Source organism: Hyla sarda, chromosome 1, assembly GCF_029499605.1.
Source record: "Hyla sarda isolate aHylSar1 chromosome 1, aHylSar1.hap1, whole genome shotgun sequence".
NCBI classification, from domain to species: Eukaryota; Metazoa; Chordata; class Amphibia; order Anura; family Hylidae; genus Hyla; species Hyla sarda.
Window position 1 is genome coordinate 587,370,256 of NC_079189.1, and position 139,805 is coordinate 587,510,060.

The following is a 139,805-nucleotide window of genomic DNA, read 5'->3' on the forward strand; positions in this document are numbered from 1 at the left end:
TCCAGCTGTTGCAAAACTACAACTCCCAGCATGCCCGGACAGCCGAAGGCTGTCCGGGCATGCTGGGAGCTGTAGTTTTACAACAGCTGGAGGCACCCTGGTGGCGACTTCCATGAACAGTGAATAGAAAGCAGTTGCGCTGCAGCACCATTCACCAGTGGGGGGACAATTTAAAGGGGGTTCCAGTTAACCCTTAATGTTCTGGAAAGGAGATAACCCCCTTAAAAAAAAATTCACAGGACAACCCATTAAAAAAAAAACAAAAAAAAAAATAAAAAAAAAAACAGACATTACAAAAATGGAGGAGATGAAGCTTTTTTTTTTTCTCCCCCAGCTTCCCACAGCACCTTGTTGAGCGGTCATTGCCCAAAAAGACTCCTACAGAGGCTGGTATATATACAGTACACGCACCAAAAAATAAAAAATAAAATAAAAAAAAAAATACATTTAAAAAAAGGACAAATAAGAGGGCTGAACTTCGAAAACGGGGGACTCAGAAGACCACCTATAAAGAATTTAAGAGGTATTTTCACAAGCTCTCCATTCTATAATGGCATTGATAAAAAGGTTTGTTATATCCCCCTATGGGCTACCGAAAAAAGGAATTTGCTGGATCCCATGGGAAAAAAATAAAATAAAAATAAAAATAAAAAAAAAGGACTTTCTGGGCGATCACATGATTTCCGGCATGCCATCCATCATAGAGGCCTTAGGATGTTTACGAGTGATAGGCCTACAAAATGGTATCCTCTGAGCCTGTTTGGGGGAAGGGGGGGGGGACGACAAATTTTGCTAAGCAAGACGGTCTGACAAAGCCTTAGAATTTGTTGGTAGAAAGTGTGTGTTTTACAAGAAAAAAAAAAAAAACAAACAAAAAAAAAAAAAGTTGTGCAGCCATTGGCCAGCACAGGGTCATCCAGTGCATTATCAGACCATACCCTTAAAGGGTTACTCAAGAAAAAAAGAATTCAAATAAACTGGCTCCAGAAAGTTAAAACAGATTTGTAAATTACTTCTATTAAAAAATCTTAATCCTTCCAGTACTTAGCTGCTGTATGCTCTAGAGGAAGTTGTGTAGTTCTTTCCAGTCTGACCACAGTCTCTGCTGCCAGCTCTGTCCTTATCAGGAAATGTGTACAGCAATGGGGGTTTGGTCATGCTCTCGACAGCTCCTGAAACAGACAGAGGTGGCAGCAAAGAGCACTGTGGTCAGACTGGAAAGAACTACACAACTTCCTCTGGAGTATACAGCAACTGATAAGTACTGGGAGGATTAAGATTTTTTTTTTTTTTTTCATAGAATTTACAAATCTTTCTGGCATTAGTTGACTTGAAAATGATTCCCCCTCCCCATTCGGAGTACCCCTTTAAAGCTCTGACTATACTTTTCTATTTGTTAAACTAGATAGCCCTTAAAAAGGAGATCATTTATAATACAGGTCTGGTCACCCCAGCACGTGTCCCCCCACAACCAGCAAAGAAAGAAGTTTGTACAGAACTTAGAAACTGACAAAAACTGTGAAACAAACTGCAATGGTTAGGAATCGGAACACAGAACAAATGAATAGAATGATAAATCCTCATTTGCTTCTGTCAAAATGATCTACGTATGCAGACATGAAAAAATCGGAGCCTCATGGAGGTATAGTAGAGGCTCTATGTAAGGTACCACCTACAGCAGTGTTCCTCAACCTGTTGCAAAACTACGACTCCCATTGCCTCCTGACAGCCTAAGGCTTACTCTCCCCCCCCCCCCCCTTCTCATTGGGGAGGGGGACAGACTGCTGGGACCCCACCCCGACATAACCCTGTTTAAACACTTTTGATGTTTGCACAAACTCTTAAAAGCTACAGACCCTGTTTAAATATTTTTTTTATTTTTTATTACTGCACCTTTTCTATTTTGTGGATTTAAAAATAAAATAAATTACAATAGTTTGAATCTGGTTTCTTCCGCAGCTCCAACTGCATTGCAAGCTGCTTAGTGCCATCCAGTGGCGATCCCATCAGGTGAGCCCTGAATCACTTCGATCATACCTGAGCCGAGATTAGCAACAAGGGTCAATTCACACGGCAGAATTCCCACTTGCGGAATTCCACCTCAAATTAAAGCCCCATAGACTTTAATGGGATTCCGCACTTCCATTCACACTTCTGAATTTCAAAAAATGGCTACTAGGTGGCTCTGTTCTGTTCCCTGCGCAAGTCAGTTCGTTTGGTCTCCTCCCGACTTGGCTGGAGACCAGACTCAGGAAATGCGTGCGGGGAATGGCGAGGTCCAGTGACGTTGCGCCTGCTAGGGACTGCCCTCTCCTGTAGGGAGCTCACACAGTGTGAGCAAAGGGGAAAAGGTACCCAGCTTTTTAAAGCTCAGAATTATTTTTTTATTATTATTATTTTTTTTTTTTTAAGGGCAGGAGGGGTGTTAGAAGTAGTTAGGGAATATAATCTGAGTTAGTTTACAAAATATGGTTTGATAACATGTACTCTAAAAAAATTATTCCATGCTCACAGGATAGGAGATAACTAGTTGACTATTGGGACTAAGAATGGAGGTGAAATGTTCCCAAAACAAATAGGAAGGCAGCGCACACACATGCTTGTCCACAGCTTTATATGGGTTTTTCCAAATATTGCTGAGCCCTGAACTCCCCTATGTTCGGAAATCACAGACTGAATGGAGCAGTGGCCGAGCATGCATGCTGCTTGGGGTCCTAGAGGTGGAAACTAGAGATGAGTGAACTTACAGTAAATTCGATTAGTCACGAACTTCTCGGCTCGGCAGTCGATGACTTATCCTGCATAAATTAGTTCAGCTTTCAGGAGTTCTGGTGGGATGGAAAAGGTGGATACAGTCCTAGGAAAGAGTCTCCAAGGACTGGATCCACCTTTTCCAGCCCACCGGAGCACCTGAAAGCTGAACTAATTTATGCAGGATAAGTCATCAACTGCCAAGCCGAGAAGTTTGTGACGAATCGAATTTACTGTAAGTTCGCTCATCTCTAGTGGAAACCTTACAGATCAGCTAGTTATTTCATATCCTCTAAATAAGGAACAACAAAATCTTGCGATAAACCGCTTTTAAAGAATGCTGAAGTGGATTTACTTTTGCAGCTTGCATATATTCCAATACATTTCAAGCTGCTCAGGGCTGTTTAATGACAATCCTATCAGACTGGCCCTGGTGACATGAGATGAGATCATAAGTAAAGCTTAGATAAGTGCTCAGAAGACAGTAGGGGCTAGAGATCGAAACCTGTCTGACAGAATTGATACAGAACCGAACCAAGTATACTTGAATGTAACAACACACAAGTTGCAGAAGAAAAAAAAAAAAGTTTCAAAGAGACCTGGCCTAACCAATACAGGCAGGCTGACAGAATTGACACCAAATGGCGGTGAGCAGTTTGCAATGTATTAGAATACATACAAGGTGCAGAATAAAAACATGTTTACAATTTTTTTTTTTAGATAAAGGCACACTGCAATTTTTTTTTACCGCCCCAAAATAGATAAAATACAATAAAAATAATTGTTTAAAAAGGTGTCCATAGCTTTTACAGTTACAGCCTCAGACGCAAACTGCAGGCAGCCATCTTTCACAGTTCCTTCCAAACCATGCCTGCTAAGGTAAGTGGAACGACAAGGTTATTTCTTTGGTGATAATAGAAAAAGGTGGCTGCCAGACATCGGTGGATCTACCCATCATTAGTCTGTCCAAATGGCAGATGTCAGGAGACCTGTATGCCAGGGCACCCAAAAAGTCACCATATTATTCTTATCCTCAAGTCTATGGCCAGGAGCTTTACGGATATGAAATATGGAAACCAACGAAGCCTCCAGTAACGTGACAATACTAGTAAAACATGAAGGTTTTTGTAGGTGGTGTTTTTAAAACACAACCAAACATAAGAAACAAAAACTAGTATACAGCAGATTCTGGAGTGTAGAAAGTTGCTCTGGTCTGAAGGAACCCACCCTCACAGAAAACCATACAAAAAAAGGGGATCAGAAACATGAGTAAGTCTAGGGAAAAAAACACAAAAATTCTAAGCAAATATTTGTGCGTGGTTAGTATACTAACCTAAAATGCATTAGTACAAATCATCCACATTCATCTAAGAAAGCAGAAAAACTGAATTACAAAAAAGGGGCAGAAGTTCTGCAGCCTGTGGCTCGGCATCTGTTGCAAAACTACAACTCCCATCATACAATCCCACCCCTAAATAACCAAAATTAGACACTAGGTAACTGCGGCAGATTTGTTGCTGACATTTACGTCCCTCCCATTCATGTTAATGGAGCCCGCCACCAAACCAACTACATTCAGATCAATAGACCCGATTGAAGTTTCTATAAATCTGCCGTGTGTGAATATCTCCTTACCTGTTGTGTTCAATTATTCCCAATTCCTACAACATAAAGGGTTATTGGCTGCACCATCATGGAAGGTTACACAGCTGAAAATGCCAGAAGACAATACATTCACTGAAGGTCTACGATACTTTTTAATCGGAAACTTGGCACAAATAAAAACTACACTAAACTATATAATTGATTCTATATGCGCCGTACCGCTCCTGTGTCAGGAACCCATCCCCCACGCACGATTCCAGGCTGTACCTATATCTGGACGCTGCCGCCTCCACCCAGATTTCTGTTCTAGCACCACAGAAAAGACATGGCAGGTTCTGTATGTAATATATACACAAAAACAAAATTGTTCTGAAGCACATCATCGCATTATATATTGAAAAAAAAAATAGCACAACTCTGCTGTGCTCACCCATGAGATTTGGGAGCAGCTTTGCAAGATTTACATGGTTCCTTTAAAGGGGTAGTCCAGTGGTGAAAAACTTATCCCCTATCCTAAGGATAGGAGATAAGTTTGAGATCGCGCGGGGTCCGACCGCTGGGGCCCCCCTGCGATCTCTGTACGGGGGCCAGGCTCTCCGGCCAGATAGCAGGTGTCGACCCCCGAATGAAGCGGCGGCCAACACGCCCCCTCAATACATCTCTATGGCAGAGCCGGAGATTGCCGAAGGCAGCGCTTCGGCTCTGCCATAGAGTTGTATTGAGGGGGCGTGTCGGCCGTCACTTTGTGCGGAGGTCGACACGCCCCCTTCCCGCGGGCTGTCGGGGATCCGTACAGGAGATCGCAGGGGGCTCCAGCGGTTGGACCCCCCGCGATCTGCAACTTATCCCCTATCCTTAGGATAGGGGATAAGTTGTTCACCACTGGACTACTCCTTTAAGAGCTTATTCTGGCGGGGGGGAAAAAAAATATAATTTTGAAAAACTCTAGGAACCTTAGGGGATAGGAGTCTGATTCTGGGGGGGCAGGGGGTGGTCCGACTGTGAGGACATCTGCACTCCCAGCAGTCTGAACAATTACCCCCTCCCCCACCCTGCTGAAAATGAGTAACGGCCCACTTAGTGTCTGGGGTTCAACCACTGGGTCCCGTATGAATGACTATTTCCCTATCCTAGATTTACTCACAATACCTACACGTGCTGGCAGAAATGTGCACTGTATTATAGAGGTACTCCCGGCCCTAAGGCATCTTATCCCCTATACAAAGGATATGTGAAAAAATGCCTGATCTTTGGGGTCCTGCCGCTGGGGACCCCCACAATCTTTCATGCAGCACCCTGCTATCATCAGCCTTCGGAGCCAACATCACTCAGTGTCTGATGAATCACGATCACGGGGCCTATGGGAAGGGGCATGTGAGCAGTCACGCCCCCTCCCATTGGCTTGTATTGAGGGGGCAGAGCCGTGACGTCACGATACTCCGGCCCAGTGATTGCTATCATCAGCTTCCAGAGCAAACATCTCTCCGGGTCTGATGAATCACTATCACTGGGCCGGAGTATCGTGACGTCACGGCTCTGCCCCCTCAATACAAGCCAATGGTAGGGGGCGTGACTGCGCACATGCCCCTTCCCATAGGCCCAGTGATAGTGATTCATCAGACCCGGAGAGATGTTTGCTCTGGAAGCTGATGATAGCAGGGTGCTGACTGAAAGATTGCAGGGGTCCGATCAGGCATCTTATCCCTTATCCTTTGGATAGGGGCTAAGATGTCTTCAGGCCGGAGTACCCCTTTAAAGGGGTTATCCCAAGATGAAAAGCACTGGGGTCCAGGGTTCATATTCCACCATGGACAGCATCTGTCATGAGTTTGTATGTTCTTCCAGAGTTTCTGTAGGTTTCCTCCAGAAAATCTGGCTTTCTCACCATTGTAAACAATTCTCAGATTTGAGGGATGACAAATTTCTGTAGACTGTTAGTGCTATATAAATAAAAAGGAATAAAAAAATTAAATAAAAAGGACGAGGGGTAACTAGCTGACTGGTGCCTGGCCAATGGGGCCCCCACAGATCATGGGAACAGAGGTCAGTTTGCACACTCACCCTCCGCTATACGTGCTTGGAAATGTTCAATTCTAGAATTAGAGGTGGCCAATAGAGATGAGCGAACTTACAGTAAATTCAATTTGTCACAAACTTCTCGGCTCGGGAGTTGATGACTTATCATGCATAAATGAGTTCAGCTTTCAGGTGCTCCCGTGGGCTGGAAAAGGTAGATACAGTCCTAGGCTGAACTAATTTATGCAGGATAAGGCATCACCTGCCGAGCCGAGAAGTTCGTGACAAATCGAATTTTCTGTAAATTTGCTCATCTCTAGTGGCCAAGAATAACTGCTGCCACTTGATTACCTTAAGGGACAATTGACCTGGGCCCATTTGGTTTCTCCGCTCTCGGATTCACACTTAAGGATCAGGATAGGAGAGGATTTTTTATTTTTTTATCTTGGAATAACCCCCTTTTTGAATTATCTGCATCCCATTTCCACACTTAAAGGGGTACTCCATTGCTAGACCTCTTATCTCCTATCCATAGGATAGGGGATAAGGTGTCCTATGGCGGGGGTCTGTCTGTTGGGACCTCCCACGATCTCCATGCAGACACCCGGCGTTCTGAACGCTGGGTTTGGGAGGAAGTGGTCGTGATGTGTCATGCCACGCCCCCTCCATTCATATCTATGGGAGGGGGCGTGCCACGCCCCCTCCCATAGACATGAATGGAGGGGGCGTGGCATGACACGTCACAACCACCCAAACCCAGCATTCTGAACCTAAAGATCAGAACGCCGGGTGTCCGCACCCTGCGATCAGATATCTTATCCCCCTAGCCTATGGATAGGCGATAAGATGTCTAGCAATGGAGTACCCCTTTAATCTGCACCGATTGTGCTGACAAAGTGAAGTGACCAGTGGCAGCTGACAAATCATATTTGCTTGCAAAATATTCTCTCTTTTTTATTGTACTTGAATTTTCTCTTTTTTCTCCAACATAAAAAAAAAAAAAATAAAAAAAAAATAATGGTTTCAGAACGGTAGCAAGTCTGTAGAATTTGCAGAAATCATTGATAGATCTCATGTAAACAAGGAACGCTGTGTATTCATCAAGTAACTTTTCCAGAATCTCTCCCAATGTGACCATAATACTTCAAGAGGGTTTCGGTACCGCGGCCCAGAATGCAAGCAAACTGGAGAAAAATAAAAAAAAAACTCATCGGATGTCGCTTCACCTCAACTACAAAAAAAAGAAAGTGTTCAAACCTCTTCCTACAAAGCCAATCCCTTGAGCGCGCCAACGCGTCTTTACCCTTGTGTGTGATGTATATTTACCGACGCTCATGTATACGGTGACGCAGGCAGCGATTTCAAGTTTCACAGAACACGGATCACAGTGATGATGTCCTTATGACTTTTGTGGTGACTGTCGTGAAGTACTCGATGGTTTTTTTTCAGTGGGATTTTGGGTTGGGGGGGGGGGGGGGTCACTGACAGCATTGGCTTTGCATCATTTAACATAGAAAAGCGAGCGGACAGACAAAAACTTTACTCTTTATGGAGAGTGCCATCAAAGTTGGATGTCAAACACTATTTTATCTTCGTAAAGGGCAATGACTAGCATTATGGCGAATCCAAGGAGAAGTCCTAAATTCTGCAGGATGAAATTACAGTAACCATCTTCATTTTCACCGTCCCCGTGCAGCATTTCCGGGAGCTAAAATTAAAGACAGATAAAATAAAAGGTATTTAAATGATGTATAAATATCAGCGAGAACTACAATACCGAATCCTCCTAATGGTACCAGATGCGCAGCCATTTCGTTGGTGTGAATTAACGTTGTATCCCCTTCACTATGTATATCCTGGACAGCGGCTCCTGACCGTGTTGGTTGAGGAGCTGTATTTAGTAGATAGACCAGCCATATACCTAAAGTAAGCTTTAGTCTAATCCAAGAAGAATAGATTGGCCTTTCTGTTCTTTGGGAAAGACGACATTGAAGCCTGTCTATTGTGAGGACCATGGGGAGTTTTCCCCTTGTGATTGTATGGTATTTCGTGTACACAGACCTGTATAGGCCCGCTTGTCAAAAGTTTTAAAGCTGCTGAATACATACATACATTAATAATTTAGTAATTATAAAGGAGGGAGAGGGGGTTGGGAATCTGGTCTGTACTCAGGTGGGAGGAGTCTGGAGTTACGTCTGTATGGGGGGGTGGGGAGAGAGTCAGGTCTGGAGTCTATTTGGGGAGGGTTTCATGTGAAGTCTATAGGGGAGGAGGGCATCTAGTGATGGGTTGGTTTGTATTTGGACCAGGAGTCTGGTTTGCTTAAAGGGGTACTCCACTGGAATTTTTTTTATTTTTTTAAATCAACTGGTGCCAGAAAGTTAAACCGATTTGGAAATTACTTCTATTAAAAAAATCTTAATCCTTCCAGTACTTATTAGCTGCCGTTATGATCCACAGGAAGTTCTTTTCTTTTTGAATTTCCTTTCTGCCTGACCACAGTGCTCTCTGCTGACACCTCTGTCCATTTTAGGAACTGTCCAGAGTTACAAGCAAAACCCCATAGGAAACCTATTCTGCTCTGGACAGTTCCTAAAATCGACAAGTGTCAGCAGAGAGCACTGTGGTCAGACAAAGGAAATTCAAAGAGAAAAGAACTTCCTGTGGATCAAAACAGCAGCTTAGAAGTATTGGAATTATTATTTTTTAAATAGAAGTAATTTACAAATCTGTAACACCAGTTGATTTAAAAAATGTTTTCCAGTGGAGTACCCCTTTAAGGGATCTCAAAGGTCTGTACTTGGGGGGGGGGGGGGGGGGGGGGGGAGGTATCTGGACATTGTATTTGGAGGATGGGCTGGGGAAGTCCGGTATGGAGCCTTAGTTCAAATGAATTCTATGCATTCATATGCCATAGATTAAATAGGCCCTTCCCTCTATATTGATAGTCTGAGTCAGTGTTTCCCAACCAGGGTGCCTCCAGCTGTTGCAAAACTACAACTCCCAGCATGACGGACAGCCAAAGGCTGTCTGGGCATGCTGGGAGTTGTAGTTTTGCAACAGCTGGAGGCATCCTGGTTGGGAAACCCTGGTCTAAGTGAGTCCCAACATATTTGTAAATCCGTTCCATTACCAAAAATGACTCCTTACTCTAGAAAAACAGCTGTAAAGTCTCAGCCAATAGGAGTCTCTTTGCAACCTGCTGTCCACTGCCTGTTAGGGGATCTCTGACTCCAAGAACCAGGACAAAACACAGGAAGTGGAGCAGGGCTCAGCATCTATGTGCAGGGAAGAGAAAGAACCTGAAAAGGCCAGGGATGTGAACCTGCAAGCTAAGCCAGTCTTGCCTGAAGAAAAGGACCTGAAAAAGGTAAATGAAGGCTTCCTTCTCATCATTCACCACCCATATTAAGATCAGGGCAGCTACCCCTTGTCTAAATACTAGTGTTCCTACTGATGTATGTCCACAGTGCTGCAGTGTAATCCCCCCAACCCTTTCACTTGTCACGAACAAGAGTTCAATGTTTAGTGTAACTCCTTCATTGCTGCTCACACAGAACCTTGCAAACCCAGTGTGTCAGTAACCCCTTCCCACCTTCACATGCCATCTATAGTAGTGTACTGTGAAAATTATCCCCCAACACAGTCAGCCTGTTCAGTGCGCTTTCACCAGAACTATGACATGACAGCAGTAAGGACTGAACTGGGACTAGTCAGAGAAAGCAGGCAGTGCGATTAATACTTACACAGCCCAACTCTGAAATGTGTAGAAAAAAAATAAAATAAATAAATAGCTGTGCACCATGGAGGAGGCTCTTAGGGGCCCACGAGCAGTAAGAGCCCAAAAATCATTGTCACGACTCTGAAGGGTTAATTTAACCCTTGCAAGATTTCAAAAGATTTTTTAAATGACAGCTTTAAAGGGATACTCCCCTGGCCAGTGTCAGGAACTAAATGTTTCGAACACTTTTCGCGCTACGATCGTCGGTCACGCCCCTCTTGACGTCACAACCACACCCCCTCGATGCAAGTCTATGGGAGGGGGCGTGGCAGTCACCACGCCCCTCCCATAAACTTACATTGATGGGGCGTGGTCATGAAATGAAGGGCGTGGCTGACCCCGCAGTGCGAAAACAGCGTTCTAAAAATGTAGTTCCAGACACTGGCCAGGGGAGTACCCCTTTAAAAGGGCACCATCTCAGTGGCAGCTTTATACATCCTATTTCAGGGGCTTAATATGCCTTCTCAAAAGTTACGCGATATGGGATAATGCACATGAGGATTTCTCACAAAGGGATGCAGAGAAGAATACACCTTTGTCTCAAGCTACATGACACAAGTTCATATACAAATTTAGACCTAAGAGGGAAAGTGTCATCAGAAAAAGAACCTACTGTTTAAAGCGTTCCTGTCAGATCTCTCAAAAAAGAAAAACTTATGTTACTCAATACTGATCATGTACATGTCATTTTTATGTTGGCACCCCTGAAATTTTTCAAGAAAATGAAGTATTTCTCACAGTAAAGGATTGCAGTAACATGTTTTGCTATACACATGTTTAGTCCCTTTGTGAGTATTGGAGCTAAACCAAAAAGAGGGGGTGGAAGCAAATTGGACACAATGTCACATCAAACTCCAAACATGGGCTGGACAAAATTATTGGCACCCTTTCAAAATTGTGGAAAAGATTGTTTCAAGCATGTGATGCTCCTTTAAACTCACATGGGGCAAGTAACAGGTGTAGGCAATAAAAAAACAAAAACCACACCTGAAAGCAGATAAAAAGGAGAGAAGTTCACTTAGTCTTTGCATTGTGTGTCTGTGTGTGCGCCACACTAAGCATGGACAACAGAAAGAGGAGAAGAGAACTGTCTGAGGACTTGAGAACCAAAATTGTGGAAAAATATCAACAATCTCAAGGTTACAAATCCATCTCCAGAGATCTAGATTTGCCTTTGTCCACAGTGCGCAACATTATCAAGAAGTTTGCAACCCATGGCACTGTAGCTAATCTCCCTGGGCAGGGACTGAAGAGAAAAATTGATGAAAGGTGTCAACAGGATAGTCCGGATGGTGGATAAGCAGCCCCAAACAAGTTCCAAAGATTTTCAAGCTGTCATGCAGGCTCAGGGAGCATCAGTGTCGGCGCAAACTATCCACTAAACGCTATGGCAGGAGACCCAGGAGGACCCCACTGCTGACAGACATAAAAAAGCAAGACCATTTTGGCAAAATTAACTTGAGTAAGTCAAAATCCATCTGGGAAAACATCTTGTGGACAGATGGGACCAAGATAGAGCTTTTTGGTAAAGCACATCCTCTATTGTTTACCGAAAACGGAATGAGGCCTACAAAGAAAAGAACACAGTACCTACAGTGAAATATGGTGGAGGTTCAATGTTTTGGTGCTGTTTTGCTGCCTCTGGCACTGGGTGCTTTGAATGTGTACAAGGCTTTGTGAAATCTGAGGATTACCAATGGATTTTGGGTCGCATTGTACAGCCCAGTGTCAGAAAGCTGCGTTTGTGTCCGAGATCTTGGGTCTTCCAGCAGGACAATGACCCCAAACATACGTCAAAAAGCCCCCCGAAATGGATGGCAACAAAGCGCTGGAGAGTTCTGAAGTGGCCAACAATGAGTTCAGATCTAAATCCCATTGATCCCCTGTGGAGAGATCTTAAAATTGCTGTTGGGAAAAGGCGCCTTCCAATAAGAGACCTGGAGCAGTTTGTAAAGGAAGAGTGGTCCAACATTCCGGCTGAGAGGTGTAAGAAGTTTATTGATGGTTATAGGAAGCAACTGATTTCAGTTATTTTTTCCAAAGGGTGTGCAACCAAATATTAAGTTAAGGGTGCCAATAATTTTGTCCAGCCCATTTTTGGAGTTTGGTGTGACATTATGTCCAATTAGATTTTTTCCTCTTTTTTGGCTTAGTTCCAATACACACAGAGGGAATAAATGTGTATAGCAAAACATGTGTTACTGCAATCCTTTTTTGTGAGAAATACTTCATTTTCTAGAAAAATCTCAGGGGTGCCAACATTTACAGCCATGACGGTATCAACAATATTTCACAAAAAAATTGGAGATTGCCTGTACTCTACCACCAAAGACAATATGGTGAGTGTATAACTTACATCTTCCTAAATTAGTGCTAAAAGTACAGTGGTATTTTTATGCATACATTTTCTATCTGTTCCTATGTAGTTCATGTATATCATCATTTGCCAGTACTGTAATGCTGGGACTTGTAGTTTTGGAATAGTTTGAGGTACAATATTTGGATAACTTTTTGCAGCAGTGTTGCCTTCAGCTGTGAGCTTACAGCTTTTGCAAAACATCCTTTGACTGTCCAAACATGCTTGGAGTTGTAGTTTGGAACAGCTAGAGGCACGTTTGGTAAAACGGTTACAGGAATTGTTCCTCCTGCAGCCTTGTCATAATTATGTACAAAGAAAAACCTATTTGAAAATTGAAACCGAATAGAAAAAACATGCTTCAGTATCTGCCTCTAATCATGACAAACACCAAGGCAATACATTCCCTTTAAATGTTATAGTTGTCCCTTACCATATCAACCAGGGCCACGTAAAGAAACATGCCGGCTGTAATGGCAAAAATCCATAGAGTGATATTATCGGCGTATTGTCCGACTGCTGTACCAATCAACATGCCTATATAAGCCATCATCGCAGACAAGAGATTGTACACAATTGCTTGGTTTACAGTCATACCAGCCTTCAGTAGCACAGCAAAGTCTCCTGAAAGAGTCAGAATTAAAGGACATGTAACACCCAAATACATAATAGTTTTCATAGTCCATTCTGACATGTTTGTCAAGTACCAAGATGTTCCATTTACCTAATTCATGGGGAAGCTCATGGCAGAATACGGCTACAGAAGTGCTGATGCCTCCCGTGAAGCCAGTACTGAAGGCAGCTCCTAAAAGCAAAGATAATACAAGCGATGAAGCCAAGAAAATATCAGGTCTACATTTCAAGTCAGGTGGGAACAGAAAAGAAAAAAATAAAATAAATCAATCACATGCTTACCTATGGCCAGTCCGTCACTAAAATTATGCATGCCATCACCCATTATCACCATCCAAGCTATGCTGGCAATCCCAGTGTCTTTCAAGTCTTTTCCCGAGTGGCAATGGCCATGGGAATGGTGGGAGTGCTTACTGTGACTATGCTTCTTTGGCATCTCTACTTTTGCGTGATTATTATCAAAGTGTCCGTCGTCCGCACTATGATCATCATCACAAGAGCCGTCCTTGTTAATGTGCGGCATGGTGTCTTCGGAGGCAACAAACACCTTCATGGGCGACTGATTGAGACTGTCCACGTAAGTCATTTCTGTTTCATTGAGTTGCTGGGATTCAGACGAGGCTGGGTCCTCAGGGGCTAAATGAAAAGAAACGATGAAAAGAGACGTATCGGCTTTACTGATCCAGATCTCTAGTAGAAAAGAAGTTTTGGGATATTGGACAAACTGGATTAAAAGGAACATTTTAAAGTATTCTAGGAAATGAAGTATTAAGAAAATGAACTACAAAATTACACGGAAAAGCAAAATTTAACAATTGAGTCAAAATTTACAGGAACATTTCTTCATGGTATCCCCCCTATTACTGTCATCTCTCCCACTGTACAACTGACCGTGCAGGAACTTTTCTAAACACAGTATATTACTGTAATCATTTTTACCTTTTACAGCCTCCAGCAACCCGTGGGGAAAATACAGGATCTTGTCTTCATGTTATTCCGAAAAAGCATATGAGTGCAAGGAGGGATCTGATAGACCAGTGTACCACCAGCTGTTGTAAAACTACAACTCCCGGCATCTGGCTGTCCGGGCATGCTGGGAGTTGTAATTATGCAACTTCTGGAGGCACACTGGATGGGAAACACTGTCACAGGCAATGATGCAATCATGTAGTTCACAAGAAGTCACATGTGAGAATGACCAATAGTCTACACAGTGGAGCACGTCATTTACTGGCAGGTCCGAGTGGTGATCGCAAGACCCTGCTGTAATAATGACAAGGGCTCGATATGTATGGATGCAGGAGATTACACTGCAGGAATATTGCTGGCAGGTTCACTTTATATGCCCTCAAAGAAAAGAGAAAAATATATATAGATCTATCGTGCTGGAAACAAAAACTGGGAAAAAATAAAATAAAAAAAATAAAAACACACCACAAGCTCCTTATTGCCTCCCTCCAGTCCTGTGATCTTCTGTCTTCTTGCACCTTTAGAGGGGTACCCCGCCCCAGGACATATTAAGATGTCTGATAACCGCTGGGACCCCCCCGTGATAGCTGCGCAGCACCGGCACAGTATGTTCAGAATGCCGGGTTCATGAAGTGGGGGTCGTGACGTCACGCCCCGCCCCCTTCATTCGGGTCTATGGGAGGGGACGTGATTGCCGTCAGACATCTTACACCCTATCTTGTGAATAGGGGTTAAGAGATCTAGGGGCCGAGTACCCCTTTAAGTAGGAACTGCCAGCTCAGCCTATCACTGGCCGAAACGGGACACCGATGAGGCCAGCTATTGGCTGAGCAGGCAGGTCCAGCTCCAAGAGCTTGTCTTGAAATCAGGAATAAGACAGATCACAGACCCAGACGAAATAAAATTGTGGAGGAACAGGTAAGGTTTTTTTTCTATTTATTTCATTGGTTTCTATTTATTTTTTTTTTAAAGAAAACACACTTTATAGTATAATCCTAAAATATTGATGCTTTTTACACAGGACTGCTGAGCCGCAAACTTTTTTCCCCCATAAAATCTCATGACACTCGCCCGATCATGTGAAACTTTAAAGTAGAAGCATTTTAGAGCGGATTATCTGGCGTCTGCCCTGAAGAGAAAATCATAGATAATCCTCTGAAATGAGGAACAGAAATTAAGGATTTAGATTAAACATAAAATGATCTTGAGAGTGACATGCGATGACATCCGTTTGATCAATCTGTCCTATTACAGGCATATGAATCCGTTCCCCTGTCTTTACACCAGTGCTCACTTTGGGAGATGTGTTCACGAATACCGTGGTATAAAAAGAAGGGATCTTCATGTGTCTGTACATGATACAGTTGTCTTGACTATATATGAAGACTGATTTTTTTTCTGTACTAAGCAAATGCGTAAAACCAAACACTATCCAGGCAAATCATCACAGAAATTAGGAATCAGTTACCTGCCAAGGGTTTTAGTTGTAACCATTCAGCATCTGATCGGCGATTTAACTTGTGATCAGATAATTTTCTTCCCACTGCCGCCTCCTCCGCTTTCCTTTTCAACCTACTTGGTCTTCCCTAAACAAGACAAAACACATTAAATAGTGAATCCTATGATAACTGGTTTGAGAAGTGGTATATAACTTATAAATGGGCCTTTTTACTTTTGGCCAGAACCAATTTCAGTTAGCAATGCCGATTAGACCACCAGTGAGGGGTAAGCACGCCTGTGCCAGCCAGTCCACCAGTGAGGGGTAAGCACGCCTGTGCCGGCCAGTCCACCAGTGAGAGGTAAGCACGCCTGTGCCGGCCAGTCCACCAGTGAGAGGTAAGCACGCCTATGCTGGTCAGTCCACCAGTGAGAGGTAAGCACGCCTGTGCCAGCCAGTCCACCAGTGAGAGGTAAGCACGCCTATGCTGGTCAGTCCACCAGTGAGAGGTAAGCACGCCTGTGCCAGCCAGTCCACCAGTGAGGGGTAAGCACACCTATGCCGGCCAGTCCACCAGTATGGGGTAAGCACGGCTTTGCTGGTCAGTCCACCAGTGAGGTAAGCACACCTATGCTAGTCAGTCCACCAGTGAGGGGTTAGCACACCTATGCCGGCCAGTCCACCAGTATGGGGTAAGCACGGCTTTGCTGGTCAGTCCTCCAGTGAGAGGTAAGCACGCCTGTGCCAGCCAGTCCACCAGTGAGGGGTAAGCACACCTATGCCGGCCAGTCCACCAGTATGGGGTAAGCACTGCTTTGCTGGTCAGTCCACCAGTGAGAGGTAAGCACACCTATGCTAGTCAGTCCACCAGTGAGGGGTTAGCACACCTATGCCGGCCAGTCCACCAGTATGGGGTAAGCACGGCTTTGCTGGTCAGTCCTCCAGTGAGAGGTAAGCATGCCTATGCTGGTCAGTCCACCAGTGAGGGGTTAGCACGCCTAATGCTGGTCAGGTCCACCAGTGAGGGGTTAGCACGCCTAATGCTGGTCAGTCCACCAGTATGGGGGTAAGCACACCTAATGCTTGTCAGTCCACCAGTATGGGGTACGCACGCCTAATGCTGCTCAGTGCACCAGTATGGGGTACGCACGCCTAATGCTGCTCAGTGCACCAGTGAGGGGTAAGCACACCTAATGCTGCTCAGTGCACCAGTATGGGGTAAGCACGGCTATGCTGGTCAGTCCACCAGTATGGGGTATGTACGCCTAATGCTGGTCAGTGCACCAGTATGGGGTATGTACGCCTAATGCTGGTCAGTGCACCAGTATGGGGTAAGCACGCCTAATGCTGGTCAGTGCACCAGTATGGGGTAAGCACGCCTAATGCTGGTCAGTGCACCAGTATGGGGTAAGCACGCCTAATGCTGGTCAGTGCACCAGTATGGGGTGAGCACACCTAATGCTGGTCAGTGCACCAGTATGGGGTAAGCACGCCTAATGCTGGTCAGTGCACCAGTATGGGGTAAGCACGCCTAATGCTGGTCAGTGCACCAGTATGGGGGTAAGCACGCCTAATGCTGGTCAGTGCACCAGTATGGGGTGAGCACACCTAATGCTGGTCAGTGCACCAGTATGGGGTAAGCACACCTAATGCTGGTCAGTGTACCAGTATGGGGTGAGCACACCTAATGCTGGTCAGTGCACCAGTATGGGGTAAGCACGCCTAATGCTGGTCAGTGCACCAGTATGGGGTGAGCACGCCTAATGCTGGTCAGTGCACCAGTATGGGGTAAGCACGCCTAATGCTGGTCAGTGCACCAGTATGGGGTAAGCACGCCTAATGCTGGTCAGTGCACCAGTATGGGGTAAGCACGCCTAATGCTGGTCAGTCCACCAGTATGGGGTAAGTATGCCTAATGCTGGTCAGTCCACCAGTATGGGGTAAGCACGCCTAATGCTGGTCAGTGCACCAGTATGGGGTAAGCACGCCTAATGCTGGTCAGTGCACCAGTATGGGGTAAGCACGCCTAATGCTGGTCAGTGCACCAGTATGGGGTAAGCACGCCTAATGCTGGTCAGTGCACCAGTATGGGGTAAGCACGCCTAATGCTGGTCAGTGCACCAGTATGGGGTGAGCACACCTAATGCTGGTCAGTCCACCAGTATGGGGTAAGCACGGCTATGCTGGTCAGTCCACCAGTATGGGGTATGTACGCCTAATGCTGGTCAGTGCACCAGTATGGGGTAAGCACGCCTAATGCTGGTCAGTCCACCAGTATGGGGTAAGCACGCCTAATGCTGGTCAGTCCACCAGTATGGGGTAAGCACGCCTAATGCTGGTCAGTGCACCAGTATGGGGTAAGCACGCCTAATGCTGGTCAGTGCACCAGTATGGGGTGAGCACACCTAATGCTGGTCAGTGCACCAGTATGGGGGTAAGCACGCCTAATGCTGGTCAGTGCACCAGTATGGGGTAAGCACGCCTAATGCTGGTCAGTGCACCAGTATGGGGTAAGCACGCCTAATGCTGGTCAGTCCACCAGTATGGGGTAAGTACGCCTAATGCTGGTCAGTCCACCAGTATGGGGTAAGCACGCCTAATGCTGGTCAGTCCACCAGTATGGGGTAAGCACGCCTAATGCTGGTCAGTGCACCAGTATGGGGTAAGCACGCCTAATGCTGGTCAGTGCACCAGTATGGGGTAAGCACGCCTAATGCTGGTCAGTGCACCAGTATGGGGTGAGCACACCTAATGCTGGTCAGTCCACCAGTATGGGGTAAGCACGGCTATGCTGGTCAGTCCACCAGTATGGGGTATGTACGCCTAATGCTGGTCAATGCACCAGTATGGGGTAAGCACGCCTAATGCTGGTCAGTGCACCAGTATGGGGTAAGCACGCCTAATGCTGGTCAGTGCACCAGTATGGGGTAAGCACGCCTAATGCTGGTCAGTGCACCAGTATGGGGTAAGCACGCCTAATGCTGGTCAGTCCACCAGTATGGGGTAAGCACGCCTAATGCTGGTCAGTCCACCAGTATGGGGTAAGCACGGCTATGCTGGTCAGTCCACCAGTATGGGGTATGTACGCCTAATGCTGGTCAGTGCACCAGTATGGGGTAAGCACGCCTAATGCTGGTCAGTGCACCAGTATGGGGTAAGCACGCCTAATGCTGGTCAGTGCACCAGTATGGGGTAAGCACGCCTAATGCTGGTCAGTGCACCAGTATGGGGTAAGCACGCCTAATGCTGGTCAGTGCACCAGTATGGGGTAAGCACGCCTAATGCTGGTCAGTCCACCAGTATGGGGTAAGCACGCCTAATGCTGGTCAGTCCACCAGTATGGGGGTAAGCACACCTAATGCTGGTCAGTGCACCAATATGGGGTAAGCACGCCTAATGCTGGTCAGTGCACCAGTATGGGGTAAGCACGCCTAATGCTGGTCAGTGCACCAGTATGGGGTGAGCACGCCTAATGCTGGTCAGTGCACCAGTATGGGGTAAGCACGCCTAATGCTGGTCAGTGCACCAGTATGGGGTAAGCACGCCTAATGCTGGTCAGTGCACCAGTATGGGGTGAGCACACCTAATGCTGGTCAGTGCACCAGTATGGGGTAAGCACGCCTAATGCTGGTCAGTCCACCAGTATGGGGTAAGCACGCCTAATGCTGGTCAGTGCACCAGTATGGGGTAAGCACGCCTAATGCTGGTCAGTCCACCAGTGCGGGGTAAACCCAATGAGGACAATAAAAGTCATAATTTGACCACAGCTTTATGTGGACTACATAGAGGGTTGGTGCCTCCACCAAGGATCACCCCCAAAAGCCAAAATGGACATAATTTCTTTAGTACCCACTGTCCCAGGGTTGCTCTTTAACGGGATATGCTCCACACTCTTTAGAAATGGCCCATCGTCTGAAGACTCCAGACCAATGCTTATTACCTATATCCCCACAGAGCTAGGATATAAATAACCAGAACTGACTGTACTCAGGGAGCACAAGTAGTACCAGTATGAAGACTGAACACTTACCCGTCTCTCCTTATAGTGTTTAAACATTCGGAGACAATGCTCCACTATGAAGAGCAGATAAATTCCACCGAGGGCGACAAGACCTTTCATGACGCTGTCATATTCTACCAAGAACTCTTTGCTTGAGGCTTCATCCAAATCTTTGCCGTGGTCGTGACTGTGACCGTGTTCGTCTGAAGAGTGGTCATGTCCTCCTTGTGACTGCACAAAAAAATTTAAACAAATTAAATCAAATACCCCGTTGTACCAGATTACAAAATATTAATTTGCAAAAAATACAATATATATTTTTCTTTTGCCAGTTTGCCCAGGGTTACAAATACTTCTAAAGCAAGTGGTCAGCACAATTGTTCTCCAACCCTTGACCAGATGTCTAGATTCTATTCTTACGGAGCAAATGATACCAACCTCCAGACCAGTGTTTGCCAACCAGAGCTCCTCCAGCTGTTGCAAAACTACATCTCCCAGCATGCCTGGACAGCCTTTGGCTGTCCAGGCATGCTGGGAGATGTAGTTTTCCCACAGCTGGAGGCCCCCTGGTTGGGAAAACGTGGTCCAAACTATAGACTTCACAGCTGAAATCCAACACCTTTATTGAAATAGCTCCTGTCCAGATGAGAAAACACTGACGCTTTTCAGGCAACAAAGCATCCTTAATAATTGCTTATGTGTAGATGGAGCCAATTTAAATATATTTGCATGTTCCAGAGCATCTATGTATACATGTGGGAATGAGCTTGCATTTATATCCCCCCCAAAAAATAGAAAAACACTCCTTAATACAGGCGCCAATACATGTATAGTTGTAAAGGAAATTGGGAGTATGTATACATAGATGCTGAGAACACATGCATGCTTGGTCCGGCTGAGTGTGCATGTGTTATCAGGGAGACTGGGAAGAAGACTTCTAGTGATCCCCTAGTATGGGGAGCTCCCAGACCTGTGTCTTGCCTTCTAAGGACACTAGCTAAAAACGGATTACTTCACTTCCAGTAGGCGGGTATATCCTGCCAGGGAAGAGTCGACTTTTCCTAGTGTCAGCGCCTCCTAGTGGCAAGAGCATATACCCATCAGTATGGGTGTCCCCCAATGAAGAGCGACAGAGAAAGTTGGGATAACCCCATATACATGCTAACTGGCAGCAGACCCATCCCAAAAACTCCTGGCCGTGTGTACGACTACAGTCTCCTAAGCTTATAACCAACAGTCCCACAGGACACCCACTATGTTTCCACAATAATTTTGCCATCCTTGTGTACACATTCCCATAGTCCTACCCCTTTCTACACCTGAGCGGACAAACCCCTTTAAAAACTATTTACATCGCACAGAAACAAAGTTCAATACTGCAACTCCAATAAAAAGTTAAAGGTGTACTCTGGGGAACTAACCCCATAGCCCCTCCTTTCCCTCATCAACCGATTTAATTGTCTTAATATCATTCATTAACTATATAGAGCAATATCCCCTCTTAGGTTGTCACTTACATGCAGGGAGTGAGGGAATTACATCTAGCCATCCACTCTGTCTCTGTTCATAATGCTCTCTAAATGCAGCCCCCACCCTGCTAAGAGAGACAGACCATGTGGTTTCTGCCCTGCACTGATGAGTCATGCTTCCTTTAGTGCTGAGGACTGAAGTTTGTGCAGCCTCAGCCAATCAGACACTGAACCTCTCTTCTGCTAAGGTAGAGCAGGAGGGTGGGGGCTGCTCTCAGAGCTGGCTGGTAGAGCAGAATTTCAATGATTGCTGGGAGATGTAAGACTAGGAAAGGATGGCAAAAGAATATCAAGAAGCCAGATATAACAGGGGTCACAGGAGCCATGCATATCAGGCAGGATGGTTTACAGGGAATAGAGATGAGCGAACTTACATTAAATTCGATTCGTCACGAACTTCTTGGCTCGGCAGTTGATGACTTATCCTGCATAAATTAGTTCAGCTTTCAGGTGCTCCGGTGGGCTGGAAAAGATGGATACAGTCCTAGGAAAGAGTCTCCTAGGACTGTATCCACCTTTTCCAGCCCACGGGAGCACCTGAAAACTGAACTAATTTATGCAGGATAAATCATCAACTGCTGAGCCGAGAAGTTCGTGACTAATCGAATTTACTGTAAGTTCGCTCATCTCTCTAACAGGGAACATACCCAGATAGCGTGGTGGCTTTGGAATCTTATATAATAATTATATTATATTTATATTTTATTATATTAATTATATTTTATTATATTCTATATTATCCCTGGATTACCCCTTTAATACTTCATTTAATGGATTTTGAAATAAAAAAGGAACACACTGTGTGAGGTGTTAAGAACCAACAATCATTTAAGTGACTTAAAGAAGCACTCTATTTTTTGCTTATATGGTGCAGCATAGGCTATTCTAAGAGAACACTGTAGAGGTTCTTGTGCATGCCTTGTGCTTACCTATTTTAACTGATTTCCTTATGCTGCCTATGTTTCTCAAATACTCTGGCTTTGCAGAGGGGAGGGAGGAAAAGAAAAAAGAAAAAAAAAAAAAAAAAAAAAAAAAAAAAAAAAAAAGCACCTAACCATCTAAATCAGGCTGCTGATGCTGGAGTTTACCCAGTTGAACTCATTAGGCTTAGAAGGACTGGGGTAAATTCACATTAAATGCAGTTTTGAACCGTTTTCTTATTCAAAGTGCACTTTTTAGACCAATATTGCCATGGAGGTTAAAGTGATTTGACCTATAAATCACAATTGAGACATTAATGAAGATTTGACATCTTTAGTTTGTGGTTTCACATTATGCATGCATTTTTTTTAACACATTTTTACTGCACTTTTTCCTTTTATTTTAAATCTGCGATTTTCCAAAAATCGTGGTAAAATTTAAACATTTGTATTGTAATTTGCAGAACTGGGGTAAAAAAAAAAAAAAAATAGAAATAAAAAACAATTTTTGCTGATATTTTAGGGAAATCACAGCAAAAACAAAGAGAATGTAACAAAAAAAATAAAAAAATAAAAAGAAAACAATGTGTGAACACAGCCTCAGGTAAAGTGTATAACTAGTATATAACCTGATCCAATAGCTATAGCAGCAGCAGTATACAGATAGAGCTGGGAGGGGTAGGGTCTGGGAGCTGCCAGTAGTAGTTCACAGGAAGTCAGATGACCCAGGACTGACCACTTTCTGACACATTATGCAAATATTTCCCAGCCAGTGTGCCTCCAGCTGTTGCAAAACTACAACTCTCAGCATGCCTGGACAGCCTTAGGCTGTGCTGGCAGGAGTAGTTTTGCAACAGATGGAGGTCCATTGGTTAGGAAACCCTGCACTATGATTGTTTTGAGCACATGACCCAGTTACAGTAAAACCTCTAGATGCAGCTTTGCCTCTCATCTGGCTGCAGCATCATCTTTTTCCCAGCTGAAGTCCAGAAAGTGAGAGCGGGACTAGCACTCCTCTGTGCTCACTCCTGTCCTATCAGACTGCAGCATGAAAACAGAGGAGGGGGTTACAGAGCAGCCTGCAGTGATTGGATGAAGAGACCCAGCACAGCAGAGTTTGGAAGGAAGTGAATGCATGGTGAGTGAGGGCGGGCTCAGTGCTTGCCGCGCCCTTTCTTAAGCAGTTGGTGTCAGAATGAGTGAGCAGCAAAACAGAGTGATTTGTGAGCCAAATACAGAAGCTAGACATAAAAGACATGTAAAGAATCTGCATGACCTAGTGAGTGAAATAGAAGCCTTATTTTCTGTGATATGACAGGTATGCATTAATCTTTACACAACTTCATTACCAGTAAATTCTATTTGGGGCCCTCTGTCAATGCACCAGGTCCCTTTAACACTTCACATAGTATTTTATAAGTTTACAGCAAGGTTAGCAAATTTAATGGCTCCTGTTCGTACTATGTATAATATGCAACTTTTTTTCCACCCTCTTTACACCACAATACACTTCTAATCATTGGTAACCCCTTACGTTCCGTTGCAGTCTATAGCCTGAAAGATGCAGAGTGTGTATATACATATGTATACATACATACACACACACACACTATATTATATATACACACACACACACACACACACAGTATGTAAAATCAACATACGATGCTTTTATATGTCGGGGCCATCGCATTAACTGCTATCCGACAGTGCAAAATGCTTAAGCTGCTGTCTGATAGCAGTTTAAGCATCCCGGACAGGTTCACTTACCTATCCCCGCTGCTCCGGGTCCACTTCGCGATCCTCCGGTGTCTTCTGCATCTTCTCCAGGGTCCAGGCCTTGCTTTCCGGCATCGTTATTACGTCACCACGCACGCCGCGCCGGCGCAGCAGCGTAATAACGTCACCAGAAAGCGAGGCCCGACCCTGCAGTAGATGCGCAAGACACCGGAGGATCCCGATGACGACACCGGAGCAGCGGGACAGCATCGGGAGCCCCTGGGACAGCATCGGGAACGGCGAGGATGCGGTCTGGAGAGACGGGGACAGGTGAGTATAGCTTCCTATACTTTACATTGCACGGATCCCTCAACATACGATGGATTTGACAAACGATGGGTCGTTTGGAACTAATTACCATCGTATGTTGAGGGACCACTGTGTGTGTGTGTGTGTGTGTGTGTGTGTGTGTGAGATAGATAGATATCTATCTATCTCTATCTATATATCCTCATCTGTTCACACAGAGATCATCAAAACCTGTCTTAGGCAGGTTGCTAGTTGCCCATAGCAACCAATCAGATCTCTTCTTTCGTTTTGCAGAGGCCTTGTTAAAAAGTGAAAGAAGTGATCCGATTGGTTGTTTTGGGCGACTCAGCAACTTTTCCTCTGGACAGGTTTTGATGAATCTCCCCCATAATGAATCTCTTTACAATATTAGCAGTGAATAAAGTAAGGTGTATGCCCTTACATGGGGTAAGAGATGAAGAAGGGCGTCTCCACTTAAGGTTCCCACAGCCAAAGCCACAAAGAAGTTTAGGAGAAACTTGAAGCATCCTTGGTTAATGAAAGGAATCAGGATGACCCCCAGGAGGGACAATAAACTGATGACGGTGATTGAGATGAGGCCGCAGACCCAGGCTAAAATAAATAAATTATATTACTTAACAATAAACGCATATATGCCAATATAAACTACATACAAAAAACAGAGACATATACATTCATTTAGTGAATTTCAGACTGCAGCTATATCAGTAGAAGGAAAAGTCATGGACTGGATTTGATTTCATGAGGCCAGTGTTTCCCAACCAGAGTACCTCCAGCTGTTGCAAAGCTGCAACTCCCAGCATGCCCGGACAGCCAAAGGCTGTCCGGGCATGCTGGGAGTTGTAGTTTTGCAACAGCTGGAGGCACCCCGATTGGGAAACACTGGCCTTATACCAATGACAGGGTTCAAAAGACAGGACCAAAAGGAGACAGATAAATCACATTAGATACCATGGTCTAATAAGAAAGTGCAACAAGTAAACCATGTGCAGGAAAGTAAATACTCAGGTAACTTAAAGGGGTACTCCAGTGGAATTTTTTTTATCAACTTGTGCCAGAAATGTAAACAGATTTGTAAATTACTTCTATTAAAAATAAATAAAATAAATAAATAATAATATCCATCCTTCCAGTACTTATTAGCTGCTATATACAACAGACAAAGTTCTTTTCAGATTTTCTCTTCTGTCCACAGTGCTCTCTGCTGACACCTCTGTCCATATCAGGAACTATCCAGAGCAGGAACAAATCTTCATAGCAAACCTATGCTGCTCTCGACAGTTCCTGATACCGACAGAGGTGTCAGCAGAGAGCACTGGACAGATCAAAGAAATCCAAAAAGAAAAAAGGAACTCTAATATACAGCCGCTAATAAATACTGGAAGGATAATGTTTTTTTTAATAGAAGTCGTAATAGAAGTACCGTATATACTCGAGTATAAGCCGACCCGAGTATAAGCCGAGACCCCTAATTTCAACCCAAAATCCCAGGAAAAGTTATTGACTCGAGTATAAGCCTAGGGTGGGAAATACCTCATCCCCCCCTGTCATCATCCAGACCCGTCATTAACATCCTCATCATCATCCCCTTGTCATCATCCCACACATCCCCTTATCATCCCACACATCCCCCCTTCATCATCCCCTTGTCATCATCCCACACATCCCCCCTTCATCATCCCCTTATCATCCCACACATCCCCCCTTCATCATCCCCTTATCATCCCACACATCCCCCCTTCATCATCCCCTTGTAATCATCCCACACCCCCCCTTCATCATCCCCACCCCCCTTCATCATCCCCTTATCATCCCACACCCCCCCCTTCATCATCCCCACCCCCCTTCATCATCCCCACACCCCCCCTTCATCATCCTCTTCTCATCATTCGCCCTCAGTGGTCTTCAACCTGCGGACCTCCAGAGGTTTCAAAACTACAACTCCCAGCAAGCCCGGGCAGCCATCGGCTGTCCGGGCTTGCTGGGAGTTGTAGTTTTGAAACCTCCGGAGGTCCACAGGTTGAAGACCACTGCGGCCTTCAACATCATCCAGCCCCCCTCTCACCCCCTTTAGTTCTGAGTACTCACCTCCGCTCTGCGCTGGTCCGGTCCTGCAGGGCTGTCCGGTGAGGAGGTGGTCCGGTGGGATAGTGGTTCCGGGCTGCTATCTTCACCGGGGGTGCCTCTTCTCCGCGCTTCTGGCCCGGAATAGAGGCGTTGCCTTGACAATGACGCAGAAGTACGTTGGCAATGAACGCACCTCTGCGTCGTTGTCACGGCAACGTGACTATTCTGAGGCCGGGCCCGAGGCGCTTAGAAGAGGCCTCCCCGGTGAAGATAGCAGCCCGGAACCACTATCCCACCGGACCACCTCCTCACCGGACAGTCCTGCAGGACCGGACCAGCGCCGAGCGGAGGTGAGTACTCAGAACTAAAGGGGGTGAGAGGGGGCTGGATGATGTTGAAGGCCGCAGTGGTCTTCAACCTGCGGACCTCCGGAGGTTTCAAAACTACAACTCCCAGCAAGCCCGGACAGCCGATGGCTGCCCGGGCTTGCTGGGAGTTGTAGTTTTGAAACCTCTGGAGGTCCGCAGGTTGAAGACCACTGCGGGTGGGGGAGTTCACTCGAGTATAAGCCGAGGGGGGTGTTTTCAGCACGAAAAATCGTGCTGAAAAACTTGGCTTATACTCGAGTATATACGGTAGTTTTACAACAGCTGGAAGCACCCTAGTTGGGAAACACTACCATAGGAACTGCGCAAGTAATATTTTTGTGTGTTCTTTATTTTTTTTGCAGTAGTATGCCTCAGAACAAACCATTTCTTTAAGTTATATAATTTATATGAATTCAATTGGAAAAAAAGTTACACCGTTCACATGCAAGACTACTTTTTCGGAAGAAATAGTTATTTCACGCAACTGTTTTTTGGTTCGTTCTTTTGCATGTAAATGTGATCTATAGTTTAAAAAAGGAGTACTCCAGGGAAATAAAACTTATCCTCCATCAAAAGGATATGCGGGGGGGGGGGGGGGGGGGGGGGTTCCAACCGCTGGGACCCCCGGAGATCTCCTGCACGGCGACTAGGCAGTTTAAGGAAATGGGCATGCGGACATAGGGATACATGAAAGGGGCGTGTCTGCCGCAGCTTCCCACGGACAGGCGGGGCACTGTGCAGGAGATCGTGGGGGTCCAACTGCCGATCTATAACTTATGCTTTATCATTTGGAGAGAGAGGGGGGGGGGGGGGGGTAAGCTGCTGCCAGACCCCTGGCTTAGGGTAGGGTCCCACAATGTTTATATGTTGCGTATTCTCCTATTAGCAGACACCCAGGGATACTCGGCGGCAGCACACAGGACGGGGTAGCCCTGGGTGTCTGCTCATAGGAGAATAGGCAGCTTAGTTCTAGATGTGCAGCAGATTGAACGCAGCATAAAATATACTGGCCCTCATTTACTTTGGCTTTCCAGGCATGCTGGGAGTTGTAGTTTGTCAACAGCTGGAGGCACCCTGGTTGGGAAACACTGGTATAAGAGGTATTGTGACACATATTACTTACCTGATGCTCCCGCTTTACTTTCTTCAACAGTCTCCATTTGCAAACCAGTGAAATGTTTGATGCAGAATCTTCTATCGATCTGATACAATAGCGCAGGACATATGTAAGTGAACTGCTCCGGGGAAATTGGAGAGTTCATATTGAGCCCGAAATAACTGAGAAGCTGAGTCACATTTAAACACTGAAAGAAAGGAACCACAATACAAATCAGTCCTATGCGGATTGTAGGCATAAAATCAGTCACAAGATTTTCATAGAGTTTTGGTCTCAATTTACAATGGTTGTAACTTTTCAGGTATTCCCCGTATAGCGGTCTGAGGTTTACTTGAGCACATTTCCCCCTCATCTCTTGCAGACTTTGGACTCCTGGTGGCCTGGCAGAAGTCCAAAATCAGGAAATGCAGTCTGGAGTGCTGAGGGGTGTGTACAGCCTTAGCCAATCATAGCTCATCTTACACTGAACTGCTCTGGGCTGTGTGTAGCAGAGTGAGGGAGGAAGTTTTCCCCTGTATGGCTTCAGATGATGTCATGCCTGCTGGGGAACGTCCCTTCCCAGTCTGTGAATCTGACATATTGATCAGAAAATACAGAGCAATATCAAGGTAGAAAACTAAAAAAATTATACAAATAAAGGCAGGGGGTGGTTTATCATGATGGGGGCAGTGACCTGGGAGGATTATATAATGTAACAAGACCATGTACTCTTTAAAGGTCACTTACAATTGGTAAACTTGTCCCAGGGGCATTATTATTAAGGGAGAATTCATTGGACCTAACAAAAAGGTGTGAACCTATTTTCACAGTTTATGAATTTAGCAATAACCCCTCACATATAAATTAAATAAAAAATTCTTAATGGCACTGGATATGCCTTCTTAATGACGCGCAGTCATAGTGGATATAGGGTGGGCTCAGGATGTGAAAATTCATTACATACAAAGTATGTTTCTCACTACTAAAAAAATAAAAAAATATAAAAGAATAAATTCATACTATGAAATAAACAGTGTACAGTAATAGCACTTAGCCGCATAAATGGTTGGTTGCCAATATAAGGAGGAGATTTTTACATTTGATTGTGTTTCCCTGACATAAGCAGATTGCCCCATAGGGAAGTCGCTAATCGCACAACACCTATTACTTTTGTACCGGATAACACTGTGGCGGCATTCTTTAACTTGCATTTGGTGCTTGGAGGCGACCTCTGATCTACTTTTACATTATATTTTATATATTAGGGGTTGCTTAAGCAGATTTTAATTATAGAGATTAAGAGTTCTATTTACGTGGACGTGGTTATTGTTGACCGTGAATTATTATTTACCTTTCAGCAGTGGTTTATCTCAAAAAGAATTCAATGGCTAACCTTTGAATCCAACATAACACACACATTTAGCCATCTCAAACATATTTTTTTCCACATTGACTTCAATGGGTCTGCTAAATATAAGCAAATCTACTATTGTGGATTTCCTATGGACCCATTGAAGTCAATGGTAGCAAAATCCACTGTGGTCTTTCTGCAAAAAAATACGCTGCAGAAAATCTACAGGAAACATGGCCATGTGAACGTACCCTTAAGGAGGAGTTTTCTGAGAACCCCACTACTCAAGCCCAACAACTAAGGCTATGCTTCCATCTGTGTTGGAGGCTCGGTAGCCAGAAGTATTTTTGGTCCAGTTATTTTCTAGTAATAGGACGCAACCTAAAACCTATTGAGGTCAATGAAATTTGATCCTGCAGCTGCATGGAGCTAAAAAGCCATAGCCCTTTAGCCATCAATAATGGCAAGTATTTTATTTTGGGCTAGTTTGTATGGAGAGGGGGGGGGGGGGGGGGGGAGACTAAATTTGACTCTAATAACTGCATTTATTATCTTAATGTATATTTTTTAATAGTTACTATTTTTTATTTTTATATTAATATACATTAATACATAAAAATAGTCGTAAATATTTGATTTAATATTACTATTTATTCTGTATTATATTTATAAAAAAAAATTATTTATTGTTAACCTAAAAATGGTAATTATAAATAAAAAAAAAAAAAAAAAAAAAGTAAGTATGTATTTTCGATTTTTCAAGAGAATACATACAACAGAAAACCCAAGAACCCAAGGTGCACACACCAACAACCCCAAAAGTTCAGGAATTGCTGTGAAACACAATAAGGAGATTTGTTTACTTACCGTAAAATCTCTTTCTTGGAGGAGAGGATCCATTGGGGGACACAGACCGTGGGTGTATGCTGCTGTCTCTAGGAGGTGTGACACTATGGTAATAAAAAAAGTCAGCTCCTCCCAGCAGGATATACCCACCTTCAGGCCCTGAGCTAATCAGTTTAAGTTCCAGAGCAATAGGAGGAGACCAACAGGTCAAAGAAAAAACCCAAAACTGTCCGAGAACCAGAAGAAAAAAACATAACTGAACACACGCTCGGAAAGAGTACCAAAGGAAACCCCAAAAAGGGTGGGAGCTGTGTCCCCCAATGGATCCTCAGAGAAAAGGAGATTTTTGTTTACTTACCGTAAAATCTCTCGATCGGCTCCATTGGGGGACACAGACCGTGGGACGTACCAAAGCCGTCCCTTGGGTGGGCAGATAAACAGTCAGGCAGACAGCTGAACCACTGCCGCCTGCAACACTTTATGACCCAGACTAGCATCAGCCGATGCGAAGGTATGAACTCTGTAGAACCTCGAGAAGTGTGCAAAGACGACCAGGTAGCCGCCTTGCAAATCTGCGAGGCCGAGGCTCTATTCTGGAGAGCCCAGGATGCCCCAACAGAACGGGTAGAATGAGCCACAATCCTGAAAGGAGGAATCTTCCCATTACAGCGATAGGCTTCCGAAATGGCGGACCGAATCCACCGAGAAATGGTGGCCTTGGAAGCAGGATGTCCCTTACGACGACCCTCCGTAAGGACGAAAAACTAATCACACTGATGAAAAGAAGAAGTGATGGAGAGATAAGACCGAACAGCCCAAACTACATCCAGCTTGTGTAGTAAGCGCTCTTTAGGATGAGAAGGAGCAGGACAAAAAGACGGGAGGACAGTGTCCTCATTGAGATGAAAGGCCGAAACCACCTTAGGCAAAACGGAAGGATCTTGCCAGAACACAACCTTGTTCTGGTGGATCACCAGAAACGGAGAAGGCAGGAGAGAGCTGCCAATTTAGACACCCTTCGGATGGAGGTGATATCAAGAAATGCCACTTTCCAAGAAAGGAGGCGGAGATACCCCTCTCTAAGGGGCTCAAAGGGTTCACCATGGAGGGCACTCAGAACCAAATTCAAGTCCCAAGGGAGAGAGAGGGTGACCGATCAGGAGGAACAGCATGCGCCACTCCTTGAAGGAAGGTCCGGACATGAGAATAGAAGCCAGGGGCCAATGGAAGATAGCAAGGGCCGAAACCTGACCTTTAAGGGAACAGAGACAACCCCAGTTCCAAACCCGACTGCAAAAAGGAGAGATGACTGGGAATCGAGAAGGTTACAGGGGATAAATCCTGAGCTTCATACCAACGAAAATAAGACTGCCAAGTACGGTGGTAAATTCTTGCGGAGGAGGCTTACGAGCCCTGAGCATGGTGTGAATGACATGGGAAGAGTACCCGCGGGCCCTCAAAACCACGGCGTCAAATGCAGCGACTGTAAATTGGGGTGGCAAAGAGGACCCTGAGAGAGCAGGTCCGGACGGAGCGGAAGGCGCAGTGGTGCGTCGTCCAGGAGCCTGACTAAGTCGGCGTACCACGACCTTCGGGGCCAATCTGGAGCTACCAGAATGGCGGGGACGCCCTCTGTTTTGAGCTTCCTCAGCACCCTGGGAAGGAGCGGAAGGGGAGGGAACAGATCGTGTAGGGCAAACCCCGCCCAAGGAATCACTAGGGCACCCACGACCAGAGCCTGAGTGTCCCGGGACTTGCTTTCCGCCCAGATGAGAATCTTGGTCACCTCGGCCATGGCTGCCGAGCTGCGAGTGCCACCTTGTCGATTTATGTATGCCAAGGCCATGGTGTTGTCCGACTGGACGCGGACAGGACGGAACTGAAGCCGGGACTCCCAAAGAAGAAGACAAAGAAGAATCGCCCGTAATTCCAATAGGTTTATCGAAAGAAGGGTCTCTCGGGGAGACCAGAGTCCCTGAACCGTCCAATCCCTGAACACGCCGCCCCAGCCCGACAGGCTGGCATCCGTTGTAACTACCTGCCAGTGAAGGGGAAGAAACGACCGCCCTTGGAGAAGAAGTGCCACCAGAGCAGAGACTGACAGACCCTGCGAGGGAGAACAATCTGACGATCGAGGGACAGAGGAAACCTGCCCCATCGAGAGAGAAATTGCCAGTTGAAGGGGGCGGTAATGAAAACTGGGCAAAGGGCCTCCATAGTTGCCACCATCCGACCCAGGACTTTCATACAAGTGTGGATGGGGACTGAGACCTGGGTCCGAAGGGAGCGGACCCCGACAGAGGCGCCAGATGTTTGTTCGGCGTGAGGCAAATTCGGGCAGAGGCCGTGTCGAAGCGAAGGCCCAAGAAGGTTAGAGACTGGGTAGGACAGAGGGATGACTTGTCCCGGTTGACCATCCACCCGAAGCAATCCAGAGTGTGGAGAGTGACGTCCACATTCTCCAGAGTCTGGGCTCTGGTTGGAGCCTTGATGAGAAGGTCGTACAGGTAGGGTATCACCGAGACTCCCCTCGACCGTAACAGGCCCATCACTGGCGCAAGGATCTTGGTAAAGACCAGAGGAGCTGAGGCCAGACCGAAGGGGAGGGCTACGAATTGAAAATGCCCCTCCGGAACAGCAAAGCAGAGGTACCGATGATGGCCTGGAAATATTGGCACATGGAGGTAGGCATCCTTGATGTCCACCAATGAAAGAAACTCCTTGTTTCAGGGATGCCACCACCGAACGGAGAGATTCCATTCGGAAGTGACGGATGAGAAGATGGCGGTTGAGACTTGAGGTCTAGGATTGGTCGCACAGAACCGTCCTTCTTGGGAACCACAAAAAGATTGGAATAGAATAGAACCCCGGAACCGTTCCTCTGAACGATGACCCCCTGGAGAAGAAGAGACTGGAGAGCCTCTCGAAATTGCTTCGCCAGAGAAGGCGACCAGGGGGCCCGGGATCGAAAAAAAAAGCGATCCCCCGGAAGGGAGGCGAATTCGATTCGGTAACCGTTGGACACCACGTCCCTGACCCAAGAGTTCTGAATGTGTGAGGTCCAGATGTCTCGAAAAATTAAGAGACGACCTCCCACCCGAGAAAAAAAAAAAAACAGCGGGTGGGGGCCTCACTTCATGCAGAAGTGGGTTTGCGGTTGCCTGATTTGTGCACAAAACGGTCGGACTGGTTGGAGTCCAACTTCCAAGACGGGTGCGCCCGGAACAAGGGAGCCTTTTTGTCCAGCGAAGGCGCCTGCCTGGACCCTTTGAAGAGGACTTCCTTTGGGAAGTAGGGAGAGCCTTATTTTGAGGCAACAAGGAACTCTTACCTCCTATCGCCTCAGAGATAATCTCATCAAGGCACTTGCTAAAAGGACGGCCACCCATAAAAGGAAGCACAGAGAGACCTTTTGGAAGCGGCATCCGCATTCCAAGCTTTAAGCCACATAGAGCGGCGGAGAGCCGCTAGGTGACCCACAGCAAAGGCAGAACAACGGGCTGACTGCATGGAAGCTGCACATAGGAAGTCCCCAGATTTAGAGCATTGGAGAGCCAGGACAGATAGATCCTCTGGTGGGGATCCCGCTAAGATATCCTGATGGAGCTTTTGGCACCACTCCGACAGGGCCATGCCCATGTCGAGGCAAAGATGTGAAGAAGAGAAGAGCCAGCTGCTTCAGAGGCAAACTTTGCTAAGGATTCTACCTTCTTGTCCGTGGAATCCTTGAAGGCAGCGGCATCTGCCAGTGGCAGTGTAGTCGCCTTAGAGATCCGGGAGATTGGTGGATCCCCAGAGGGAGGGGAAACCACCTTAGTGACAAAGTCTTTGTCAAATGGATAACGTTCTTGAATCGTCTTGATTCCCGGGAACCTCGTCTGGATGTTTCCATGCAGATTCCAGAATGTCATCAAAGTCAGCATGAGAGCTGAACCTTTGAGGTGTTGGCTTAGCATGATGAAAGGATACTCCTGGAGTGACAGCCGAAGATCCTGGGTCCTCTAAGTGAAAGGTGTCTCTTATGGCTGTCACCAATGAGTTCACCGTTTCAACTGAATCCGAGCGGTCCTCTGAGTCAGATGCCGGCTCGGAAGCCTTGTCCGCCAATTCACCAGGAGAATGTGAACGAGTAGAGTCAGTCCTGGAGGGGGGGGGGGGGGGGGGCGACCCTGACCGGGTACGCGGCTCTGGCGTGGCAGAGTGGCGACTGAGAACGTTCTCCGGAGGAGCGACGTTTGTGCCCAGATGACAGGGGGGTGGGACACACGAGGGGAACGCCCATGTCTATCTGAAGACTCAATGGAAGAGTCAGACGAGGCACCCCTAGTACGCTTTTGAGAGCGTGAAGTATCTGGAAACTAGGAGCGGGCCCTCTCAGAGGCCCTGTGCAAGGAAGACCCCCACAAGGGAGGAACATCACTTCCCGGGAGGCCTCAGCCACCGAACGGGAGACTTGGGTCAAGTCAGCCATATACTGGGTCAGGGAAGAAACCCAGGCTGGTGGAGCGGCTGAATCCACCGGAACCGAAAGGGCATCAGGGGGTACCAGGGGGTCTGGGAGAGCAGTGGAGCAGGCAGGGCAAGTGGGCTCAGCAGAGCCAGGCATCTTGGTATTACAGTGCTTACAAACAAAATAAGTCACTGACGTTCCAGGTTTCTGTTTAGAGGGAGGAACAGCTCTGGGTATGGACATAATGAGAAAAGAGACAGGAACTTTCTCACCCTAGTCTGTGTCCCCAGGCAGCTGCAGTGAGGAGAACTTTGCTCCATGCAGCTAGAGTGCCAGCCAATAGGGAGAGAGGGGCATGCCTGAAGCAGAGGCACTAACTAATTGGCCCCTCCTAACTGAAGTTCGCACCCACGGCGCTGATTGGAGGCTACTATGCGCCTCTGAAGAGCTCCGACCGCCCTGTGGGCGGAGCTATAGACTGCCGAGAAGAAGCTGTAATGGCACCCGCTCCTTGTCCCGAGCGCACGTCAGCCGCATATGCGCTCAGGGAAATAGAGCGGGCAGCCTATACTCTGGCAGAGACTGAGAGCGCCCGGCCCGTACCAGCGCCGCGGCTGTCAGCCGCATATAAGGCACTGCTGGGGAAGTGAAAGTAAGCCAGCGCTGAGAGCGCCCGGCCCGTACCAGCGCCGTGGCTGACAGCCGCATATAAAGCGCTGTGGACATAGTCGCAAGAAACACACACACACACACACAGTGAAGTGCCCAATGTAAAACAGATTACATGCCCCCTGAAATGCCACTGCTCCCCAGAATAAAAGTCCAGCCCCTGTATAAGCCAGCCCCCATAACCTGAAAGGTGGGCCAAGAAAAGGGGGTCTCCAGAGGTTGCAAGTCCGTACCTAAGGAGAAAAAGGGAGGAAAGTACTTACCTCAGTCAGAAGAACTTACCTAATGGAGTCTTCAGTCAGCTTTAGTTACCTGCATGACGCCTGGCTGCTATAGGGGGACCCGGACCCATGAGGTACCAACCCAGGCGCTGACCGTTGGCGAGGGGGGGGGGGGTGAACAGCGCATACACGCATTGTCTCTGCCCCCTTACTTGCAATGGGGAAACGGGGAACCGGAGTCCCTGAGTCCCCACCTGAAAACAGGAAAGAAAAAAAGGAATAAAAAACTAACACGTCCCTATACTAGGAAAACAAAAAATCAGAAGACCTGGTCTGGAGAATTCCAGACCATGTCCACCTCCTTCAGACACTAAGCTTAAACTGATTAGCTCAGAGCCTGAAGGCGGAAATATCCTGCTGGGAGGAGCCGACTTTTTTTTTTTTTTTTTATTACCATAGTGTCACACCTCCTAGAGACAGCAGCATACACCGACGGTCTGTGTCCCCCAATGGAGCGGAAAAAAAATAGTAGTAACATAAATTTCTCTATGTTAATAAATAACCACAACATAAATAGTAATATTATAATCCATATTAAGTAGTAATAGTAAATATTTATTGAATAATCATTAATAAGACATTTATAAGAATAAAAAACACAACTTTTGCAAAATTGTGGTAACTTTATAAATTCTAAACAGTGTCAGAGTATTATCTGAATAAAGCGTTGCCTCCTCTTACCTCATTGTGTTCGTGCACTTCATGAACATGCTGACCGTGACTTCTCTCTAATCCTACGTGTGTTTTCATACTCGTGTGATCATTCGGAGCTTCTCTTTTTCGGGTGTTTCTCTGCAGAGCTTCGACCCCCTGTCTGGGTTCCTCCCATTCATGATTATCATGGTCCACATTGACAGGGTTAAGAGATGAAGCAGAGTTATGGTCGTGTTTGTAACCATGTTTATTTTCATCTTGAGTTTGCTCCAAATCGGACTGAGAATTAAGAGCCGCTTCGCTGGTTTTGGTTCCTTTCCGCCTTTTTTTATGCTTGTGCATTTTCTTTTCCACCACTTGCTCCTGTGTTGCATTTGTACCAGGTAAGGGGTCATTTGTCTGTCCTTCTAGCGACACGTGGTTTACCGTGTGATTATGGTGGCTATGGTTATGATGTGTACCATTGTGGACATGATGGTGGTGGTGATGAGGATGATGAGAGTGATTTTTGTGGGTAGATTTATGCTCCGGGGACACAGATGCCTTTTTCTCTTTACACTCGGAAACAGTTTTTGAATCATTTTTTTCTTCTGTATGGTGATTGGAATCTACAGGATCACGGACATGTAAAGTGTCTGAATGGGAATCATGATCATGGCCAACGTCCTCATGACCAATTTCAACCACTTTTACCTCGCCCAGACCCAAGCTGGATAAAAGCTTTTCCAGCCCACTATAGGACAACCTTCCATTATCCCCATAGTGGTGGAATAATTTTTCGATATAGTATCTTTGTTCGAGCTCAGCGTCCGGGGGTGAAGACTTGCTTGTGGGGAAATACGGCTCCTGGGAGATCTGGTAGTCATTGTGCCGGTGAGTGTGACTTTCCTCTGGCGTGTGGTCGTGTGCATAGCCGTGGCAATGGTTGCAATGATGAAAAATAAATGTGAACAAACAAATAAAGCAAAACTTTGTGTGCATGTGTACCTTCATTTCTATTCCACCTGGATTTAAGAGAAAGAAATAAAATAAAATCATTTTAGGGAAAATTTGTTTAAATCAAGATTTCATGTTAAACATTTTAAGAATTTTTGTTGTTTATAATTTTCTAGATCATCAAATAATCCTAAAATCTTGCAGCTCCCCCTCTGGTCACTAGGTCTAAAACTAAAGGCAAGAATTTTTGTTCTGTACAGATCATTTCTCAGCAGTCTCCTTCCTAAAAAGGGGTACTCCGCCCCTAGACATCTTATCCTCTATCCAAAGGATAGGGGATAAGATGTCTGATCACGGGGGTCCTGCTGCTGGGGACCCCTGCTGCGGCACCCCAGACATCGGTGCACAGAGTGAACTTCGCTCCGTGATGGATGCCTGGCAGAGGCTCGTGATGTCACAGACCCTCCCATAGACTTGCATTTAGGGGCGTGGCCATGATGTCAAGAGTGGGGCGTGGCCGTGACATCACGAGTCTCCGATGCTCTAAAGGAATGTCGGGTGCAGCAGGGAGATTGTGGGGTCCCCCATGATCAGACATCTTATTTCCTATCCTTTGGATAGCAGATAAGATGTCTAGGGGCAGAGCACCCCTTTAATTACAGTGAAAGGTGACACCAGTGTATAGATTATATGTACACACAATAGCTGTTGCTCATAGCTCAGCCTCCCCCTCTTTCTAGCATGACCACTGCATACACCTATCCCATTCAGTCTATTGTATGATACTATACACACACATACATACACCTCTACTTTTACACAGAGAAGTCAGGTGCAGCTCAAAACAATGAAAAGGCCATATATCAAGTCTTTCAAGCATTACAATGCTGACAAAGAAAAAAAAAAAAAAAGGGAAAATACTAATTTGATACAGCAAAAATAAAGAATGCAATATCTGTAAAGCTAGATTGCCTTCTTAATATGAGAAGCAGACATGTTCATCTGGTATATGCGGAGGTTCCCTGGCTGCTATCCTCCATGCAGGAGATGATTACGAGGGAGATTCAAAATACACTAAAAGGCAGCTAATATATTCACGGCACCGCCGCCATCAGCTCCAAATGAACCACCTGTGGCTCACATTACTCCAGACACTGACCCCCTGCGATCTCCGTGCAGGCACCCAGGCGTTCTGGACATTATGTTCAGAACGTTGGATTCGGGTGGCCATAGTTGTGGCATCACGCCGCGCCGCGCCTCCTCCTACTGACATGAATGGAGATGTCTAGGGCCCAGTCGGCTGTGGTCGTCACGTCACGGCCTCTTTGGGTACTCCGCCCCTAGACATCTTATGCCCTATCCAAAGCATAGGGGATAAGATGTCTGATCGCAGGGTGTTCCGGTTGAGTGACAAGGCTTGATGTCACAAGGGGGCATGGCGTGACATCCCAACCACCTGAACCCGGTGTTCTGAACATAATGTTAAGAATGTCGAGTCTGCATGTAGATCACAAGGGTGGGGGGGGGGTTTATAGCAGCACACCACTCCAAGTCAGATCCTGAAATTGGGGTGAACTAAATTAGAGATTGTGAGCCGGACCCTCTCACTAAACATCAGTGACTGACCTCAAAAATCTTCTTCTGGAGGAATGTGCAAAAATTTCCCATAAACCCTTCCAAAATATCATAGAAAGTCTTCCCAGAAGAGTGGAAACTTATTCCTGCAAACTATGGAATGACTCTTCCTCTATGCATACGGATTTAGAATGGGATGTCCTAAAGGTTCCTGTAGGTGGAACGTGCAGATGTCCCAATACTTTCATATGAATAGTCATCTGGTATTTAGGGTAAAACTTTCACTTGTGGGACAGGATGTGAGGTTGCATTTTGTCAGTAGGGAACTTCAGGCTATGACTAAGGATTGTGTGTTTGGTGTGAAACACAGTTACATGGTTCATAAGGCTGAAAAAAGACTGGAGTAAATAGAGTTCAACCTATAACCCTAATGAGTCCCTACTGAGTTGATCCAGAGGAAGGAAAAAAAACCTCATACTAGAGGTAAAAATTCCTTCCCAACTCCAAATATGGCATCAAAATAAATCCCTGGATCAATGTTCTGTCCCTATAATAACCCCAATATACATAACCAGCAATGTAGCCAGACCCCATTTGAACTCTTTTACAGAGTTCACCATGACCACCTTCACCATGACCAACCATGGCCAAATCCAATGTTCTTTCAATATTTCTGTTCTTGGTTCATGAAATTTTTAACTGATGTTTTCTGCCTTTTTTCAAAAATCTTTATAAAACTTTAAAAGTCATGAAGCGTGGACATCAGTTTCTCAAACTATTTGGCAACGTAAGTTCTGGTCCTTCAGAACAGTTTGAACCGCCCAAAAAAAATATAGCTTATTTTTGCCGAGGTTATACTTTAATTTATCCCCAATCCACTGTATACTCTTAAAATGGAAATAAAATTAATTTGTGAGGTGAAAGTGATAAAAAAAAATTAAATTATAATAAAAAATGCTATTGTGTGGGGGTCTTTATTTTTTTATTTTTTAAACCCTGTACACTGTGGAACAAGGGGACATGTTATTTTGACTCTTTAGGTTGGTACAATAATATCCAATTTGTATAATTTCCATCTGACCCCTGTAACTATTTGTCCATATACTGGGCTGGTTGAGGGCTCAATTTTACACTATGATCTGTAATTTTATCAATACCATTTTGGCATTAGACTTTTCGATCACTTATTCAAATTTTATTCTGGGATGTGATGTGCTCAAAAAATATGCAGTTCTGGTGTTTGGTGTGGCTCATACAGATCAATGTAATACCTATGAATTGCCTTGATCCATGAAATCTGTGCTATTAGGAGCCCGCTTCATACACCTTTAGCAACACCATGATGGTGTTAGAGGGTGTTCCGACCGCTGTGATAGGGAATAATATGTACTATATTGAGTCGTGTGACAAATTAGAACAGTGCTTTGTGGGAAACATGTTTATGTCAGACAATCTATATAGCCATATATCTAAAACTCAATGAGAGTGAGCGAGTGTGTGTGTGTGTGTGTGTGTGTGTGTGTGTGTGTGTGTGCGCGCGCGTTCAAGCATCACGTCAAAACAGCTATGTGTCATCAAAAAACATAGGATAGGCGATTTAACCCTTACTTACTCACCCCCATTTGCCAGGGGCGGGGTTTTTGTTTAACCCCTTAAGGACTCAGGGTTTTTCAGTTTTTGCATTTTCGTTTTTTCCTCCTTACCTTTTAAAAATCATAACCCTTTCAATTTTCCACCTAAAAATCCATATTATGGCTTATTTTTTGCGTCACCAATTCTACTTTGCAGTGACATTAGTCATTTTACCCAAAAATACACGGCGAAACAGGAAAAAAATTTATTGTGCAACAAAATCGAAGAAAAAACACAATTTTGTAACTTTTGGGGGCTTCTGTTTCTACGCAGTGCATATTTCGGGAAAAATGTCACCTTATTCTGTAGGTCCATACGGTTAAAATGATCCCCTACTTATATAGGTTTATATTTATCGTACCTCTGGAAAAAATCATAACTACATGCAGGAAAATTTATACGTTTAATATTGTCATCTTCTGACCCCTATAACTTTATTTTTCCACGTACAGGGCGGTATGAAGACTCATTTTTTGCTCCGTGACCTGAAGTTTATCGGTATGATTTTTGTTTTGATCAGACTTTTTGATCATTTTTTATAAAGTTTTTAAAAGTGGTATAAAAAGTAACCAAAAAACGCTTTTTGGGACTTTGGAATTTTTTTTTACGTGTACGCCAATGACTGTGCGGTTTAATTAACGATTTTTATAGTTTGGACATTTACGCACACGGCGATACCACATAGGTTTTTTTTTACACTATTTACACTTTTTTTAATGGGAAAAGGGGGGGGGGATTCAAAACTTATTAGGGAAGGGGTTAAATGATCTTTATTTACACTTTTTTTGCAATGTTTTAGCTCCCATAGGGACCTATAACACTGCACACACTGATCTTCTACACAGATCACAGGCGTGTATTAACACGCCTGTGATCAGTGTTATCGGCACTTGACTGCTCCTGCCTGGACTTCAGGCACGGCGCAGTCATTCGCCGATCGGACACCGAGGAGGCAGATAGGGTCCCTCCCGGTGTCCTGTAAGCTGTTTGGGATTGGGATGCTGCAATTTTACCGCGGTGGTCCCAAACAGCCCGACTGAGCAGCCAGGATAGTTTCACTTCAGATGCGGTGGTCAGCTTTGATCGCCGCGTCTGAAGGGTTAATACAGGGAATCACCGCGATCGGTGATGTCCTGTATTAGCTGCAGGTCCCGCCCGCTGATGGCCGCCAGGAGCGCCGCAATATGATGCGGGGTCACCGCATGACCCCGCGGCATATCACGGGAGCTGGCGCAGGACGTAAATATACGTCCTTCATCGTTAAGGAGTTAAAGTCCCATACAAGTCTATGGGAATTATATGTTACTGCATAACTTCCGTACGGCTGGAGATATTTCAATACCTGGTACACATTACGGGACGGGATAGGAGGTCGGGATTGGAAGAGTCAAAACAAAAGCTTCCTCCTTTGTTCATTTTCCTACCCAACAAGGATTACGAAGGAAAAACAGTGTATATATTAACATACTAGCCGAGTACCCGGCGTTGCCCCGTTTTTCCTTCCTAATCCTTGTTGGGGAGGAAAATAAACAAAGGAGGAAACTTTTGACCACCTAGCCCGACCCGTAATATGTGTACCAGGTAGAGATGAGCAGACTTACAGTAAATTTGATTCGTCACGAACTTCTCGGCTCGGCAGTTGATGACTTTTCCTGCGTAAATTAGTTCAGCCTTCAGGTGCTCCGGTGGACTGGAAAAGGTGGATACAGTCCTAGGAAAGTCTCCTAGGACTGTATCCACCTTTTCCAGCCCACCAGAGCACCGGGAAGCTGAACTAATTTATGCAGACTAAAGTAATCAACTGCCGAGCCGAGAAGTTCGTGACAAATCAAATTTACTGTAAGTTTGCTCATCTCTAGTACCAGGTATTGAAATAGCTCCAGCCAATCCTTGTTGGGAAGGAAAATAAACAAAGGAGGAAGCTTTTGACCTCCTATCCCGTCCTCATATATTGTTGTCATATCCCGACCCGCTATCCCGACCTGCAATATGTGTACCTGGTATTGAAATATCTCCAGCCGTATGGAAGTTATGTGGGAACATACATTTCCCATTGATTTGCATGGGACTTAAAAAAAAGCCCCGACCCTCACAAATGGGGATAGTTAAGGGTTAAATTAACTATCCTATATTTTAAGTGGACATATAAGTAACCTGTGACCAAGTATTATCGAAATATCTCCAGTCATTTGGAAGTTATGCAGCAACATATATTTTCCATAGACTTGTATGGGACTTTAAACATAAACCCCGCCCCTGGCAAATGGGGGTGAGTAAGGGTTAAATCACCTATCCTATGTTTGTTGTTGACATATAAGTAACATGTGACCAAGTTTCATGTTAATATCTTTAGCCGTTTGGACGTGATGCTGGAACATACACACATACGTTGAGTTTTATATAGATAGAACTGAAAGACAGACATTGCTAGACTTGGGGGTGACCGGGCAGTCCATCGAAGTTCCATCAATTTGTAGGATTTAAAAATAAATAAATCTTTGTCAAAGTGAAAGTAGTTTTTCGGCAGGACGTAATCTTCTCCCCTACCCAAAAGGATGGGGAATAAGATGTCTGATGCTGGATTCCAGCCTCTGGACACCCCCCCCCACGATCTCCTGTGCGGTACACCAGTCTTCACGCCCCTCCCATAGACATGAATGGAGAAGGAGTGGAGTGACGTCACGAACAAAGAAGCTCCGAAGTTCAGAACGCTGTGGTGTTAGCTCAGAGATCACAGGGGGTCCGGCCTTTGGATAGGCGATAAGTCAAGAGGTGGAGTACCCCTTTAAGTAGTGTCCATCTAACTGTATATTCCTAAACATTTCACGTATACACCTCGTCTCTATCGAAGGAGAATATTAGTATAAAGACCGTGCAAAGATATTTCACATCCACAGTCTGCAATTGCTTAAGAAACTCATTTGTATCTTTTAGACTTTTTTTTAAATGAACTGGTGCCAGAAAGTTAAACAGATTTGTAAATTACTTCTATTAAAAAATCTTCATCCTTCCAGTACTTATCAGCTTCAGTATACTACACAGAAAGTTGTGTAGTTCTTTTCTTTCTGACCACAGAGCTCTCTGCTGACACCTCTGTCCATGTCAAGAACTGTCCTGAGCAGGAGCAGATCCCCATAGGAAACCTCTCCTGCTTCGGACAGTATCTGACATGGACTGAGGTGGCAGCAGAGAGTACTGTGGTCAGACTGGAAAGGACTACAAAACTTCCTCTGGAGCATACAACAGCTGATAAGTACTGGAAGGATTTTTATAGAGAATTAAAAAATCTGTCACTTTCTAGCACCATTTGATTTGAAATAAAATTGTTTTACACCGGAGTACCCCTTTAAAGGATTGCCAGTAGTTCTAACAGGGAGTCCGATCCAGAAATGTTCAGGCACCCTGCGAGGATGGTCACTAACCAGGTGGATTTTGGGTAACAGATACGAGACTCTGGGAAATCATAACCATCAAAAAATTTGCTAATTTCTCAGAGATTTTACCATGTTTCCTGTTCTGTTCAATGAACATATGGATTCCCTGATAAACAATTTGCTGATGAAAAAGAGTGTTTCTTGCCTCAGCCACATTATCTCTCTAGTTCATAAGAACTCTGGCCCGTTCCTTATCAGTCCTCGATGACTTGACATCACTGCATTTCTCAATGTCTGCCCATTGTTTCTACACGTCACAGAACATGTACGAATGTCTCCCAACTATTAGATCTGATGTCTTTCTTAGGGTCTCTGGTACATCATATAGGGGGAGATTTATCAAAACCTGTGCAGAGGAAAACTTGCCCAGTTGCCCATAGCAACCAATCAGATCGCTTCTTTCATTTTTCACAGGCCTTCATAAAAATGAAAGCAGCAAGCTGATTGGTTGCTATGGGCAACTGGGCAAGTTTTCCTCTGCACAGGTTTTGATAAATCTCCCCCATAGTGGGTACCACACTTTTCTTAGACAATTCACGTCATAGAAACACTGTAGGTGATAGGTTTATATATATATATATGTATATATATATCTCTCAAGAAAAAAAAAAAAGGCTAGGCAATATTCTGTTGGCACGAATAAAGGGCACGTTCCCTTGTCTAATGAGTGCACACTGCAGCGGCATATCTGCAACATCTGGAGGGCTACAGTTTGGGCACCACTGCACAGTGATGTCCAAACTGTGACCCTCCAGATGTTGCAAAACAACAACTCCCAACATGTCTTTCGGCTATCTAGGTATTGTAGTTTTGCAACAGCTGGAGGCACCCTGGCTGGGAAACACAGAGTTAAGCAAACTGTTTTGCAACCATTGTGCCTCCAGCTGTTGCATAACTTCAACCCCAGCATGCACGGACAGCCAAAGGGCATGCTGGTAGTGAGTTTTGCAACACCTGGAGGTTGTGTCTCACCCTCCCCCCTACAGGGTACACTCACACGCCTGGGGTCTACAGTGAGTTTCTTGCTACAAGTTGGAGATGCAGCAAATTTTCCACCACAGCTCAAACTCCCAGAGGGGAAACTCGCTGTAGACCCCGGCCATGTGACTGTACCCTAAAAAAAAAAAAAAAACACTACACTTATACAAAATAAAGGGTAAAACTTCATGTACATACCCCTACACAGCCCACCTCCCCAAAATAAAAACAAAACGTTTCTTGTATGACACTTTCCAAAACAGAGCCTCCAGCTGTTGCAAGACAACTCCCTGTATTGCCGGACAGCGATTGACTTTCTAGGCATGCTGGAAGTTTTGCAACAGCTGGAGGCAGCCTGTTTGGGAAACACTGTCATAGGGTATTTTTAGTATAGGAGGGAAGTGTAAATCTTGCATCCGGGTCCATCCCTATGCAAATCCCTCATGTCCTCAAATGCGCTTTGCACTCTCACTTCGGAACCCTGTCGTACTTCAAGGCAATCGTTTAGGGCCACATATGGGGTATTTCTGTACTCAGGAGATCTTGCCTAACAAATTTTGGTGGGCTTTTTCTCCTTTTACTCCTAATGAAAAGGTAAAGTTGGGGTCTACTCCAGCATGTCATTGTAAATCTTTTTTTTTATTTTTTTACACTAGCATGCTGGTGTTGCCCCATACTTTTCATTTTCACAAGGGGTAAAAAATAAATAAATACATGTACATTTGAGGTGATTTCACTGAAATGCAGTTTTTTCCCCCAAACTTACCATTTTTACAAGAGGTAATGGGAGAAAATGCCCCCCAAAATGTGTAACCCCGTTTCTTGAGTATGGAAATACCCCATATGTGGATGTAAAGTGCTCTGCAAGCAAACTACAATGCTCAGAAGAGAAGGCATGCCATTGGGCTTTTGGAGAGAGAATTTGTTTGGAACGGAGGTCGGGGGATCATGTGCGTTTACGAAGCACCCCCCCCCCCCCCCCCCGTGCTAACAGAACAATGACTTTTTTTTCTCATTTACACATCCGACTTTAACGAAAAGTCGTCAAACACCTGTGGGGTGTTAAGGCTCACTGTAGCACTTGTTACGTGCCTTGAGGGGTGCAGTTTCTAAAATAGTATGCCATGTGAGGGTTTTTTGCTGTTGTGGCACCATAGGGGCTTCCTAAATTAGACATGCCCCCCAAAAACCATTTCAGCAAAGTTTGCTTTCCAAAAGCCAAATGTGGCTCCTTCTGAGCCTTGTAGTTCGCCCGCAGAGCATTTGACATCCACACATGGGTTATTTCCATATTTAGAAGAGATGGGGGTTACAAATTTTGGGGGGCATTTTCTCCTATTACCCCTTGTAAAAATGTAAAGTTTGGGGAAAAACCAGCATTTTAGAGAAATTTTATTTATTTATTTATTTTACACATTCTAATTTAATGAAAAGTCGTCAAAAACCTGTGCGGTGTTAAGGCTCACTGTTCGAGATGAGCGAACTTACAGTAAATTCGATTCGTCACGAACTTCTCGGCTCGGCAGTTGATGGCTTTTCCTGCATAAATGAGTTCAGCTTTCAGGTGCTCCGGTGGGCTGGTAAAGGTGGATATTGTCCTAGGAGACTTTCCTATGACTGTATCCACCTTTTCCAGCCCACCGGAGCACCTGAAGGCTGAACTAATTTACGCAGGATAAGTCATCAACTGCCGAGCCGAGAAGTTCGTGACGAGTCGAATTTACTGTAAGTTCGCTCATCTCTACTCACTGTACCTCTTGTTACGTTCCTTGAGGGGTGTAGTTTCCAAAATAGTATGCCATTGCTGTTCTGGCACCATAGGTGCTTCCTAAATGTGACATGCCCCCCAAATACCATTTCAGAAAAACTCACTCCAAAATCCCATTGTCTCTCCATCCCTTCTGAGCCCCCTACTGCACCCGCCGAACACTTGCAACCACATATGAGGCATTTCCTTACTCGAGAGAAATTGGGTTACAAATTTTGGGGGAATTTCTTTCCTTTTACCCCTTGTAAAAATTCACAAACTGGGTCTACAAGAACATGAGATTGTAAAAACAAAATGCAGATTTTGAACTCTCTCCTTCACTTTGCTGCTATTCCTGTGACACACCTAAAGGGTTAACACACTTTCTGAATGTCATTTTGAATACTTTGAGGGATGCAGTTTTTATAATTGGGTCATTTATTGGGTATTTCTAATATGAAGGCCCTTCAAATCCACTTTGAAACTGAACTGGTCCGTGAAAAATTCAGATTTTTTAAATTTTGTGAAAAATTTGAAAAAATTGCTGCTGAACTTTGGAAGACATTAGAGGGCTTCAAAGTAAAACATGTCAACTTTATGATGCAAACAAAGTAGACACTGTATATGTGAATCAATATATAATTTATTTGGAATATCCATTTCTTACAAGCAGAGAGCTTCAAAGTTAGAAAAATGCAAAATTTTCAAATTGTTCATGAAATTTTGGATTTTTTCACCAAGAAATTATGGAAGTATTGACCACATTTTTAATATATCAACTGGCTCCAGAAACAGAAACAGATTTGTAAATTACTTCTATAAAAAAAAAAAAAAAAAAAAAAAAAAAAAATCTTAACTTCAGCAGCTCATAAGTACTGAAAGGATTGAGTTCTTTTCTGTCTAAGTGCTCTCTGATGACACCTTTCTATGGAATTGTCCAGAGTAGAAGCAAATCCCCATAGCAAACCTCTACTCTGTGCAGTTCCCGAGAGACAGATGTCAGCAGAGAGGACTGTTGCCAGACAGAAAAGAACGACTCAACTTCAGCAGCTGATAATTATTGGAAGGATTAAGAGTCTTTAATAGAAGTAATTTACAAATCTGTTTAATATTCTGAAGCCAGTTAATGTTTGGGGGGGAAAAAAAAAAAAATATGAAAAGTTTTCCTGGAATACCCCTTTAAAGATAATCTAATGCAGAGGTAACTTGTGGCTTCTGGGCCCTGATGCAAAAGCTGAAACAGGGCCCCATGTGCCAATTATAATAATGGTCTCTTATGGGGCAGATGTGCTTTGGGGCCCCGTTATGCCCCAGTGCGACCGCTACCTCTGCACCTCCTATAGCTAGTAGTTTTATATTGTATTTAAAAGTATCATTAATCAGAGTATACCAGGTGTGTAATCGATACAGTGGTCTCAAGTTACAGTATTAATCTGTTCCAGGACGACCATTGTATGTTGGGACCATTGTATGTTGAGACCATAACTCTATGGAAACCTGGTAATTGGTTCTGAAGCCTCAAAATATCATCCAAAAATAGGAAAGAGTGAGGATTAAACTAAAATAAGTAGATAATACAGATAAAGCAAATCCTTCCATTTAAAAGTAAGAAAGAGCTGCTGGGAGCTGTAATCACTGTCTATGTAGAGGACAGGAGCTTCTTCAGGGTCCTGTACAGTACACAGTGTCCCAAAAAATGTAACATGGAGCCGTCCTCACCTGGTGTCCAAAGGAGCAGCCAACTGTGGCACAGGTAAAGAGTACAGAACATGTAATACCTCCCTGTACTGAGCGCTACCAGACACCAGTCAGTGCATGCACTTCAGTAATACAGGGGTTTTACCAGTGAGTGTCCATTCTGATTGGTCAGTTCTTCTGGCCATTGACACGTTTCACAGATCTGGACTGTATGTAGTCTTGTTTGTTGAGTCTGGTTTCAAGTTCCAATGGTCCAGAAAAGACCATTGTATGTTGAAACTATTTTATGTTGAGACCATTTTAAAGTTGAGGGACAACTGTATTTAAGGAGGAGATCTTGTACCTGGCTTCTGTACACATGAAAACGGGGGCAGACCTGAAACACATGTTAGGGTTCAGGTTGTCTGAATGCATAGACATCAGCCATGGTACTGAAAAATGTAAAAAGGATGGATAGATATATATATATATATATATATAAATAGTGAAGAGTAAAGGTTTGTCTGTTTTCTTTTGCCAAAGCTGTTTTTTTCTCATGTACTTCTAAGTATGGCCAATACAGAGCGCGGCTGAGCACTGCCTCGAGACCTCAAACCCACAGGGGCACAACATAATAGTTTCACAGGCAGGCTATAAGCCATACACAAGTGGATCCTTCCTGTATACTTATCCTTTTAATTTTGGTTCAAAAACGTGAATGTGAGACTAGACCCTTAGAGAGCTATTAAAAAGGGGTACTCCACTGCTCAGTGTTTGAAACAAACTGTTCTCAACGCTGGAGCTGGCACCGGGAGCTTGTGACGTCATAGCCCCATCCCCTCAAAGCAAGTCTATGGGAGGGGGCATGATGGCCGTCACGCCCCCTCCCATAGACTTGCACCAAGGGGGCGGGGGTATCACGTTAGGAGCTCCAGGCACTGTCTCCAGTTTGTTCCAAACGCTGAGCAGCGGAGTACCCCTTTAAGGGAACTGTTCTGCTCCCTGAAAAGGACTTTGGCCTGTGTAAGCATACAGGGAGCAGAGTGGTGATGTCCGCCATGTCCAAACTGTCAATCACGCTTAAGTGTAATAAGGGAACAAGGTGCGATGACAGCCGGGAGCACAATGACTACTATGCAAATCGATGGAACTTCAATGGGTTCCCCTGTATTGCCAAGCTGGCAAACGTTTTGGGGGAAAATGAAGACTGGCATGAACATGTCGCACACATGGAGTCGGTATGGACAGTGTGATCATGTTGTGGAGAGGGGATGAGGAAACACTAATGGATTTCATTGGAAGACTCAATGTAGTCCATGAATGTATAGAATTTACTATAATGTATGATGCCCACTGTATTTATTTTCTTGATGTTTAGACAAAACTTTTTTCACCAATTACTCTTTCCAAACCCACAGATAGGAACAGTATACTTCATATATCTAGCTTTCATGAAAGACAACTTATCCCCTATTTTTATGGGAGCCCTGGAGATACTGTAGTACAGCACTCTGGCATTTCCGGTGCCCCCATACAAAAAACAAAAAAAATTATGAAGTGCGTATTGTAGGTATCTACAGCACATGCTTTCTCTGAGAGCTGGGGCCAGTTCTGGAGATTGTGGGGGGGGGGGGGTCCCAGTGGTTGGACACTTACATCCTATACCCTTTATAGGGGTACTCCGGTGGAACACTTTTTTTTAAATCAACTGGTGCCAGAAAGTTAAACAGATTTGTAAATTATTTATATTTAAAAAATATTTATCCTTCCAGTACCTTTTAGCAGCTGTATGCTACAGAGAATTTTTTTATTTTTGTTTTGTCCACAGTGCTCTCTGCTGACACCTGATGCCCGTATCAAGAACTGTCCAGAGCAGGAGAAAATCCTCATACAAAACCTATGCTACTCTGGACAGTTCCTGACACGGACAGGAGGTGTCAGCAGAGAGCACTGTGGACAGGACAAAAAATAAATTCAAACAGCAAATAATTTCCTCTGTAGCATATAGCTGCTAAAAAGTACTGAAAGGATAAAGATTTTTTTTTTTAAATAGAAGTAATTTACAAATCTGTTTAACCTTCTAGCACCAGTTCATTTTACAAAAAAAAAAAAAAGTTTTCCACCGGAGTACCCCTTTAAGTGTCCACCTCTCTTCTACGCTGGAGATTTCCTGGCAGTAACCTGTTGTGTCTCCATATATCGGGGTATTGCTGCACTTTTCCTTAATCCATAGTTTGCACTACTTATCTCTGAGGAATCAGTGCTGCAGACCACACCGGATAGAGGGAACTGCACTGATCTATGGGACCTAAGGGGACACATCAGCCAATGAAGGTTGGCTACACATCAGTCCACATTTATAGTCACAGGGTTTTTTTTTTACAACACGTATAACAAGGAGGTTTAAAGGCAAAGAAATGACACTGCTGTGTTCCTCAATACAATATACAATAAGATGGCTCTTACTAACAGGACTTGTAGTAATAGTTCTGCACAGAATCACCACCTGACAATGCAGTCACATGATCCCAAACGCTGGGAACTTCTCACTTTGTGGTCCCCCTGGCCCCAGGCACGTGACTGTACAATACTTCAGCCCGCCGCCTTCTGGGTCCCCCCTCTCTCCAGTGCAGCAGCATCGTGCAGGGGTCACCAAGTCCCGTCTCATGATAGAACGACTATCCCCATGACCGGCTCCATGTGACTATCACAACCCGCAGACAATTCTACATAGGATTAATCCCCTAGTGACGGCCAATTTTGCTGCCTCCCCTCAACCACCACATTCAAAAGCTTTGATTTTTATTAAAACCCCTCTCCCTTCACCCCCCCCCCCCCCAAATATAATGGCTTTTTTTGAGGAAAGATTATATTTTTAAATGGCACCACTTTGGGGTACTAATACTGTTATGGCTTTTTGTTGGTGGGTAGGATTTATTTAATTTATTTTTTAATTCTAAAGGCTTATGTTCAGTGTATTTTAAGGCTTCAAAATACATTTACAAGAAAGTAAAGCTAAAAAAGTTTGGGGATTTGCCTTTTGGTGCACTTTCATGAATATTTTGGAGTAGGTAAAATGGTTGTACTACATCCAAAATAAGTAAAATGCAAAAAAAAAAAAAAAAGTACATTCTGCTGGGGCCTGGGGAAATATATATATTAAAAAAAAAAAATTATACTTACCTAGCCCCAAGTCCCCCACATTCCTGCAACCTTTATTAGTCTTGTTTTTGAGAAGGGAGCTTGTTGCAGGACCTGCCGGCCCAGCCAATCACTAGTCACACCAGTATTCTGTTTTGTAAGCAGTAAGAAGAGATCGGGGGGGAAATCAGATGGAGCTGAACAGGAGCTGCAGGGAACTGGGGGGCAGGTAAGTATAGGTTTTTCTTTCTACCTTTTACCAGCCCCAGCAGGATATACATTTTTACAAAATACCTGATAACCACTTTAATGTCACTGACTTGTGCATGCCAAATACTCTGATTTGGAGTTTATTTAGAGTGTAAAAAACTAAACTAAAAATTAGTTACATGTTTTTATGCCTCCATATACTGTACACTCCAAGACAAAGTGTTTACCAAATAAACACGACGGGGGAATTTATCATTGAGTTTTCCCATTTTTTTAATGTTGAAAAGTAAATTTTGGCGCAAATCATTTACTCATTCTAGGAAACCTCTTTTATGCTGTGAGGCTCGGTTGGCTTTTTGCAGTGGTCGGGGGATCTATCAACTGTGACTTTGGCCAAAATACACATCTCTTCAGCCAGGAGTTCTGCTCCTGAGCACACATCTCTATGAACGCTTCCAATAGTAAAGGATGGCTCGATAAAATAACATTTTTATAGTCAAAACAGGAATCAAAGGTCACATTTTATCGCATTGTTAACCCGTCTCTGCAACCTTGATATCAAAGAGTTTACATTCCTTTTTATTTGCCTTTGGCAGGGATGGTGTTACAGATCAGCGCTATTATGGCCAAATATACTTTGTAAGGTTATTTCTCCATTTATCTCTGCTACATTTAATGGGATTGTCAGAGTGAGGGGTTCACAGCTCATTACTGTACCAGGGTGGTCTTAGCTCCTCTTCACTTCCCCTGGCTGGAAGCAGCAGCCCCCCACAAGGTGCCTACCTACATGTACACAGGTGCTGTCCACTCAGTACTCACCTGTTGCTCTCCATGTAATCGACCTGGTATAACCTCTTAGGGTGTGTTCACGCGCTCGTAACCAACAGTGTGTATCCCGCAGCGAGTTACGCTACCATTCATTTGAATGTGTCCGCGGACAGTCCGCAAATCTGACACTACTGCGGACTGTCTGTGGACCCATTTAAATCAATGGTAGCGTAACTCACAGCAGGATTCCCACAGCGGGAAACCCGCCGCTAGTAATAGCGTGTGAGCGCACCTTTAAAATAATCCTCCTGCAGTGGTGGACGTGGCGTGACTATGAATTACATGGACGTCTATTAGGCTGGGTTCACACCACGTTTTTGCAATACAGATCCAATTTGAAAACCATATGGAACCGTATTGAAAACCGTATGTATTGACTCCGCATTGAAAACCGTATGACAATAGATTCATTCGGTTTTGCGTTTTGTCAGCTTTTTCCCGTACCCAAAACTGTAGCCTACCACAGTTTTTGGTTCAGGGGGGGAAAACAAATTTAATTACATTTTTTTTTAAATGGGAGTCAATTGGAACCGTACAGAACCGTATGTGCGTAAGGTTCCATCCAGTTTTCACCATACGGTTTTTGACTGAAGTTTTTTTCTTGGAATTTCAAATAGGTGAAACTTTATTTATAAATGGTGTCAAGTTAAAAACTATTTATTTTTCTTAAAAAAATAAATAAATAAATATGGATGCAACCGGACATTTTTCGAACCGTATACAGGTTAAAATTTGTACACGTTTCGATACAATTTAGTCCGTTTTTGAGGAATTTTTTTATTTTAAATCAAAAACCTGATACGGGAACTGTATTGCAAAGACGTGGTGTGAACCCAGCCTAATCTGTTTGGCGGTAGTGTAGTGCACCTCACCCTGCAGTGTCGCTGGAGGGGACTGTCCACACCTTTTTGTTGCAGTTTTGTGGTAATTACTACAAAGTAAACCGATTTGCCTGCACTGTGTGAATACACCCTTAGGCTTCTGCTTAGTAGAGGTCAATACACCCAAGACTTACATCAAAGGCCTCTCACCAAACCAACCAGCTGCCGGCTCTGAAGTGACAAGGGTCAAGAAGGGAAATGCAGAGTAGAAAGGAGGGATCCCGGCACTCGTGAATTGCTGAATAAACGTTTCCTTTTATTGTAGGTTCATAGCAAATACACGTTACAGCTATACCAGCCTCTCTCAACCGCAAGGGAAAGGAAATGCAGCTGGAGAGAGAGAGAGTCAGACGCCACAGAAGTTTATACCGATAATTTCCTCTACTCCCAGTGCTGGATTCGCAGCTTACACTTCTCAGTACTGCTCTATAATGTCCTTCACACTGCTGCTACTTCTGAGGGTGTGCAATAGAGATATAGGGGGCAGGATCAGCCTTTGTTTGCAGGGAAATACAGTATGTGAGGAGACAACAGCAGAGTAATATAACATTACACACCCTATTACACCAGAGTAATAAAGCACTGTACAAGCGAATACAGCAACACAGCACATCACACAGTTGTTATAGTAGGTATCAGTACACTAAGTTTACTTAGGAAACCATTTTGTCTTAGAGGAGATCTGCTGTGGTATATAACTTATCCCCTATCCTCAAGAGAGGGAATAAAGTGTTTGATCACAGGGGGGTCCGACCACTGGGACCCCTGCGATCTCCCATACGGGAACACTGCTCTGCGTTGCTTGTGCTTGTGTTGTCGACCTCACTAAGAACAGACACTCCCCCTCCATACAGTTCTATAGGAGAGGCGGGGATGCACAAAAGCTGCGCCTCTCCCATAGAGATACATGTAGGGGGATGCGTCAGCCGCTGCATCAAGCTGCGCAGCAGACATGCCTTCTGCATGGAGAGAGACATTGCAGAGCCAGGGCCCCATACAGGAGATCACAGGGGGTCCCAGCAGTCGGACCCCACCATGATCAAACACTTGTCCCCTATTCTGCGGATAGTGGATACGTTATATACTGCAGATCTCCTTTAAAGAAGGGAAAACTGTCAGCAGGGTCACCTATCGACAAGTAGTGTGGGTGTTGCCGATTCAAAAGCTTCTTACTAGGTGGAAAAAAAAAAAAAAAAATTAATAAAATTGCCAATATGGTTTGCGGCTGCAGTTAAAAACATATCCCCTATCCACAGTGTCTAATGCAGCGCGTCTCCAGCTGTTGAAAAACTACAACTCCAAGCACTGCCCGGACAGCCTTCGGCTGTCCGGGCATGCTGGGAGTTGTAGTTTTGCAGCAGCTGGGGACATACTGTTCGGAAAACACTGGTCTGCAGGTGGTGTGGGGCCGCTAGAGTTTTTCATTAGACACTATAAGAGGCAATAAACCCCCCCAAAATAAAAAGCTTATGGATCACATGGTTGCTATGGGCAACTGCACCACTCTTCCTCTACACAGGTTTTGATAAAAATTATTTTGATCTTCTGACATGTTGTGATATTCTTCTAACCAGAACACTGCTGAGACCCCCCACTCTCCTAAAATAGATCAAAGCCTATCTCCACAGTCTACCACAGAAGCATACAGTAACACAGGTTGGCAAACAAACTACCACAGCAGCACAGAGCAACACAGAACTGTACACACTACTACAGCATGTGCCAGGCTTGACAAATCCCAGGCGCCAAGTTGCCATGGCGACAGAATTTCTTCCTGATTGTTAGGATTTTGCTAGTGGTGAAAAGGGATTAGATACCCGGAGGGGCCAGAGCAGTAGTGGAGGGGCTTTCCTTCCTCTAGCTTAGGCCGAGTTCACACTACAATTTGTAACTACGGTTTCCGTATACGGCTGGGAGGTGGGGTGGGCGGGGCTTAATCGCGGCACTCAGCCGTATAGGGGAACCGTATTTAATGCATGTCTACGAGCTGACCGGAGTGAACCGCAGCCTCCGGTCGGCTTCTTTTTCAGCCGTATGCGGTTTCCCAAACGCAGGCAAAAACGTGGTCGGCTCCTAGACATGCATTAAATACGGTTCCCCTATACGGCTGAGTGCGGGTGCCGCAATTAAGCCCCGCCCCCCTCCTCCCAGTCGTATACGGGAACCGTAGTTACAAATCGTAGTGTGAACCCAGCCTTAGGTCTCCATGACAGCCATGAAGAGGAGAGAGCCCTGTACTGCTGCCACCAACCAGGTAGGTGCTGGGGCTGCTGTCATCTGTGTCCGGAGGGGAACTGGCTGTATGTCCTGCTACATGTGACAACTCTGCCCAGCCAGCACCAGAGCCCCTCCTGCTGCACCTCCTGTTTATAAACAGATAAAAACAAATAGGCAAAAGAGATATAGATAGATAGAAATGGAGTTCAATAGAACTGCATTGATCTGTATGAGGAATCTAAATCATTCCTCCTAAAAAGTGTATTAAAAAAAAAAAAATTCTATATATATATATATATATATTATTTAATAAGTTTAAAAACACCCATTAACCCCTTCCATATTAGAGGCACGTTCACATGGGTGGATTAGCGGGTTTCCCCGCTGTGAATTTGAAATGGGACAGGCTCTTCTCCGCTGTCCGCGGCAGACTATCCGCTGCGGAAAATCTGCCGCAGACCGTCCTGACTTCAATGGAGCTTGCAGCGGATTTTCCGCAGCGTAAATTCTGCCTCGGAAAATCTGTTTCAGAAAGCCGAGAAGAGCGCCTGCCCCTTTCAAATACGCAGCGGGAAACCCGCAAAAAAAATCTGCCCATGTGAATGCACCCTAAAAGTTCATATCACCCCTCTTTTCCATATAAAAATATGTAAACATAAAAAATAAACATTTGTTATTGGCGCGTGCATAATTGACCGTACGGTAAATCGCTTTAACGTGTAAAAAAATAACTAAATAAATAAACAGAATTGCGTTTTTATGTTCATAACATCATATACCAGAAAAAATTGAAGTAAAAAAAGTGTTCAAAAAGTCTGATCAATGCCAAAATGGTACCAATACAAATAACATTACTGCCCCGAAAATTAGCCCTTATACAGCCCAGTTTACAGAAATAAAAAATTATATTTTTTTTATTAAAAAGTTTAAAAAAATTATTAATACATGACGGAAACTAAACAAATTTGGTATTGGTGTAATCAGGCCGACCTAAAGTATCAAAATAATATGTAAGTTTGACCACAAGGTGAATGGCGAAAAAAAAGGAAACATTTTTCTCAATTTCACCTCACAAATATATTTTTTGTTTCAGAGCATAAGTTATGCCAAAATGAAAGGTGTCATTACAAAGTATACATTGCCCCGCAAGAAAAAAAAAAAAAAGCCTCATAATGGTCTGCAGATGGAAAAATAAGAGTTATGGCTATTATAGGACGAGGAGGAAAAACTAAAGTGCAGAAACTAATAAAGACCCTATTTTTGTACTCTTTTGGTTGAATTTATTTTATCTACCAGGACAAGTGGATCGTCATGAGGGACAAGTAGTTTTTTTTTTTTTTTTTCCACACCCCTGAGACCACACCACAGCACACAGTCCACCCCGACCACCAGAGACCACAGCACACAGTCCACCCCGACCACCAGAGACCACAGCACACAGTCCACCCCGACCACCAGAGACCACAGCACACAGTCCACCCCGACCACCAGAGACCACAGCACACAGTCCACCCCGACCACCAGAGACCACAGCACACAGTCCACCCCGACCACAGCACACAGTCCACCCCGACCACAGCACACAGTCCACCCCGACCACAGCACACAGTCCACCCCGACCACAGCACACCCCGACCACAGCACACAGTCCACCCCGACCACAGCACACAGTCCACCCCGACCACAGCACACAGTCCACCCCGACCACAGCACACAGTCCACCCCGACCACCAGAGACCACAGCACACAGTCCACCCCGACCACCAGAGACCACAGCACACAGTCCACCCCGACCACCAGAGACCACAGCACACAGTCCACCCCGACCACCAGAGACCACAGCACACAGTCCACCCCGACCACCAGAGACCACAGCACACAGTCCACCCCGACCACCAGAGACCACAGCACACAGTCCACCCCGACCACCAGAGACCACAGCACACAGTCCACCCCGACCACCAGAGACCACAGCACACAGTCCACCCCGACCACCAGAGACCACAGCACACAGTCCACCCCGACCACCAGAGACCACAGCACACAGTCCACCAGAGACTACAGCACACAGTCCACCCCGACCACCAGAGACTACAGCACACAGTCCACCCCGACCACAGCACACAGTCCACCCCGACCACCAGAGACTACAGCACACAGTCCACCCCGACCACAGCACACAGTCCACCCCGACCACAGCACACAGTCCACCCCGACCACAGCACACAGTCCACCCCGACCACAGCACACAGTCCACCCCGACCACCAGAGACTACAGCACACAGTCCACCCGACCACCAGAGACTACAGCACACAGTCCACCCGACCACCAGAGACTACAGCACACAGTCCACCCGACCACAAGAGACTACAGCACACAGTCCACCCGACCACAGAATACCACAGCACACAGTCCACCCGACCACAGAATACCACAGCACACAGTCCACCCCGACCACCAGAGACCACAGCACACAGTCCACCCCGACCACCAGAGACCACAGCACACAGTCCACCCCGACCACCAGAGACCACAGCACACAGTCCACCCCGACCACCAGAGACCACAGCACACAGTCCACCAGAGACTACAGCACACAGTCCACCCCGACCACCAGAGACTACAGCACACAGTCCACCCCGACCACAGCACACAGTCCACCCCGACCACAGCACACAGTCCACCCCGACCACCAGAGACTACAGCACACAGTCCACCCGACCACCAGAGACTACAGCACACAGTCCACCCGACCACCAGAGACTACAGCACACAGTCCACCCGACCACAAGAGACTACAGCACACAGTCCACCCGACCACAGAATACCACAGCACACAGTCCACCCGACCACAGAATACCACAGCACACAGTCCACCCTACTACAGCCCAGTCCAGACCAGCACAGCAGCCACCTGGCAGGAGGAGGCAGAGGACAAAGACCCCAGCACGTTTCCTATGGAGCGGTGGAGTTCACACTTCCAGGCAGCAGCCCCCCCCCACCATAACACCCAATCCCACCTTCCCCGTGCACATGAAGCTTACAGCCGGCGCCGTTCCGCATCATCTGACCTTACTCGTAGATCTCCGCGGTTCTAAACTGCCGGCCATCAGAGTAAGCACACCTCTTCCAGCGCGCACCAAATACTACAACTCCCGGCCGCCTTAGCGCTTCGCTGAAAGGAGAGGAGGGATGAACAAAAAAAAAAAACGTTCAAATGTCTGTAACTTTACCTGCACGACACTGCGCTTGCTTTGCGACACAAAGAGGAAGTCAAGCTGAGGGAATGACGTCACGGCCCACGTGCCTGCGCTATGTCCTCACCGCCGGCGGAGAGGGCGGGGCTAATCATAGCCCGGTAATGGCCAGAGCGTGGTCTGAGGCGACTCCTCGGTGTCGGACTTATCAAACATTCTGGTCCAATGACGTAGCACGTAAGAACGCAGCGCGCAACATTCCGGGAGAGTTACAGACGTGGTTGCTATGGAAACGGAGGGAGGAGGAAGAGGTGGTGCTGAGTCTGTGCAGTTCCGGGTTAGAGTCACACGTGTGTCGGTGGGGTCAACCGGCAAGTTGTGTGAGCGATGCGGTGTCACTACGAGGTGCTGGGGGTCCGCAGGGACTGCACGGACGATGACCTGAAGAGGGCGTACAGGAGGCTGGCACTCAAGTGGCACCCAGGTGAGCTTCATTACTGCTCTTAAAGGGGAACTCCATTAAAAGAATATTGTTCTATATCTATGTATCAGATCATTATCTACAATAACGTCTATCACGATTTGTCCCAGTGGCTGTGCTGTTTACATGGAGGGTCCACCATGTTTGTGTCATGTGACTTGTGCCAGGCAAATCACTGATCTCTGTGTTTGGCCTAATGATGGCTGTTGTCATGTGACAACCCATCAGCACCATAAGACGTAAACATGGCAGCCGCTGGGGGAACCGAGAAGATTGGTTGATGTCAACTATCGCAGGGTTTTTTATTTCACTATATGGAGAAGCTTTATGGTGGTTTTGTTCAATTTCTGGAAATCCCTTTAAATGGGTCATCTGACTGCAGCCAACATTAACATATAGCTGGGATTTGTCATCATTCACTGTCCACAAGGGGGGAGGGGTGGACCAAACCACACTGCCACTGATCACCATTACCACCACTGCTGATCACCACAATCACTGATCATCACCACAATCTCTGATCATCATCATCACCACAATCTCTGATCATCATCATCACCACAATCTCTGATCATCCTCATCACCACAATCTCTGATCATCCTCATCACCACCACAATCTCTGATCATCCTCATCACCACCACAATCTCTGATCATCATCATCATCCCCACAATCTCTGATCATCAGCATCATCACCACCACAATCTCTGATCATCATCATCATCACCACCACAATCTCTGATCATCATCATCATCACCACAATCTCTGATCATCATCATCATCACCACCACAATCTCTGATCATCATCATCATCACCACCACAATCTCTGATCATCATCATCATCATCACCACAATCTCTGATCATCAGCATCATCATCACCACAATCTCTGATCATCCTCATCACCACCACAATCTCTGATCATCCTCATCACCACCACAATCTCTGATCATCATCACCACCACAATCTCTGATCATCATCATCATCACCATAATCTCTGATCATCAGCATCATCACCACAATCTCTGATCATCATCATCATCACCACCACAATCTCAGATCATCATCATCATCACCACCACAATCTCTGATCATCATCATCATCACCACCACAATCTCAGATCATCATCATCATCACCACCACAATCTCTGATCATCATCATCATCACCACCACAATCTCAGATCATCATCATCCATCATCACCACCACAATCTCTGATCATCATCATCATCACCACAATCTCTGATCATCATCATCATCACCACAATCTCTGATCATCATCATCATCACCACCACAATCTCTGATCATCATCATCCTCATCACCACAATCTCTGACCATCATCCTCATCACCACAATCTCTGATCATCATCCTCATCACCACAATCTCTGATTGATCATCATCCTCATCACCACAATCTCTGATCATCCTCATCACCACAATCTCTGATCATCCTCATCATGACCACAATCTCTGATCATCATCATCACCACAATCTCTGATCATCATCATCACCACAATCTCTGATCATCATCATCACCACAATCTCTGATCATCATCATCATCATCACCACAATCTCTGATCATCATCATCACCACAATCTCTGATCATCATCACCACAATCTCTGATCATCATCACCACAATCTCTGATCATCAGCATCATCACCACAATCTCTGATCATCAGCATCATCACCACAATCTCTGATCATCCTCATCACCACAATCTCTGATCATCCTCATCACCACAATCTCTGATCATCCTCATCACCACAATCTCTGATCATCAGCATCATCACCACAATCTCTGATCTTCATCATCACCACCACAATCTCTGATCATCATCACCACCACAATCTCTGATCATCATCACCACCACAATCTCTGATCATCATCATCACCACAATCTCTGATCGTCATCATCACCACAATCTGATCCTCACCACAATCTCTGATCATCATCATCATCATCATCACCACCACAATCTCTGATCATCCTCATCACCACCACAATCTCTGATCATCCTCATCACCACCACAATCTCTGATCATCATCATCACCACAATCTCTGATCATCATCATCACCACCACATTCTCTGATCATCCTCATCACCACCACAATCTCTGATCATCATCATCACCACCACAATCTCTGATCATCATCATCACCACCACAATCTCTGATCATCATCATCACCACCACAATCTCTGATCATCATCATCATCATCACCACCACAATCTCTGATCATCCTCATCACCACCACAATCTCTGATCATCATCATCATCATCACCACAATCTCTGATCATCATCATCATCATCATCACCACAATCTCTGATCATCAGCATCACCACCACAATCTCTGATCAGCATCATCATCACCACCACCACAATCTCTGATCATCATCACCACAATCTCTGATCATCATCCTCATCACCACAATCTCTGATCATCATCCTCATCACCACAATCTCTGATCATCCTCATCATGACCACAATCTCTGATCATCATCCTCATCACCACAATCTCTGATCATCATCCTCATCACCACAATCTCTGATCATCATCCTCATCACCACAATCTCTGATCATCATCCTCATCACCACAATCTCTGATCATCATCCTCATCACCACAATCTCTGATGATCCTCATCACCACCACAATCTCTGATCATCAGCATCATCACCACAATCTCTGATCATCAGCATCATCACCACAATCTCTGATCATCAGCATCATCACCACAATCTCTGATCAGCATCATCATCACAATCTCTGATCATCATCATCACCACAATCTCTGATCATCATCATCATCACCACCACAATCTCTGATCATCATCCTCATCACCACAATCTCTGATGATCCTCATCACCACCACAATCTCTGATCATCAGCATCATCACCACAATCTCTGATCATCAGCATCATCACCACAATCTCTGATCAGCATCATCATCACAATCTCTGATCATCATCATCACCACAATCTCTGATCATCATCATCATCACCACCACAATCTCTGATCATCATCCTCATCACCACAATCTCTGATCATCATCCTCATCACCACAATCTCTGATCATCATCCTCATCACCACAATCTCTGATCATCATCCTCATCACCACAATCTCTTATCATCATCCTCATCACCACAATCTCTGATGATCCTCATCACCACAATCTCTGATCATCCTCATCATCACCACAATCTCTGATCATCAGCATCATCACCACAATCTCTGATCAGCATCATCATCACAATCTCTGATCATCATCATCACAATCTCTGATCATCATCATCACAATCTCTGATCATCATCATCATCACCACAATCTCTGATCATCAGCATCATCACCACAATCTCTGATCATCATCCTCATCACCACAATCTCTGATCATCATCCTCATCACCACAATCTCTGATCATCATCCTCATCACCACAATCTCTGATCATCCTCATCACCACAATCTTTGATCATCCTCATCACCACAATCTCTGATCATCCTCATCACCACAATCTCTGATCATCATCATCATCACCACCACAATCTCTGATCATCATCACCACCACAATCTCTGATCATCATCATCACCACAATCTCTGATCGTCATCATCACTACAATCTGATCCTCACCACAATCTCTCATCATCATCATCATCATCACCACCACAATCTCTGATCATCCTCATCACCACCACAATCTCTGATCATCATCATCACCACCACATTCTCTGATCATCATCATCACCACCACATTCTCTGATCATCCTCATCACCACCACAATCTCTGATCATCATCATCACCACCACATTCTCTGATCATCATCATCACCACCACATTCTCTGATCATCATCATCACCACCACAATCTCTGATCATCATCATCATCATCATCACCACCACAATCTCTGATCATCATCATCATCAGCATCATCACCACAATCTCTGATCATCATCCTCATCACCACAATCTCTGATCATCATCCTCATCACCACAATCTCTGATCATCATCCTCATCACCACAATCTCTGATCATCCTCATCACCACAATCTTTGATCATCCTCATCACCACAATCTCTGATCATCCTCATCACCACAATCTCTGATCATCATCATCATCACCACCACAATCTCTGATCATCATCACCACCACAATCTCTGATCATCATCATCACCACAATCTCTGATCGTCATCATCACCACAATCTGATCCTCACCACAATCTCTGATCATCATCACCACAATCTCTGATCATCATCATCACCACCACAATCTCTGATCATCATCATCACCACCACAATCTCTGATCATCATCATCATCATCACCACCACAATCTCTGATCATCCTCATCACCACCACAATCTCTGATCATCATCATCATCATCACCACAATCTCTGATCATCATCATCATCATCATCATCACCACAATCTCTGATCATCAGCATCACCACCACAATCTCTGATCAGCATCACCACAATCTCTGATCATCATCCTCATCACCACAATCTCTGATCATCATCCTCATCACCACAATCTCTGATCATCCTCATCATGACCACAATCTCTGATCATCATCCTCATCACCACAATCTCTGATCATCCTCATCACCACAATCTCTGATCATCCTCATCACCACAATCTCTGATCATCATCCTCATCACCACAATCTCTGATCATCATCCTCATCACCACAATCTCTGATCATCATCCTCATCACCACAATCTCTGATGATCCTCATCACCACCACAATCTCTGATCATCAGCATCATCACCACAATCTCTGATCATCAGCATCATCACCACAATCTCTGATCATCAGCATCATCACCACAATCTCTGATCAGCATCATCATCACAATCTCTGATCATCATCATCACCACAATCTCTGATCATCATCATCATCACCACCACAATCTCTGATCATCATCCTCATCACCACAATCTCTGATCATCATCCTCATCACCACAATCTCTGATCATCATCCTCATCACCACAATCTCTGATGATCCTCATCACCACAATCTCTGATCATCCTCATCATCACCACAATCTCTGATCATCAGCATCATCACCACAATCTCTGATCAGCATCATCATCACAATCTCTGATCATCATCATCACAATCTCTGATCATCATCATCATCACCACAATCTCTGATCATCAGCATCATCACCACAATCTCTGATCATCATCCTCATCACCACAATCTCTGATCATCATCCTCATCACCACAATCTCTGATCATCATCATCATCACCACAATCTCTGATCATCCTCATCACCACAATCTTTGATCATCCTCATCACCACAATCTCTGATCATCCTCATCACCACAATCTCTGATCATCATCATCATCACCACCACAATCTCTGATCATCATCACCACCACAATCTCTGATCATCATCATCACCACAATCTCTGATCGTCATCATCACCACAATCTGATCCTCACCACAATCTCTCATCATCATCATCATCATCATCACCACCACAATCTCTGATCATCCTCATCACCACCACAATCTCTGATCATCATCATCACCACCACATTCTCTGATCATCATCATCATCACCACCACATTCTCTGATCATCATCATCACCACCACAATCTCTGATCATCATCATCATCATCATCACCACCACAATCTCTGATCATCATCATCATCATCATCACCACCACAATCTCTGATCATCATCATCATCATCATCACCACCACAATCTCTGATCATCATCATCATCACCACCACAATCTGATCCTCACCACAATCTCTGATCATCATCATCACCACAATCTGATCCTCACCACAATCTCTGATCATCATCACCACAATCTCTGATCATCATCATCATCACCACCACCACAATCTCTGATCATCATCACCACCACCACAATCTCTGATCATCATCATCATCATCATCACCACCACCACAATCTCTGATCATCATCACCACAATCTCTGATCATCATCATCATCACCACTGATCACAAACGCCATCGCTAATCACCATGACCATCAATGATCATCATCACTACCACTGATCACCGCTATCACTGCTGATCATCACCTCCACCACTGGTCACCACCCGAATCACTGATCAGCACCACCATCACTATCAATGCTGATCACCACCATCAATAATAATCACTACCTCAATCACTGATCATCACCATCATCACCACCACTGATTACAACCACAACCGACCACCATCAATCACCACAGCGAAAAGCTTCAAAAACTGCTTGGCCTCATGATCGGCCTTTGATTATAATAGACTGTTTGGGAGGTGACAACTGTTTAGGACACTAACTTTTAACCACTATACATTAATTAGCCATTACACCAGCGTCTGAGCGCACCCTCCGACCCCTGTCCACAACCGATAATGTCTACAGAGGGAACGACAGGAGCAATACAAGAAGGCATCTGGTCTGATGGATCATATCATGTGGATGATTGGGTGCGTGTCCCCCACTTACCTGGGGAAGAGATGACAGTAGTCTCCAAACTTCTGAACTGCAGCTGTTGCAAAACTACAACTCCCAGCATGCCCGGACAGTCAATGGCTGAGCGTTGAACTCCGATGTCCCATAGATTGAATAAAGCAGTGACTGAGCATGCTGCTTCATGTACTTACAGGACTATTGACCTCCAGTCTTATGACTGGACCCCCACCCATCCCACTTTGAATCCTGGGATACCGTTATTGTAACTGGGTCGTGTGATCACCAGTCTGACCTACAGAAAATCAGTGTTTAATGTGTCAGAGGAAGTGGTCTGTCCAGGGTCAGCTGACTTCTGGTGAATTACAGGATGACCTCATCTCACCTATCAGATCCTCTCCTAGCAGCTCCCAGACCCCTCCCCTCCCTACTCTGTATACTGCTTGTGCTATGGGATTAGGATATAGAGTAGTTATACGCACTTTCAGCTGCAAAAAAACAATGTATGAACGCAGCCGGAAGATTTCAGATTATCATAAAACACCTTATTTGTGGTTATAGGTCTAATCACTTTCTCCTCATAGCAATATTTCTTATAAAAAGCATCAAAACTACATGTAGCGTGAACTGACCCACTTATGAGTCTCAGCAGTTTAGGCCTCTAATTGCTGCATTCTAGCCGGGTGACTAGGTTGGTCTCATTAGATGATTTGTAGTGATGAGACTCCACCCCCTTTTTAAAGGGGTACTCCGGCCCTAAGACATCTTATCCCCTATCCAAAGGATAGGGAAAAGATGTCTGATCACGGGGGTCCTGCTGCTGGGGACCCCCGCAATCTAGCATGCCGACCACGGGGACAGAGTATTGTGACGTCATGACTCCGCCCCATGTGACGTCACGCCCGCCCCCTCAATGCAAGTCTATTGGAGGGGGCGTGACGGACGTCACGCCCCCTCCCATAGACTTGCATTGAGGGGGCGGGCTGTGACATCACACGTGACATCACAATACTCCGTCCCCGTGGTCAGGAGGCATAATACTTGGAGCCTCCAGCGCTTCCTGCAGTGTTTACATGTGGGTGCTGCATGCTAGATTGTGGGGGTCCCCAATGGCAGGACCCCTGCAATCAGACATCTTGGGATAAGATGTCTTAGGGCCGGAGTACCCCTTTAAGAAGCCATAGGATACGTAAGAAATTCAGGCAGCATGAAAAAATATTTTCTGTTCTGAAATAGTAATTCCTATATGGCTGAATACCAATGCCTGCCACATCAGCCAAAATAGGTAATCACAAGACGTGCACAAAAAACATCTACATTATTCTCTAACAGAAGCCTATGCTGCACTTTAGAAGTCTTGTCTTCCTGTGATATCCATGTCAGATGCCAAATGCTCTCGGACAACCCTGTGCTTAATTGGGTCACGTGTAATCTCTGCATGTATGTCCTAGTTCTGAGCACAGTCACCTTCTCTTACAGATAAAAACTTGGATAGTGCAGAGGAAGCTGCAGAACAGTTTAAGGTGATCCAGGCCGCCTATGATGTCATCAGCGATCCCCAGGAACGGGCTTGGTAAGTGATCTATAAGCTCAGCTATGCAAACAACGTATAATTACATCAAGTTCTCCCATAAGCGTTATAGTCTAGTTGGCTGGAATAGGAAATACGCTTTGGCCTCTCCAAAAATGTATTCTACTCCTTGTCAGAAACATAGAATGTGGCGGTAGATAGTAACCATTCCGCCCATCTAGTCTGCCCAATATTCTGAACACTATGAACAGTCCTGGACCCTATCTTATATGAAGGATAGTCTTATGCCTATCCCTTTGTTATATGAAGGATAGCCTTATGCCTATCCCTATCTTATATGAAGGATAGTTTTATACCTATCCCTATCTTATATGAAGGATTGCCTTATACCTATCCCTATCTTATATGAAGGATTGCCTTATACCTATCCCTATCTTATATGAAGGATAGCCTTATGCCTATCCTTATCTTATATGAAGGATAACCTTATGCCTATCCCTATCTTATATGAAGGATAGCCTTATGCCTATCCCTGTCTTATATGAAGGATAGTCTTATACCTATACCTATACCTATCTTATATGAAGGATAGTCTTATGCCTATACCTATCTTATATGAAGAATAGCCTTATACCTATCCCTATCTTATATGAAGGCTAGCCTTATGCCTATCTCTATCTTATATGAAGAATAGCCTTATACCTATCCCTATCTTTTATGAAGGATAGCCTTATAACTATACCTATCCCTATCTTATATGAAGAATAGCCTTATGCCTATCCCTATCTTATATGAAGGATAGTCTTATGCCTATCCCTATCTTATATGAAGGATAGTCTTATGCCTATCCCTATCTTATATGAAGGATAGCCTTATGCCTATCCCTATCTTATATGAAGTATAGCCTTATACCTATCCCTATCTTATATGAAGAATAGCCTTATTCCTATCCCTATATTATATGAAGGATAGCCTTATGCCTATCTCTATCTTATATGAAGGATAGCCTTATACCTATCCCTATCTTATATGAAGGATAGCCTTATACCTATCCCTATCTTATATGAAGAATAGCCTTCTGCCTATCCCTATCTTATATGAAGGATAGCCTTATTCCTATCCCTATATTATATGGATAGCCTTATGCCTATCTCTATCTTATATGAAGGATAGCCTTATACCTATCCCTATCTTATATGAAGGATAGCCTTATACCTATCCCTATCTTATATGAAGAATAGCCTTCTGCCTATCCCTATCTTATATGAAGGATAGTCTTATGCCTAACCCTATCTTATTTGAAGAATAGCCTTATGTCTATCCGTATGTTATATGAAGGACAGCCTTATGCCTATCCCTATTTAATATGAAAGATAACCTTAAGCCTACCCTCTCTTATATGAAGGATAGCCTTATACCTATCCCGCAGCGACCACTTCTGCAGGAAGGCTATTCCATGCATCCACCACTCTCTCAGTAAAGTAATACTTCCTGATATTACTGCAGAAACATTTCCCCTCTAATACAGCCTGTTCCAAATTATTATGCAAATTGTTTTTCTAATTTACCTAAATAATTGATGTAAATAAGTCAGCCTAATTCTCATGTTGTCAACTATTAAGAGTACAATTCAAATTTGATTGAACAAACCTCCTAATAATAACAGTAGTTTTTTAACCATAAAACGTACAATGCACCGTTCCAGATTATTACACACAGTAAGTTTTGAAAACACTTTATAAGTTGTAAAGAACTGAAAATTGTCATTTGTTGTGTTTGCAGCATATTTACTGAAAAAGCTATTTCAATCAAACTTTTAACAACATTTTAACTTTTTAAACATTTTAACAGGTCACGTTACATTTTAACATACGACCCCATATTTGATAGCAGCTTCACAAGTCTTGCATCCATTGAACTTGTGAGTTTTTGGACTGTTTCTGCTTGAATTTGTTTACAAGATGTAGGAATAGCCTCCCAGAGCTGCTGTTTAGATGTAAACTGAGCACAGACGGGTTCGTGCAAATAAATGGAACATTGAAAAAGATTTCTGCCAGATCCATGCATCGGATCAAGAGAGCAGCTGCTAAAATATAATTACATAGCAGCAAACAGATATTTGAAGCTGCTGGTGCCTCTGGAGTCCCACGAACACCAAGTTGTAGAGTCCTCCAGAGTCTTGCAACTGTGCATAAACCTTCTATTCTGCCACCACTAACCAATGCTCACAAGCAGAAACGGCTGCATTGGGCAGAAAAATACATGGACTCATTTTCAACCAGTCCTGCTCACTGATGAGTGCCGTGCCGTGGATGGTCTAGATGGATGGAGTAGTGAATGGTTGGTGGCCACCCTGTTCCAACAAGGCTGCGACATCAGCAAGGCGGTGGTGGAGTCATGTTAAGGGGTTAAATATAATTTGCATAATAATTTGGAACAGGGGGTAAAATACTATGTGCTCTTGTGGTGGTTTTTCTTCTATATACAGTCATGGCTGTAAATGTTGGCACCTCTCAAATATTTCTAGAAAATGAAGTATTTCTCACAGAAAAGGATTGCAGTAACACATGTTTTGCTATACACATGTTTATTCCCTTTGTGTATTGGAACTAAACCAAAAAAGGGAGGAAAAAAAGCTAATTGGACATAATGTCACCAAACTCCAAAAATGGGCTGGACAAAATTATTGGCACCCTTTCAAAATTGTGGAAAAATAAGATTGTTTCAAGCATGTGATGCTCCTTTAACCCCTTAAGGACATGCGCCGTAAATGTGTGGCGCTGCATAACGACACTTAGCGCACAGCGCTGTACATTAACGGCGCAGCTGTGACACGAGCGCAGGAGCTGCGCATGTTTCATTCCGGCGGATCCTGCCGGCTGTCAGCAGCCGCGGACCCGCCGGGAATGGCGGACATCAGCGACCGTGCTGATGTCTGCCATTAACCCCTCAGGTGCCGTGATCTGTATCTGCGGTATTGTGGCACTTATTATGGCTGATCTGATCGCCCGCGGCACTGCCGCGGGGATCAGATCAGCCGAGATGGCAGACGGAGGTTCCCTCACCTGCCTCCGTCCGTCTCCAGGGGTCTTCTGTACTGATCTGCCTTCCAGCAGACCAGACCAGAGCAGAGGATCGCCAATAATACTGATCAGTGCTATGCCCTATGCATAGCACTGAACAGTATTAGCAATTTAATGATTGCTATAAATAGTCCTCTATGGGGACTAAAAAAAAGTGTAAAATAAATGTAAAAAAAAAGTGTGAAAAAATTTGAAAAAGCCCCTACCCCAATAAAGTTTTAAATCACCCCTTTTCCCCATATTAATACAAATAAGCGTAAAAATGATAAATAATAAACATATTTTTGGTATTGTTGCATGCGTAAATGTCCGACCTTCGAAAATATAATGTTAATAATCTCCTACGGCGATAGGTGTAAACGCAAAAAAAAATCTAAACTTTTCAGCTTTTTTGTCACATCAAAAATGAGCCCTTACACATCCCTGAATACGGAAAAAAAAAGTTTGAGATTTTTTAAAAGCAGTAGGATAATAGAAATGTATGTAACCATGGGTATCATTTTAATCTTATTGACCCGAAGAATAAAGAAAATATGTAATTTTCACCGTAAAGTGTACAGCGCTAAAACGAACCCCCCCAAAATTAGCAAAATTATGATTTTCGTTTAAATTTCCTTACACAAATTTTTTTTGGGGGGGTTTACCATACATTTTAGGGTAAAATGAGTGCTGTCATTACAAAGTACAACTGGTCACGCAAAAAAACAAGTCCTCATATGGGTCTGGAAATGGAAATATAAAAGAGTTATGAACTTTATATATGAACTGGGGCAAGTGACAGGTGTGGGCTATATAAAAAATCACACCTGAAAGCATAAAATGTAGAGAAGTTCACTTATTCTTTGCATTGTGTGTCTGTGTGTGCCACACTAAGCATGGACAACAGAAAGAGGAGAACTGTCTGAGGACTTGAGAACCAAAATTGTGGAAAAATATCAACAATCTCAGGGTTACAAGTCCATCTCCAGAGATCTAGATTTGCCTTTGTCCACAGTGCGCAACATTATCAAGAAGTTTGCAACCCATGGCACTGTAGCTAATCTCCCTGGGCATGGATGGAAGAGAAAATTGATGAAAGGTGTCAACGCAGGATAGTCCGGATGGTGCATAATCAGCCCCAAACAAGTTCCAAAGATATTCAAGCTGTCCTGAAGGCTCAGGGAGCATCAGTGTCAGCGCAAACTATCCGTCAACATTTAAATGAAATGAAACACTATGGCAGGAGACCCATAAGGACCCCACTGCTGACACAGAGACATAGAAAAGCAAGACTACATTTTGCTAAAATGAACTTGAGTAAGCCAAAATCCTTCTGGGAAAGCATCTTGTGGACAGAGGAGACCAAGATAGAGCTTTTTGATAAAGCACATCATTCTACTGTTTACCGAAAACGGAATGAGGCCTTCAAAGAAAAGAACACAGTACCTACAGTGAAATATGGTGGAGGTCAATGATGTTTTGGGGTTGTTTTGCTGCTTCTGGCTCTGGGTGTCTTGAATGTGTACAAGGCATCATGAAATCTGAGGATTACCAATGGATTTTGGGTCGCACTGTACAGCCCAGTGTCAGAAAGCTGGGTTTGCATCCGAGAACTTGGGTCTTCCAGCAGGACAATGACCCCAAACATAGGTCAAAAAGCACCCAGAAATGGATGGCAACAAAGCGCTGGAGAGTTCTGAAGTGGCAGCAATGAATCCAGATCTAAATCCCATTGATCCCCTGTGGAGAGATCTTAAAATTGCTGTTGGGAAAAGGCGCCTTCCAATAAAAGAGACCTGGAGTAGTTTACAAAGGAAGAGTGGTCCAACATTCCGGCTGAGAGGTGTAAGAAGCTTATTGATGGTTATAGGAAGCGACTGATTTCAGTTATTTTTTCCAAAGGGTGTGCAACCAAATATTAAGTTTAGGGTGCCAATAATTTTGTCCAGCCCATTTTTGGAGTTTGGTGACATTATGTCCAATTTGCTTTTTTTCCTCCCTTTTTTGGTTTAGTTCCAATACACACAAAGGGAATAAACATGTGTATAGCAAAACATGTTACTGCAATCCTTTTCTGTGAGAAATACTTCATTTTCTAGAAAATTTCAGGAGTGCCAACATTTACAGCCATGACTGTATGTAAAGACACATGCATTAATTAATTCATTAGTCTTCCTCCCTAAATGAGGTCCTTTTCTTAAAGAAAATCTGTCATCAGTGTCACCTGAACTAATCTATCAATACAGACAGGTAGTGCAGGTGACACTGATGACAATGATACTTACCGGTTCCCGTTCTGTGCTGTGTTTTTTTTTCTGCAATCTTCCGCCGTATCTTCCGCTCTGGGCCCGACTTGGAGCATGAGCAGACTTAGTGATGTCACCACTGCTGTTCTCTGCTGGGTCCCTCTGCTAGCAAACAGCAGCGGTGATGTCACTAAGCTCTGCCCATGCTCCAAGTCAGGCCCAGAGCGGGAGAGCCACAGAACTGAAGGGGACCAGGTAAGTATCGTTGTCATCAGTGTCATCTGCACTACCTGTCTGTATGGACAGTTAAATGGAGGTGACACTGACAGATTTCCTTTCATTTTCTTCTGTAAAAACTGAAAAGAAGTATTCATTGAGACAGTCAGCTATTCCTTTATCCCCTTCTTCATAGATTACTTCCTTTGTTTTTAATATACAGTGGTCCCTCAACATAGGATGGTAATCCGTTCCAAATGAACCATCGTTTGTTGAAACCATGGTATGTTGAGGGATCCGTGCAATGTAAAGTATAGGAGGTAATACTCACGTGTCCCCGCCGCTCCGGACCCGCCACCGCTGCCCTGGATGTCGCCCTCAATCGCTGTCGTCGCATCCCCGGGGTGTCCCCGTCGCTCCGGAACATCTCTGCTGCCTTGGATCCTCGCTCTCAGTCACCGCCATCACGTCGCTACGCACGCCGCTCCTATTGGATGACTGTACGGCGTGCGCGACGACGTGATGACGTTGAAGGAGAGCGCCGGTGTAGCAGGGGTTCACAAAGAGGATGCGCCGGAGCCCCGAGGACATGTAAGTGATCGTCAGGGCACATGGCGCACTGTAAACTGCTATCCAGTGGCAGCTGAAGCAGTCTGCGCTGCCGGATAGCCGTTTATGCGATGGCCCCGACATACAAAAGCATCGTATGTTGATGCTGCCTTCAACATGCGATGGCCTCTGAGAGGCCATCGTATCTTGAAATGATCGTATGTCGGGGCCATCGTAGGTCGGCGGGTCACTGTAATTAATCCTTGTTTTAATTAACTTTTTTTATTTATATATCTGACAAATGTCTTATCTTGTCATTAACTGAGCTATTTTCTCTCCTGCCTGTGCTTTAGAAGCTCCTATAACTTGCTTGGCCTCTTTCTGCCTAATTTGTCTGTCTTAATTGCTCAGGATTATTTTTTTTCTATAAATGCTAAATGCTTGCTTTTTTGTTGTCCTTTTTGTGAGTTTGACTACTTCCGCTGAGTATCACAGTGGTCTGTTAAACTATTTGATATTATTGATTACGGATTAACCGATTATCGGTTTGGCCAATATTATCGGCCGATATTCACGATTTTCTAAGTTATCGGCAATTACCTTGCCGATAATGCGGGCGCTTTAAATCAATGAACTGCAGCGGTACCAGAGACTGCCGCAGCAGCCACCCGCTTCTCTCCCCCTGCCTGTCCTGAGTCCAGCCACCGCCGCTGTCCAATCCCCCTGCCTATCCTCTGGCCACATACCACCGCCGCATTGCCTCCCCATCCTCTGGCCACATACCGCCGCTGCCCCATTGCCTCCCGATCCTCTGGCCACATACCGTCGCCGCCGCTGCCACATTGCCTCCCCAATCCTCTGGCCACATCCCGCCGCTGCCCCATCGCCTCCCCCATCCCCGGTGTTCTAATTACTTGTTCCGGGGTCCGCGCTACTTCTGGCTCCTGCAGCGTCCTGCGCTGTTGCTGTGTGCTGCGCAATGACAAGTGACGTCCTCAACGCAACGGTGCGCACAGTGACAGCACAGGACGCCGCCAGAGCCAGAAGTAGCGCGGACCTAAGTAGCGGCGGTATGTGGCCAGAGGATGGGGGAGGCAATGGGGTGGCGGTGGCATGTGGCCAGAGGATGGGGAGGCAATGGGGCAGCGGCGGCGGCATGTGACCAGAGGATAGGCTGGGGGATCAGGCAGCGTCGGTGCCTGACGCACGGAACATCGGCATAAGTTACCGGCTATCAGCCGGAAAGTTTGCAGAATATCGGTATCAGCTGTAAAAAATCAATATCGGTCGATCCCTATTATTGATAAGCCTAATGCAATTATCTGTTGCCTTCAATAATGCAACTTTTTAAGTAGTCGAATTTCTCCTTGAAATTTAAACCATTTAAACCGTTCCAGTCTGCTAGGGACTATTCTACCACTTATCTCATTTTCAAGTCAGTTTATCTAAAAAAAAAAATTTTTAAATTTCAGTCCCTGTTCTTATATTAAACCACACTGACTGGTGATCACCAGATCCCAAGTTTTCACCCACAGTAATATCCTATACCAAATCCTCATGCCAAATGGTAGTTATGGAGAAGTTATTTCCTCTGTATTTCAGAGAAGTCACGTGTCCTTTCTGTTCTTCCCAGGTATGATAACCACAGAGATGCCCTGCTGAAAGGAGGAGTGGATGGCGAGTACCGGGATGACAGCCTGGATCTAGTCCAGTATTTCACAGTGACCTGTTACTCTGGTTATGGAGATGATAAGAAGGTAACATCTTGTGTTCTCTACAAGCCGTATATTGTTCTTTATGCCAGTGTTTTCAACCAGTGTGCCTCCACTACAATTCTCCACATGCCTTGACAACCTTTGGAGAACTTGGGGCCAGTGGTCCTCATTTGCCTATTCAAGCTGCTATCAATGGTTGCTTTTCTTCCATTAAAGGAATACTGTAGTGGAATATAACTTATCCTCTATCTGAAGGACCCCCCCCCCCCCCCTCACAACGATCTCCTGTACAGTGCCGTGGCAGTCCACAGGAAGGGGGGTATTTCATCCCCCGCATGACACGGTGGCCAACACGCCCCATCCATGTATCCTATAGAGATACATGGAGTGGGCGTGTCTGTTGCGGCCCCATACAGGAGATGGCGGGGGTCCCAGCTGTCAGACCCCCCGCGATCTATAACTTATCCCCTATCCTTTGGATAGAGGATAAGTTATATTCCACTACAGTATTTCTTTAAAAGCAATGAATAGATGCTCCCTTGATGATTATGAAAGTTTTAAAACTATTAAGGAGTACCCCAGTTAAAGATAACTAGTATAGGGCATAAGTAGCTGATCGCGGCGGGGGGGGGGGGGGGGGTCTGACCGCTGGGACCCCCCGCAATCTCCGGGACGGGGGCTCTCTCTCTGAGGAACGCGTGTCATCGACCGGTAGACTCCACACGCTCCATTCATTTCTATTGGAATGCCGACGATGCCCGAGTGCTGTACTCTGGTCTTTTCGGTGCTCCCATAGCACTGTGAATAGCACTGACTGTCATTGATTCTATTGTGCTATTCTGTATCAGTCTGGTGTGGGTACAATGCTGGGTACCAAGCTTACTTCTCTACTTTGATTATCTAATACTCTTGTGTTTTAGGGTTTTTATGCTGTCTACAGACACATCTTTGACCTGATTGTGAAGGAAGAAGTAGAAAGTAAGATCAAAGATGAAGCCGAGGAATACCCAATGTTCGGAGACTCACAGAGCGACTATGACACGGTACGCTATATACTTCATGCATTTCTGACTCGTGGTTTATGACACAGAGAATGCATCAATCACTGCTGGTAAAAGTCACATGGGAGTGAATGACAGTTCATGGATTACCATTCACATAGTGCAGTAATGATTTTTTTTTAATTTTTTTTTTAACCAGTCCGTTGATCAGATCATCAAAGCACATTTGACCTCCTTAAAGGGGTTCTCCGCCCCTAAACATCTTATCCCCTATCCAAAGATGTCTTAACCCAGGGGGATTTCCAATGCGACACCCCAGTCATCCGGTGCACAGAGCAAACTCCACTCCATGACAGGTGACCACAGACGTCACGCCCCCTCCATTCATGTCTATGGGAGGAGGTGTGAGTGCTATGTGATAGTCGTCACACCCCCTCCTATAGACATGAATGGAGGGGGAGTGGAGTGACATCATGAACATGGAAGCTGCAAGCTTCTGTGTTCAGAACGCCACGGTGTCGGCCCGGAGATGGCGGGAGGGTCTCAGCGACCGGACCCTCTACGATCAGACATCTTATCTCCTAGGATAGGGGGATAAAATGTCTAGGGGCGGAGTATCCCTTTAATCCTCAGATGATCTTATCACTGGGAGAAGTTCTGGCCAGCCATACATTTTCTCTGCTGCTCCAGCACAATAGTTTTTTGTTATATGACAACCATAAATGGCCGTCTTATGTCATACATAGACAGAAGAAGTCCACCAGTATAAGAGCCATTGCTTGCTCTGGATCATAGATGTGGCTCCCACGTAAATGATCCCATCTATGACTGGTAAATAACCTAACAGGGTGGGTATACTAAGGTGGTAAAGAAATCATGCTAGTGTTCCTTGAAAAGTTAAGTTTAAAAATTCAGCTCTAATATTTTTTTTTATGTTATGGTATACAGGTAAAAAGATTAGAAATAATGCATATGCTTCTTATGTTTCTGGAAAACAAACGTTGTCTCAATATGTTTGTGTAAAGAACGTCCTTATAAGTAGTAAACTTTAGCTTTCCTTCCTCCAGCCCCGGTCTTCTTCTGGCATTTGATGCTTTGATGTATCGGGCCCAACACCAGGAAGAAGAACGGGCCCGGACTGGTTATATCAATAACAACCAATCCCCTTATAGAAATCCACCCTATTGGGAAAGAGAACCAAAACTAAAGACCCACCTCTAATTATTACTGTTAAAATATGGGAAAAGGCCCAAACAACAAATACAAAGGTATTAAAATAATCAGATTGGGTGTGATTGTATTAGTGCCCACTAGATGGTGCTATTAATACCTTTTTTGAATTTTTTGTTTGGGCATTTTCCCATATTTTAACAGCATAAAATAAAATCGAGTTGTAGAGGTGGGTCTTTAGTTTAGGGTCTTTCTACCAACCAATAAGGGGGATTCCCCCAAGTGGATTGGTTGTTATTGATATATCATTTTCCAAGACTCTGACTCATCAGGGACGAGTTTATTGATTCGTACTTGTTACATGACACATTTGCTCAGCCTATTACCGGCCAGGGCAAGACATCGCTGAGGCTGACGATTACCGTATTTATCGGCGTATAACACGCATTTTTTATGCAAAATTTTTTAGCCTAAAATATATCTGCGTGTTATACATCGATAGACTGAGACCACGTAAAAGCCACTGCAGTTCAATGATTTAAAGCGGGCGCTTTAAATAATTGAACTGCAGCAGCTTCTGCCTGGCCAGAGTCCCACTGCCACTGCCCGATTCCCTCCCCGTCCCCGGTTTTATAGTTATATCCCGCCACCTCCACCACGGCCCAATTCCCTCCCCGTCCCCGTTTTATAGTTAAATATTCCACCACTGCCCAATTCCCTCCCCGTCCCCGGTTTTAAAGTTACGTGTGCCCTGGGGACTGCGGTCCTTCATGCTCCGGTGGTCTCCTGATCTGTCACTGTGCGCTGCGTAATGACGAGTGATGTCCTCAACATGACGTCACTCATCAGTCAGTGCGCGGCGCACAGTGACAGATCAGGAGACCACCGGAGCATGAAGGATCGCAGTCCCCAGGGCACATGTAACTATAAAACCGGGGACGGGGAGGGAATTGTGCCGTGGCGGTGGCAGGATATTTAACTATAATACCGGGGATGGGGAGGGAATAGAGCAGGGGCACTCTGGCCCCACAGAAGCCACTGCACGTCAATGATTTTAAGCGCTTGCTTTAAATCATTGAACTGCAGAAACCGCCAGAAACAGTTTATCGAGGTACACCTGCACACACACGCACCCTCATTTTTCCAAGGATATTTTGGTAAAAAAAACTTTTTACCAAAATTTCCTTGGAAAAATGAGGGTGCGTGTTATAGGCCGGTGCGTGTTATACTCCGATAAATGCGGTACCTAAGAAACAGTGTCATGCACCAAAAGCTGGAAGAGGACCGGAGGATACGGCGGCGATATCGTCATCACCGGGGGGGGGGATGGCAGAAGGTAAGTACATGTTTATTATTTTTATTTCCACAGCCCAGGCAAAAAAATTTTTTTACTGGACTTCTCTTTTACTGGGAGTTCTTGATGTGAGATGAAAAGAGAGAGTTATTTCTTGCACAGTCTGTATACAAGGTGGTTTATGTGGCTGCTGTGGTAAAAACCAAATAACAAATCTGTATAGGTGTATTTCTCTGGAAGAAAGGAGAGAGAGTGCAGTGTTTGGTTTTTATATTGTTTGCAAAAAACAAGTTCTCAGGTCTGTAGAGGTAAATTATATACACTATGGGGGAGCTTTATCAAAACCTCTGGAGAGGCAAAGTTGCCTAGTTGCCCATAGCAACCAATCAGAATCAGAAAATTTCATTTTTCATAGGCCTTGTTAAGAATGTAAGAAGTGGTCTGATTGGTTGCTATGGGCAACAAGTTATGATAAATCTCCCCATATATCGAGAAATCCAGCTCTCACTTAAAAGAGTACTCCGCCCCTAGACAGCTTATTCCCTATCCAAAGGATAGGGGATAAGATGTCTGATCGTGGGGGTCGTTGGGCGTTCGTTTAGAGCGTCGGGTGCAGCGCCAGAGACTCGTGACGTCCCAGCCACATCCCCTCAATGCAAGTCTATGGGAGGGGGCGTGACAGATGTCACGCCCCCTCCCATAGACTTGCATTGAGGAGCGTGGCCGTGACATTGATATGGATTTTATCAGTGCACTTGTAACTATCTTACTCCCTGCCAAATACAGAATTTATATACCGAAGTAAATCAAACAGAGCCATGTCAGTTTCAAATGCTTCTGCCTTTTATAATGTCGTCCACTTGGTTATATCACCTCTGTATTTAGCATAAGTTCCCACCCCCTACTAGGGGGGGAAGGTATTCCTTTCCTGAAAGGTTTGGCGGGCTTATTTGTTCAGAAACTCTACACGATGGGAGGGGTCAGACAGGAAGGAGAAAAATAGCATTAGGGGAGGGGTGACTCCTAAATGAACATTTTACATATACACATACCCAAGCATAGATAGATAGATAGATGGATAGCCCCCATCGCCAGTCATCCGGCATGGAGTGAAGTTTGCTCCGTGCACCAGATGTCTGGGGTGTTGCTGCCGAGATCGCAGGGGTTCTTTGGATAGGGGATAAGATGTCTAGGGGCAGAGTACCCCTTTAAAGGTCCATACCCACGAATTATATTGAAGCATACGCATTCTAAGATCCTCAGTGATTTTAGAATTTGTATGCTTTAAAAAAATGTGTGGATTTTACAGAGCTGGACCTCTTTCTTTATTTGGATCACACCTGCAGACGGGAACTGCTGACTGTGTTTCACTATATGTTCTACTGATTCTTGGGGATTGCTGTAGGTGGTGCACCCATTCTATGCCTACTGGCAGAGCTTCTGTACGGCAAAGAACTTTGCATGGAAAGAAGAGTACGACACCAGGCAAGCCTCCAACCGCTGGGAGAAGAGGGCCATGGAGAAAGAGAACAAGAAAACCCGGGACAAAGCACGCAAAGAGCGCAACGAGCTTGTCCGCGAGCTGGTGGCCTTCATCAGGAAGAGAGACAAGAGAGTTCAGGCCCATAGGAAACTGGTAGAAGAGCAAAATGCTGAGAAAGCCAAAAAAGTGGAAGAGCTGCGAAGACAGCAGAAGTTAGAGAATGCAAAGTAAGTTTGGTAGAGAATCAGCAATTTATCATGTAAAATGTTTTAACTTTAAAAATTTTCACTGAAACTAATCACAAACTTTTTTTTTTTTTAACCCCTTAAGGACAAAACCAAATTTTTGTTTTTTTCATTTTTGTTTTTGCCACCTACCCTTCAATTTATATCAATTTTGCACCTACAGACCGATATAAGGGCTTGTTTTTTGCTCCACCAATCGTACTTTGTAATGACATCACTTATTTTATAATATAACCTGCAGCAAAACGAAAAAAAGAAAATTTGTGGGGTAAAAAACAAATGCCATTTTGTTACTTTTGGGGGCTCCTGTTTCTACGCAGTGCACTTTTCAGTAAAAATGACACTTTATCTTTATTCTATAGGTCCATATGGTTACAAGGATACCAAATTTATGAGGGTTTTATTTTATTTTAATACTTAAAAGAATTATAAACTATGTGCACCAAAATTACTATATTTAAAATTGGCATCTTCTGATCCCCTATAACTTTTTTTTATTTTTCCATATATATGGGGCTATATGAGGGCTCCTTTTTTGCAAAGTCGTCTCTAGTTTTTATCGGTACCATTTTTGTTTTGATGGGACTTTTTGATCGCTTTTTATTAATATTTTTTGGGTAAAAGAAGTGACCAAAAATGCACAATTTTTTTTTTTTTTTTTTTTTTTTTTTTATGTGTATGCCATCGACCATGCGGTTTAGATAACCTTATATTTTAATAGTTTGGACATTTACGCACGCGGCGATAACACATATGATTATTTTCATTCTTTATATTACATTATTTTATTTTAAAAAAAATGGGAAAAGGGGAGGGGGATTTTAACTTTTATTAGGAAAGGGGTTAATGAACTTTTATGAATTAAAAAAAAAAAATTTTTTTTGCCCCCATAGCTAAAATCTTCTGATTTGCATATACTGATCACGGCTATGCCATAGAATAGCATTAATCAGAGTTGTCGGTAATTTGCTGCTCTAGCCGCATGGAACAGTAGATTGCCGATCAGACGACAGAGAGGCAGGTGAGGACCCTCTCGTCGTCCGGTAAGCTGATCGGGACATTGCGATTTTGTTGCTATAGTCCCGATCAGCTCCGCTGAGCTGCCGGGATGGTTTTCGTTTCGTTTTACACACCGCAATCAACTTTGGTCACGGGGTCTAAGGGGTTAATGCCGGGCATCGGCCCGATTGGCGGTGCCTGGCATTAGCCGTGTGTCCTAGCTGCCGGAAGCAACCGGGAGCCACGGGGTTTAGCCCGTTCTCCGCTGGTGAGAAAGGTTTAAACCCCATTTAACGGGATCAGGGCATACAAGTACGCCCTGCGTTCTTAAGGGCTCAAATGAGAGAAAAAGGGGGAGACCGGCAAAGGCGCCTAGTGTGATACCATAGGGAAAGATGGCTGGAAGAACAACCAAGTAATATATGGGCCTGCAGAGCCCGTAGGTAATGGATGCTTACCTGAGGCAAGTGGAATACTCGCATGTAAACCCATGGCGGGGTTAGAGACTGGAGACAGCTGCTGGGCTCAGGGCAACAGTGCGCTCCTCCCCATTGGACTCGTCGCCTTAGGAGCGATCAGCAGTGTGCTCCTCCCCATAGGACGCGTCCCCTGACGATGCGCCCCCTCCACGTGACTCGTGCTCTACTCCCCTAGCGATGCGTCCATGGATACCCACACTTCCGCTCCAGATACACTCAGCGGGCAGCGAAGAGTTTTTACTTGCCACAAAACGTGCATTTTTCACTCAAGCAGCACACGGCCACCTCCATCTCACACAAGTACACCTCTGCTTAGCATGTTTGTATATTTTGTTTATTATTACTATGTTTTGCCCACACAACCTCTGCACATCCCAGTGGCCCCTCCCCCTTTCACAATCACATGTATGTATACCCTGATTGTAACACCATGTGTTAGCACTGATCTGAAGAAGGGGGTGCTGTCCCCCGAAACGCTTTATCCTGTTTGTACTTCACTTTGCTAAATAAATTGATCCAGCGTGGTTCAACACTCCACTCTCCTGCTTGATCATTTCCACCTTTATTCTGGACATCTTCTCCACTGGACCTCAGCAGCGCCTTCCTCAAAGGGTTTTTTTCAGCTACCTCCTGCAAATGTCCTTAAGGACTCGGGATTCAGGGCGTACCTGTATGCCCTTTGTCCTTAACAGGTTAACAATAAATGCAGGTGAATTACATTACAAAGGTACATTACAAAGGGGAAAAGGTGTCCATAACTGTTGAGTAATTCTACTAATAATGTGATATCCGTATAAGTATTAAGCTTCAGTTATTGATATGTCTTACAGACTGGCAGAACAGTACAAGGAGCAGAGTTGGATGGCCATGTCTGAACTGGAGAAAGAGCTGCAGCAGATGGAGGCGCAGTACGACAAGGAGTTTGGCGATGGCTTAGAAGACGATGAAGAAGAGACAGAAGAACAGCAGAATGGTAAGTAACACCTACAATTGTAGATCCAGGCTCCTCCTTTGTGTGAAGAGTCCCTTCCCAGAACAATGACTTTTGTATCCCATCTTGGGGGGGGGGGGGGGGGTAGTCATCAATAGTAGTGTATATATCTCCAGGGAGCACTTTACGAACAGCTCAGTTATCTGGCCCCAGACACTCTTATTGTTTACAGAGCCACATAATTATACATAGGGATGTGACTATGCCTGGTACTTCAGCTAAGTTCTCATTAACCTAATGGGACAAAGCTGCAGTACTTGACAGAGCTACAACCATATGCTGACCACTATGCCTGTTAAACAATGATACATGGTGGACACTAAGTAATTCACTTACCATGCTGCACCGTCCTCTCCTTTTATTTCCTAATCTCTGCCTGCTGATGTCTGAACAGCCACCTATTGCTCTGTCCAGATTATATGACCTTGTTCCATTGACTTCACAGGACAGGCCAGCGATGAGGGCGATGAAGAAATGTTGTATGACGATCTTTACTGTCCGGCATGTGACAAGGTCTGCCAGTCTGAGAAAGCGTGAGTATATTTGTGTTCCATCCAAAACACATATAGAGGTAAAATACACTGGCTCTGAGACGAAATTTGATGTAGTTTACATAGTGGCTATTGACTGGGTCTGACAGAGTGAGAGCCACTGAAAGTTAGCAGATTTGCTTAAAGGAGTCTCATGCCTGAAATTACAGAAAAAACTTACGGTGCCCATCTCTCCCCCAGAACGGCGCTGCCATGCCCTCTCAATATATCTCTATGGGAGGGCAGTTCAGCAATCTTCGGCTCTCCTAGAGATATATGGAGGGGTATGGCAGCCCACGCAATCTAAAACTTATCCCCTATCCTGAGGATGGAAATAAGTTTTTCTGTAATTTCATCCATGAGACTTTTCTTTTAAAGGGGTACTCCAGCCCCAAGACATCTTTGGATAGGGGATAAGATGTCTGATCGCGGGGTCCCCAGCGGAGCAATCTAGCATGCAGCACCCACCTGTAGGCACTGCAGGAAGCGCTGGAGGCTCTCAGTGTTACGCCTCCTGACCACGGGGATGGAGTATCGTGACATCACGCCCTGCCCCCTCAATGCAAGTCTATAGAAGGGAGCGTGGCGGCCGTCACGCCCCCCCCCCCCCCCTCCAATAGACTTGCATTGAGGGGGCGTGGCCATGATGTCACCAGCCTCCAGCGCTGCACCCGACGCTCTAAACGAACGCCGGGTGCAGCAGGGAGATCCTCAGCGGCGGGACCCCCACGATCAGACATCTTATCCCCTATCCTTTGGATAAGGGATAAGATGTCTAGGGGCGGAGTACCCCTTTAACCCCTTAAGGACGCAGGACGTAAATGTACGTCCTGGTGAGGTGGTACTTAACGCACCAGGTCGTACATTTACGTCCTGTGCATAACCGCGGGCATCGGAGCGATGCCCGTGTCATGCGCGGCTGATCCCGGCTGCTGATCGCAGCCAGGGACCCGCCGGCAATGGCCGACGCCCGCGATCTCGCGGGCGTCCGCCATTAACCCCTCAGGTGCCGGGATCAATACAGATCCCGGCATCTGCGGCAGTTCGCAATTTAAATGAACGATCGGATCGCCCGCAGCGCTGCTGCGGGAATCCGATCATTCAGAACGCCGCACGGAGGTCCCCTCTCCTTCCTCCGCCCGGCTCCCGGCGTCTCCTGCTCTGGTCTGTGATCGAGCAGACCAGAACAGAAGATCGCCGATAACACTGATCTGTTCTATGTCCTATACATAGAACAGATCAGTATTAGCAATCATGGTATTGCTATGAATAGTCCCCTATGGGGACTATTCAAGTGTAAAAAAAAATTTTACAAAATTTAAAAGTAAAAGTTAAAAAAAAGTGAAAAATCCCCTCCCCCAATAAAAAAGTAAAACGTCAGTTTTTTCCTATTTTACCCCCAAAAAGCGTAAAAAACTTTTTTTATAGACATATTTGGTATCGCCGCGTGCGTAAATGTCCGAACTATTAAAATAAAATGTTAATGATCCCGTACGGTGAACGGCATGAACGAAAAAAAAAAAAAAGTCCAAAATTCCTACTTTTTTAATACATTTTATTTTAAAAAAAAATTATAAAAAAATGTATTAAGTTTTTTATATGCAAATGTGGTATCAAAAAAAAGTACAGATCATGGCGCAAAAAATGAGCCCCCATACCGCCGCTTATACGGAAAAATAAAAAAGTTAGAGGTCATCAAAATAAAGGGATTATAAACGTACTAATTTGGTTAAAAAGTTTGTGATTTTTTTAAAGCGCAACAATAATATAAAAGTATATAATAATGGGTATCATTTTAATCGTATTGACCCTCAGAATAAAGAACACACGTCATTTTTACCATAAATTGTACGGCGTGAAAACGAAACCTTCCAAAATTAGCAAAATTGCGTTTTTCGTTTTCATTTCCCCACAAAAATAGTGTTTTTTGGTTGCGCCATACATTTTATGATATAATGAGTGATGTCATTACAAAGGACAACTGGTCGCGCAAAAAACAAGCCCTCATACTAGTCTGTGGATGAAAATATAAAAGAGTTATGATTTTTAGAAGGCGAGGAGGAAAAAATGAAAACGTAAAATTAGTCCTTAAGGCCAAAATGGGCTGAGTCCTTAAGGGGTTAAGGAGGGTCAGGAACACTTCAGCTGTAAAACCCCATAAGGTTTAAACGTGTGGACGTAGCAAATTAATGTTTTTCTTTAAATAACCAGGATGAGGAATCATGAAAAATCCAAGAAACACCGGGAGATGGTGGCCCTCTTGCGGCAGCAGCTAGAGGCGGAGGAGGAAGAGCTCAACCCCTCTATAGGTGAAGAGAACAGCGTGGTGGATGGCAAAGACCAAGTTCTGTCTGAAGAAGAGGAGGAGAAACTGGAGGGAACCACAAAACCTAAGTAACTATGCAGATTTTGTATGGGGATTTCTATGTGGGGATTTGGTACATTGTCAAAGTTAAAGGGGTACACCGCACCCTCCTTTTGATAGGGGATAAGATGTCTAGGGGCGGAGTACCCCCTTTAACCCCTTTAAGGACCAAGCGTTTTTCACTTTTTTCACTTTCGTTTTTTCCTCCTTACCTTTAAAAAATCATAACCCTTTCAATTTTGCACCTAAAAATCCATATGATGGCTTATTTTTTGTGCTACCAATTCTGCTTTGTAATGACATCAGTCATTTTACCCCAAAATCCACGACGAAACTTTAAAAAAAATCGTTGTGCGACAAAATTGAAGAAAAAACACAATTTCTCTATCGGCTCCATTGGGGGACACAGACCATGGGTGTATGCTGCTGTCACTAGGAGGCTCGACACTATGGCAACAAGAGAAGTCAGCTTCTCTCAGCAGGGTATACCCACCCACAGGCACCTGAGGTAATCAGTTTTAGCTTAGTGTCTGAAGGAGGTGGACATGGTCTGGAGTTCTCTCCAAACCAGGTCTTATGTTTTATTATTTTCCTAGATTTAGGGATATGTTAGTTTTTTTTTATTCCTTTTTCTTTCATGTTTTCAGGTGGGGACTCGGGAACTGCGGCTCACTGTCTCCCCATTGCGATTGAGGGGGCACAGACATTGTGTATATGCGCTGTTAACCCCCTCTCGCCAATGGTCAGCGCCTGGGGTTGTACCTCATGGGTCCGGGTCCCCCTATTTCCCTGCTCGCCTCGCTCACACTTGGTAGTTCGGCGTGATGCAGCTGACAGAAAGCTGACTGAAGACCTCATAGAAGACTTCATTAGGTAAGTTCTTCTGGCTGAGGTGAGTATGTTCCCTTTCTCCTAGGTACAGCCTTGCAACCTCTGGAGACCCTCACTTTTTGCCCACTTTTTCTGAGGGGCTGGCCTGGACAGGGTTTTTTCTATATTTATTGAAAAAACTGGGTTGAGCAGGAGCATTTTTGGACTGGGGCACAGCTTTATTCAGAGGGCACTATACTTTTCACTTTCCTGAACGATATGTGTGTGTGGTGTGTGTGTTTCTTTAAGCGGCTGACAGCAGCGGCGTTTTTACTATGCAGGCGCATGAAGCGCCGGCTTGCTTTCGGCAGCAGTCGGCTGCTGGCGGCGTCTCGCTCGCTTCCCTGCAAGCGCATATGCGAATGACGTGTGCGCTCAGGGAGAGGAGAGGGCGTGGGCGCCATTACTGACCTTCTTGTCAGAAGCTGAGGCCGCTATAGCTCCGCCCCCTCTGTTGTCGGGGCTTCTAAGAGGCGCGAATTAGCCTCCAATCAGCGCTGTGCGTGCGTTGTGAGAGGCAGGGGCCAATCAGCAGTGCCCCTGCTCCTTGCCCGCCCCTCTTTTGCTATGGGCCGGCATTTCTCCCTTCTTTATCTACAATTAAATCAGAGTTCTCCTCACAGCAGCTGCCCTGGGGTCACAGACTTGGGCTGCACAGACAACTGGAGCGTTAGTTCACCATTTTGTCTGTAAAAGCTGTAATTCCAAAATGCCTGGTTCTGCTGAACCCATTTGCTTCCTCTAAACAGTTAACTGGAGTGTTAGCCACTCATTACACCTGTAAAAGCTGTATCTCAAAAATGTCTGGTTCTGTTGAACCACTTGTTCTGCCTGCTCCCCCAGACCCCCTGCTATTCTACCCCGGTTGTCTACCAGACCCGGTGGGTTCGGCCGCCCCTCCAGCCTGGGTTCTCTCCCTCCCCCAGTCTATATCAGACTTGGCTCAGGTCTCCCGTTATGTGGTGACTGCATTGGAGAGGCCCTCCCAGCCCTCCGGAGGGTCCCACTCGCCTCCTATACTGATGCTCTCGCAGCGTCATGGGGGTGTTTTTTCATCTGACTCATCCTCCGAGTCTTCTGGCAACGGGCGCTCCCCTCACAGGCATCGCTCTGTTACTCCGCCCTGTAGCAAGCGTCGCTCCCCTAGAGGACGCTCCCATGGTCGCCGCTCTGGCTCTCCAGACCTGTGTACCTGGCCAGTCTCCCTCCTCTTCCAGGGCTTCCTCACACGTTCCCATTCACATGCAGTTTCCGATTCGGCCTCTGATTCAGAGGACCACACGGATATGTCGGACATGGTGCACTCATTGGTCTCGGCCACAAGAGACACCTTCCATCTAGAGGACCCAGGAACTTCGGACGTGGCTCCAGAAGTTTCCTTTAATCGTGCCCAACCTTCAGGGCTGCCTCAACTCACTGGAGAACTTGTGGATGAGGTTTCTGATTCGGCCTCTGACTCAGAGGACCACACGGATATGCCTGATGTGGTGTACTCATTGGTTTCGGTCATAAGAGACACCTTCTAGCTAAGGACCCAGGAACTTCGGACGTGGTCCAGAAGTTTCCTCTCATCGTGTTCAACCTCTTCCAGGGCTGCCTCACCTCGTTCCCATTCACCTGGAGAACTTGCGGATGAGGTTTCTGATTCGGCCTCCGACTTAAAGGAACGCACGGATGCCTGATGTGGTGTACTTATTGGTTTCAGCCATAAGATACACCTTCCATCTAAAGGACCCAGGAACTTCGGATGTGGCTCCAGAAGTCTCCTTTTCTTCGTACCCGACCGGCACCCAAGACCTTCAGTTCTCCCTCTGAATTTTACTCCCTGCTGGTATCCGCCTGGAGGCACCCTGACAAGGAGACTTGGAAACTTGGGTTAAGCGCGGTATCCCTTCGCCAAGGACCTCATTGCTCGGTGGACCTCCTCTCCAACTGTGGATCTGCCGGTCTCCCACCTCTCTAAGGCGCCTACCGGTCCTTTTGGCTGATGCGGCTGCCTTCAAGATCCAGCCGACATGAAGGTGGAGACTTTGGCAAACTTTGCCTTGAAACAGCAGGATCTTCCTGCTTTTGCTTCGGCCTGGGGGTCAAGGGCCCTTTTCAGTATGGTCTCCCAACTCCGCCAGGGTAGTCTTCAAGATCCCTCTGGAGGTTTTATTTAATCTAGCTCCCGATGCTCCGCAGCTGGAGATTTTCTGTTCCATGCGCAGCCACTGTGCTGCCTTTGCCACAAGCTATCTGGTAGCCACCGTCCCTCCATGTGGCTTAAAGCCTGGAATGTGGACGCCGCCTTCAGGAAGTGAGGCGTCGGGCGGAAAAGTGTTCTTTATTGCTTCTGGATATGGCTCACAGAACCGCTTTCCGTCGTAAGTCCTCCTTCGGGTTCTGCGAACCTTTGGCGCCACCACAGGGTACCAACAAAGGGTTCAGTTGGGCGCCTTTCACGGGAAGAGGGGTTCCTCCTTCCGGACCTGTCCCTCCCGGAGGTCGGCTATCCGTTCAGGCCCCATTTTGCGGCCCAATCAGGCACCCGTAGGCCTTCCTCGATCTGATGGGTCGCCCTAACCCACCGACCTTTCTCGGGTGGTTGGTCGCCTCTTACTCTTCCGGGATGCCTGGACTACGCACATTCATTGTCCTGGTTCCTTCAGGGGAATGATTTTGAGGTTTATTCCAACCTCTTTGTGGTCCCCAAGAAAGGCGTTTCTGTTCGCCCATTCTTGGTTCTCGAGTATCTCAGCCAGCATCTTCTGCTTCCCATCCCGAATGGAGTCTCTCCTTTCGGTGCTGGCGTCCCTGGTTCTTGGGGAATTTTCGTTCCTCTGTAGACATCAAGGATGCCTGCCTCCACATCTCATTTTTCCGGTCATCAGTGGTACCTCCGCTTTGCAGTTCCGGACGGTCATTTTCTATTGTGGCTCTCCATTTCGGTCTGGCCACTTCTACGCGGACCTTTAACAAAGTCCCAGTGCCTGTGATAGCCCCTTTTACGGACAACAGTTGTTTCCGTGATTCCTTACTTGGACGACCTTCTGATCAGAGTTCCAGCCAGGGCCCAGATCCTGGAGAGTCTTCGTCTCAACATCCAGACCTTTTCTCTCTTCGGTTGGATGGTCATTCGGAACAAGTCCAACCGCTTTCCTGGTGCTCCAGTTCAACGCGGCCTCTGCCCGCTTTCAACTCTGCCGACCAATCGGCTGACTCTCTTATGAAGAGTCCGATGACTTCGGCACCCTGCTCCAGTTTCCATTCGCTTTTGCATGGATGTCCCGGGTCAGTTAGCGGCGGCAGTGAAGGCAGTGCCATTTGCCCAGTTTCACCACCGACCTCTTCAACTGGTGATTCTCTTCCGGTGGGACAGGTCTCCATTGTCACTCGGCAGTCTGGTCTGTCCCTTTTATGGTGGCTTCGTTTCCCCCCTGCTTTTTCGGGGGCGCTCCTTCCTGCCCCTCCCTGCCAGTCTGTCGGGCTGGGGAGGTGTTTTCAAGGACCGGCCGGTCTGGGGCCTTGGTCCCACGAGAAGCCCTTTTCCCCTTCAACATGTTGGGGCCTAGGGCAATCCTTTCTTTGCTTGCTTCTTGGGAAATTCCCTTTTGGGCGGAACTCAGGTTTCCGCCCATCTCAACACTTTTCATTCCGGGCGCTTCTGGGATGTGGTCTTTCTCAGCTGGTCCTCAGCCGTCCAAGGCGAGTGGTCCCTACATCCGGAGGTGTTTGCAGTGATCTGCAACCTCTGGGGCGCTCCAGGCGTGGACCTCTGCACGTCACGCCACAACCAAGCGTTCCTCTTTCTTCGTCGGGCTTTTCCCTACCTTATCTGTTTATTGGTCGGGCTTTGCCCTACCTTTTCTGTTTCCTCCCCTTCCTCTCTTTTCGGGGTCCTGTGGAAACTCACAGCAGAGGGCGTTCCTGCCATTCTTGTGGCCCAGACTGGCCCCAGCAGGCGTGCTACGTCGTCGTGGTCAGGCTCCTGTACTACTTACCTCTGCACCTTCCCTATCGTCCAGAGCTCCTATATCAGGTCTCCTGTGCCACCCCTATTTGCCGTCTCTGCTTTTGACGGCGTGGCGGTTGAGACAGCGGTTCTGAGGACCCGCGGTTTCTCTTCCCAAGTGGTTCACACCATGCTGAGGGCTCACAAGCCTTCCTCTGCAAAGGTTTACCACCATACCTGGCGGTCTTATTTCTTTTGGTGTGAAACTCAGCCTTATTCTCCGGTCGTGGTTGGCTTTCGGCCGTTTCCATTCTTTTTCAACGTTCTTTGGCGTTCAATTATCATGTCCGAACCTAGTTCAGGGAGTGGCACAAGCTGCCCCTCCTTATCAGTCCCCTTTTTTCCCTTGGGACTTACACTTTGGTCTTAGGTGCTCTGCAGGACACCCCTTTTGACCCTCTCGGGGACATTTCTTTTCGCCTCCTTCCCCAGAAGGTGGCGTTCCTTATTGCTCTTACCTCTGTTAGGAGGGTGTCAGCTGGTAGCTCTCTCCTACCGTTCTCCCTTCCTGGTGGTATACCAGGACAACTTGTTTTCCGTCCAGGTCCGTCCTTCTTACCTGAGATGGTTTTTGACTTTTTCATCTCAATGAGAACATCGTCCTACCGTCCTCTTGTCCGGCCCCTTCTCATCCCTGGAAGCGTTTGTCCCACAACCTGGTTGTGGTGAGGGCTGTTCGGACTTATCTCTCAGTCACTCTTTCCTTTCAGCAGTGTGAACCCTTTTTTTTTGTTTTTCCGGAAGGTCATTGTATAGGACAACCTGCTTCTATGACCACCAGTTTTTCGGTGGATCCGGTCTGCTCTTTTTGGGAGCTTACAGCTGCAATTGGAAGATCCCACCCTTCAGGGGTTTGGCTCATTCCACCCGTTTCCACCCTCCGCTACGTGGCTTTGGCCTTGCAGTTCTGTAAGGCATCCGCGTGGTCATCTTTGTTCACCTTTCTCAAGGTGCTACCAGATTCATGCCTTCACATCGGTTGATGCTACTCTGGGCTGTAAGATGTTGCAGTGGTCCAACCGTCCACCTGTCTGATTCCTTACCCACCCAAGGGACGGCTTTGGTACGTCCCATGGTCTGTGTCCCCCAATGGAGCCGATAGAGAAAAGGAGATTTTTTTATGCTTAGCGTAAAATCTCTTTCTCGAAGGATCCATTGGGGGACACAGCTACCCCCCTTTTTTCTGGTGTTCCTATTTTAGTTATCTGTCCGAAGGTGTGTTCAGTTGCATTTTCTTCTGATTGCTCGGACAGTTTGTGGTTTTCTCTTGACCTGTCTGTCTTCTCCTATTGCTCTGGGACTAAAACTGATTACCTCAGGTGCCTGTGGGCGGGTATACCCTGCTGGGAGGAGCCGACTTCTCTTGTTGCCATAGTGTCGAGCCTCCTAGTGACAGCAGCATACACCCATGGTCTGTGTCCCCATGGTCTTTGTCCCCCAATGGATCCTTCGAGAAAGAGATTTTACAGTAAGCATAAAAAATCTCCTTTTTGAAACTTTTGTGGGCTTCCGTTTCTACGCAGTAAATTTTTGGTAAAAATTACACCTTCTCTTTATTATGTAGGTCCATACGATTAAAATTATACCCTAATTATATAGGTTTGATTTTGTCGTACTTCTGGAAAAAAATGCATGCAGGAAAATTTATATGTTTAAAATTGTCATCTTCTGACTTCTATAACTTTTTCATTTTTCCGCGTATGGGGCGGTATGAGTGCTCATTTTTTTTGCGCCGTGATCTGAAGTTTTTAGCGGTACCATTTTTGTATTGATTGGACTTTTTGATTGCTTTTTATTCATTTTTTTTTCATTATATAAAAAGTGGCCAAAAATACACTATTTTGGACTTTGGAATTTTTTTGCACGTACGCCATTGACCGTGCGGTTTGATTAACAATATATTTTTATAATTCGGACATTTCCACACGCGGCGATACCACATATGTTTGTTTTTATTCACACAGTTTTTTTTTTTTAATGGGTAAAGGGGGGTGATTCTAACTTTTATTAGGGAAGGGGTTAAATGATCTTTATTGATCTTTAAATTATCTTTTTTTTGCAATGTTATAGCTCCCAAAGGGGGCTATAACACTGCACACACTGATCTTTTACATTGATCAATGGTTTCTCATAGGAAACCATTGATCAATGATTCTGCCGTTTGACCGCTCATGCCTGGATCTCAGGCACTGAGCAGTCATTCGGCGATCGGACAACAGGAGGCAGGTAAAGGGACCCTCCTGCTGTCTTTACAGCTGTTCGGGATGCCGCGGTGATCCCGAACACTGCAGCGATCCCGATCAGCCCGCTGAGCTAGCCGGGGGTAGATTAATTTCTCTTTAGACGAGCGCTATTAGCCACAGGCCCCGGCCGTTGCTAGGTGCCGGGCCCGATACGCCGTGGCCCCGCGTTATAGAACGGGAGCAGACTCAGGACGTATCAGTACGTCCTAGGTCCTTAAGAGGTTAAAAAGGACTTGTCTTCTGTGTTTCCTTCTGGTAATATTTGCTTTCTTTCTATAGACTAAGTAAAAAGCAAAAGAAGAAGAAAAAGCAACAAGCATCAAAGGTATTTGTGATATTCTCTATGTCAGTGTTTCCCAACCAGGGTGCCTCCAGCTGTTGCAAAACTACAACTCCCAGCATGCCTGGACAGCCGGGCATGCTGGGAGTTGTAGTTTTGCAACAGCTGGAGGCACCCTGGTTAGAAAACTCTGCTCTATGTATTTGCTCCGGCATAGTACATGTGGTTGATGGTGTAAAGTGAAGGTGTTTTTTTTATGGGCAACATTTATTTATGACCCCATCCAAAGTTACTATAAAATCCTGGGGTATTCGTCCGTCCCATAGACTTGCATTGAGGGGCCGTGGCCATGATGTCACGAGCAGGGCGCGGCCATGATGCCGCGAGGGGATAAGATGTCTGATCACGGGGTCCTGCCTAAGAGGTCTAAGGGCGGAATTACCCTTTAATGTAACACAGAATGAACTGCTTATATAATATGGAAAGCCTTAAAGGGGTACTCCGGTGGAAAACTTGTCAGAAAGGTTGGTGCCAGAAAACTAAACAGATTTATAAATTACTTGTATTAAAAAAATCTTAATCCTTCTGGTACTTATTAGCTGCTAAATACTACAAAGGAAATTATTTTCTTTTTGGAACACAGAGCTCTCTGCTGACATCACAAGCACAGTGCTCTCTGCTGACATCTCTGTCCATTTTAGTAACTGTCCAGAGCAGCATATGTTTGCTATGGGGATTTTCTCCTACTCTGGACGTTCCTAAAAGGGACAGAGATGTCAGCAGAGAGCACTGTGCTCGTGATGTCAGCAGAGAGCTCTGTGTTCCAAAAAGAAAAGAATTTCCTTTTGTAGTATTCAACAGCTAATAAGTACTGGAAGGATTAAGATTTTTTTTATAGAAGTAATTTACAAATCTGTTTAACTTTCTGGCACCAGTTGATTTAAAAAAAAAAAAAAAAAAGTTTTCCACCAGAGTACCCCTTTAATATCTGTCTCTTTCTGCTCACAGATACCTGATAACAGCTTAACAGTGGAGAGTGATAAAGAAACAAGTCCACCAGCTGAACCCAAGAAGGATGAAGCAGAGCTGAATGGCATTACGGAACAGCAGGAGGACCCTGAACCTGATGCAGATAACACAACAGCAGCAGCTGAACCACCAGACAATGAGGAGAAACCGTAAGTCCCCCTTCCTGATAGTGGGATGTTGAAGGGCCTCTGGACAATATTATTTTTTTTTTTTCTTTGAAGGGTTCTCGGATTAAAATCTGTTCAGAGTTTGCCCCTGCTGGGACCCCCAACAATCAGCTAAAATCTGTGGAGAAACAGCAGGAAGTGTAGAGATCTCCTGCAGCGCCCCCACAGGGGGAATGAAGTTTTACAAAGTTCTCATTGTAATCAATGGGATGGTCCTAGTAATGCAGGACAAGACCGGTCCTCCAGATAATATATAAAGGTCCTGAACAGAAATGACCCCAGAATTCCTTAAAGGGGTACTCCACCCCTAGACAACTTATCACCTATCCAAAGGATAGGGGATAAGATGTCAGATCACCTTGGTCCCGCTGCTGGGGACCCCCGGGATCTCGTCTGTGGCACCCCGCTATCAATACTGCACAGAGCAGACTCGCTCCGTGCGTAATGACGGGCAATACAGGGGCCGGAGCATCGTTACGTCATGGCTCCGCCCCCTCGTGCCGTAATGGCCCGCCCCCTCAATACAAGTCTATGGGAGGGGGCGTGATGGCCACCACGCCCCTTCCCATAGACTTGTATTGAGGGGGCGGTCCGTTACATCACGAGGGGGCAGAGGCGTGGCTTCACGATGCTCCGGCCCCTGTATTGCCCATCATGACGCACGGAGCGAGTCTGCTCTGTGCAGTATTGATAGCGGGGTGCCACAGACGAGATCTCGGGGGTCCCCAGCAGCGGGACCCCGGGGATCTGACATCTTGTCCCCTATCCTTCAGATAGGGGATAAGATGTCTAGGGGCGGAGTACCCCTTTAATGTGGTGAAGTAGTCTTTTATACTAGACAACCCCTTTTACATTATTTTTCTTTGTTACAGAGCAACAAAGCTGAAGGGAAAGAAGGGAAAAGACATAAAGAAAGCCGCTAAGATGACAGCAACACAAGAAGATGCTGAGGAGGTAGTGAGATGTTTTGCAAATTAAATCAGTACTGTCACTTTAAAAAAAAAATAAAAAATTATTTTTTTCACACAGACATGTGAAAAGTATCCAGCCCCCCTCTGATCACTAGATAGACCCGGGTGGAGCATGCGGCTGAGCACTCAACATCTTCCCTCTGACTTGCTGCTCTGCCCATTGTGAGTCTATACAACAAGTTGAGAAGAGCAGCGAGTCAGAGAAAAAAGCAGCCAGCCACCCACCTTTCCTGGAGAACAAAGTATTTATCTAACAGAGTATATTGTAGATTTGGCACAGACTCTTTTTGCTTTGTTTATTTCCTTTTTGCAGAACTAAGAAAATAACCTACCGTGCTTTTTGAAAATACACTAAAATGGACTAAATAATATTATATGTGTATATTTATATTATACACTGGTTAAAGAATGTGTATATTTTTGAATGAGAGACAAAATACAGGAAGTGTAGGCGGGACAAGCAGGGCTCTGTTATACGCCCCCGGCTCACATAGCAGGCTGATTTACTGCCATTATAAATATGCATATAATGTTATAATCTGGATTGTATGAGAAGTTTTTGCACATGACAATGGCGATTGAATGTCGCTTGCCATTTTAATTTGGTTTATTAGCTAATGTGTCAACTATATATTTTTTATTTATTTTTTTATAATTAGAATAAGATGGGGAAACTACTTTTTTTGTAACCCCTTTCTATGTTCTAATTTTAATAATTTTTATTTAAATTTTTTTTCATTTGTTTTGCACATTATTATGGGGCAGCCATCTTGCCTGGTCTGTTTTTAACAACATTTAGTGATATGACTGATAGCAAGCCCCATGGACTTAAAGGGGTACTCCGCTGGGAAAAAAATATTTCTTTACAACTGGTGCTAGAAAGTTAAACAGATTTGTAAATTACTTCTATTAAAAAAATCTTAATCCTTCCAGTACTTATCAGCTGTTATATGCTCTACAGGAAGTTCTTTTCTTTTTGAATTTCCTTTCTGTCTGACCACAGTGCTCTCTGCGGACACCTCTGTGCATTTTAGGATCTGTCCAGAGTAGGAGAAAGTCCCCATAGCAAACCTCTCCTGCTCCTAAAGTGGACAGAGGTGTCAGCAAAAAGCACTGTGGTCAGGCAGAAAAGAAATTCAAAACTTCCTGTGGAGCATATAGCATCTGATAAGTACTGGAAGGATTAAGATTTTTATAGAAGTCATTTACAAATATGTTTGACTTTCTGACACCAGTTGATAAAAAAAAAAAAAAAAAAAAAATGTTTTCCAGTGGAGTACCCCTTTAAACACAATAAATATCTCCAGACCCTATTCTTTGTGTGGGGCAGGCTTGTGAGCATGCTATGTGACCTGTGCAGGGGACGGAAAGCAGAGCACCTATTGTCTTACTGTATATACTGATGTCACCATTTGCTGTAATGCTGTACAGATCCCTCCGTATCTTCAGAGAGAACTAGAAGTCTCAGTTTAAGGCCTTGTGGCCAGACTATAAAAACTGCAAGATTTCAGAATTATTTTATAAGATCATAAAATGAAAAATTCATGAAACATAGGTTTACCTTAAAAACTTGATTTGAACAATTGGTAATTTTCTTATTACACATTTTCTTTAACCCCTTAACGACAATGGACGTACATTGTCGATTCCCGCTGTATGAATTTTTCATACCCGGTCGGTATTAGCAATCGGGACCCACGGCTACTGCCGGACATCACCGATCAGGCCGGTCCTGCATTAACCCTTTTGACATCAAAATCACTGCATCCCAATCAGCTGAGAGAACAGCAGAAGGCCCCATACCTGGCTTCTTGCAATCCGATCAGCGCTCCAATGTTCCAGGAAGCCATGGCAGGCTGGAGCAATGGAGCGCCAATAACACTGATCAATGCTGTTCAATGGAACAGAATAGTTCAGTGTTTGCAATCAAAGGATTGCTTGTAATAGTCTTCTATGGGGGCCAAAAAAAATAGTAAAAAAATAAAGTAAGTAAATGTAAATAACCCCCTTCCTAATAAAAGTTTGAATCACCCCCCCCCCCTTCCCATTTTTTAAAATAAAATTATGTAAAATAATAAATGTGTTATCGCCACATGTGTAAATGTCCAACTTATAAAAATATAACGTTATGTAAAAATATCACGTTACGTTGCGTATATGTGACAATTTGATCACAGTTTAGATTTTTTTTTTTTTTGGGAATGAGATGTGACCAAAACAGCAGTTTTTTTATTAGGGTAGGGGCTTTTTCATATTTTTTTTACTTTAGTTCTTACACTTTTTATGTCCATGTAGGGGACTATTTATAGCAATCAATAGATTGCTAATATTATTCATAGCACTGATCATTATTATCAGCGATCTTCTTCTCTGGTCTGCTCGATGTCAGACGAGAGAAGAAGACCCTTGGAGAGCGGCAGAGGCAGGTGAGGGGACCCCGCGAGCAATCTGATTATCAATCAGAACACCCGCAGTAATCTTTATTGACCACAGCATCTGAGGTTAAAAGGAGGACGCTGATGTCCGCCATTACTGGTAGGTCCCTAGCTGCTGATAGCAGCCGGGACCTCTCGTGCATGATGCTCGCCTCATGTACACTATGTAAATGTGTGTCCTGGTGCGTTAAGTCCTGTCGTATCAGAACGTACATTTACGTCCATTCTCCTTAAGGGGTTAAAAACAGAATTATGTGAATTGCAGTTCATACATCTAACATGGCTTCTTTTCACAGCAGACACCACTTTCGCTAAAGTGCAACACCTGTGGGACAGAGTTTTCTACCCGCAACAAACTCTTTACACACCTGAAGAACACTGGACATGCCTTGGCCGTCGGTAACCCCTCCACAAACACAGCACCATCTAAATCCAAGAAGGACAAACGGAAAAATAAATGAAACGTAATAGAGGAACTCTGACTGATTTCTTCAGAACCTGAGCTGTGCAGGAGAACAACACAGGGTCATGCAACATGCTGCACAAGCCCACACGTTCCACCAGTGCATGGGATCTATTAGGGTTGTCTACCTGCATTTATTTCAGCATTATGTCAAGTTATGATGATGGGTGAAGAAAGCTACACCTTCCCCGCCCCATCCCATCATATGTGCAATGAGCTTTGTGGGATGTCCTTGTGCCTCTGGTTGCTCTTGTATGCTACATAGTAATGTGTAGCACCAGCATCTCCATACCACCTACATCACAAGTGACCCCACCAGCAGAATAGTGAGTGTGGCTCTGGAGTATAATACAGGTTGTGCTCATAGAAGAAGTAAGGATGCACTCACTGGTCGTTCGTAGAAAAGCTGGGTGAAGCTTATTGACTAAGAGTACGTTCACACTGCGGAATCTGCTAGCGGAGATTCTGTCTGGCAGCCGCCGCCGAAAATACTTCGACGGTAGGACTGTGCAGCACTGCGCCGTCACCATTGACAGCTATGCAGTGTTCGCAGACTTTTGCGCGAAGAATGAACATGTTCCTTCTTTGGATAGAATAATTTCAACAGCGGAATTGTCCTATGCTGAAATTCCTCAGTATGAACAGGTCTCGCGGAAGACCCAGGAAATTGCTCAGTGTGAACAGGTATCGCGGAAGACCCAGGAAATTGCTCAGTGTGAACAGGTCTCGCGGAAGACCCAGGAAATTGCTTTGTGTGAGCAGGTCTCGCGGAAGACCCAGGAAATTGCTTAGTGTGAACAGGTCTCGCGGAAGACCCATTCACGCTGATGGTAATGTTCACTGGGAATTCTGCAGTGTGAACATACCCTAAAGCAGAATTTCTTTGTCAATGGAGGAACACAGATACCAGCTCCTTCGGAGCTGGTATCTGTTTTCCTCCCTTCCTGCATTGATGATGAAATTCTGCTTTAGTCAATAAACTTCACTCAGCTTTTCCACGAACGTCAGGTGAGTGCATCCTTATTTCTTCTATGCGCATATTTTGACTGTATTCTTTCTGGGTTTATGCACCACCGCCACATGGATTACAAACGCTACCTGAGTATCATAATTTGAGAAACAGACAATGGTAACAAACGCCATGCTTAAAAGTGCTGGATCCTCTCACTGTAATAGTAGAATACAGGTTGTAACTCTGGATTTAGAGATGAGCAAACTTACAGTAAATTCGATTCTTCACGAACTTCTCGGCTCGGCAGTTGATGACTTTTCCTGCATAAATTAGTTCAGCTTTCCTAGGAATGTATCCACCTTTTCCAGCCCACCGGAGCACCTGAAAGCTGAACTAATTTATGCAGGATAAGTAATCAACTGCCGAGCCGAGAAGTTTGTGACGAATCGAATTTACTGTAAGTTCGCTCATCTCTAACTGGATTAGTACAGGTCATGTATTTAAAAAATGGTTCCACTTTTTAGGCTAGGTTTCCACGCAGCTTTTTCTGCCATCTTTTTGACCTGAAAAAGCCACAAAAAAGTGTGGCTTTTTTTTGTGTTTTTGTTGTTAAAAAAAGTAAAAAGGAAAACCTAGCCTAAAAGTGTATCTGTCAATATGAAATAAAAAAAAAACTTTAGACATGCCAAAGATTTTATCAACACCCAACTGATAATGACAGAGAGAGAAGCATGCTGCGGTGCACTTCTCTCCCTGATCTGAGACCAGGACGGCCCTGTAAACTCACATTACACAGAGCAGCGAGGGAATTCGGTAAGCACGCACTTCCCCTGGCTGCTTCTCACGATGAATCGGAACAATCATATCTTTACGACATCAGAGTTGTTTTTTTTTTTTTTTCATGACCATGCCCATTTGACTGTAAATCTATTATATATCTAAACTGAGAAGTCGCGTTCAGTGGTGGTCATATGTTTTACCTAGGATTTTGAATGTGAATATATTATGAACAGGTAAGGGACATTTTGGTGGAGAATACTTCAACCAAGAGATGGTATAAGACACGGTGAAGTGTCTCACATGTCATACAGGGCGAGCTGCTTTATGGCATAACAAAAGACCAGTTAGGCTGGGTTCACACTACGTTTTGTCCCATACGGGAGCGCATACGGCAGGGGGGAGCTAAAAGCTCGCGCTCCCGTATGTCACCGTATGCGCTCCCGTATGTCATTCATTTCAATGAGCCGACCGGAGTCAAACGTTCGGTCCGGTCGGCTAATTTTTGCGCCGTATGCGCTTTTACAACCGGACCTAAAACCGTGGTTGACCACAGTTTTAGGTCCGGTTGTAAAAGCGCATACGGCGCAAAAATGAGCCGACCGGACCGAACGTTTCACTCCGGCCGGCTCATTGAAATGAATGACATACGGGAGCGCATACGAAGGCATACGGGAGCGCGAGGTTTTAGCTCCCCCCTGCCGTATGCGCTCCCGTATGGGACAAAACGTAGTGTGAACCCAGCCTAAGGCAGAAACTGAGCCAAATTCAATAGTTGTAATTCATCTGCCCTATAGTATCTCAGTCCTGTATTATTCTTGCAGCAACATATGGCGGCACGTGCATCCTGCCTCATTAGACCCTAAAGGGGTACTCTGCTGCTAGATATCTTATGATATTTGATCGTGGGGGTCCTGCTGCTGGGGCCCCTCCGCGATCTCCTGCAGTCCCCATCATTCTTAACAAACCCTGAGTTCCTGCGGCAGTGGTTGTGACGTCACGGCCACGCCCCTTCATTCATGTCTGTGGGAAGGGGGGTGTCGACACGCCTCTCCCATAGACTTGAATGGAGGGGTGTGGTCTTGATGTCATGAGGGGCCGTGGTCATGACTTTACGATCACGTCTCCAAGTGTTCTGAACAAAAAGGGTTTATCCAGGAATAGGAAAACAAAGCTATTTTTTCCAAAAGCACCACCTGTCCTCAGGTTGTTTGTGGCAATAACACTGAGCTACATTTACTTCAATAAAATGGAGCCGCAATACCGCCTATAACCTTAAAACAGATGTGGTGCTGTTTTATTTTTTTTTTTTTTTTTTTTTATTTAAAGAAATCAGCTGTTTTTCGAATTCTTGATAACCCCTTCAACCAGAACAGAGATCTATTGCAAATCTTTGTCGCTGTGAAAAAAAAGTTAATATTTTACTCATGGAAAGTATATTGCTTGTTCACATTGGACCTCAGATTCTTCTGTAAATATTCCGAGGAGATGCGGCTGAGTCTTAAGAACTCCTGATTCCTAAAAGAAATCATGTCCAGTGTTGTATGTAATCCATGGCATTTGTTGTCGTCTATGACTTCTTTCGGGATCCTGTATTTCTGCAGCGTTTCACTGATCCGCGTCTTGTACAGCTGAAAATAAATTATTTTAATACCACGACACTAGGTTCTTCCTTATTGAAGCCGTGTTTCATCGTTCAGGCAACGTAGATAAAAGCGAAATGAAATTATGTACTTTTAAGCCGCTTCATTCCTTGTCCATTGCGGCAGGGCTGTGGAGTCTGAGTTGGACGAAATTTTGGGTACCTGGAGTCGGCAAACAATGCACCGACTCCTACTAAATTTAGATTGGAATAAAAAAAATAAATTAAAAAAAGCAAGTTTAAATGTCCCAATTCACAAAAAGTTATAATTAATGACTTCTGTACTGTAAGAATAAAGACCAATGCATTCAGTGCCTCACGTAACCGCAAAACGAACACGTTAAGTGACCGTGAAGAAGCATGCTATTCATGTGCTTTACTATATGGCACACAACGCACAATTAGGAGTGGCAATACTTGGATAGGAAATTGATTTGTTTTTCTTCAAGATTTTTGGTTTTGTGTAGAAAATGCGCTGTCGTTTTCAGACCGAGTTCATGGCAAATGTTGGAATAGAAAACTACCTACAGAATAAAAAGAAAACTGGGCACCCCCCCGATCCACAACGCAGAAAGATCTCCGGGCGGAAGTAGAGAACATACATCCAGAAGACAACACCCACTCCAGTCCTCCCAAATACAATGGTCAAAAATCCCCAATGGAACTCCCAAACTCCCTCATCTCAGTATACGAACAAACTCCTCCTCCAGCGTATTCTCTCAACCTCACACCTGACCAAACGGATTCACCCTTTGATCAGTACGATAGTGACGACATTACCATCATACCCAACCGACACCACATGACGGATTGGCAATTACCAATTATCAACTCACCGGTCGAACTGGTTTTGCCACTCAGTATCTCATCACACATTTCTTTTTTAGGATTTCCCCCACCCAGACAACCTCCACCCCTCACACCGGAAACCGAAACCAAACAATCCAACAAGATTACCAAATATTTCCAACCAACAATTACAGGCACACCCATCACAAAACAACAAACCATGAAAGGAAAAAAGTCACAATGCCAACTCAAACATACAGACCCCAAAGATAAACAAAGTGAAATGATTCAAATCTTCAACCTCTCCAAACACCAACTTTCCAAAGCCGAACACTCCCTTCTAGTGAAGGGACTATCTTTCTGCCCGACACAATCAATTAATGATTTCAATGTGTTTGTAGACTTAAATGCTTTTATCCGGAAGCTTACATTGAAAAGACATTACGAAATGGAGAAAAATAATAACATGCTCCACTTACCCTCAGCGGGTCTACCTCTTGACCCCTATATACACCAAGATGTTAAGGGAAAATCAAACTTCTACCCACATCATCACAAGGGACACCATCTCCATACCTTTTATAGTCTCGTCCTTGACAAGATTACCAGCCTACCCATGCTGGCATCACACAAGCTCAAGAATAACAACTTATCCAAAGAAGGCAGCGAAGCACTCAAATCGCTGAAAGAAAATCAAAGCTTGGCAATACGTAGTGCCGATAAGGGAGGAGGGGTAGTTGTCCAAGACCGGACCGGCTACTTAAAGAAGCAGACCGAATACTATCGGATGATTCCTACTATAGGAAACTACGCATCGACCCATCCCCAGAATATCAACAGGAATACTCACAACTCATAACCTCAGCCCACGCAGGAGGCATCCTTAATAAAAACTTACTCACAGTCTCTAATCCACAACTAGCATTTTTCTACCATCTACCTAAAATACACAAAGACCTCAGCAACCCACCCGGAAGACCAATAATCTCAGGAATTGGATCACTTACCAGTCAACTCTCACACTTCATAGATCTATATCTGCAAACTATTGTCACCACTCTCCCTTCATATTTGAAAGACTCACCTAGTCTTATCCGGGACCTTATGGAAATCAACTGGGAACCCCAATACATGTTCCTCACCCTCGATGTAACCTCACTCTATTCCAACATTTGCCATGAACTCTGTCTGAAAACTACAGCGCATTTTCTACACAAAACCAAAAATCTTGAAGAAAAACAAATCAATTTCCTACTTGAAGGTGTGAAGTCCATCCTCACCCACAATGTATTCAGCCACAACGACTCCCTGTACCATCAGTAACGCGGCACAGCAATGGGGACCCGTGTGGCCCCCAGTTACGCTAATCTCTGCATGGGAGGTTTTGAATACGAACATATCTACGAATCTACAGATTATACCCACATCCTGTATTACAAACGCTACATAGACGATTTATTCATCATCTGGACAGGAGGACCGAACTATTCATTAAACATCTCAACAATAACCACTGGGGTCTGGAGTTTTGCCCTAACTCCAGCCATGAATCCACCATATTTTTGGATCTTTCAGTAATCCATCGGGGCAACAAAATTATCACTTCCACACACTTCAAAGAGGTAGATACGAACAGTTTCTTAGACTTTAAAAGTGCAAATTACAAAAAAACATCCCTTTCAGCCAATACCGTAGGATAAGGAGGAACTGCACTCAAATAAAAGACTACAAAACCCAATCAAAAATATTACAAGAAAGTTTCAAGCAGAAGAATTATCCCACTACCATCCTCAAGGACGCCTATACCCGTAACCTCTCCTGCATCCAAATATCACTGCTTCCAACAACCTCGGATACCAGCAGCAACAGCAAACCGGGGAACTCTTCAACTTCGACTATCAAAACTACCAAATTCTCTACCAATTTCATAACCTCATATAACCAATCCCACTGCCAAATCCGTGATATCTTCAAGAAAAATTGGCACATACTCCTACAAGATCCGATTTTGAAAAGAATTATACCCATCAATCCCGGCTTCACTTTCCGTAGGGCCAAAACCCTGAGAAACATCCTAGCACCAAGTCTGCTTAGGAAGGCAAAAACCGCCATGGAAACCCCACAGCAACAAACTTTTGCGCCTCTGACACCAGGCTCTTATGAATGCAGACAGATGGGATGCCTTTGCTGCATGAATATTACTGTCACGATCCCGGCTGGTAGGAGGTGGATTCTCTGTGCCAGAGAGGGATTGGCGAGGACCGTGCTAGTGGACCGGTTCTAAGTCACTACTGGTTTTCACCAGAGCCCGCCGCAAAGCGGGATGGTCTTGCTGCGGCGGTAGTGACCAGGTCGTATCCACTAGCAACGGCTCAACCTCTCTGACTGCTGAAGATAGGCGCGGTACAAGGGAGTAGACAAAGGCAAGGTCGGACGTAGCAGAAGGTCGGGGCAGGCAGCAAGGATCGTAGTCAGGGGCAACGGCAGGAGGTCTGGAACACGGGCTAGGAACAAACAAGGGAACGCTTTCACTAGGCACAAGGGCAACAAGATCCGGCAAGGGAGTGCAGGGGAAGTGAGGTATAAGTAGGGAGTGCACAGGAGGAAACTAATCAAGGTAATTGGGAAGATTGGACCAGGCACCATCATTGGTGCACTGGCCCTTTAAATCGCAGAGGCCCGGCGCGCGCGCGCCCTAGGGAGCGGGGCCGCGCGCGCCGGGACAGGACCGACGGAGAGCGAGTCAGGTACGGGAGCCGGGGTGCGCATCGCGAGCGGGCGCCACCCGCATCGCGAATCGCATCCCGGCTGGAGGCGGTACCGCAGCGCACCCGGTCAGTGGATCTGACCGGGGCGCTGCAGCAACGAGGATGAGGCGAGCGCTCCGGGGAGGAACGGGGACCCGGAGCGCTCGGCGTAACAGTACCCCCCCCCTTGGGTCTCCCCCTCTTCTTGGGTCCAAAGAACCTGAGGATCAAAAACACAATTCTTTCGTGATGAGGTCCGATGCACATTAGGAGGGGTTCCGTGCGGTAACGCACGGCACAGTCCAATCTTTCATTGTTAACACAATTGATGTAGAGGGGTCTGGCGAGACTGGTCACAGGGATGTTGAACCTGTTGATAAGAGAGGCCAAAAAAAAATTTCCTGCAGATCCGGAATCCAAGAAGGCCATAGTAGAGAAGGAGAAGGTAGAGGCAGATATCCGCACAGGCACAGTAAGGCGTGGAGAAGCAGAGTCGACATCAAGAACTGTGTCACCTTTGTGCGGAGTCAGCGTACGTCTTTCCAGGCGGGGAGGACGGATAGGACAATCCTTCAGGAAGTGTTCGGTACCGGCATAGTACAGGCAAAGATTCTCCATGCGGCGTCGTGTCCTCTCTTGAGGTGTCAAGCGAGACCGGTCAACTTGCATAGCCTCCACGGCGGGAGGCACAGGAACGGTTTGCAGAGGACCAGAGGAGAGAGGAGCCGGGGAGAAAAAACGCCTCGTGCGAACAAAGTCCATATCCAGGCGGAGCTCCAGACGCCATCCGGAAAAACGCATGTCAATGCGAGTGGCAAGATGAATGAGTTCATGTAGGTTAGCAGGAGTTTCTCGTGCGGCCAGAACATCTTTAATGTTGCTGGATAGGCCTTTTTTAAAGGTCGCGCAGAGAGCCTCACTATTCCAGGACAACTCGGAAGCAAAAGCACGGAACTGAATGGCGTACTCGCCAACGGAAGAAACACCCTGGGCCAGGTTCAGCAGGGCAGTCTCGGCAGAAGAAGCTCGGGCAGGCTCCTCGAAGACACCACGGACCTCAGCGAAGAAGGACTGGACTGTGGCTGTGGCAGGATCATTGCGGTCCCAGAGTGGTGTGACCCCAGACAAGGCCTTTCCAGAAAGGAGACCACGGGAGAGTCTAGAGTCCTCATCAAATTTGTCCGGCAGGGACAAGCAGGGGTTAGGAGCGGCCGGTTGCTGCGGAGGAGTTGCAGGAGCCGGCGGAGGAGATGGTTGTTGCAGCTGCTGTGTCTGTGACTGAAGTTGCTGTATCTGCGGCAGCAGCTGCTGTATCTGTGACTGAAGTTGCAGTGTCACGGTGGTCAAGTATGCCAGCTGGTGATTTCGTTGGGCAATCTGTCGGGCTTGCTGGGCGACCAGTCGGGCTTGCTGGGCGACCAGTGTGGGGAGGTCGGCGACAACTGGCAGAGGAACTTCAGCGGAATCCATGGCCGGATCTACTGTCACGATCCCGGCTGGTAGGAGGTGGATTCTCTGTGCCAGAGAGGGATTGGCGAGGACCGTGCTAGTGGACCGGTTCTAAGTCACTACTGGTTTTCACCAGAGCCCGCCGCAAAGCGGGATGGTCTTGCTGCGGCGGTAGTGACCAGGTCGTATCCACTAGCAACGGCTCAACCTCTCTGACTGCTGAAGATAGGCGCGGTACAAGGGAGTAGACAAAGGCAAGGTCGGACGTAGCAGAAGGTCGGGGCAGGCAGCAAGGATCGTAGTCAGGGGCAACGGCAGGAGGTCTGGAACACGGGCTAGGAACAAACAAGGGAACGCTTTCACTAGGCACAAGGGCAACAAGATCCGGCAAGGGAGTGCAGGGGAAGTGAGGTATAAGTAGGGAGTGCACAGGAGGAAACTAATCAAGGTAATTGGGAAGATTGGACCAGGCACCATCATTGGTGCACTGGCCCTTTAAATCGCAGAGGCCCGGCGCGCGCGCGCCCTAGGGAGCGGGGCCGCGCGCGCCGGGACAGGACCGTCGGATAGCGAGTCAGGTACGGGAGCCGGGGTGCGCATCGCGAGCGGGCGCCACCCGCATCGCGAATCGCATCCCGGCTGGAGGCGGTACCGCAGCGCACCCGGTCAGTGGATCTGACCGGGGCGCTGCAGCAACGAGGATGAGGCGAGCGCTCCGGGGAGGAACGGGGACCCGGAGCGCTCGGCGTAACAATTACGCACAACATCTCCACCTTCACCTCCAGGACGACCTCTGCAACCTTCCCGATCAAATTCAACCTTCCCGATTGCAATTCAAACTTTGTCATTTACCTCATTGAATGCATCTGCGGCATTCAATACATCGGGAGAACCACACAGACGTTACGGAAACGCCTGAATGGCCACCGATACAACTGTACAAGAGGATATTTGAAATAAAGTGTCTCACGCCACATCACGGAGGAACACAATAAAGACTTTTCTTCAATCAAAATAACCCCAATAGAACAGATCCCCCATGACACTATTAACCGAACACTCACACTCAACAAAAGAGAAGCATATTGGATTTTTAAAATGCGCTGCTTGTATCCAGATGGCCTGAACGACTGCATTGAACTCTGAATATCTATATGTGCCTAACCCAAATTCATCGTTATTTAGTTTGCAAACCCAGCAGACATCCCCACACATTGACACCCCCATATTAACCCCTTAAGGACCCAGCCAATTTTCACTGTAGGACCCGGCCATTTTTTGAACATCTGACCACTTTCACTTTAAGCATTAATAACTCTGGGATGCTTTTACCTTTCATTCTGATTCCGAGATTTTTTTTTCGTGACATATTCTACTTTATGTTAGTGGTAAAATTTTGTCGATTCTTGCACCGTTTCTTGGTGAAAAATTCCCAAATTTGATGAAAAAATTGAAAATGTTGAATTTTTTTAACTTTGAAGCTCTCTGCTTATAAGGAAAATGAATATTCCAAATAAATTATATAATGATTCACATATACAACATGTCTACTTTATGATTGCATCATAAAGTTGAAATGTTTTTACTTTTGGAAGACACCAGAGGGCTTCAAATTATAGCAGCAATTTTTCACAAAATTTCTAAATCTAAATTTTTCAGAGACCAGTTCTGTTTTGAAGTGGATTTGAAGGGCCTTCTTATTAGAAATTCCCCACAAATGACCCCATTATAAAAACTGCACCCCTCAAAGTATTCAAAATTACATTCAAATGGTTTGTTAACCCTTTGGGTGTTTCACAGGAATAGCAGCAAATTGAAGGAGAAAATTCAAAATCTTAATTTTTTACACTCGCATGTTCTTGTAGACCCTGTTTTTGAATTTTTACAAGGGGTAAAAGGAGAAAAATCTTCCTAAAATGTGTAACCCAATTTCTCTCGAGTAAGGAAATACCTCATATGTGTATGTCAAGTGTTTGGTGGGTGCACTAGAGGGCTCAGAAGGGAAGGAGCGACAGTGGGATTTTGGAGAGTGAGTTTTTCTGAAATGGTTTTTGGGGGGCATGTCGCATTTAGGAAGCCCCTATGGTGCCAGGACGGCAAAAAAACCCGCATGGCATACTATTTTGGAAACTACACCCCTCAAGGAACGTAACAAGGTATACAGTTAGCCTTAACACCCCACAGGTGTTTGACGACTTTTCGTAAAAATTTGGATGTGTAAATAATTTTTTCTTTTTTTTTCACAAAACTGCTAGTTTTCCCCCAAATTTTCAATTTTTGCAAGGGGTAATAGGAGAAAATGCCCCCCAAAATTTGTAACCCCATCTCTTCTGAGTATGGAAACACCCCATATGTGGATGTCAAGTGCACTGCGGGCGCACTACAATGCTCAGAAGAGAAGGAGTCACATCTGGCTTTTGCAAAGCAATTTTTCCTGAAATGGTTTTTGGGGGGCATGTCCCATTTAGGAAGCCCCTATGGTGCCAGGACAGCAAAAAAAAAACACATGGCATACTATTTTGGAAATTACACCCCTCAAGGAAAGTAACAAGGGGTACAGTGAGCCTTAACACCCCACAGGTGTTTGACGACTTTTCGTTAAAAGTTGGATGTGTAAATTATTTTTTCTTTTTTTTCACTAAAATGCTAGTTTTTCCCCAAATTTTCAATTTTTGCAAGGGGTAATAGGAGAAAATGCCCCCCAAAATTTGTAACCCCATCTCTTCTGAGTATGGAAACACCCCATATGTGGACATCAAGTGCACTGCAGGCACACTACAATGTTTAGAAGAGAAGGAGTCACATTTGCTAATTTTGCTGAAATGTACTGTGTGTGTGCTTGGTGTAACTAAGTATAACGGTGTGTGATTAGAAATCACACACCGTTATATGGGGGGGGGGGGGGAAAATGCTGCAACCCCAAAAAAAAAATAGGGGGGCTAATGCAGCGCCCTGAACCCCTAATAGGGCCCGGGTCACACTGAAAAACTGCAGAAGACCCTTGGGGACCTATTAGGGGGTCGGGGGGGGGGGGGGGAATTTAACTTTTTTTTTACTTTTTACCCTACCTTTCCCTGGATTGTATTATTTCCCTGATCTATGGGGGCTTCTTTTCTTCTGTGGGGGCTCCGATTTCGGCAGAGGGGGGGTCCCGGTCTTTCTCCAGCAGCTCTGACCGCTGACTGAACTCAGCCAGTGGCGGGAGCTGCGGGAAGATGCTGTTAACCCCTCCCCTGCCGGCTGCTATTGGCTGGACGATCGTCCAGCCAATAGCAGCGATCTTGGGGGGGGTGACGAAATCACCACCTCCCCATAGATACAGTGGGTGATAGGGGGTGTATCATACACCCCCAATCACCTTGTATCTCCGGGTCAGCGGATCACACGTGACCCGCATCGCCGGAATAGCCGCAAATCGCATGTGTGAATTCACATGCGATTCGCGGTGATCGCCGACATGGGGGGTCTGATGACCCCCCTGGGCATTTGCACGGGATGCCTGCTGAACGATTTCAGCAGGCATCCCGACTCGATCTCCGCCCGGCGCACGGCGGGGACAGGAACTGCCCATGACGTAACTGTACGTCATGGGTCCTTAAGACCCAGGGTGTCGGGACGTACGTCATGGGTCTTGAACGGGTCCTATACATTCCCCCCCCCCATTAGGTCCCATTCACACTTCCCCTCCTGTCCATCCGACCTCCTAACCCCTACCCTTCTCCCCACATCCCACTTTCCCACCCACATTCACCTCTCTATCACCCCGTCTCTTGGCCCCGCCTACCCCTTTTCCCAACCCCTCCCCCCAACTATTCCCCATCGGCCCTCCTCCCTATCCATTCCCTTTTCCCCTCTCTACCACCCAGCACCCCACCCTACACACTCACCCACATCCTTCCCCTCATCCCTCCCCCCACTCTTCCACCCTCTGTACCATATATCTCCCTTCCAGCACACTTCCATCCCCAACCCATCCCCCCACCCATTAATAAATACCGTTTGCTCACAGGCAAACACAACAGTACAAGTGCGCACCATAGCATACAATTATTAGACCGCAACAGTACACATGCATACCCACACATGCATGCCCACAGACATGTGTAAATCTACATATGTGCACCGTGCGCACACATATGCTATGCGTACGCACACACACGATGTCACCACACACGCTTGTCTGCAGTTTTAGACACGCGCGTCCTGTACCCACCCCGGCCGCGACCCATTGACAGCTAGCGTCTGAGGTTGCTTAGCAACCCAGGATGGCCCGCAAGTGACGTAGCGGCAGTGTTAGTACAAAAAACGCGCGCACAGTGTAATACACGCTGTCAGTACCACGCCAGCGCCGCTGCACACAGGATCATCACCAGGTAATTTAGCATCTCGGCCCTCCTGTCCCATTCCCTCTCTACCCACCTACCCCACATTTCCTCATGTTACCACCCATTTGATTAATCTACTACCCCCACCCCACCAATATAAATTGTCTATGCCCTACTTCTCCATTCTGATTGCTGTTTATCCTCCTATAGTAACTCTGTATACTATCAAAGAAGTTTGGCAAGTCCCTTTCTATAAATCTATTGCAATACCATATTTTAAACTAACATATACCAAAGTTGTGCCATAAAGTAAGTGTATATATAGTGTACCCCATCAACATATATTGTGCCCCATCAACATTCAACGTTTGAACTAACTAATAACCACATGTATATAGCGTCCTATAGAAATGTGTCTGTAATGCGATGCAATATGTCAAGTTTTCCTATATTCTTAGTAACTTTGTAACACCACTGACATACCAATTTTCTGGGACCATAGGCAGTGTGTTACTGCAGCATGATATTGCTAATGCTGCGGTATGTTACTGCAGTATGTTAATGAAAACTAGCCAACGAATGCTACATTCGCATACTTTTACACACATTGTCACACATTTTAATTATTAAAATAAAATATCATAATCATAATTTTTTATCCATTTTAGACCACGTATATACCTGTGCGGTACATATCACACTACATTCCTTCTGTACATTCTCTTACTTTTGTCTTCACTTTATCTTTATTATACTTTTCATTTTACTATCTTATAGCATTTTACGTTTTGGACCTGAGGAAGGCACTTTATGTGCCGAAACGCGTTGTCCACTTTTATACACAATAAACAAGTTTTACCTATGCTGGCCTGAGTCTCTCCGTCCTTACACATATGCGAGCAGCGCCTCCCACAAACCGGCTTTTTGTAGCACCCAGCTACCAATCCTGCATCCCTACTGGCTCTTGCACAAGATCCCAGACCCGGTCGGAGTGCGGCAGCTCCCACTCACCAACTCACAACCATACCCTGTGAGCCTCAAGCATTATCTGCAATAAGATTCCACATTGCATTTCCCACTGGGAGCACCCCTATTTTTATCTCTCTCCATATTAATACAGAGGAGTCGGTGTCAGAACATTTATCTACCAACTCCACAGCCCTGCATTGCGGAGTTGTCAGATCCCACACAAAAAGGAAAAAAAAAAATATTGGTACCTATTCCTGACCATGTACATGTAATTTTTTTTTGCCTCTATCACTTATATTTATTCTAAAAATCCCTCTTTTCATTAGCTTACAGTGTAAGAAATCCTCTGTGGAAAGGGTGTGTGTCCTTCCTTGTGGTGGTGGAAGGTGATTGGTGTGTGTGGTGGAAGGGGGTGTGTCCCTCCTTGTGGTGGTGGTGGTGGTGGTAGGAGGTGATTGGTGTGTGGTGGGAGGAGGCGTGTCCCTCCTTGTGGTGGTGGGATGTGATTGGTGTGTGGTGGAAGGGGGCGTGTTCCTCCTTGTGGTTGTGGGAGATGATTGGTGTGTGGTGGGAGGGGGCGTGTCCCTCCTTGTGGTGGTAGGAGGTGATTGGTGCCCCTGCTCATGCAGCCTTGTCCTTGAGTTATCTCTTGTTCATGATTCATGGACCAGGCTGATGCTGCTGCAGGACTGCTTAGTGTTGCAGTAGGTATGGGGACCCCTAGTGGTGGGATTTTCAGGAACCGTTTTCTTTAGTAAAGATTCTAAATTGTTTACAGTGACAGTTCCTTACACGGACAGAGGTGTCAGCAGAGAGCACTGAGGTCAGACAGAAAAATAACAACTCAACTTCCTCTGTACTATACAGCAGCTCATAAGTACTGGAAGGATTAAGATTTTCTCAATAGAAGTAATTTACAAATCTGTTAAACTTTCTGGTACCAGTTGATTTGGAAAAACATTTTTTTTCTTTAACATAACATGAAATGTCCTAATTCATTTTCTGTAAAGCTACATCTTCTAGCATTAAAGGGCTTCAAGGTGTCACTGCCATCTTATGCCCCAGTCAGATCACCTGCTCTCAGGCTTATGTTATACTCTTCCTATTCCCCTGCCGCATGTGTGGCCAACATGTTCTGTTTGTCACATTATTAGCTCTGTCTGTGTTTTCTTGTGTGTCTGTTCTGATTCCTCTCTAGAGAGTGAAGCTACCAAGCTACTGCACCCTGATGGTATTGACTGTGTTTCTCAGTTCCTAGCGCTCTGCTAAATTGTGTAGCTGACTTTCCCTAGCAAAGAGATGGTATTGACTGTGTTTCTCAGTTCCTAGCGCTCTGCTATATATTGTGTACCTGACTTTCCCTTGCAAAGTCTTCTGTAACCCTGTTCTGGTCCTCGGCCTTTTCCGGTAGTTGGCCAGTGCTGGTACCAGCTGCCTTTCCTAATGTTGTGGATGGAGTTTCGGCAATAGTCGGACTATCCTTTTTCACCAGAGGAGCTCACTGAAGCACCGCAGAACTCTCCACATTACCTTTGTACAGACACAGAGATATGTGGCAGTACTTCTGTTTCCTTTATGCTACAGTAGTGTTTCAATACACTACCTGTCCGGTCAGTGTTTTCACTCCCGCACCCTACCGTATCTCCAGAAGTAGAGTTGTCCTCAGATGCAGTCTTTGTTATATGGTCTGAAAACAAAGGAGAGGGCACCCCAGAATCTAGAGGTAAACGAATATACACCGACTGCCAACAGTTATGAATACACTTTCCAGAGGTTGTTGTGCAGCAACACAAACTGCTGCCACGGAGGGGAGAAGCGTGCATTCTGTGCCTCTAATCCTATCACTACTATCCTTGGGTCCGAGTGAGTGATCCTCATCAGACCTGTTTATCCTTTCTGTTTTGGAAGTTACTATTATTCAGCCAATATCTTTTTGGTGTATTGTATCCTTTATTTGCGTTTTTCCTACATCTGTTCCCCTGATGAACCCTGCATTACTCTGTGTACCTATGTAGGAAGGGGGAAACGCGTCGGGCCTATGATGAATTGTTGTGTTCATTGACACGATCATATTTTGTTGTGTAGGAATTTACATTATTTTGGTCGGTGTGGGTTTAACATTTCAGCTCTATGTGGTTAGCCCCTTGTTTTTCCCCACCTTCTTTTTGTATTTTGATTTAGACATTTTCTTTTTTCAATCACGATTGAGGACAATTTATTTTGTGTGTCAGAAATAAAGTTTTAATGATCTAACATTACATTCACTGTGACTGGCAGCGACACAAACAACTCTGAAAAGGGTATATTAATAGCCTACCGCAGTGTTTCCCATCCAGGGTGCCCAACCAGCATTTGTATGGCTGGATAAAACATTCCCTTCTGGAATAACATACCCAGCCACTTGGGGAGTGTCACGATGCCGGCTGGCGGGTAGTGGATCCTCTGTGCCAGAGAGGGATTGGCGTGGACCGTGCTAGTGGATCGGTTCTAAGTCACTACTGGTTTTCACCAGAGCCCGCCGCAAAGCGGGATGGTCTTGCTGCGGCGGTAGTGACCAGGTCGTATCCACTAGCAACGGCTCAACCTCTCTGGCTGCTGAAGATAGGCGCGGTACAAGGGAGTAGACAGAAGCAAGGTCGGACGTAGCAGAAGGTCGGGGCAGGCAGCAAGGATCGTAGTCAGGGGCAACGGCAGGAGGTCTGGAACACAGGCTAGGAACACACAAGGAACGCTTTCACTGGCACAATGGCAACAAGATCCGGCAGGGAAGTGCAGGGGAAGTGAGGTGATATAGGGAAGTGCACAGGTGAAGACACTAATTGGAATCACTGCGCCAATCAGCGGCGCAGTGGCCCTTTAAATCGCAAAGACCCGGCGCGCGCGCGCCCTAGGGAGCGGGGCCGCGCGCGCCGGGACAGGACCGAGGGAGAGCGAGTCAGGTACGGGAGCCGGGGTGCGCATCGCGAGCGGGCGCTACCCGCATCGCGAATCGCATCCCGGCTGGAAGCAGAATCGCAGCGCCCCGGGTCAGTGGATCTGACCGGAGCGCTGCAGCGGAGAGAGTGTAGCGAGCGCTCCGGGGAGGAGCGGGGACCCGGAGCGCTCGGCGTAACAGTACCCCCCCCCTTGGGTCTCCCCCTCTTTTTAGGGCCTGAGAACCTGAGGAGCAGACTTTTATCTAGGATGTTGTCCTCAGGTTCCCAGGATCTCTCTTCAGGACCACAACCCTCCCAGTCCACTAGAAAAAAAGTTTTCCCTCTGACCTTTTTAGAGGCTAAGATCTCTTTGACAGAGAAGATGTCCGAGGAGCCGGAAACAGGAGTGGGAGGAACAGATTTGGGAGAAAAACGGTTGAGGATGAGTGGTTTAAGAAGAGAGACGTGAAAGGCATTAGGGATACGAAGAGAAGGAGGAAGAAGAAGTTTGTAAGAGACAGGATTAATTTGACACAAAATTTTGAAAGGGCCAAGATAGCGTGGTCCCAACTTGTAGCTAGGGACACGGAAGCGGACATATTTAGCGGAGAGCCATACCTTGTCTCCAGGGGAAAAAACGGGAGGAGCTCTTCTTTTCTTATCCGCGAACCTCTTCATGCGTGATGAAGCCTGTAGGAGAGAATTTTGGGTCTCTCTCCATATAATGGAAAGGTCACGAGAAATTTCATCCACAGCGGGCAGACCAGAGGGCAAGGGGGTAGGGAGGGGGGGAAGAGGGTGACGGCCGTACACCACGAAAAATGGGGATTTGGAGGAAGATTCAGAGACTCTGAAGTTATACGAGAATTCGGCCCATGGAAGGAGATCTGCCCAGTCATCCTGGCGGGAGGAAACAAAATGTCGCAAATAATCACCCAAGACTTGGTTAATTCTTTCTACTTGTCCATTGGACTGGGGATGATATGCAGAAGAAAAATTTAATTTAATCTTGAGTTGTTTACAGAGAGCCCTCCAGAATTTAGACACGAATTGGACGCCTCTATCCGAGACGATCTGCGTAGGCAATCCGTGAAGACGAAAAATGTGTACAAAAAATTGTTTAGCCAACTGAGGCGCTGAAGGAAGACCAGGAAGAGGGATGAAATGTGCCATTTTGGAGAATCGATCAACGACCACCCAAATAACAGTGTTGCCACGGGAAGGGGGTAAATCAGTAATAAAATCCATACCAATCAGAGACCAAGGCTGTTCGGGGACAGGCAGGGGATGAAGAAAACCAGCGGGCTTCTGGCGAGGAGTCTTATCCCGGGCACAGATAGTGCAGGCTCGCACAAAGTCCACAACATCCGTCTCCAGAGTCGGCCACCAATAGAAGCGGGAGATGAGTTGCACAGATTTCTTGATGCCCACATGACCAGCGAGATGGGAGGAGTGACCCCATTTGAGGATTCCGAGGCGTTGGCGTGGAGAAACAAAGGTCTTTCCTGGAGGAGTTTGCCTGATGGAGGCTGGAGAAGTGGAGATCAGGCAGTCAGGTGGAATGATGTGTTGCGGAGAGAGTTCAACTTCTGAGGCATCCGAGGAACGAGAGAGAGCATCGGCCCTAATGTTCTTATCGGCAGGACGAAAGTGAATCTCAAAATTAAATCGGGCAAAGAACAGAGACCACCGGGCCTGGCGAGGATTCAGCCGTTGGGCAGACTGGAGGTAGGAGAGGTTCTTGTGGTCGGTGTAAATAATAACTGGAAATCTTGATCCCTCCAGCAGATGCCTCCATTCCTCAAGTGCTAATTTAATGGCTAGAAGCTCTCGATCCCCGATGGAGTAGTTCCTCTCCGCCGGAGAGAAGGTCCTAGAAAAAAAACCACAAGTGACAGCATGCCCGGAAGAATTTTTTTGTAAAAGAACAGCTCCAGCTCCCACTGAGGAGGCATCAACCTCCAATAGGAAGGGTTTGGAAGGGTCAGGTCTGGAGAGCACGGGAGCCGAAGAAAAGGCAGACTTGAGTCGTTTAAAGGCGTCTTCCGCTTGAGGAGGCCACGACTTGGGATCGGCATTTTTTTTGGTTAAAGCCACGATAGGAGCCACAACGGTAGAAAAATGTGGAATAAATTGCCTGTAATAATTGGCGAACCCCAAAAAGCGTTGGATAGCACGGAGTCCGGAGGGGCGTGGCCAATCTAAGACGGCAGAGAGTTTGTCTGGATCCATTTGTAGTCCCTGGCCAGAGACCAAATATCCTAGAAAAGGAAGAGATTGGCATTCAAACAGGCATTTCTCAATTTTGGCATAGAGTTGATTGTCACGAAGTCTCTGAAGAACCATACGGACATGCTGGCGGTGTTCTTCTAGATTGGCAGAAAAAATTAGGATATCGTCCAGATATACAACAACACAGGAGTATAGCAGATCACGAAAAATTTCATTGACAAAGTCTTGGAAGACAGCAGGGGCGTTGCACAGGCCAAAGGGCATGACCAGATACTCAAAGTGTCCATCTCTGGTGTTAAACGCCGTTTTCCACTCATCCCCCTCTCTGATGCGGATGAGGTTATAGGCGCCTCTTAAGTCCAATTTAGTAAAGATGTGGGCACCTTGGAGGCGATCAAAGAGTTCAGAGATGAGGGGTAGGGGGTAGCGGTTCTTAACCGTGATTTTATTAAGACCGCGGTAGTCAATGCAAGGACGTAGGGAGCCATCTTTTTTGGACACAAAGAAAAATCCAGCTCCGGCAGGAGAGGAGGATTTACGGATAAAGCCCTTTTTTAAATTTTCCTGGACATACTCAGACATGGCAAGAGTCTCTGGGGCAGAGAGAGGATAAATTCTGCCCCGGGGTGGAGTAGTACCCGGGAGGAGGTCGATAGGGCAATCATAAGGCCTGTGAGGAGGTAGAGTCTCAGCTTGTTTTTTGCAGAAAACATCCGCGAAGTCCATATAGGCCTTAGGGAGACCGGTTACTGAGGGAACCACAGAGTCACGGCAAGGGTTACTGGGAACCGGTCTTAGACAGTCCTTGGAACAAGAGGGCCCCCAACTCTTGATCTCCCCAGTGGACCAATCCAGGGTTGGGGAATGAAGTTGAAGCCAGGGAAGTCCAAGGAGAATTTCCGAGGTGCAATTGGGGAGGACCAAAAGTTCAATCCTCTCGTGATGAGATCCGATGCTCATTAGAAGGGGCTCCGTGCGGAAGCGTATGGTACAGTCCAATCTTTCATTGTTTACACAATTGATGTAAAGGGGTCTGGCGAGACTGGTCACTGGGATGTTGAACCTGTTGACGAGAGAGGCCAAAATAAAATTTCCTGCAGATCCAGAGTCCAAGAAGGCCACGGTAGAGAAGGAGAAGGCAGAGGCAGACATCCGCACAGGCACAGTAAGACGTGGAGAAGCAGAGTAGACATCAAGGACTGTCTCACCTTTGTGCGGAGTCAGCGTACGTCTTTCCAGGCGGGGAGGACGGATAGGACAATCCCTCAGGAAGTGTTCGGTACTAGCACAGTACAGGCAGAGGTTCTCCATGCGGCGTCGTGTCCTCTCTTGAGGTGTCAGGCGAGACCGGTCGACCTGCATAGCCTCCACGGCGGGAGGCACAGGAACAGATTGCAGGGGACCAGAGGAGAGAGGAGCCGAGGAGAAGAAACGCCTCGTGCGAACAGAGTCCATATCTTGGCGGAGCTCCTGACGCCTTTCGGAAAAACGCATGTCAATGCGAGTGGCTAGGTGAATAAGTTCATGTAGATTAGCAGGAATTTCTCGTGCGGCCAGAACATCTTTAATGTTGCTGGATAGGCCTTTTTTAAAGGTCGCGCAGAGGGCCTCATTATTCCAGGACAATTCTGAAGCAAGAGTACGGAATTGTACGGCATACTCGCCAACGGAAGAATTACCCTGGACCAGGTTCAACAGGGCAGTCTCAGCAGAAGAGGCTCGGGCAGGTTCCTCAAAGACACTTCGGATTTCCGAGAAGAAGGAGTGTACAGAGGCAGTGACGGGGTCATTGCGGTCCCAGAGCGGTGTGGCCCATGACAGGGCTTTTCCGGACAGAAGGCTGACTACGAAAGCCACCTTAGACCTTTCAGTGGGAAACAGGTCCGACATCATCTCCAGATGCAGGGAACATTGGGAAAGAAAGCCACGGCAAAACTTAGAGTCCCCATCAAATTTATCCGGCAAGGATAGGCGTAGCCCAGGAGCGGCCACTCGCTGCGGAGGAGGTGCAGGAGCTGGCGGAGGAGATGACTGCTGAAGCTGTGGTAGTAACTGTTGTAGCATAACGGTCAGTTGAGACAGCTGTTGGCCTTGTTGCGCTATCTGTTGTGACTGCTGGGCGACCACCGTGGTGAGGTCAGCGACAACTGGCAGAGGAACTTCAGCGGGATCCATGGCCGGATCTACTGTCACGATGCCGGCTGGCGGGTAGTGGATCCTCTGTGCCAGAGAGGGATTGGCGTGGACCGTGCTAGTGGATCGGTTCTAAGTCACTACTGGTTTTCACCAGAGCCCGCCGCAAAGCGGGATGGTCTTGCTGCGGCGGTAGTGACCAGGTCGTATCCACTAGCAACGGCTCAACCTCTCTGACTGCTGAAGATAGGCGCGGTACAAGGGAGTAGACAGAAGCAAGGTCGGACGTAGCAGAAGGTCGGGGCAGGCAGCAAGGATCGTAGTCAGGGGCAACGGCAGGAGGTCTGGAACACAGGCTAGGAACATACAAGGAACGCTTTCACTGGCACAATGGCAACAAGATCCGGCAGGGAAGTGCAGGGGAAGTGAGGTGATATAGGGAAGTGCACAGGTGAAGACACTAATTGGAATCACTGCGCCAATCAGCGGCGCAGTGGCCCTTTAAATCGCAAAGACCCGGCGCGCGCGCGCCCTAGGGAGCGGGGCCGCGCGCGCCGGGACAGGACCGAGGGAGAGCGAGTCAGGTACGGGAGCCGGGGTGCGCATCGCGAGCGGGCGCTACCCGCATCGCGAATCGCATCCCGGCTGGAAGCAGAATCGCAGCGCCCCGGGTCAGTGGATCTGACCGGAGCGCTGCAGCGGAGAGAGTGTAGCGAGCGCTCCGGGGAGGAGCGGGGACCCGGAGCGCTCGGCGTAACAGGGAGATACCATAATCTATTCTGAAATAGTGACAGGCCAAAATGGTAATATCAGGATCGGTTTAGAGTCCACTGTATTAGCCCCAGAAAAGGAAAAGGTACACACATTTTTTTGCCCAGGAGAGAGACATACTAAAAGGATAGTGGTTCTTAAAGGGGTTATGCACCATGAAGTGATTTTGGTACTTACCTGCCAGGCAGTAATGGACATGCTTAGGAAGGATCTGTGCTTGTCTTAGGGCTGAATGGTTGTGTTGTGAGTCTATCATGACACTGGCTTTCTTTTTGTGAAATGACTTTTCTCTATCGGCTCCATTGGGGGACACAGACCGTCGGTGTATGCTACTGTCTCTAGGAGGTGTGACACTATGGTAATAAAAAAAAGTCGGCTCCTCCCAACATGATATACCCGCCTTCAGGCCCTGAGCCAATCAGTTTAAGCTTAGTGTCTGAAGGAGGTGGACATGGTCTGGAATTCTCCAGACCAGGTCTTCTGATTTTTTGTTTCCCTAGTATAGGGACGTGTTAGTTTTTTATTCCTTTTTCTTTTCTGTTTTCAGGTGGGGACTCAGGGACTCCGGTTCCCCGTTTCCCCATTGCGAGTAAGGGGGCACAGACATTGCGTATATGCGCTGTTCACCCCCCCCCCCTCGCCAACGGTCAGCGCCTGGGTTGGTACCTCATGGGTCCAGGTCCCCCTATTTCCCTGCTCGCCTCGCTCGCGCATAGCAGCCAGGCGTGATGCAGGTAACTAAAGCTGACTGAAGACTTCACTGAAGACTCTATTAGGTAAGTTCTTCTGACTGAGGTAAGTACTTCCCCCCCCCCCCCCCTCTCCTCAGGTGCGGACTTGCAACCTCTGGAGACCCCCTGTTTTTGGCCCACCTTTTCAGGTTATGAGGCTGGCTTACTGGGGATGGACTTTTATTCTGGACTTTTATTCTGGGGGAGCAGTAGCTTCTGAGGGGGCATGTACTTTATGTTTTTTCACTGGGTGTGTGTGTTACTGTGACTAGACGCAGCGCCTTATATGCGGCTGACAGCCGCAGCGCTGGTACCGGCCGGGGGCTCTCCGCGCCGGCTTACTTTCACTTTCTCCGGCAGCGCCTTATATGCGGCTGAAAGGCAGCGCTGGTACGGGCCAGGGGGCTCTCAGCGCCGGCTTACTTTCGTTTTCTCCGGCAGTCTCTGCCGGCATTTTGGCCGCCCGCTCTGTTTCCCCGAGCGCATATGCGACTGACATGTGCGCTCGGGACAAGGAGCGGGCACCATTACAGCTCCTTCTCGGCCTGTCTTTAGCTCCGCCCACAGGGCTGTCGGCGCTCTTCTGAGGCGCGAAATAGCCTCCAATCAGCGCCCTGGGCGTGATTTTCAGTCAGAAGGGGGCCAATTAGTTAGTGCCTCTGCTGCAGGCACGCCCCCCTTTACTATTGGCTGGCCTGTTTCTCACACTAGCTGCACGGAGCTGTTCTCCTCAGGGGACACAGACTAGGGTGACAAAGTTCCTGTCTTTTTTTCTCATAATGTCCGTACCCAGAGCTGTTCCTCCCTCTAAACAGAAACCTGGAACGTCAGTGACTTATTTTGTCTGCTCCACCAGCCTGGGTTTCTTCCCTGACCCAGTATATGGCTGACTTGACCCAAGTCTCCCGTTCGGTGGCTGAGGCCTCCCGGGAAGTGGTGTCCGCCTTGAAGGGGTCTTCCCTGCGCAGGGCCTCTGAGAGGGCCCGCTCCTCGTCTCCACATACTTCACGCTCTCACAAGCGTACTAGGGGTGCCTCGTCTGACTCTTCCATTGAGTCTTCAGATAGACGTGAGCGTTCCCCTCGTGGGTCCCGCCCCCCCCCCCCTGTCATCTGGGCACAAACGTCGCTCTTCCAGAGGACGTTCTCAGAGTCGCCGCTCTGCCACGCCAGAGCCGCGTACCCGGTCAGGGTCGCCCCCCTCCAGGACTGCCTCTACTCGTTCACATTCTCCTGGTGAACTGGTGGACGAGGCTTCCGAGCCGGCATCTGACTCCGAGGACCGCTCGGACTCAATTGCAACGGGGAACTCATTGGTGACAGCCATAAGAGACACCTTTCACTTAGAGGACCCAGGATCTTAGGATGTCACTACAGGAGTATCCTTTCATTGTGCTAAGCCAGCACCTCAAAGGTTCAGCTCTCACACTGACTTTGACGACATTCTAGAATCTGCATGGAAACATCCAGACAAGATGTTCCCGGGAATCAAGACGATTCAAGAACGTTATCCATTTGACAAGGACTTTGTCACTAAGGTGGTTCCCCTCCCTCAGTGGATCCACCAATCTTCCGGATCCCGAAGGCGACTACACTGCCTCTGGCAGATGCCGCTGCCTTCAAGGATCCCACGGACAAGAAGGTAGAATCCTTAGCGAAGTTTGCCTCTGAAGCAGCTGGCTCTTCTCTTCTTCCCATCTTCGCCTCGACATGGGTGTCCAAGACTTTGTCGGAGTGGTGCCAAAAGCTCCATCAGGATATCTTAGCGGGATCCCCCCCCCCAGAGGATCTATCTGCTCTGGCTCTCCAATGCTCTAAAGCTGGGGACTTCCTGTGCGCAGCTTCCATGCAGTCAGCCCATTGTTCTGCCTTTGCTATGAGTCACCATGTGGCTTAAAGCTTGGAATGCGGATGCCGCTTCCAAATGGTCTCTCACTGAGCTTCCTTTTACGGGTGGCCGTCTTTTTGGCAAACGCCTTGATGAGATTATCTCTGAGGCAACGGGAGGTAAGTTCCTTGTTACCTCAAAATAAGGCTCGCCCTACTTCACAAAGGAAGTCCTTTTCCTTTCGGTCCTTTCGGACCTCTGGCTCCAGCAAAGGGTCCGGGCAGGCGCCCTCATGGGACAAGAAGGCTCCCTCGTTCCGGGCACGCCCGTTTTGGAAGTCGGACTCCAACCGGTCCCGCCGTTTTGCGCCCAAATCAGGCAACCGCAAACCCACTTCTGCATGAAGTGAGGCCCCCACCAGCGGTTTCTTCTCGGGTGGGAGGTCATCTCCAACTTTTTCGAAACATCTGGACCTCACACATTCAGGACTCTTGTGTCAGGGACGTGGTGTCCAACGGTTACCGAATCAAATTGGCCTCCCTTCCGAGGGATCGCTTTTTTCAATCCCGGGCCCCCCGGTTTCCTCCTCTGGCGAAGCACTTTCGAGTGGCTCTCCAGTCTCTGCTTCTCCAGCGGGTTATTCTTCCCGTTCCTCCAGGGGAACGGTTTCAGGGTTTCTATTCAAATCTTTTTGTGGTCCCCAAGAAGGATGGTTCTGTGCGACCAATCCTAGACCTCAAGCATCTCAACCGTCACCTTCTTATCCGCCACTTCCGAATGGAATCTCTCCGTTCGGTGGTGGTGTCCCTGGAACAAGGGGAGTTCCTTTCATCGGTGGACATCAAGGATGCCTACCTCCATGTGCCAATATTTCCAGGCCATCAGCGGTACCTCCGCTTTGCGGTTCCGGAGGGGCACTTTCAATTCGTAGCCCTCCCCTTTGGTCTAGCCATGGCTCCTCGGGTCTTTACAAAGATCCTTGCGCCAGTGATGGGCCTGTTACGCTCAAGGGGAATCTCAGTGATACCCTACCTGGACTACCTTCTCATCAAGGCTCCAACCAGAGCCCAAACTCTGGAGAATCTGGACGTCACTCTCCACACTCTGGATCGCTTAGGGTGGATGGTCAACTGGGACAAGTCAGTCCTCCGTCCTACCCAGTCTCTAACCTTCCTGGGTCTTAAATTCGACACGGCCTCTGCCCGAATTTGTCTCCGCCGGACAAACGTCTGGCGCTTCTGTCGGGGGTCCGCTCCCTTTGGACCCAGGTATCAGTCCCCATCCGCACTTGTATGGAAGTCCTGGGTCGGATGGTGGCAACTATGGAGGCCGTACCCTTTGCCCAGTTTCATTACCTCCCCCTTCAACTGGCGATTCTCTCTCGATGGAACAGGTCTCCTCTGTCCCTCGATCGTCAGATTGTTCTCCCTCACAGGGTCCATCAGTCTCTGCTCTGGTGGCTCCGCTCCCCCCTTCTTCTCCAAGGGCGGTCATTTCTTCCCCTTCACTGGCAGGTTGTTACAATGGATGCCAGCCTGTCGGGCTGGGGCGGCGTGTTCAGGGATTGAACGGTTCAGGGACTCTGGTCTCCCCGAGAGACCCTTCTTCCGATAAACATATTGGAATTACGGGCGATTCTTCTTTGTCTTCTTCATTGGGAGTCCCGGCTTCAGTCCCGTCCTGTCCGTGTCCAGTCAGACAACGCCACGGCCGTGGTGTACATAAATCGACAGGGCGGCACTCCCAGCTCGGCAGCCATGGCCGAGCGGAAAGCAAGGTTCCGGCCATTTCGGGGATTCACATTCCGGGAGTGCTAAACTGGGAAGCGGACTTCCTCAGTCGGTCCTCACCTGACCCCGGCGAGTGGTCTCTACATCCAGAAGTCTTCGCGCAACTCTGTGACCTCTGGGGCATTCCGGACGTGGACCTCTTCGCGTCCCGGCACAATCGGAAGACCCTTCCTTTTGTGTCCAAGTCCTGGGATCCTCAGGCTCTGGCCATGGATGCCCTAGTGATTCCTTGGGCGGGGTTTGCCCTACCCTATCTGTTCCCTCCCCTTCCGCTCCTTCCCAGGGTGCTGAGGAAGCTCAAAGCTCCAGATTGGCCCCGAAGGTCGTGGTACGCCGACGTAGTCAGGCTCCTGGACGACGCTCCACTGCGCCTTCCGCTCCGTCCGGACCTGCTCTCTCAGGGTCCTCTTTGCCACCCCAATTTACAGTCGCTGCATTTGACGGCGTGGCGGTTGAGACTGCGGTTTTGAGGGCCCGCGGGTTCTCTTCCCAAGTCATTCACACCATGCTCACGGCTCGTAAGCCCTCCTCCGCAAGAATTTACCACCGTACTTGGCGGTCTTATTTTCATTGGTGGGAAACTCAGGACTTCTCCCCGGTAACCTTCTCGGTTCCCCGTCTTCTCTCCTTTTTGCAGTTGGGGTTGGAACTGGGGTTGTCTCTCAGTTCACTTAACCCCCTTAAGGACCCTTGACTTACGCGTACGTCATGACAACCTGGTACTTAAGGACCCGGTTGGAGAATGGAGAATTCTGGCCCCTGCCGAGCGCCGGGCGGGGATCGGACCGGGATGCCTGCTGAAATCGTTCAGCAGGCATCCCGTGCAAACGCCCAGGGGACCCCCCATGCCGGCGATCGCGGCAAATCGCAAGTGAATTCACACTTGCGATTCCGGGTCATTACGGGTCTATAGTGACTCGGTGACCCAGAATATAAGGGGGATTGCGGTTGTCTAAGACACCCCTCCTATCCCTGCTATTGGTGGTCTAGACGCGACCACCAATAGCAGATCGGGGGCGGGGGGTTAACTTTCGTTTTCCCCGTCCTGCCCACCCACAATAGGCAGGGCAGGATGGGGAAACGACGGGGACCGGCGCCGAAGATCCACTTACCGATCGGGGCGGGCGACGGAGATCGGCGGGCGGCAATGACGTGCGGCTGGATCCGACGGAAGCCGGTGAGTTGCCTAGCAACATCTGGAGGGTACAGTTTGAGACCATTATACAGTGGTCTCTAACTGTTGCCCTCCAGATGTTGCAAAACTACAACTCCCAGCATGCCCAGACAGCTGTTTGGGCATGCTGGAATATGTAGTTTTGCAACAGCTGGAGGACTACAGTTTGAGACCACTATATAGTGGTCCCTAAACTGTAGCCCTCCAGATCTTGCAAAACTACAACTCCTAGCATGCCCAAACAACTGTTTGCTGTCAGGGCATGCTGGAATTTGTAGTTTTGCAACTGCTGGAGGACCACAATTTGGAGATCACTTTGCAGTGTTCTCTAAAACTGTAGCCCTCCAGATGTTGCAAAACTGCAAATCCCAGCATGTCCAAACAGCAAACAGCAGTCTCTGCATGCTGGGAGTTGTAGTTGCGTACCTCCAGCTATTGCATAACTACATCTCCCAGCATGCCCTTCGGCGATCAGTACATGCTGGAAGTTGTAGTTTTGCAACAGCTGGAGGCACACTGGTTGGGAAATACTGAGTTAGGTAACAGAACCTAACTGAAGGTTTTCCAACCAGTGTGTCTCCAGCTGTTGCAAAAGTACAACTCCCAGCATGCACGGTCTGTCAGTACATGCTGGGAGTTGTAGTTTTGCAACAGCTGGAGGTTTGCTCCCCCATGTGAACGTACAGGGTACATTCACACGGGCAGGCTTACAGTAAGTTTCCTAGCGGGAAACTCACCGTAACACGCCAGTGCGAATGTACCCTAAAAACACTACACTACACTGCACTAACACATAATAAAGAGTAAAACACTACATATACACCCCCTTATACTGTCCCCCCAATAAAAATGAAAAATGTATTGTATGGCAGTGTTTCCAAAACGGAGCCTCCAGCTGTTGCAAAACAACAACTCCCAGCTTTTCTGGACAGCCACTGACTGTCCAGGCATGCTGGGAATTTAGCAACAGCTGGAGGCACCCTGTTTGGGAATCACTGGCGTAGAATACCCCTATGTCCACCCCTATGCTATCCCTAATTTAGTCCTCAAATGCGCATGGCGCTCTCTCACTTCGGAGCCCTGTCGTATTTCAAGGAAACAGTTTAGGGCCACATATGGGGTATCTCCGTACTCAGGAGAAATTGCACTACAAATTTTGGGGGGCTTTTTCTCCTTTTACCCCTTATGAAAAGGAAAAGTTGGGGTCTACACCAGCTTGTTAGTGTAAAAAAATAAAACATTTTATACTTACATGCTGGTGTTGACCCATACTTTTTATTTTCACAAGCGTTAAAAGGAAAAAAAGACCCCCAAAATTTGTAACGCAATTTCTCCTGAGTACAGAAATACCCCATATGTGGGCATAAAATTCTCTGCGGACGCACAACAAGGCTCAGGAGTGAGAACGCACCATGTACATTTGAGGCCTAAATTGGTGATTTGCACAGGGGTGGCCGATTTTACAGCGGTTCTGACATAAACGCAAAAAAATACCCACATGTGATCCCATTTTGGAAACTACACCCCTCACGTAATGTAATAAGGGGTACAGTGAGCATTTACGCCCCACAGGTGTTGGCAGATTCTTGGAACAGTGGTATGTGAAAATGAAAAATGTAATTTTTCATTTGCACAGCCCACTGTTCCAAAGATCTGTCAAACGCCAGTGGGGTGTAAATACTCACTGCACCCCTTATTAAATTCTGTGAGGGGTGTAGTTTCCAAAATAGGGTCACATGTGGGGGGTCCACTGTTCTGGCAACACGGGGGGCTTTGTAAACGCACATGGCCCCTGACTTCCATTCCAAACAATTTTTTTCCCAAAAGCTCAATGGCGCTCCTTCTCTTCTGAGCATTGTAGTGCGCCAGCAGAGCACTTGACGTCCACACATGGGGTATTTCCATACTCAGAAGAGATGGGGTTTCAAATTTTTGTTTTGGGGGGGGGGGGGGGGGTTATTTTGTCCTATTACCTCTTGTAAAAAAAATGTCATTTGAGGGAAAACTAGCATTTTAGTGAAAAAAATGAATAATCATTTACACATCCAACTTTCACGAAAAGTCGTCAAACACCTGTGGGGTGTTAAGGCTCAATGGACCCCTTGTTACGTGCCTTGAGGGGTGTACTTTCCAAAATAGCATGCCATGTGTTTTTTTTTTTTTTGCTGCCCTGGAACCATAGTGGCTTCCTAAATGGGACATGCCCCCCAAAAACCATTTCAGCAAATTTTGCTTTTCAAAAGCCAAACATGACTCCTTCTCTTCTGAGCATTGTAGTTTGCCCGCAAAGCATTTTACGTCCTAACATGGGGTATTTCCATACTCAGAAGAGATGGGGTTACAAATTTTGGGGGTCATTTTGTCCTATTATACCTTGTAAAAATTTTACATTTGAGGAAAAACTAGCATTTTAGTGAAAAAAAAAATATCATTTTCACATCCAACTTTAACAAAAAGTCAGATAAGAGGAAAGCCCATGTTTCTGCCTGGTTTCGAACCAGGGACCTTTTGCGTGTTAGGCAAACATGATAACCACTACACTACAGAAACCAGAACTATTACCGACCCTGCTTTGACGGTGTGGCGGTCGAGACCGCGGTTTTGAGAGCCGCAGTTTCTCTTCCCAAGTCATTGGCACCATGCTCAGGGCTCGTAAGCCCTCCTCGGCAAAAATTTACCACCGTACCTGGTGGTCTTATTTTAGTTGGTGTGAAGCTCAGGTCTCGTGTCCTGTTACCTTTTCGGTTTCCCGTCTTCTATCTTTCTTGCAGTCGGGATTGGAACTGGGGTTGTCTCTCAGTTCCCTTAAGGGTCAGGTTTCGGGCCTTTCTATTCTTCTCCGTTTCTGGTGATTCACCAGGACAAGGTCGTTTTCCAGCCAGATCCTTCATTTTTGCCTAAAGTCGTTTTTGGCTTTTCATCTCAATGAGGACTTCGTCCTTCCGTCCTTTTGTTCTGCTCCTTCTCATCCCAAGCAGTGTTTACTCCACAATCTGGCTGTGGTGTGGTCTGTTCGGGCCTACCTCTCTGTCACCGCTTCATTTCATCCTTACGGAAGGTCGTTGCTTGGGACAACCTGCTTCCAAGGCCACCATTTTTCGGTGGATCCGGTCTGCTATTTCGAAAGTCTATCACTGTAGGGGGAAGATCCCTCCCTTCAGGGTTTTGGCTCATTCTACCCGTTCTGTTGGGGCTTCTTGGGCTCTCCAGAACAAGACCTCGACCTTGCAGATCTGCAAGCGGCTACCTGGTTACCTTTGCATACTTTCTCGAGGTTTTTACCGGGTTCATACCTTAGCATCGGCTGATGCTAGTCAGGGCCGGAAGGTGCTGCAGGCGGCGGTGGTTCAGCCGTCTGCCTAACCGGGTTTTCTTCTTCCCACCCAAGGGACGGCTTTGGTATGTCCCATGGTCTGTGTCCCCCAATGGAGCCGACAGAGAAAAGGAGATTTTTTATTACTTACCGTAAAATCTTTCTCGAAGGATCCATTGGGGGACACAGCTCCCGCCCTTTTGGGTTTCTCTTTGGTTCTCTGTCCGAGGGTGAGTACAGTTATATATATTTCTCTGGTTCTCGGACAGTTCGTGTTTTCTTCTTGACCTGTCGGTCCTCTCCTATTGCTCTGGAACTAAAACTGATCAGCTCAGGGCCTGGAGGCGGGTATATCCTGCTGGGAGGAGACGACTTTTGTGTTGCCATAGTGTCATACCTCCTAGATACAGCAGCATACACCCATGGTCTGTGTCCCTCAATGGATCCTTCGAGAAAGAGATTTTACGGTAAGTAATAAAAAATCTACTTTTACTGTTGAAGTTCCCTCCCTCCAACTACAAGTCCTAGGATCTCTTGGTTGTAAGTGTGAGGTAACTTTTCTCCCTCCCATAAATCAACCACCCCTCTCATTGAAGCACACTTGAGCTGCCTTCCATGCTGTGCTGTTAACAATAGACCATTGTTGTCTAACCGGTGCCTCCAGCTGTTGCAAAATTACAATTCCCTTCAGCATGAAGCAGACAGACTCCCTTTGAACAGCTGACTAGTGATGTAATGTCTGAGGCCGCACTGCAACCTGGGAATACCAGAGACGACACTTATTTTGTAGCATTTTCAAATAAAATAAAAATTCCTGGAATACCCGTTTAAATAGGAAGCAGAATCTCCTGGTCTTGGCGTTTTTTGGACACAAAAACATTCAGTTTTGGGTGACTTAATCTGGCGTGATCTGAAAAAAAAAGTTGTTCAACGACCATTCTCCCTGATGAAGTACTTGGCTGCTGAGAAGGTCCTGTAGTAATGATTAGAGTCTCCTTGATGTGTATTGCTGGCAGAGACTTCAGGTTCTGCAGTCTATGATGAGGAATGGAGCTCGAGTGCTCCCGTTTGTTGAGATAAAAAAAATAAAAAAACATAGCTACGTTGTCTGACCTGACAAGCACTTATTTGGAGCAAAATGGAGCTAATTTTACCCCCCGGAGCTACCTGCAATTTGAAGACAAGGCAACACACTGCTGGGGCTGGGGGTTCCTTTGTCTCCACAGGTTGCTGATGTGAGCTCCTCACTGTGAGACATTCGCCGTCAGTACTATTTTTTGGTTTTGCAGAATAGTTCTCCCTCTCTCTAGGTGTGCATCTGACTGTGTGCTACGACTCCTGTCCCAGTGAGATATCGGAGCTTTAAGAGGTCTGATGTGGCTTTTCACCCATGGCACTGCATCTACTGTAGAGGCGAGACAGTCCAGTCTTTATTGCTCTCTTTTGATGGTCACCTGGGGACTTTGAGAGAGCTCTACAATCTCCTTCCTAATCTTCAAAATCCTCTCTGGAGAGACAAACACTTACATCCTCACCGAGTCCAATAAAAAAAAAAAAAAACAGAAACTGTGAATGTGCTAGATAAGATATTTTTTGAAATTCAGCATGAAGCCTTGCGACTGTAGAAATTGTATAGTGATGTTTATGTACACGTAGTGAGCTCTCTGAGTCCGCCTTCAGCCACCAATTATCCAATCATCTAAGTAAGGTGCTTACTTCCGATAGGACAATGGAGACTTTTGTGAAGACTCTGGGAGCTGTAGATTATCCAAAAGGCAGGCATCTGAACTGTAGATACCACATGGAACCTCAGACTAGAGCCACAAATTTCAGATGCTTTCTGAAGAGGTATGGCCATGTAGTCCTTCTTAGGCTTCTTTCACACTGCCGTTCGGACACGACAGTGTAACGTCCGCTGGGGAAGCCGGGGAGAATAGCGGGAGGAAAAATACATAATGCAACGTTTTTCCTACTCCCGTCGAAAAAAAAACAGCGCCTGACGGACCCCATAATAGTAAGTGGGATCTGTTGGGACCTGTTATTTCCCGCTGTGCCCCAACAAAAAGAACGTCTGTTAAGGCTCAAAAAAAAAAAGTGCCTGACGGACGTTCTCCAACAGGGCACAACATCAGTGTGAAAGAGGCCTTACATAGTACAAAAAAAAGTCACGTCCATAGAGTTTAACCAAGGAGGTTAGGGGAGGGGTATGGGTGGATGAAGGAGAATGGATTCTATATTTCTGAATATGCATTAATGTTATTTTGTTCTAGGAATGTACCTAACCCTGTTTTGAAACCCTCAATTTACCCTGCTATAACCAGTTCCTGAGGCAGACTGTTCCATAAATTTCCTTTCTTGAGAATTAGAAAAAACTGAGCAGATAACCTCCATCCTGAAATTATGTACTTTTATGTGCCTGTTTCAGAAGGTCATGTTGATGACCAATCTCCACTACTCCAAACTCTTCAACAAGAGGGATTTTTCTGGGGGAGTCACTTGAACTTGAGTGTATCCCTATCTGATAACTGATAGTACACAGCACTCTGTCGTGGTTCAGCTCCATGCTGAAAAAAAATTCTGTCTTTCCCCAACTTGCGGATTGAGCAAGTTAGTATCATAAGTTCTCATTTTTCTTCTGAGAAGTCTTTTTTTTGACTGAGAAGTTTGGAGCATTGTTCCTTTTTGTCAGGACAGATGGAAATTTATTGATTTCCAGCCCAAGTATGGACAGCAGGACGGTTGCAGGCTCCATGCTGGAGCCTGCCTGTGTATATATTGTTTAACTTAGCTCGTGCTGTGGTGCTGGCTGTTATGCCAGCTTCTGCGGCATGCTCTGGGCACCACACGCTAACCAGAATTGCGTCACTTGACGACTTCCGGTTCGGTCGGCACCAATTCTTTTCTTCTTTCCTTTTAAAAATCAGTTCTTTGCTTAGTGATTCCCTTTACCCTAGTGTGGGAAGTACAATCCTATAGTCAGTTTTTCTGCAATGGAGTAGTTTTAGGTTTCTGTACGGACTTCATTTTCTGGGGCGGGGCTTAATAATTTTGGAGCCCCTTCTGTCTATTTAAACAGCCCCCTCCTCCATTTTGGCCTCTTGCTGCAGTTTTGACAGCTAAGTAGTTCCCTTTGTGATCTGTGTTGTTGTTCCTGTGTACTCTAGTAATACTATTTCTAGGTATTTTTAGTCTACTTGCTTTGCAGTATTTCTATTGAATATATATTTTTCATTTTACGCTTTCTTTTGTAGATGGCTTCTCCACAGACTGGTCATCCGCACCCTGGAAGCCATAAATCCACATCCACATAACAAGAAGTCACCTTACCTGTGCGGATTGTGGAACCCTGTTGCCGTACTCCAAGAAGTCTAATAGGTGTCTTGGTTGTCGTCAACCTCCTAATCCTGCTGAACCTATGGTTCAAGACATGTTTGTGTGGATGAAAGTGGGAAACTCCACTGTGGAGATTAAAAATGAGCTTTCCTGCTGAGAAAACGCGTACTATTATGATCCATCTGGTCGGGGACTAAGATGTTGATCAAGGGGAAGCTCCAGCATCCACCTTTAGAGGGCCGAGGGCTTTCAAAGTGGATGAGTCTCTAATTAAGCTTATGCTTACCAAATGGAAGAGTATGGAGAAAGCTGCTGTTCTTACAAAGAGATATAAGATGATGTTTCCCCTGTTGGAGAAGGAAATGGACTTGTGGGTACCACCACTGAAAGTGGACATGGCTATTGCAAAGTTATCCAAGAGGACCTTGTTTGCCTCTGCTTTTCTATCTAGCAGATCCTGTCGATTACGTCCATCATCAGAGTGTACCCCAAGGCACACCTATTCTGCAGCCTCTGTGTCTGCCTCTGTGGCCATTGCCACCTCTGAGGTGAACTTTGTTCGGAGCTGCTTACTCCATAAGTAGTCAGTAGTAGTACTGACATTGATGGAAGGGTCGTGAAGAAAAAAAAAAAAAAAGTGTGGCCCCGGTCGCGGATCCAAGCCTGCTCTATGAATTTCTCCTGCTCTCGCCAACGTTTATCCTCCCATTTCCTTTCCCAATATTTAAAGGGGTACTCCGGTGAAAACCTTTTTTCTTTTACATCAACTGGTGGCAGAAAGTGAAACATATTTGTAAATTACTTCTATTAAAAATTTTTAATCCTTCCAGTACTTATTAGCTGGTGAATGCTACAGAGGAAATTCCTTTCTTTTTGGAACACTGATGACATCACGAACACAGTGCTCTCTGCTGACATCTCTGTCCATTTTAGCAACTGTGCATAGCAGATGTATGCTAAGGGCAGCATGGTGGCTCAGTGGTTAGCACTGCTGCCTTGCAGTGCTGGGGACTTGGGTTCAAATCCCACTAAGGACAACAATAAATAATTGTTATGAATTTGAATTTGGGTACAAAACAGACATGGTGCACATCTACAATCTTGTATAATGATCTGATTGCTACTCAGCATAATATCAAAAACTAACAGGTTGTTAGTATACATTTTTGATCAAAAAGTACAAGCCCACTCGCCACGTCAAGGCCACCTATTCAGAGTGGGCCCCTAACGTCCCTAGCATAAAATGGCGTAGCACTGGGCGGCGACCACCACCGCCGCGACACCAGTGCCCACGGGGGGGGAACGACCCACTGGCAGAGCGGCCCCAATGTCACTCAAACCAGTCTATGGGTCGCACCTCCCCGCAGACACGGCGCCACGGCAGCAAAGGACGCCGCACAGCACCACACCACAGCACCCCACCAGTGTGAAGTTAGTTGTTAGTTTTTGATATTATATTGAGAAGCAATCAGATCATTATACAAGATTGTAGATGTGCACCATGTCTGTTTTTCTACCTGAATTCACACTGTTATTATTATTATAATAACGTCAGCAGAGAGAACTGTGCTCATGATGTCATCAGATAGCATTCCAAAAAGAAAATAATTTCCTCTGTAGTATTCAGCAGCTAATAAGTACAGGAAGGATTAAGATTTTTTAATAGAAGTAATTTAAAAATATGTTTAACTTTCTGCCACCAGTTGATTTAAAAGAAAAAAGGTTTTCACCGGAGTACCCCTTTAAGTCAAAGATCAGCCTCTCAGTTCTCCTTCGGTAGGTTGTCTAAGTTTGTTTTAAGATTCCTGATTGAAGGAGATTTCAGATCCTTGGGTCCTGGACGTAGTCAGGTCAGGATACAAGATTGGTGAGAATATATTTTCATACATTCTGAGTTCTTCCTAAGCAGGCAATCCTGTAGGATTCTTTTCTCTTGTACATGCAAAAGCATGCTCCAGAGGAAATTCTCCTCGCAGAAGGGGGTGAGAGTGTACTCCTAATTCTTTTAGTTCCAAAACCATTAGGCGACTGGTGCTTTACCAGGAGAAGGCGCTTCAGGATGGAGACCATTCGATCTGTAGTCAACATACTTAATCCTCAAGATCTGACCTGAAGGACACATACATTCATGTTCTTATCTTTCTAGCACACAGAAAGTACCTAAGGGTTGCTGTCACCTTACAGGGTGTGGTAAAGCACCTCCAGTTTGCAGTTTTGCCCTTTCGAATCTCATCCACTCACCACACCTTCACAAAGGTTGTGGCTCCGGTTGTTGATGCTCTCAGGCTAAAAGGCCTAGAGATTGTCCCTTACTTAGACGATTGGCTTTTCAAGCAGTCTTACAGTTTCATCTTCATCTGGCTCTGGATTTTATTCGTTTAGGCTGGGTGATAAATTGGAAGAAATCCGAATTAAGTCCCTCTACATCCAGAAGATTCCTAAGATTCGTGATCAATTCCTCCCTGATAACTCTCTTGCTGTCTCCAGAAAGACGGGATTGAGTGGTATGATATGCAGAATTTCTAATGGTACCCCAAAAAGATAACAATCAGCACCCTGGTGAAGATATTAGGCCATATGTCAGCATCTGCGTAGGCAGTCCCTTGGGCTCTACAGCATCTATGTCCCCTTCAGGAAGAAGTCCTGAGTTTGTGAAATCACAACCCCAAGGTTGACTACAGACTCCTCCCTTCTAGGTTGAGTAGCCCATCTGGAGGGGAATTCTGTACAAGGAGTCCTCAGCGGAGATGTCTCTCTTCCAATATGAGAAAACTGAGAGCAGTTCAGTTGGCTCTCCACTTTTTGTGCCTCATCCAGGGGAAGGCCATAAAAGTGCGCTCATATAACACGACAGTAGTATCATACATCAACAGACAGAGAGGCATGAAGTCCCAAGTCCTCAGTGAGGCAGGATTGATTCTTTCCTGGGCAGAATCAAGAAAACAATAGAGTAAAAAATAGGAGAGCGGACTTCTTTCCCAATAAAATATTCCTTAGTAATCCAACATACTGTGACTTACTATACTGAGGGGAGTGTGGCAACCACTACTCCCCCCCCCCCCCCAATACAGTCTCACGTATCAGGCACTCCTCCTGCTCCAATTCTCTCCAAATCCCCTCTCCTCCTCAATCATGCATCTGATAAGGAAGGCAATCTTTTCTCCATCGGTTTTTATTGCAATCATTTATTATCATCCTTGAGAAAGGGGTATGACCCTGATACACGTCGGATGTTTGTCTATTGTTTTTATTTTCTGCATGTGTATTAAGGATTGCAGTGAAAAACCGATGGAAAAAAGATTGCCTTTCTTATCAGATGCACGATTGAGAAGGAGATTTGGAGAGATGTCAAACTCAAAGAATCGAAGCAGGAGGAGTGACTGATATGTGAGACCGGATTGGGGGAGTAGTGGTTGCCGCACTCCCCTCAGTAAAGTAAGTTATATTACTTTTAATATGTTGGATCACTAAGGAATATTGGGTCAGAAGTCCGCTCTCCTATTTATTGCCCTATTGTTTTCTTGCATCTTGTTTGGTCGGGACGAGCTTCCAGCTGAGAGGTTAGAAGAGGATTTCGGGACCTATTCAGAGTGTCTTGCGCTTTTTGGTTTGTGAGTGGTACGGGAATACCACTCACCAATTGTGAGCAGGAGGACGAAAAACTAGATTTTTCTATTATCATTGATAGTGGTACAGATTCCGCTCCCAAAAAACTGTTTTTTTTTTTCGTTCATATTCCTGGGCAGAATGCAATCTAATCCACCTGTCAGTGGTTCATATAAAAGGGAATCTCAATGTAGTTGTGAAGAGTAAAGGTCTTCCAGTTCCAGGCAAATGGACTGTGAACGAAAACTTCTTCAGAAAGAGAACGCTACGATGGAGTATGTCAAAGATCGATCTCATGACAACTAATCTGAATGCCAAAGTGAGCAGGTTCTATTCCCTGTACAGGGAAGACAATATTGTGGCAATAGAGGCTCTGTTCATTCCATGGAGGTTTAGGCTGGCCGATATAAGGCAAGATCAGACCTCAGTGATTGCCATCACGCCATTGTGGCTGAAGAGGTCATGGTTCACCCTGCTCATGCAGATGATCCGATGGTCCTATTGGAGACTTCCCCTAATGACTTCCCCAATGATTTTTACTGACCTTTGTAATCAAAGTTCCATCTTTTTCAAATATAAATCAGGTCATTTACTTACCAGTTCTATGCCCATCACCTCCCTCTGCTGAAGAGAAAGCTATGCATTCCTTGGACATCTCTAGAACTCTTAGAATTTATATTAGAAGATCCAGTGACTTCAGAAGATCCAAAGATTCTTGTGGCATACTCGGGGAAAGACAAGGGTCTTAAAGCCTCTAAGTCCTCTCTGAGTTGATGGGTGAAGGAGGCAATCCATGAAGCTTTCTTTGCTCAGGATTTAACTCCTCCTTCTTTTGTTACTCCCTACACTACAAGGGCAGTATCCACTTCTTATGTTGAAAGTAAGTCTGTTCCTCTGGAACAAATTTGCGCTGCTGCTTCTTGGAGCACCTAGATGACTTATTAACCATTATAGGGTTAATGTCAAGCATTCAGAAGTTGGCCTTTGGGCTGTCTATCCTAAGTCCCGCGCTGTCTTAGTTTCCCTCCGTTTGTGTTTTTTGTTTCCTTGCTAAGTCCCCACTTGTGCTTCTGGTTAAGACGAAAGGGAAGCGTAAATTTTTAACGTAAATCATGTTCCTGGCTGATGAAAATGAGGCCCCTTTCTCTTTGTTGAGATATTTTCGTATTTCCTTCAATTTGGGTCTGAATAAAGATTCTGGAGAGAAGAGAACGAACAGAGCAAAAGTTGTGCCTGGAGGATACATATCCTTTCCATTGCTTGATCCATAAAGCATGTCTAACCAAGCTAGCAAGAACCATAGGGAAGATTTATCAAAACATGTGTAGAGGAAAAGTAGTTTCAGAGGCATTTTCAAGACGTAATCTGGTTGCTATGGGCAACTGCACCACTTTTGCCTCTAAACAAGTTTGAATAAATCTCCCCCTAGGTCTTTAGCAGACAAACGCATATGGTCACGTGGAGCATCACATAAAAACTCAGTTGCCGTTTTCATAATAGGCAATTTCATCTTCTCTAGGCCAAGCAAGATCCTAAGAGACCTGGCAACTGGCAAGAATGACAGATATTTTTGAAGATACTACAGCAGCAGAGTAAATCTTCATAGCAAAACCATTAGCTTTACTGTCCATGGTGTCACCAGTAAGGACAGAAAAGTATGTTACAGCGCTTTAAATTGTAAAGCCTCTATCGATACAGGGCGGGTTAGAGCCCTTAAAATGTGGGTAAGTGAGCTAAAGGTTGGCCAATGGGGTGCCAATCCGGACAAAGATTTCTTGTGCGACTTTTAGATTGTGCTCCAAGACACTAGCACTGTCTACAGCTGCAAGAAGAGCCTGTGGCTGAAAGAATGATAAGATACACTCTCTAAATCTAATTTCTGCTCCCTCCCGTTTCAAGCCAGAGGAGAGGAGGAAGTAGAGGGGCTCATCATACTCCAGGGGCAATACCCCCAGCCTCTCAGAGAAATGCAGAAAGATTAATCACATTAATACATAGATAAAAAGGTATATTACATATTATTATGCACACAGGTCTTTCTTACTAATGGCAGTAACGCTTTAAGGTCTATAGTAGAGTGGTTAACAAGTTCAACTCCTGGAGTGCACAGAATAATGTTACATCTTTTCTGTCTAATATTCTGAAATTCATGCAAGGAGGAATTGAAAGTGGCTTAAAGTTTAACACTCTAAGGGGGAGATTTATCAAACCCTGTGGAAAGGAAAAGTTGCCCATAGCAACCAATCAGATCACTTTTCACAGGCCCTTTTAAAAATGAAAGAATCAATCTGATCGGTTGCTATGGGCAACTTTTCCTCTGCACAGGTTTTGATGAATCTCCCCTAAATGTGCACTTTTCAGTCATCAATTATCTGTTTGAGGGGAGTTTCTCAAGGTTGTCAGAAGGTTCTTCAGAGCTATCAAGATCCACCACTTAAGTCTCCAGTAGCTTTATGGGATCTTTCTCTGGTGTTGGACTGTTTTGTCTCATAACTCCTTTGAACCAACTCAGTCATCCATCCTAAAAGGTCTTGATTCTGGTGGCTTTATCTACTGTGAAATGGGTCAATTCGTTTCAAGCTTATAGAAACAAGCTATTCCTCTAAAGGTTTGTCACCGCCCTTATAAATCAAGGCTCACTCTACTAGGGCTGGAACCACCTCAAGTAGACAATCTGGATAAGGATGACCTGTCAGGGTTCCTCTTTTTTCCATAAAAAAATTTGACTTCTGGCTTGCGGCGCATCACCTGAGGACACAATGATGGGGAGAGCAATGTGTCTTATTTGGTAAGTATACAAGACAGCTTTGTGGACAACACGTTTCAAAAGGACTCTTCTTTCATCCCCGGGTCAGTGGAGCCACCTCAAGGGTTTGCTCCAAGTCTCTATGGACCAGATTTGCAGAGCTGCTACATAGTCAATTCCAAAACACTTTAGTTGGACACTACAACCTTGAAGTGGAGTTCACATTAATGTATTCAATTTGCTATCCTATTTGTTTCCTGTGCTGCCGTAGGACGATATGGAAAGTAAAAAAAAAAAATTTTTTTGTGAAATTGATTCATTAAGATTCATTTGTTTCTTCTGTCTGGGGGAAAAAAAAACAGTTAACCCATTTGTTTCAATCTTCAGATATCTGGCACTCGTGTGGCCAGAATGAAGCACCATGTGTCTGTCATCTGCTGCACTAAGTTTCTATGGCCAACCACTGGGTCTACAGTCTTCAACGTTGCCAGTTTGTGCTTTTTTTTTTTTATAAGAGCCTGAATAAGACATCTTGAAACTTCAGTCTGCTTTTGGATCTTTGTCTTGTGCACTAGAACTACCTTGTATCTTGTTGCTGTGCATAGTCTTGCCATGGTGTATTATTTGACATGAAATAGTTTTCCACAACCTCACATTGTAGCAGAGTTTGGCTGATCCTCGCCCGGATTTTATCATACACAGTTTTTTCAGTTACAGTTAATGACCTGTTTCAACCCTTGTTTGTTATAGTTGGAAGTCAAGCCAAATATTGGTATAATTTAGGATTTCCCTTCTGTTGAGAATAAAGTATTAGCACATAAAGAAATAATCCTAAAATTCTACTGTCAGTCCTAATAAGCATGACCGTTTTTGTTCCATAGTTTACTATTCAGCAGTCTCCTACTTATAAAAGTCTACTAGTGTCACCTTTCACTGTAATACTGTCAGTGATAAAATGGAATCAAAACATTCACAGTAGGAAAGGGTCAAAAAAAAAAAAAAAAACACACCCCCAAAAAAACACACACCTTGTACAATGACCTCTGCCAAGAGCATACCTAGAAAGCTCTCCCATAAAAGTCAAAAGGATTAGCTTTAATATACTGTTCCAATGTCCATATAGCTTGCTCAAAATGCTGTTAAAAGGGAAACCTGTTATCACCTATGATCCCACTACAAAATTATCACCACTATTTTGGTTGATAGATCAGGCATATCCCTATAATATTCTGCCCTTACACAGGACCAAGTCTAGCATATAGCTTTTGCATTATGCAGTTGCCCTAAACTCTTCCACCATTTTCCTCTCATACAAGTTATAATAACCACCTCCCTTTTACGGTGGGTCTACAACATATGAGAAACACAAGAAACACCAACATAGAGGTAAGATTTCCAGACTTTTATTTCTGGAACTGTACACCAGATATTAAAATACAACAAAATACAAAATAATGTTAAAAAAAAAAAAAAAAAAAAGTCAGTGTTATGTACAAATATTAAAACCAATGAACAGTGACCTCCTCGAGCCTTTCATACTAAAGGTTGTTCTGATTGTCACCCAATGGTTTCTCTGGGTTTTTACTGGTAATTGTGTTTTAAACTGTAAAAAAAAAAAGAAAAAAAAAAAAAGAAAAGAAAGGAATAAAAGAGAGAAAAAAAAAAAAAAAACACTGGTGGTACAACATGAGTATACAGAGTCTAACAAATATACATGGCAAGAATTTCCTCTTTTTTAAATAAAAAAAAATTACTATTCAGTAAATAATCCATTTCAATGTGTTTGATTTTCAGATTTATTTTTATTTATTTATTTATTTTTTTAGAAAAAATAGAATCTTCTAATTGCTTGTTGGAGGCAGAACATTGGCTGTGAGCGGGCCGCTCTCAATTCTCTTATTTACCTTGTTTTAGGATGGAACAAGTTATGGGCAAACAAAAACAAAACAAAAAAAATAAAAAACATTCCCACATCCTGGTCATGGCGGCTTTGAAATGTGCCAATTGGCTG

At 45.8% G+C, this 139,805-nt stretch overlaps 2 protein-coding genes, 1 long non-coding RNA gene and 1 other non-coding gene across 11 annotated transcripts; 2 read left to right on the forward strand and 2 right to left on the reverse strand.

Annotated features, from left to right (window-relative positions):
* Nucleotides 1-7,128: 7,128 nt before the first annotated feature.
* LOC130295231 (zinc transporter ZIP10-like) lies at nucleotides 7,129-58,457 on the reverse strand. 7 transcript variants are annotated; one of them, XM_056545771.1, is made up of 10 exons: nucleotides 58,131-58,252; nucleotides 35,857-36,833; nucleotides 27,606-27,786; nucleotides 24,469-24,638; nucleotides 19,580-19,780; nucleotides 15,580-15,697; nucleotides 13,425-13,832; nucleotides 13,234-13,314; nucleotides 12,943-13,133; nucleotides 7,129-8,080 (listed from the first exon to the last, which is right to left on the reverse strand). In XM_056545771.1, exons 1-10 carry the CDS (start codon nucleotides 58,150-58,152, stop codon nucleotides 7,934-7,936), a joined length of 2,496 nt encoding a protein of 831 aa, XP_056401746.1. In that variant the 5' UTR covers nucleotides 58,153-58,252; the 3' UTR covers nucleotides 7,129-7,933. The 7 variants fall into 7 exon arrangements, with proteins under 7 accessions (XP_056401746.1, XP_056401736.1, XP_056401756.1 ...); XM_056545761.1 differs by lacking the exon at nucleotides 58,131-58,252 and adding an exon at nucleotides 43,476-43,625; XM_056545781.1 differs by lacking the exon at nucleotides 58,131-58,252 and adding an exon at nucleotides 58,320-58,457 and having other exon boundaries at nucleotides 7,130-8,080.
* A 76-nt stretch (nucleotides 58,458-58,533) lies between these two features.
* On the forward strand, nucleotides 58,534-99,693 carry DNAJC21 (DnaJ heat shock protein family (Hsp40) member C21). 2 transcript variants are annotated; one of them, XM_056545821.1, is made up of 12 exons: nucleotides 58,534-58,767; nucleotides 66,725-66,818; nucleotides 74,483-74,606; nucleotides 75,485-75,607; nucleotides 79,435-79,739; nucleotides 82,066-82,208; nucleotides 82,672-82,759; nucleotides 84,968-85,150; nucleotides 92,508-92,553; nucleotides 93,517-93,686; nucleotides 94,577-94,658; nucleotides 97,407-99,692. In XM_056545821.1, exons 1-12 carry the CDS (start codon nucleotides 58,671-58,673, stop codon nucleotides 97,569-97,571), a joined length of 1,620 nt encoding a protein of 539 aa, XP_056401796.1. In that variant the 5' UTR covers nucleotides 58,534-58,670; the 3' UTR covers nucleotides 97,572-99,692. The 2 variants fall into 2 exon arrangements, with proteins under 2 accessions (XP_056401796.1, XP_056401805.1); XM_056545830.1 differs by having other exon boundaries at nucleotides 58,629-58,767; nucleotides 97,410-99,693.
* Nucleotides 99,694-99,974: 281 nt separating this feature from the next.
* Nucleotides 99,975-100,961, forward strand: LOC130312086 (uncharacterized). Its single transcript, XR_008860290.1, has 2 exons — nucleotides 99,975-100,389; nucleotides 100,632-100,961. It is a non-coding gene; the product is annotated as an uncharacterized LOC130312086 (long non-coding RNA).
* A 26,312-nt stretch (nucleotides 100,962-127,273) lies between these two features.
* Nucleotides 127,274-127,346, reverse strand: TRNAV-AAC (transfer RNA valine (anticodon AAC)). The gene has a single exon. It is a non-coding gene; the product is annotated as a tRNA-Val (tRNA).
* Between the last annotated feature and the right edge of the window lie 12,459 nt (nucleotides 127,347-139,805).

Excerpts from the sequence above, each read along its gene's own strand:
- LOC130295231 (XM_056545761.1), bottom strand. The coding sequence starts at position 43,503 with ATGTTCATTGAACAGAACAGGAAACATG. Across the intron at positions 24,639-27,605 it reads AAGTAAAGCGGGAGCATCAG|CCTGGGTCTGCGGCCTCATC; the intron begins GTAAGTAATATG and ends TATTTATTTTAG. Across the intron at positions 13,833-15,579 it reads ACAACTAAAACCCTTGGCAG|AGATCTGGATCAGTAAAGCC; the intron begins GTAACTGATTCC and ends CTTTTCTACTAG.
- DNAJC21 (XM_056545821.1), top strand. The coding sequence starts at position 58,671 with ATGCGGTGTCACTACGAGGTGCTGGGGGTCCGCAGGGACTGCACGGAC. Across the intron at positions 58,768-66,724 it reads GGCACTCAAGTGGCACCCAG|ATAAAAACTTGGATAGTGCA; the intron begins GTGAGCTTCATT and ends CTTCTCTTACAG. Across the intron at positions 82,209-82,671 it reads GACAGAAGAACAGCAGAATG|GACAGGCCAGCGATGAGGGC; the intron begins GTAAGTAACACC and ends TTGACTTCACAG.